At 38.4% G+C, this 144,179-nt stretch overlaps 6 protein-coding genes and 1 long non-coding RNA gene across 7 annotated transcripts in view; 5 read left to right on the forward strand and 2 right to left on the reverse strand.

Moving 5' to 3' along the window:
- LOC109179212 (putative late blight resistance protein homolog R1B-16) overlaps positions 1-39 on the reverse strand; it is a 14,299-nt gene extending 14,260 nt beyond the window's left edge. The window contains exon 1 of the mRNA XM_019328769.1: positions 1-39. This exon is cut by the window's left edge and continues 14 nt beyond it. The gene's annotated coding sequence lies outside the window, so the exon portion shown is untranslated.
- Positions 40-41,363: 41,324 nt separating this feature from the next.
- LOC109179162 lies at positions 41,364-44,737 on the forward strand. Its single transcript, XM_019328726.1, has 3 exons — positions 41,364-41,807; positions 41,894-42,595; positions 42,716-44,737. The coding sequence occupies exons 1-3, from the start codon at positions 41,364-41,366 to the stop codon at positions 44,735-44,737; spliced, it is 3,168 nt and encodes a 1,055-aa protein (XP_019184271.1).
- Positions 44,738-46,594: 1,857 nt separating this feature from the next.
- Positions 46,595-47,762, forward strand: LOC109179163 (putative late blight resistance protein homolog R1B-16). Its single transcript, XM_019328727.1, has 2 exons — positions 46,595-47,680; positions 47,739-47,762. Exons 1-2 carry the CDS (start codon positions 46,595-46,597, stop codon positions 47,760-47,762), a joined length of 1,110 nt encoding a protein of 369 aa, XP_019184272.1.
- Positions 47,763-47,833: 71 nt separating this feature from the next.
- LOC109179215 lies at positions 47,834-57,502 on the forward strand. Its single transcript, XR_002053865.1, has 4 exons — positions 47,834-48,678; positions 48,912-48,983; positions 49,539-49,683; positions 57,305-57,502. It is a non-coding gene; the product is annotated as an uncharacterized LOC109179215 (long non-coding RNA).
- Positions 57,503-66,926: 9,424 nt separating this feature from the next.
- Positions 66,927-68,723, reverse strand: LOC109179164. The gene has a single exon (XM_019328728.1). It carries the CDS (start codon positions 68,721-68,723, stop codon positions 66,927-66,929), a length of 1,797 nt encoding a protein of 598 aa, XP_019184273.1.
- Positions 68,724-77,146: 8,423 nt separating this feature from the next.
- Positions 77,147-105,294, forward strand: LOC109179214 (putative late blight resistance protein homolog R1B-14). The gene is made up of 4 exons (XM_019328773.1): positions 77,147-77,318; positions 100,351-102,244; positions 103,266-103,325; positions 105,050-105,294. Exons 2-4 carry the CDS (start codon positions 100,378-100,380, stop codon positions 105,223-105,225), a joined length of 2,103 nt encoding a protein of 700 aa, XP_019184318.1. The 5' UTR covers positions 77,147-77,318; positions 100,351-100,377; the 3' UTR covers positions 105,226-105,294.
- A 6,026-nt stretch (positions 105,295-111,320) lies between these two features.
- LOC109179165 lies at positions 111,321-111,833 on the forward strand. Its single transcript, XM_019328729.1, has one exon. It carries the CDS (start codon positions 111,321-111,323, stop codon positions 111,831-111,833), a length of 513 nt encoding a protein of 170 aa, XP_019184274.1.
- Positions 111,834-144,179: the final 32,346 nt, after the last annotated feature.

Here is a 144,179-nt window from a genome sequence, read left to right on the forward strand (position 1 = left end):
ATTTCTAGTTGCTTAGATAGATGTTGGATTAGCATCTCCAAACAATCTCGAACTCATGCTGTTTTCCTACCATTTTTTCATTGGAGCGTGATGGTGGGAATAATTAGGCATGGTGATACCTTGATTAGTAGGTATTTGTAAAACAGTAGGTATTGCCACTCGAGGTTTGAGTAAGTATTGATCATTACAAAAAATGTTCAATCACTCATTTGTACTCACAATTGGTTATAGGATTTAAATATGATGGTATTTGTAACACCCCTAATCTTTTTAAAACATTTAAAGCCTATAAAATAAAGGTAAATCTATCATTAATCATCCAAACAAAGCGAAACTAACAACGTAAGTATCGGAGTGTTATGCCACATCTAGGTTTGAGAACCTAGATGCACAGGCTAGACTAACTAAACAACGCATAAATTATAATTAATATCCACAATACAATTCAAGGCTCACAGACCGTCTAACTAATATTAAGCTAAATCCACGAGTTCATCTAACGCGCTCCGAAGCTACTGATCTACACCTGAAAAACATTCGGTGTAACAACCGTCAGCGAATAATGCTGGTAATCCACTCTAACGCGTTAAGTACAATATAGGTAGATATAAGAAAATCATTTTGAAACTGGAATACATATATAATCCTAAACAAACTCTAGCTTTAAAACCAAGATCAAGACTCAAGATACAATAAACAGGTTTAGCATTACGAACCAGCATAAAGATACTAGCATGCATCCTAAGTTTGCAAGGCATAATAAACAGGCAAGCAGATAAGTAACAATTAAAGGCAAACAATGGGATCCAATAACAATCAATTTGCAAGTAATCATCAGAACACACAATCCATCTTCCAACCTTATACCAAGTTCCAACCTTTACTCCTCTCCATCCTTATATCAGTTCCAACCTGTACCTCCAGGCCACCCTTATATCGCCTCCCTTATATCGCCTCCCTTATTCCTCCAGAGCAACTACATGCCCCACTCCGTAACCACCAACAAGTCCACCAACTTGGTAGCACCGAAGTGTCATTCGCATGGTCCGTGCCTCTAGCACCACTACCAAGGGGTCAGCGCATATAGCTCTAACATGACACCGCGGCGCTTATACCCTGACCTAAGCCTTTAGCCAGCAAGTCTAAGGGGTGGTCCGTGCCTTTAGCACGATAACCGAGCACTAGTTGTGTTTTCCGCCAACAATTCATTTCCACCAATCACGATCTCATCATCATCAGTCACATCAATCATTGCGCAATGATCACCACACTCATCATCATTCAATCAATCAACATTCAATTAACAATAATAGTCAAGACATGATAACAACGATATACACTACACATAAATTCCTAAAACAGTACACAAAACATCATACGAGACGCATAGACATCAAACGGGGTACAACGGGGCACAACGGGACACGGGGAAACGTCAAACGGAGGAAAACACCCCGCCGCACACCCACTTTCTAGCGGGTGGGCGGTGGGTGGTGGACCACCCGCCGGTAGGCAGCCCACTTTCCAGCGGGTGGCCGGCGGGCAGACCACTGCCCGCTGGGATTCGGGTAGCCAGGCAGCAGGTAAGTGGTGGGGATTCATCCCCTCACCTAGCCCCCACTGGTATGAAGGTAAAAATCCCGGTTCGGGATTCGTTCATGGAACTCAAAACCTTGTCTAAACACATTCTAACACGTAACAACAACATCACAGATTCAATTAACAAAGATTAAACCAAGAATCATTCCAATTACATTCTAACACGATTCCTGAACATGCCAAGACTCGACATCAATCACAAAACGGTCCAGGAGAATCCAGAACCTCAAGAACATCAAGAAATCTATATGCAAAGCCCTACAGATAAGTCCTAGGCTAGACTTAACACCCGAGCATGCATAAACCCACCCAAGATACCAAGAACATCACAACAACGAGATTCACGATATAAACCCTAGGGACAAGCTCTAGACTCAATTAAATACAAGATCACACATATAATCAATCACAACATTAAGATCATCAAGATTATCAAATAAACACAACATAAACCCTATGCAAGGCTCTATCAAGACTCAATCACAGAAACGCATATACAATTATCAAATGAGCCAATAAATAAGATATAGAAAGGAAAATAGGTTTTGTAAAACATGGGTTAAGACTCTAGTTTAGGCAAGAGTCCACGATTCATGGTGGACCACATTAATTAATTAAAGGGAATCCTAACCAAATTAAATCTTTTTTAATTATTATTAACGAAATTAATTAAATAATTAATCCAGGATTAAAGGACATAACACGGGGTGTTACAGTATTAATATATTATTTATTTCCAATTTAATATACAAATAATGTTATTAACTTATTATTTATAAAGTTATTATCATTTTTAAAAAAATTATATGTAGAGGATGAAGATATTAAAAAGGGAAAAGTGTTAAATAGACCTTTTAACATTTGATGAAAAAGTAATTAAGCCCTTAAACATTAAAAAGGTTCAATTACACACTTAAACTCTTTAAAATGGTACAATTAGACCTAATTTATAGGTAAAAACCAAGTTACTGATTAAAAAAATTTAAAATGTATTTTTTAAATTTAATTTAATTTTATTTTTATTTTTATTTTTTATTTTTGACCTGCGGCGACCTTCGCAGCCTCCTTCCAATCTAGAAGGAGGCTGAACTTTGCTGCCGAAAGGAGGTGGATACTGCCTCTTTCCAGTCTGGAAGGAGGCAATGGCGGGCAGCCATCACATCCTTCACGTCTGGAAGGAGGCAACGAACGCTTCCTTCCAGACTGGAAGGAGGCAGCCGCTGCCTCCTTCCAGTCAGGAAGGAGGTGGCAACCGTCACCTCCTTCCAGTCTGGAAGGAGGCAATGACGGCTGCGCGCCTCCTTCCAGTTCGGAAGGAGGTGGCAACTGTCACCTCCTTCCAATCTGGAAGGAGGCAACGACCGCCTCCTTCCAGACTGGAAAGAGGCAACGGCGGCTGCCTCTTTCCAGTTCGGAAGGAGGTGGCAGCCGTCACCTCCTTCTGGACTGGGAGGAGGCAACGGCTGCCTCCTTCCGGACTGGAAGGAGGAAGCACACTACAAGAAAAATCGTGAATCGCGATGAAAAATCGCGACAGACAATATTCCGTCGCAATATAGCGACTGAAAATGCGACGGAATACATTCCGTTGCGAAATGGCAACGAAATTAAATTCCGTCGCGAAGTTTGGCGCAAAGAAAAAATCTAGCTCGCGAAATATTGGATGCAAAACGTTCACGATTGATTTGCTACGGAATTAATTTACGTCGTCCATTGCGCGACGGAAATGGCGACCGATTTTTGTTCCGTCGCGAAATGGCGACGGAAATTACGACCGCTTAGATTCCATCGTTAAATGAATTAAAATTTTGTGTATTGACTATATATTGCGAAGGATGTAACAATGGAATTAATTCCGTTGCAATAGTTTTATTAATTTTTTTTTTCTACTTTAAACTATCAAATTATAGATTAAAACTTATAACCTACGGTATAACACTAAGAAAGCAGTAAGTGAGAAATCTCCTCAACACGCAGAGTTCAGAACACCGCCATCGGAACCCAACAGAGCACCGTCGTCGCCATCTCCGTTCAGCCGTCGGCATCTCCGTCTCTGTGCAGCCGCCGCCGCCACCGTCGCTGTGCAGAACTCCATCACCGTCGCCTCCTCCTCCATTTGTTTGATATCCTTCTTATAATGGTATTTCATTGATTTCTACTATTACTTCTTGACATGCTATAAAGGTTGCATCTTACCTGACCCCAACTTTTATGTTTTATGTTGATTGTGATTGTGTTTTATTGATTGATGTGGGAGATTATAATTGAATTGTATTATATATTGAATAGGGACATAGTCTTATATACAAAGGAAACTCTGCCGAATTTTTTCTTACTTTAATAATTGCTTTTGTTTGTTGAATATAGTTTGTAGGAAGGGTAATTGGGTCATTGTCTATCGTATTATGAACTCTTCAAGCATACACATACCAAACAACACGATGGACAAACATTCAATTCATAGCTGAAAAAGCCAAACAAATTAATGTAAGTTTAATATATTTTAAGTTTTTAAAATATATATGCCTTTACATATATTTTGTACTAAATCTCTTACATATTTTAGGAACAAGTTGAATCCCAACGGGAGATGTTTGCAGAAAATGGGGAGCAGGTGGATGATAATCAATTATACTATGACGCAGTTGGTGGACACGACAAGAAAAGAAGATTTTATGGACTTTCTTCATATGGTTGTTCTGTTGTTCATGGTCCAACTAATGATAACACTTCAGGCAATATGACACCAACATCGCGACCACCCGACAATGCTACTTCTACTTCTGCAAATGTACAACATGAAATTAAGAGTTTGAAGGACACTATTCTCCTTATGCAACAACGACTTGATGCTATTGATGGCGGGGGAGCGGGTACTTCATCATCACTTCCATCTCAAATCAATTGACTTTAATGGTTGTTTGTTAATGTTGTTTAGACTTGAATTGACTATTATTATGTATTAAGTGTGGATTGATAATGTATTATTATGATGTTTAGAGTTGAATTGACTATTATATTATGTATGAAATGTGGATTAGTAATGTATTATTATTTGAACTTAATTTAGAATTATGTTATCTTTTATTTTATTTTAAGATTAATAGTACTTTTATATTAATATTTTAAAAATCATAATTTTTAAAATAATTCAAAACCGCGACGGAATTGCAACGGAATATAATATTTGCGATGGAATATTTGTTCCAAACGATGCGACGGAATTACGACGGAAAATATTTCCGTTGCGAAATGGGCGACGGAAAAGATAATATGGCGACGGAATATTCAGTTCAAAAATAACGATGGATTTGCGACAGGAAAAGTTCCATTGCGAAATGGGCGACAGAATCGCGACGAAATACTTCTGTTGTCAATTGGCGACGGAAGTATTCCGTCGCGGATTCCATCGTCAAAAGTTGCGACGGAATTATTCCGTCTTCTATCAAAATACGACAACGTGATAGACGACAGAATAAATTCCGTCGCGAAATGCGATTCGCGACGGAATATTGCCCATTCGCGACGGAATTTTTCCGATTCGCAATTTTTCTTGTAGTGGCATACGCCTCCTTCCACACTTGGAGAAGGCGACCTGATCTGGTCTCTTTCTCCTCTGGAGAAGACGATCGTTCGATCGTCTTCCCCGGTAGGTCATCTTTTTTTTTTTTTTAATTTTGTTGTTACCGATTTTAAATGGAATCTTTTTGACCTGTTATTCCAGCTGAATAACCTGTTATTGGGATTAAACGCACCAAAATAACAAGTTGAGTAGTCTAATTGCATTTTTTTTTAAGTTGAATAGCATAATTGCTCTTTTGTCTAAAGTTTAAGGGTCTATTTGACTCTTTTCCCTATTAAAAATGATCACTCCATTGATAGACGCGCTTCTAATATTGTTGATGATGATTGATTGATTGATAATTGTACATTCAAGTTTCAAAGGAACCAATGGTGTACTTATATAATTAATAACTTATTAAACTTGATTATTTAAGATTTGTATTTTGATTTATTATTTTAATAATTTATTTTTCTTAAAAATGTTACTGATGAATGATGAATGAGAACGAAGAATGATTTTGATCATTTTATCGATTGATAGTGTTAATAATCATGAATGATTTTGATATTTTGTATGACATTTTTTGTTCTTAGTTTCTTGACTATTTTTTTTTATTTGGTTGATTCAAAACATTGAATTTGTATTGTAGTATTAGACACTTTGACTTGGACTGTTGGATTGTTTGAAATTCGTTCGGAATAGAATGACAAAATGAATGGAATTATGGAAGTATCAATTAAATATATAACAAGAATTGTTTTTACTTCTCTAGTGGATTCTGAATGGAAGAGCTTGGGAATAATTTGAGATTTCTTGGCTCCATTTTATATCTATCGCTAAATTATTTTACGGTTTTTTTATCATATTTCAAATTTGTATTTTGTGAAAATTTGGATGATAGAGCATTTGTTGAGACACAATGAAAGTAGTGATGATTTGCTAAATCAAGATATATTAATAGGAATGAATGGAAAATTTGACAAGTATTTAGTGACTATAGTGTATCTGTGTATCTTATTATTGTCATTGCTTCTGTTTTTGTTTTTTTTTTTAATCCAATGATGAAAACTGATATGATTAAGTTTTGATACTCAAAGTTTGATTCTATGGTTTGGAAAAACAAGTTGGATATAATAAAGAAGATGTATGGACATTTTTCTATCTATGAGACAACTTCAAGTTCAATTCCAACTCCAACTATGTCAATGCATACATCTTATTCAATTGTTCAAGTAAGTGGTTCACAAGCACCACAAATTAATAACTTTGGTGCAAGTATTTTTAATTAATAAATCTCTATCTCTATCTCTCTATCACTATCACTATCACTATCACTATCACTATCACTATCATTATCACTATATATATTAAAATAAAATGAAGTAGGGACCAAATTTTCCCGCCATTTGGTGCATTTGGGAGCTAGTTATATATGAAATATCAAGAGTTTAGAAACTTCATAATCATCATAAACAATTAGTGAATAATAAGCAAAAAGAGTTTAGTGGAGAGGAGAGTAATTCACAAAATTAATATAAAAACATAATAAGTCTCAATCAAAGTTATATCCCTCATTTATTTCCATGTTTTTAATGCTAACCATTTTGTAAATTGTGCTATTAGAGTTGTACTATATAATTTTTTGAACAAAAATACCCTTGCCGTTATAACTTTCGTTATCTTTTCCATTACTTTTACCATGCACATGCATCCACCATATCTTTTCTTATATTCTTTAATTATAACAATATTTGTAAAACAATCTCAAAAAAAAAAAAAAAACAATATTTGTAAAACATTATATATTCTTTAATAAATAAATTTTATTTCACTTAGATTTTAATTAGTAAAAATTTGTTAATTATTTTTAAAGATATAAATATTGTGCATATATTTTTGCGCATCGCGCATAGAAAAGACCGGTTTGAGTAATAATTGTTGATCCATAATTGATAATATAATTAACATTGCTATAATTATGTTATGTTTCTAACATATAAGCATTTACTATCTCCACACCAACTGTAAATGATATTAGCAAAGTATGAATGTATTAATGGTGTTCACATTTACTGCAATAAACAAAACATTATTGCAAATTCCAATAACCACATGTTTTGAATTACAAATGACTTTTACAATATCCAAGACTAACATTAATTAATTGGAGATAAATTTAAAATCCATAATCAATATTTACATGAACATCTACACCTACTTCAACACTATAAATAAGTCATTATCCACAACTAACCAATACTACAATTATATTTTGGTTATGGCTAGAATTGGGAGGATGGTCGTGGCTAGAATAGGGAGAAGAATATTTTTGGAAGCTTAGATATCTTATAGAGCTTTATACCGTGCAATCTGGGGAAGATGAATATTTTTGGGAGCTGAAAAACTCAAGTAAGTTTTTCTGTTTCCACAGTCATTACTTTCTTTGCTAATTTAGAGGATGTCAAAAAAATTAATTGATAAATTTGTTAAATTAATAATAGTCCGTGCATTGCACGAGACAATTACTAGCAGTGGTGTGTTTAATTTGCGGATGTTGGTAGCAGTTGCCATCACAACACCGATATAAGTCAGAGTAGCGGATCGTAGTACGATAATGTTGGTAACAATGGTGTGTTTGCCAAGTTCGTAAGCAGTGGTGGTCAATTCACGTTCAATCAATACGCTACCCCGTCTATCGACATTTATCATCATTCTCAATCACCATTGGTGTATGGAGTCCGGTTATCCCACGATCGGAATTTAACAATGAACCAGCATACTATCCCATTATAGATTTTCAAACAGGACAAGCCTCCGACCAATATGGGATGGGATTGAAACTCCGACTTACACCGCCACTGAGAGAGAAGATGACGAGGACGATATCCTGTTAAGGCAATCAATGCGAACGTGTGTGGCACCGAGTTGTGGAACTCTCTCTCAAAAAATGTATTAATTATCATTTTATGTTATTATGGGATGTCAAGATATTTAGACAATTAATTATATAACTAAAATTTATATTACTATTTTTTTTTAATATATTGCAATCTATATAACTAAAATTTTAATCAAAATAATTATTTATTAGAAAAAAAATTTTAAAAAATAAAATATTTAAAAAAAAAAATCAATTCAACCAGCGCAATTTGCGCTGCACAAAGCAGCGCAAATGGCGCTGATTGAGAACTGTGCAGCGAAGGGTCTCTTCGCTGCACAGGGCACTACGCAGCCTTTTTTATTTTTTTAATGCCATCATTATTATTATTATTATTATTATTATTATTATTATTATTATTAGTACCAAATTATTATTATTATTGCTATTAAAATACTATTATTAGCCATTATTAATATGAATTTATTATTATTGTTATTAAATTATTATTACTATTATCAATTACTAGTAATTCACCCGCGCGATACACGAAAAAAATTATGTTATTATAAATATAAATAAAAAATAGAAAAATTAAAATATTTTAAATTATTTAATATAATAATATTTTTAAGCTTCCATTGGTCAAGTATTTATTATTTTTATAGAATACAAAATTACAATTAAAATTAAAATTAAAATTTTGTATGGTTAATATAATCTCTAATTATGTGCATATTCAAATAAACTTATAGAGAAAATTTACATAATTACATTGATTTATTCTTAATTGTATTTCATCTATATTATAATTTTCACAATACGAATAATAACTAGGATAATTACATTTGGAAAGCAAATTTCAAATTTTGTATGAGTAAATTTAAACTCTAATTGAACATATTTTTTTATATGATTATATAATATATAGCTATTTTATTTTTCAAAAGTACATATTTTATATGATTATATAATATATAGCTATTTTATTTTTCAAATGTTGTGCTTTTTTATTTTATTTTATTTTATAATAAAGGATGTTGTGGCATTAATTATAACATTAATTACTTCCCAAACCATATAGCTCTAATATAGTTAAGATTAGTATGAAATGATTAGTATATTATTATTATTAAATTATTATTATTGTTATTAATTAAACTAGTAATTGTCTCGTGTAATATACGGACTATTATTAATTTAACAAATTTACCAATTAGATTTTTGACGTTCTTTTAATTAGCAAAGAAAGCAATGACTGTTGAAACAGAAAAACTTACCTTGAGTTTTTCAGCTCCCAGAAATATTCATCTTCCCCAGATCGCACGCTATAAAACTTTATAAGAGATCTAAGCTCCCATAAATATTCTTCTCCCTATTCTAGCCACGACCATCTTCCCAATTCCAACCACGACAAAAACATAATTGTATTATTGGTTGTGGATAAGGACTTATTTATAGTGTTGAAGTAGGTATAGATGTTCATGTAAATATTATTGATTCTAAATTTTAAATTTTTCTCCAATCAATTAATGTTAGTCTTAGAGATTGTAAAAGTCATTTATAATTCAAAACATGTGGTTATTGGAATTTGCAATAATGTTTTATTTATTGAAGTAAATGTGAACACAATTAATGCATTCATACTTAGCTAATGTCATTTGCAGTTGGTGTGGCGATAGTAAATGCTTATATGTTAGAAACATAACATAATTATTGCAATGTTAATTCTTAATTATGGATCAATAATTATTACTCAAATTAATTTTGTGAATTACTCTCTTCTCCACTAAACTCTTTTTGCTTATTATTCATTTTGATTTTTTTCATCTTTATTTAATTAAATATGATGATTATGAAGTTCTTAAACTATTGATATTCCATAACTCCTAAATGCACCAAATGGCGGGAAAATTTTTTCCCCTTCATTTTACTTTAATATATATAGAGATATAGAGATAGAGATAGATAGATTATTACTATTATTAATTATTAGTATGAACTCATTAGTATATTATTATTATTATTATTATTATTATTATTATTATTATTGTTGTTGTTGTTGTTGTTGTTGTTGTTGTTGTTGTTATTGTTGTTGTTATTATTAAATTATTATTATTGCTATTAAAATACTATTATTAGCCATTATTAATATGAAATTAATATTATTGTTATTAAATTATTATTATTATTATTAATTATTAGTATGAAATTATTATTATTATTATTATTATTATTATTATTATTGTTGTTGTTGTTGTTGTTGTTGTTGTTAAATTTATGAGTCTTTTTATTATTACTAATTATTAGTTGATTATGAATATAATTATTAAATTATAATTAATATGCTATTATTTATTTGCATGTTGTGCATTTACTGCATTACTAATAAATAATTTAAAATAAAAAGTATTTCGAAAATAAATAGGGAAAGAAGTCATTGCCTTCTTTCGAATTAACAGGAAATGCAAAGGAAATTCAAAGAAAGGCAATGGGATTGCCGTTTTATGGAAATCCAAATCTCAAAAAGGGCAAAATCCCAGAAGTACTTTTGATGCGTTGGTTTTATTAGTAGTGGAAGATGTGTGGTGAAAGAGTGTAAATGAAGGTTGTGAAACTCTCGAGTGTCGAATTCAAGGATGACCGTTCAGAGTAAGTGAAGTGCAACAATCTAGTGTCACAATGTATCAACAAGAGTGGAAACTAGGTGCAAGATAAGAATGTAAGGGAACAAGTATGCTAGCATAAGAAATCAAAGTAATAATGAAAACTAAGGAAAAAAAAGCAAGAATGTAAAGTAGATAGGGTTGAATTGCTTAGTGTGGATTATGATGCTTATAGAATCATTAGACATAGGGAAAGAGGATGCAAATGCTAAGTCTAGGGAATGACTTATGTCCTTTTATAACATAGACTACTAGGACTTGTCTAGGACTTGCCTAGACCATTCTCGAACACCTTGCCTACATTACCTTTCCAACCAAGCCTCGTAGGATTCCTTGAGCTAGGAAATGTCAAGGATGGGAGCTTCAATTGACCTAGCAAAGGTCATTCACTCAACACAATCCTAGGAGTTAGCCTAGCTCCTTGGATGCATACAAAACAATCCATAACAACAAGACATAGAAGCATAGCAATCAATCAATCCCTAATTCAAGAACTAAGTCACATTGGCATCATAATCTCACACATTTACAATTCAAACCCTAGCTAATCTAGCCTACATTAACCATAAGAAACATAAAAGCATTCATGAATCCAAATCTAATTAAAGAAAATAGAAATAAAGAGTACAGATTATACCAAACAAGTAGATTAGAAAATAAGAAGTCTTGCAAGATCTCTTGAATTGGGGGTTGTCAATCTCTTCCTTCAATGAATCTCCCTAGAAAATGTAAGGAAAAGATAAACCCTAATCTAACCTAGCCTAAGAGAGCTGAAGTGAAAGGTAAAGAAATGGAAAAAGGAAGTCTCCCCAAAACAATCCCCTTACACGCTTTTTAATAGCCTTAAAATCTGAAATTTAATTCATTTAAGTGATCTGCCCACGCACGTTGTAAGGCTCGTTGTGAGCTGCGTGGAACTTTATAGAAATTTTTGCATTCTTCAAAGTCGTAACCCTTGAAAAGCCCGAACCATAACCACTTGAATCACCTCATTTGGACACTCCTAGCTCAAGATATGATCATTTTACCGAATTGTCGATGGAATGCCCTGAAAATGACAATGTTTTGCTATTTTTCTACAAATGCAACATAATTAGTCCTTAATCCTAACTTCTATCAAATTAAGCTATTTAAGCATGAATTATGCATAAAGGACTCCAATTATATCACAATTTACCTATTAAATACCCTATAAAACATAGCATCTTTCGCAATTATCAACTTTACATAAAAATGTCTAGGGTTTTAAAACTGCACAAATTTGTCTTCTCTCCTCAAAATCCACACATTTTAGGTAATGACTCCCCATTTCTGCCCTTCATCTTCGACGTCTTCCTCAGCAAACCGACGAATCAGTGAAAGAGAAAACTCAACATCCATGGCTATACACAGGTTGTCTACATCATCTGGTAAGTTTCAATCTCTTTACTTAATTAATTAAATAATAACCCTAAATTTAATTAAATAAAAACCCTAACTCTTTATCTATAGATCTATGTACATCTGAGAGTGTGAAGGAAGGAAAATAAGAGTTGAAAGCCACTCCAAAGATTTAACGGTGTACATGCAGAGCAATCATGTCTGAAAATTTGTATAAAAATATATTCTTAGCTAAAAATAACTTATTTATATATTTGGCAGTGTAATTGTTTTTTTTTTTTTTTTTTAAATAGAGTTGGTAACTATTTAAAATACAAATTTTAGAATTTCTATTTGAATAAAATCTAAATAAAATTATAGATAATTACACCACAACTAACTGGATAGAGAAGATTATAAGTAAAACTAAGCAATCTTTATCTCCCATCACCAAATGATAAAAAAAAAAAAAAAAAAAAAAAGAAGAATTCAAGCATATTATTTTCCTCTAGAGTCACTATTACTCAAAAGTTGGGTTGAATATGATAAATTGTACTTATATTCTCCTTGTTGGATCTCAAGGGTTAACATAGTCAGATCTAATCTGTTCCTTAGCATTCTAAACAGATGAAAGCTATCGATGAAGAAAAACTTAAAATCTGTTCCCTAGCATTCTAAACAGATGAAAGCTATCTATGAAGAAAAACTCAAAACATTAATCAAGTTAGCCCTGCTAAATTATAAAGTCAAGACACAAATAAAAAAAATACAAACACACCATATTTATTGGAAGCTATATATTAAAAAACATATCTCCATAATAATAATGAGATATTCTAGCAATAATCTCTATTATACCTTTAGTTAGATCTCCATGTTTTCTCTTGCATCCAATGCTAGAGAAAACTGCACTGAAATCTCATTTGCTGGAATGAAATTCCAGTTTCTAAAATTTCATTCCGCTATTACAGTTTTACTGGAAAATGGAATGAAGAAAATTCCAGTAAAACTGTAATGAACTGGAATGAAGACTTTGTGAATTGAGATACAATTATACCTTTTTTTAAAACTATCAAACTCAGGTGAATTGAGATTAAACCAAACCATTGTAGAAATTGGTCAGTAGGTTCAATTCTGATCTTTTTTTTTTTTTGTTTTTTAAACAAGAACAAAAATTTATTAACGACTAATAGCACGGTGGGAGGCGAAACCCCCAAGGTCGTACAGGAGAGCCAATTTAGCCTTAGAAGGCAAAACATCAGAAGTGCTAAAATACATTGAAGAGGGGAAAGCAAAACCGGACTCTGCAAGAGCATCCGCAACTCGGTTTGCCTCCCGGTAGATATGCTTAATCTGGGCATCCCACGAACTTAGACAAGATAGAATGAAAATCACCGCGTCCCTTATCCTCCATGGCAGCCTATCCGTCCTCGACGCCGTCAAGTCAGCAAGCACTCGGGAGTCTACTTCAACCTCATAAGGACGTTTGGCGAAAGCTTCACACCATTGAGCAGCAAGCTGGAGAGAAAGAGCCTCGGCTTCGAGAGCTGAAGAGGCTTCAAGACGGAAACAAAGCCCCACCACGAGCTGGCCACATGAGTCACGCAAGCAGGCTCCTCCTGCTGCCCCATCTGCCGTGTAAGCCGCATCTGTGTTTAGTTTTAATCTCCTCGGCGGAGGCGTAATCCATTTGATCCAAAGAGTTGTCCTTCGCGAAGGATTGCCAAAGCGTGCCACAAGACCAGCCTCGAGGAGGAAGTCATCTCCCGGTCCTTTGCGGCGACAGCTTCGCGAGAGAGAGATAAAAAAACAGCTCCCTTTTAATCTTACTGATTGTCTCAAATGCTGAGAATGGCCCGTCTCCGTAGATCCCTTGATTGTACGAACACCACAGCATCCATAGCGTAAGGGAGGGAATCAGCTTCGCACACCAGCCTGCTGCCGAGCCTGAGTGCTAAAAAAGCCACCATGTGGCAAGCCGCTCTTATTGAACTTGCAGCAGCTTGGGGCAGTCCAAACAAACCTGTGAAAAAATTCCAAACCTGACGAGCCATCACACACTGATAAAGGCAGTGTTCTAAATCAGCAGAATTGGCGCGGCAAAGAGGACAAATTGACGACGAGCACACCACCCCAATCTTCTGAACAATGTCTGGAAAGGGCAGGATTCGACGAAGCAAACGCCACATGAAAATGGAGATACAGGAAGGAATTCCATCGCCCCAAATAGAAGTGAAGGACAAGCTCCGACCTTTTTTCATACGCATACGCTGATGAAAATGTGAAGTCACCAAAGGAAGAAGGTGACCAGTACAAATCTCCCTCGGTCTTAACCACTATGTTCTCATCCACAAAGTCTTTGAGATGCTGCATCCTTCTCCACGTAATAGAGCATGCTGTGCGGGAGGAGTCTAGGTACCTGGACTGAAGGAAGAAGGTGACCAGTACAAATCTCCCTCGGTCTTAACCACTATGTTCTCATCCACAAAGTCTTTGAGATGCTGCATCCTTCTCCACGTAATAGAGCATGCTGTGCGGGAGGAGTCTAGGTACCTGGACTGCATATAACTACTCCACAGCGAGTCACCTTGTCGCCAGTTGAAATAGAGTTTGGCAGAATAGGTTTGCTGAATACAATCAAGAGACCGAAGCCCGAGCCCCCCTTCTTCTACTGGAAAGCACAGATTTCTCTACGAGACCCAGTGTCTTTTCAGTTTTCCATTCTCCAAACCCCATAAGAAGTCGACAAACCTTGATTCTAGAGCTTTTTCAATTTGCTTTGGCAGGAGGAGAGATGAGGCCGTGTAGAGGGGTACCATTGAGAGCACATGACGGACCAAAGTTAAACGGCCTCCCGGAGAAAGCAGTTTTCGCTGCCAATTGTGTAAGTAACCATCAATCTTCTCTAGCAAATGATGATAATAAATTGGCCGGTTTCTCCCCTTAAAGAGGTTAACTCCCAAATAACGAAAAGGTAGAGTTGACCTTTGCATACCCAGTATCCTTGACATGGTGTTTGTCCTACCATGCATGCATTTACTGGAGGTGACAAAGAAACTCTTGTTGTAGTTAATTTTTTGTCCCGACCCATCTTGGTATTGATTTAAAACTTCTGCAAGGGTTGTTAGAGAGGCCGAGGAGCCATTTACAAAAATTACGATATCATCCGCGAAGGCCAAATGGGTGACCGGGGGCAGTTTGGTGCGGTAGAGTACGGAGATAACAGACCCACCCCAACTTTCAAGATCAAGGAACGCGAGAGGGCTTCAGATGCCAAAATGAATAGGAGGGGCGAAAGCGGGTCCCCCTGTTTGACTCCCCTAGATGGCTGGAAAAATCCACAACTGATACCATTAACCAGAATTGAAAGCCGAGTTGCTTCCAAGTTGTTCATTATAATGCTTATGAACGAAGCCGGAAAACCAAGCTGTTCCATCGCTGCCCTTAGGAAAGGCCATGATACTCTGTCAAAGGCCTTCATCATGTCTAGTTTGACTATCACATTGGCACCCCGACATTTTTTGTCAAGGTATTGGAGGAGTTCAAAAGCAAGCAGGACGTTATCTTGAATGCTGCGACCTTTCACAAAACCCGCCTGTTCTCGAGAAATTAAATTTGGGAGGATCGGATTTAATCTAGAAGCAATCACTCGAGTGAAAACCTTACTGATGAAGGTGCAGAGACTGATCGGCCTATATATAGTCAGCAAAAGAATCTGGGTGGGCTTTCTTTGGGACTAAAACTATCTGTGCACTTACCATCGCCCGAGGAATCGGGACCCCTATCAAGAAGTCCTGCACTGCCCAGAAAACATCCTCCTTGATTAGGTCCCAGCAATGCCTGAAGAAGCTACCCGAGTATCCATCTGGCCCCGCCGCGCTGTCCGGATCCAACTTCCATACCGCGGATTTAACTTCCCCGCGCGTCAGGGAGGCAATGAGCGCGGGGGAGTGCTGCGCAATCAAATCTGCTGGGAGGCATTGTAAAAGAGCATTCAAGCCCGGTCAATCTTTAGCCGAGAACAGACTAGAATAATAATTAACAGCCTCATTTTGTATATCTGCCTGATCGGTAAGCAAGAAACCCCCCTAGTTTTTAACAGAAGAGATTCGCTGCCTGCGGTGCCTGTCTTTAACCACTGAATGAAAGTATCGAGTGTTTGCATCACCCTCCTTCAACCATTTTACACGGGCCTTCTGTTTCCAGAAACATTCCTCCTGTTTAAGGGCAAGTAAGACATCAGCCTGCTTAGCCTGAAGCGTAGAACGGGTATCCCCGGAGGGATCTTCAGTATGTCTGCGCTCCGCCTCAGTGACTTCCAACTCCAAAGCTTTAACCCAATCAAAGATGTTACCAAAAGTGTGCTTGTTCCACTCTTTCAGAACTCCCTTTAACCGTTTCAATTTGAAGGAAAGAGCTCTCATACTGCCACCATCTGCCGACAAATCCCAGTTGCAGCGAACGACATCCATAAAACCTGGATGCATAAGCCACATACGCTGGAACCGAAACTGTTTTGGGGAGGTCGAGGACTCATTGGCACCATGGAGGAGCAGGGATGCATGATCCGAAGTGGTTCTGGCCAGAACATTAATTCTAACATCTGAGAAGAAATCTCTCCAAGGCGGGTTCATCAAGAAATGATCCAATCTCTTCCAAATTGGGCTCACAGTTCAAACTCCATGCCAAGTATAAAGGTTTCCCATTACATCCAAGTCTAAAAGATTATTTTCACGAATAAAAGCTGAAAAATCTGCAATGCTATTAGTATCTGGCCAAGCACTGCCTCTGTATTCAGTTACACTCGAGATGACATTAAAGTCTCCTCCGAGCAGAATAGGCGAGGATGTATCTAAGAGACCTACAAGCTGTGCCCAGAGCCTTGCCCTCTCCCCTCTTGTGTGCTTCGCATAAATTATAACAAATCGAAAAGCAAACTGCCACGGTGAGTAAACAACTTTACAGCAGACGAATTGGTCACTATCCATCTCGATCTCAACTTCAAAGCTGTCCGACCAAAGCAGCCAGATTTTGGACTCCGATGAGGCATAACCATCAATAAAACCAAACTCCTGCGCCATCTGAATCAAGCGATCCTGAGCGAGCATAGGCTCGATTATTGAAGCAAAGTGAACGCGCTCACGTCTGATAAGTCTTTTGAGCCTACGCCTTAAGGAGAGTAGGCCTCTGACATTCCAGCTGAGAATTTTCATTTCAAACAGTGGGAAAATGAGACTCTAGCGATTTTCCCCGCCGCAAGACGAGTTGTGACTGCCGAAACCTGGGAGGAGTAGTCTTTTCTTGGCCTGTTTTTTTTCTTGGTCACAGTTATAAAATTATCTTGTTTCGAACCCCCCAACTTTGAAGCAAAGACTTTACTTGCCTCCTTCCAGGAATCTAATAAGGATTGAGTGAAGTTCAGTGCATTTTGTATCTCGTCTCCATCCGACAAATGGCCCGGTTGCGTTTCAGATGACTGTGAACGCCGAAGGCCATGATCATCGATAATATTCACCCCCAGCGAGGTGTTGGCGTCTGGGATTGTCAAAGGTGTTGTTGAGCTTCCGACTTCTTGATCATTCAAGCATTAATTTAGGGCATTCAATTCTGATCTTACTTTAAAAAAATAAAATAAATGAAATAAAGAGAACTGTTTTATATTAAAATAATTCAAAGTGTAAAACTGACAAAATTATTTTTTTATTTTTTTTATTTGAGTACAATATATTGTTGATAACGCACCCGGATTGCCTTGGATGTCTGCTGAGGATGTAGATGAGCACCAACAATTAACTGGCCAGACATGTAGTTGATGGTTTCTTGCAAGATCTTGTAATTTTTTATTTTTGCTTTGTGTTTGGATAGAGGATGAAGGCTCTCTGTACGTACGTATATATAGATGTGCATGTGTGATGTGTTTTTCTCCCCTGCTTTCAGTTACAACATACTTCCGCTCACAGCGCAATCTATTTGCCTTCGTGGTCTGCTGAGGACGAAGCTGAGCGAGACATCTTGTTCGTTGATTGTAGAGAGCCGTAAGAGGCTGATGTCGTTGAATATATATCTATATATAAACATGGAACTGAGATGAGGTAGTGGAACTATAATAATTATAGCTATTCAAGCTTGTGTAAAAAATAAACAAACTATCTGTGAAAATTTATAGGCCACTCCCCTATAGATCTGGCTTTCACGAAATTTGATTGGCTGAAATCTTGTGGCTATATATATATATATATATATAGATTAAAAAAATCGAAAAGGGAAAAAGACCTCCAAAACTTTGAGCGCGAATTTACACCAAATCAGTTTGACTTTTTTATATATAGGATAGGATATGCCAAGGCAAATCTAAAGCTTCCTACATCATAATCTCATTGCACGATGAATCCCTCTATGCTACCACCAGTAACCCAATTGCACATGACACACTACCAATTAAAAAAAAAAAAGACATGTACTGAAGATGGATGCAATGACAATGCTACCCAAAAGAGAACTAAGAAGAATTAGAGAAATTTAAACCAAAAGTAGTATTTATTTAGACTATCATTTTTAGACTAAGCATTTAGACTAGCGTTATTACAAAGTTGCAAACATTTATTTTAGTGACAATTATAATCAATCTCTCATATATTATCTTGTATTTATATACTTTAAATTACCGATTTAAATAAACAAATTCAACATTAATTTACCTACGCATGAACATCTCCTATATAATATTGCATTGATATACTTTGAAATACTTATATTTAAAAATAATCATTGGGCATTATCTCATTCACGCAAAACACGTAAAAAAAACTAGTATTATGTATAAAGTTCAAATAAAATTTTTTATATAAATTGTTTGTAGATGATCAAGATATTGAAAATGATGAGTCAGGCCAGATCAAACCAAACATTAAAAATCTTAACTTGGCCTAGCTGACATGCCGTAAAAATGTATCAATTTATTATATTTAACATCTAAAAAGATAATAAGTGTGAAGGAAGATTATACTATTTATTTATGTCCATTTATCCGTTATATTTTTTTATATATTATACTATAAAAGTTGTATTATACAATATTTTGGACAAACATACCCCTACCGTTATAACTTTTTTTATCTGTTCAACTATTGTTACCATGCACATGCATCCACAATATATTTTCTCATCTTCAGTAATAATAATAATAATAATAATAATAATAATAATAATAATAATAATAATAATAATAATAATAATAATAATAGTAAGGATTAACAATAATAATAATAATTTTCCAAAAAAAAATGATGATAATAATAATAATATACACATTATATTTTGGAGTTATAAGTTAGTTTTTTTGAGTACGGAGTTATATGTTAGTTATTTCATAAAATATAAATATTAAATTTATTAAAATATTTTACATTATTATTATTATTATTATTATTATTATTATTATTATTATTATTATTATTATTATTATTATTATTTACAATAATTTAAATATCTAAAATCTAAATAAATCTAAAATCTAAAATTTTAATATAAAGTACTAATATTGGGCACCTAATTTTGCGAACCACGCTTAGAAAATACTAGTTATTGTAATAATAAGTAATAAGTTAAAAATTACTTTTTAAAGAGTTAATTCAATCGGAGGTCCATTGTCTTTGGTGGCAATTCCAAATTTAGTCCCAGACTTATCATTTTTGCCATTTTCTATTTTTAGTAAGGGAATTTTTGTCTCTTCATATTTTTTTTTTTGTTATTTTTCCGGTTTCAACCAGTTTAATTGTTTTAGAACTTTAGGTAACCTCTGATTTTTAGTAACCATATTTTTCAACCAAATTTTAGTAAAGTCCTAAACCAATTAAACTAGTTGAAACCGAAAAAATAACAAAAGAAAAATATGAAAAGACAAAAATGTCCTTATTAAAAATAGAAAAAAATCATGAAAAAGACTAAAAGTGTCCAAAAAACGATATTCTGAGATGTAAAATGGCAAAAACAATAGTCTGAGACAAAATTTGGAATTGCCACCAAAGACAAGGGACCTCCAGTGGAATTAACTCCTTTTTATATTCATTATTCTTATAGTATTTATCTATATAGCATTTATAAACACTTGTTACTTATTATATGAAAAATAAAAACATAAATTGATAAAATAATAATTTATTTTTATATAAATAATTATTATTAAAATAATTTATATTTTATAAGAAATAATTTTGTAATAGATTTATGTTCATGTTTTCAAAAATGAACCAAATTAAAAGAAATAAAAGTTTTTTAAATTTAGCAAAAAAAAAAAAAATACAAAAAATTACTGAAAGAATTGAGAGAGAAAAGTTCAAAAAGTCTTATCAAGCATTCTAAACTAAAAAAAACGAATCATCAAGATTTTCAAAGTCCAAACACTCAGCAAAAATCATCTTTCTATGTTGATGAAAGTTAGCACATAAACCTAGTAAAACAATTTCGTGATTGACCCTAGGTTAGAGCTTCATAAAGTCGTGAAGTACAAGTCGATGAGGTGTTCGTGGATGACCTATTTCAAGGACGGTGGGTAGAAGAAGCAATAAATTTACTTTAAAATTTATTAAATACGTTTTTTAGTTTTAATTTTGATTTGTGCAATTGTGTAGGAGTATGTTACTTTTTTCAGTGGAAATGATGATGATGACTTATATATATATATATATATATATATATATATATATATATATATATATATATATATATATATATATATATATATATATAGAATCGCACTCAGGTGCGAATGCTTAGCCCAGGCGCGAAATAGGAATGAATTCTGTTCGTCCACGTGTCCAGATCTGATGGATGAGAAACACTGATTTTTTAAAAAAATGCGGTGGCATTTTCGTAAATAATTGAACATCGAAGTGCAAGTAAAATGTATTACAAGTGCATGTAAAATGTATTATAGGTGCAAGTAAAAATTTACACTGAGCATCAATACTTAGTTGCACCTATAGTTCTAAGTAGTTGCACCTATAGTTCTAAGTAGTTGCACACATAGTTATAAGTAGTTGCACCTAGGTGTATGAATGTTTGCGAGTGGTTTTCAGGGGTATTACTACCATCTGAACTCAGATCAATGAATGTTAACAAGGCAAAATTACATGCACTTATAGGCGAAAGTAGGTGCACCTATAGTTATAAGTAGTTGCACCTATAGTTATAAATAGTTGCACATATAGTTATAAGCACACCCAGGTGCATGAATGTTTGCGGAAAGTGAATGCTAACAAGGCAAGATTACATGCACTTATAGGTGAAAGTAGGTGCACCTATAGTTATAAGTAGTTGCACCTATAGTTATAAATAGTTGCACATATAGTTATAAGCACACCCAGGTGCATGAATGTTTGCGGAAAGTGAATGCTAACAAGGCAAAATTACATGCACTTATAGGTGAAAATAGGTGCACTTATAAGAGATTTTACTTGCACTTCGATGTTCAATTATTTACGAAAATGCCACCTCGTTTTTTTTAAGTTATTAGATCTGGACACGTGTCGCGCGCTGATTCGTTCGCATTTCCCTCCTGAGCACTTATTCGCACCTGAGTGCATCCCTATATATATATATATATATATATATATATATATATATATATATATATATATATATATATATATATATATATATATATATATATATATATATATATATATATATATATAGGGATGCACTCAGGTGCGAATAAGTGCTCAGGAGGGAAATGCGAACGAATCAGCGCGCGACACGTGTCCAGATCTAATAACTTAAAAAAAAACGAGGTGGCATTTTCGTAAATAATTGAATATATATATATATATATATATATATATATATATATATATATATATATATATATATATATATATATATATATATAGGGATGCACTCAGGTGCGAATAAGTGCTCAGGAGGGAAATGCGAACGAATCAGCGCGCGACACGTGTCCAGATCTAATAACTTAAAAAAAAACGAGGTGGCATTTTCGTAAATAATTGAACATCGAAGTGCAAGTAAAATCTCTTATAAGTGCACCTATTTTCACCTATAAGTGCATGTAATTTTGCCTTGTTAGCATTCACTTTCCGCAAACATTCATGCACCTGGGTGTGCTTATAACTATATGTGCAACTATTTATAACTATAGGTGCAACTACTTATAACTATAGGTGCACCTACTTTCACCTATAAGTGCATGTAATCTTGCCTTGTTAACATTCATTGATCTGAGTTCAGCGGGTAGTAATACTCCTGAAAACCACTCGCAAACATTCATACACCTAGATGCAACTACTTATACCTATGTGTGCAACTACTTAGAACTATAGGTGCAACTACTTAGAACTATAAGTGCAACTAAGTATTGATGCTCAGTGTAAATTTTTACTTGCACCTATAATACATTTTACATGCACTTGTAATACATTTTACTTGCACTTCGATGTTCAATTATTTACGAAAATGCCACCGCGTTTTTTTTTAAATCAGTGTTTCTCATCCATTAGATCTGGACACGTGGACGAACAGAATCCGTTCCTATTTCGCGCCTGGGCAAGCCATTCGCACCCGAGTGCAAGTATATATATATATATATATATATATATATATATATATATATATATATATATATATATATATATAATTGCACTCAGGTGCGAATGAAGCGCGCCCATGAAGGAATATGCGAACGAATCAGCGCGTGACACGTGTCCAGATCTAATAGATTAAAAAAATGCGGTGGCATTTTCGTAAATAATTGAACATCGGAGTGCATGTAAAATGTATTACAAGGCAAAATTACATGCACTTATAGGTGAAAGTAGGTGCACTTGTAAGTGATTTTACTTGCACTTCGATGTTCAATTATTTACGAAAATACCACCGCATTTTTTTAATCCATTAGATCTGGACACGTGTCGCGCGCGGATTCGTTCACATATTCCCTCCTAGACACTTATTCGCACCTGAGTGCATCCCTATGTATATATATATATATATATATATATATATATATATATATATATATATATATATATATATATATATATATATATATATATATATATAGTAAATAGCAGCTAAGGTCCCTCGAGTTTGGTGGTTTCACCAGCTACAGTCCCTAACTTCAGTAATTACCATCCGTAGTCCTCCGAGTTGCGAAATGTGACCCGCTACAATCCTTCTGTCTCTGCCGTAAAAAAACGGGGGTATATATGTCCTTTGACATAAAACAAAACATTAGAAATTAAAAAAAAAAACAAAACAAAATAAAACAAAAAACAAAACAAAACAAAACGAACCAGTGATCGACATTCTTCGACGTCGGGTTTTGCAGAGTCTCGATGAGGTGCTTGGCAGCGATGGGTTGCTCCGATTCCAGCGACCAGAACTTCTTCACCTCCATTCTCACCCTCTCCAGAACTCACAGGTGAGACTCCAAGAGCGTCACCACCCACAAGAGAGAAGAAGTGGAAGCGTCCTGCGCCGCGAAGAGGAAATCGAATAAATGCCCGTCGATTTCTTTAGGGTTATAAACAAAATCCCAAGCAGGTTTGGAGAGCTACAGAGACTAGAGATTTTACATCTCTTTTCAAATCACTTGTATGGTGAAATTTCGGGCTAGAAGCCTTTGAGGTTTTCGGCAATAGGTTCACCGGAAACCTGCCGGATAATTTATGTGCCGACAAGGCTCTGATTGGGATAAACAACATATGAAAACAATGCCCACAGTTTAGGATGTAGGCCTTGTGCGCCGCCAAGGTATTCCAGCTCACTAGAGAATTGGGTTTTTAATTTGTTTTTAGTCATCAACCCACCACACGAACACAAAATCAGAGTCAAACTTGCAGACAGCTTGATTTTTGTTTTCATCTATTCACCAGAGATTGGGCTCCCCATCCACGGTGGAGCCTTCCACTGCTACTTCTCATCCACTGCGATTTGTTTGACGATTCGAATCCCTGCAATTGGAGAGAGCTGTTCTGTTTTTAGCAAGTACTTTCATTCCCCCATCCACTACCACTAGCAAGAGTTTACACATCCCTTTTCCCAACTTTAGGTACACTTTCATTTCCCATCTTTCCTTTTGTTTTTTTCCACAGTGCATAAAGAATATGAGCCAAAAAGAACATAATGAAATCTGGTGATAGCTTCAGCTTGCAGATGCATGTAAGGCTCTGTCAAACTTACATCTTTGAAGATAACCACTCTTGAGTTGCCAATCCAATGTTTCATTTTCAGATTTTTTAACTTTCAATCTCTGTTATTGCTCTCATCGATCTATTGGAGCTTGGGCATTTTCATCATTTTTTCTTTTGACATCTCCATCTCCATTACTCGGGCGTTCTAGTGGCTCACGAACTAACTGGAAGAGTTTATATCTCGTAACCCATCTCAAACCCAAACTCTCACACCTTATGGCAAGGATTGAACTTTAGTGGCACTCAAGTTTTAATGCTCATCTATCTGCAAGAGACTAAAGATAACGTTGAGGGGGAGAGAGATAGAGAGAGAAATTAAAGAAGAATGAAGGAGAAGAAGGCCCATACAAAAGAAACTAAAAATGAATTATTTATGTCAAAAAACATATCTACCCGTGCATTTAACGGCTGAGACGGAAAGAAATCACGGAAGGATCGTAGCAGGTCACATTTCGCAACTCGGGGGACTACGAATAGTAATTACTGAAGTTAGGGACTATAGCTGGTGAAACCACCAAACTCGAGGGGCCTTGACTGGTATTTACTCTCTCTCTCTCTCTCTATATATATATATATATATATATATATATATATATATATATATATATATATATATATATATATGTATATATATAGTAAGGGAAGTTCACTGCTGGAAATTATGAAATTTTCGACCACGTGAAAGTGATCTTAAATCAAGTTGAAAGTCTTGTTTCTACCATTTTTGGTATCCGGAAAAATCTTTGTTACTATTTCCAACCATTTTTTTCTTTCGACTTGATTTAAGATCACTTTCTGCTGGTCGGAAATTCCATAATTTTCAGCCGTGGTTAGGCCCTAAGTATTATGTGAACACGGATTTTTACAATATTGCAAAGAGCAACAAGTAAGCTTTCATGTTTTTCTTGAATGACTCGTGATATATTGAGTACTACGATCACTATAGTTGCTAGTAAAAGCTCATTTAGTATTGGCTCTTGAGTTTTGACTAAGTATAGCTAGTGTTATTAACTTATTATTTATAAAGTTATTGTGATTTTAAAAAAAAATTGTATGTAGATGATCAAGATATTGAAAATGATGACTCCATTGATAGACAAGCTTCTAATTAATGATGATTGATTGATAATTGTACTTTCATGTTTCAAAGGAACCAAAAGTACTTAGATAATTAATAACTTATTAAATTTGATTATTTAAGATTTGTATTTTGATTTATTATTTTAATAATTTATATTTCTAATAAATGTTACCGATGAATGATGAATGAGAACGATGAATGATTTTGATCATTTTATCAATTGATAGTGTTAATGATCAAGAATGAGCAATTTCAAGGACTGTCGCTAGAAGAAGCAACAAATATACTTTAAAATTTATTAAATATGTTTTTTAGTTTTAATTTTGATTTGTGCAATTGTGCAGGAGTATATGTTGATTTTTCCAGTGAAAATGACGATGATGATGTTCAAAATTCTAAGTTAGATATATATCTAAAACAAGGGAAGTTAGAGCCTAAGTATTATGTGAAGATGCATGCCTTACAATATTGGAAAGAGCAACAAGCAAGATTTCAATGTTTTTCTAGAATGACATGTGGTATATTGAGTAGTACGATCACTATAGTTGCTATTGAAAACTCATTTAGTCAAATTTAAACACAATGTCAATAAGACTATAAATAAGACATACTTAAATAAGACTATTCATCAAGTTCAAATTTAATATATCGGCCACCTTTAGACATACATTATATATTAACTAAACAAGAATCACAATCTCCCAAATTGTCCTTGGAAGGGAATACCCCGACCGACATGCCTTTGTCTTTTATTCTTGTTTATGCAGGTTACAGGTCGGACTTTCTTAGAAGAACCCGGTCGGTTGCCGACCGGGCATCACCCGACCGATGTCCTCGAGTCCCGATCGATAGCCCTTAGGCGAGAGAGCCGAGAAGAGACACGTGGCAGCACTACGCACTAACAGGCAGGGCTCCCGGGAGCAGGACACGTGGTTGCTACGTGGGTGACATGCCGAACGGCCGGACTTGTGTCTTCGGCCCAACGACTATATATATCCGCAGTTGCAACAGTGTGGGGGGCTTTTGGACGATCAATAGGCTATTCTCAGAGCATCCCGACCGTAGTTAGTCGGCCCTCGAAATAGCCATTGTAGATTGTATTTAGGTCCTTCACCTCGATCAATAAACGAGTTTTACTTGCTTTGATTGGGTTTGTGTTATTTTATCTACCGCTTACGTGGGAATTAACACTATCATTTTGGCGCCGTCTGTGGGGATCGATGCAAGTAAGCTAACGTTTGACGAGCACCGGTTCTATCTTACACCATGTATCCATTTGCGTACAACCTTCTAGGCGATGATCAGGTGGATGCAGCGAGCTCATCCGACCACCAGCCTACACAGTATCAAGGTCAGACCGTTGACCTCAATCTCAACCTCTCACCACCACATCCAGCAGCTCAATACCCGGCCACCCAACATCCGGTCAGTTATATCCAACCGGGATATCCACCACTCGGTCAGCAATTCCAATACCCCGGGCAATATCCTTACCCGGTCCCGCCTCCCCAATACGGATATTGGCCCGGTCAACCGATGTTTTATACACCACCGGCTGGTTATCCACCCTATACGCCTGCGTACACGACTCCAGCCGCCGCCCCTCCGATTTACCCGACTGCCCAGGTCAAGCTGGAGCATCAGCCCACTTCGCGGGCTCGACGCTCGGCTCGTTCGCGGTTGGGGTCGCAGGGTGCCGAGGCCATGGAGGCACCACGGCAGGCCCAACATGCACAACCAGAGGTCCAAGCCCAGGTGGAGGACCCAGAGGTCGAAGCCAACCGGGCAGTAGCATTTGAGCGGCTCCGTCCAGCAATGCGGCAACGATTGGGACCACAGGACCCGAGCCAGCGCTCAGTAGATTTGCCGATGCAGGAGGCTAGCCAGGAGGGGTCGTCCGCGCATAGTGGGTCGAAATCACATCGTCGTCGACACGGCCAGGAGCCGACCCAGGCCCAGACGGCTTAGCTTAATGAGACCCGAGGACTGCTCAACGACCTCTAGGCGGAATTCGCTCGGTTTCGAAACAAGCACGCAGTGAGGCCCCCGATCGACCAATCAGCCTCCTTATTGAGGACACCCTTCACGGCGGAGATAATGGCCCAACCATACCCGCTCGATCTACAGGTCTCGGGGAACAAGGGTTATGATGGCCATACGGACCCCGAGGTCCATGTCAACGCTTATTATGGCAACATGATGATGATGGGCGTGTCAGATGCCGTGATGTGTAGGGCTTTCTACTCCACACTTTCCGGTCGGGCGGCGGAGTGGTTTCGAACGTTGTAGCCGGGTTCCATCTCTGATTTTTCCTACCCTGGCGATGAAGTTTATGCGGGAGTTTGTCACTTCCAAGATAGTGAGGAAGCCCTATATGTATTTGGAAAAGGCTAAGCAGTTGGAAGGGGAGAGCTTGTCCGATTTTCTGGTCAAGTGGAAAGCCGCGGTCGGGGAGGTTGAACCGATGGATGATCTTACTGCCATCCACATGCTCCATATTTTCCTCCGGGCCGGGTATCTCTATCAGGATTTTATCCTTCATCCCCCTACCACTTATGAAGAGGCCCTTCGAAGGGTGACGGATTATGCTAATGCCGGAGAAACGAATGTCGTCAAAAGATCGCAGGAGGTCGGGACTTCATCCCGCAAACCAACCGGCCGGGCGGAACATCGACCGGGTGATGATTATCCCCGACCCTGCACCCGGCCTGGCGAGTTTACGGCCTTGAACCGATCAGCGGCGGAAGCCATGCAGTACGCCCAGTCCTGCAATCTCATCCGACTCCCTCATCCCGGACAAGACAGACCGGACAAATCTAAGCATTGCGCTTACCACCAGTGTGCCGGGCATGACACGGAAGAGTGCACGCACTTACGCCAGCTATTGGAGGATTTGCTTAATATTGGAAAGCTGGACAAGTGTGTGGGGAAGAGAGAAGAAACAAAGAAGGTTACCGATCGGAGAGATAACAGACGCTCTCATCACCGCTCTGATCGCTCCGATTGTGCTGAACGTTCAGATCGGTCGGGTCAGGACCGCAGAGATGATCGCCGAGACCCCGACCCTCTATCCAGCAGCCGACCGGCAGGCAAACCGACCATCCACGTGATATTTGGTGGATTGGATGATGCTTCCCGACCGAGGGAAAACTGCCCGGTCGCGATCGTAGACTCCCGTGATACCGGGAAAAGACAGAAGATGGAGCCCATAACCTTCTCTTTAGAGGACCAGCCCAACAGCGGTGACCACGGCATGGAAGCCCTCGTGGTCACTATCGACGTGAACGGGACAGATGTCCAGAGGGTTATGGTGGACACCGGGAGCAGTGTCAACGTCCTTTATTTGGACGTGTTCGAGAAGCTTAAACTTGACAAGCGTGAGCTGATTCCATCGGTGTACCCTTGTCGGGATTTACCGGGGCCCTCGTTTGCCCCGAAGGAAAGATCGTGCTCCCGGTCGAGATCGGCACCCCGCCGAAATCAATCAAGACCGAGATGGAGTTTGTTGTAGTGAACTTGCATTGCGTCCACAACATCATCTTGGGCCGACCAGCAATAATGAATATCGGTGAGATAATTTCCATGGCCCACCTATGCATGAAATTTCCCACCCCCAATGGGGTCGGTGTAGTTCGCGGAGATGTTCAATCCGCGCGGAAGTGTTACACCCGGGCCGTTAACAGACATGATACTGGCACGTCATCCCGGGTGAACACGATCGTTAAAGAAGCTACCAGTGACCGGAAGGAGCAACCCGAGCCTTCCGAGGAAATCAAAGAAGTTCCCCTGTCCGAGGACCGACCAGACAGGAAGATCAAGATTGGCCGGGCCCTTACCCCCGAGCTACGATCAGAAGTCTTGGCAATCCTCCGAGAGTTTGCCGATATCTTTGCGTGGGGGCCCGAGGACATGCCCGGGATCGATCGTACGGTCATTTGTCACAAGCTCGCCGTAGATCCCGCGGCCAAGCCGGTCGTTCAGAAGACGCGGCATTTATCTTCCGATCGCCGTGAGTTCGTCAGAGAAGAGGTCAAGAAGATGGCGGCGATCGAGCACATCTGACCGGTGATTTATCCCGAGTGGGTGGCAAATATTGTTCTTGTTCCTAAGCCCCCAGCTTGGAGGATGTGCATAGACTTTACCGACCTCAACAAGGCCTGTCCGCTCGACCCATATCCGCCCTCGAGCATCCATCAAATGGTCGACGAGACAGCCGGGGCCGAGTTAATGAGCTTCATGGATGCTTTCAAGGGGTATCATCAAATAATGATGCACCATGAAGACGAGAGCAAGATAGTCTTCGTGACCCCGGACGGGCTGTATTGCTACCGAGTGATGCCGTTCGGCCTTCGCAACGCGGGAGCGACCTATCAGAGAATGGTCAATATGCTCTTCGCTGATCTATTAGGCCGAACGATGGAGGCATACATAGATGATATGCTGGTCAAGAGTCGGGACCGGTCCGACCACACTCGGGACCTCCGGGAATGCTTTCAGATTATGCGGAAGTATCAGCTGAGATTGAACCCGACCAAGTGTACATTTGCGGTTCAAACGGGGAAGTTCCTCGGCTATATGATGACCAAGAGGGGGATCGAGCCCAACCCGGCCAAGGTCAAAGCAATTCTGGATATGCAACCACCTACTACCGTTCAAGAGGTCCAGCAATTGACCGGTCGTTTGGTCGCTTTAAGCCGTTTCCTCTCCAAGTTAGCCGAGCGCGCTCTACCATTCTTCAAGGTATTGCGCATGATAAACGGATTCGTCTGGGACGATGAGTGCCGAGCGGCTTTCGACGAGCTAAAGGAATACCTTATGTCACCGATCGTGCTGTCGAAACCAGAGCTCGGGGAAGAGCTAGACGTGTACCTCGCCGTATCCGATCGAGCAGTAAGCGCATTTTTGTGCCGAACTGATCCGGAAGTGGTCCAGCGACCGGCGTACTATGTAAGCCACGCGCTACATGGTCCTGAGCTCCGGTACTCCCGGCTAGAGAAGGTCATCTATGCCTTATACATTGGCGCGAAGAAGTTAGCTCCCTATTTCCAGGGTAGAGCCATTCGTGTCTTGACCGATCAGCCGATCGGGCCAGTCCTCCGCACTGCTTCATCATCCGATCGCCTAGTAAAGTGGGCGTTAATGCTGACCCAGTACGTGATTGAGTACCGACCAAGACCGGCGATCAAAGGTCAAGCCCTTGCAGATTTCTTGGTTGAATGCACCACTCGAGACACCCGACCCCCGGAGGTCGAGGACCCCGAGGCGGAGTGGTGGTCGCTGGCAACAGATGGGTCCGGCAGTAAAAAAGGGGCAGGAGGAGGAGTGGTGGTTACGAGCCCGGAGGGATTCAAGGTCTACTTTGCTTTAATGTATCAGTTCCATCTGACCAACAATGAAGCCGAGTACGAAGCCTTTGTCAATGACTTGCAATGTGTTCGGGATTTGGGGGCTGATTACATCCGGGCTCAAACAGATTCTGCACTCGTGGTCAGACAGGTCCTGGGTGATTATGAAGTGAATGGCGAGCGATTACAAGCTTACCGGGACCTCGCAATGGAGAAGCTCGCCTTGTTCCGGGGATACACAGTTCGACATATACCCCGATTGGATAATGCCGATCCGGACATCTTGTCCAAGTTGGATTAAGACGCCCCGGAACACATGTCGAAAATCACTCGGATTTTGGTGATCCCGAAGCACAGCATCCACCGATTGCCGGTCGCACCTATCCAACCGGCGGAAGACAACTGGATCACCGATCTGATGGAATTCCTCGAGCACGGTCGGCTCCCAGACGACCCCCAGCGTGCTCGGAAGGCCAAGCTCAGAGCTCCCAGGTTTCAAGTCCAAGACGGTCGTCTTTATAGGCGGTCGTATGGAGGCCAGCTCATGCGTTGCCTGACCGCATTTGAGGCCGATTTAGTGATGAAGGGATTGCATTCGGGCATCTGCTCATCGCATCAAGGAGGCCGATCGTTAGCTCGTCGAATCATGCTGATCGGGTATTATTGGCCGTCTCTCCAATTAGATTGTGAGAAGCTTGCACGGGATTGTGAGACGTGTCAGTTGTTCGCTCGGATGCCCGGACGACCGGCTACCTTCTACCAGCCGGTCACGACTGCAATTCCTTTTGCAAGGTGGGGGGTGGATATTTTAGGGCCATTCCCGCAACTCGCCGGACGGAGAAAGTTTGTCATCGTCGCCATCGATTATTTCTCCAAGTGGATCGAGGCCGAGCCGTTAGCCACGATCACCTCCCAACAATGCGCTAGGTTCCTTTGGCACAATGTCGTTTCCCGGTTTAGTGTGCACGTTCATCTCATTAGTGACAACGGCCGCCAATTTGTGAGCCAATACTTCCAGAATTTTCTTGCCACGATCGGGACAACCCACATCCGGTCATCGGTGGCTTACCCTCAGGGAAATGGACAGGTCGAGAATGCCAATCAGACAATCCTGGAAGGTCTGAAGAAGAAACTGCACTCGGCTGGTCGTAGTTGGGCCGATGAGTTACCCTATGTTCTCTGGACTTATCAGACGACCCCGAGGGAAGCAACTCTGGAGACACCGTTCGCCCTTGTCTACGGGGCCGAAGCCTGACTCCCGATCGAGGCATGGATCCCGACTGCCACAGAACGAACCTACAATGTAGAGGAAAACGAACACTCAATGGTCGTGGATCTTGACGGGGTCGAAAAAAAGAGAGAGCTAGCCGCTCGGCGTGTGGCCGAGTACCAGAAGCGAGTAAAGAGTTCGAAGGATGTCCGGGTCAAACCTCGGTACTTTCAGGTTGGGGACTACGTTCTACGCCAACGGGAAGCCAGTCAGCCTTTGGAATGAGGAAAGCTAGCTCAGAACTGGGAAGGGCTGTACGTCATCACCTCTGTTATACGGCCGGGAACCTACCGATTGGAGACGACGACCGGTAGGCAGATCGAGGGCACTTGGAATTCCGAGCACCTCGTTTTGTTTAGGCATTAGCCCATTTTTTGTAATTATCGACGGAGTGGGGTCTCGACCTGCGAGTGGACACCGTTCGTCATTCAGTACTTGTAAATTATTTGTTGTAAATATTTATAACCGTCTGCGAATGGGAAAATTTAATGTACATACGATCGGTGATTGCTCGACCGTTTGCATACGGCGGCCCGATCGGTTTTTTCCACCGCCTTAATGTGAAGTAGGTTAGTCTAAATCTACTTCATCAGCTATTCTCGCTCGTGATCCGCCCGATCGAGATTTTCAACATCAGCAACGAAGAAGGGCTCTACGCCCCATATCTCCTCTCCCTCAGTTCCAACCGATAGAGGTATACAATTTGGCTCTAATAGCCGCTTACACTCTGGCTCTAATAGCCATTTACAATTCAGTCGGGCGAATTTATCGACCGGCCAATGCGCTCATCTTCGGCGGACACTCGGGTCACACCACCGATTGGGAAAGCCAGAGCTACAGCAAAATTCCCTGATCCGTCCAACTTCTTTCCACTGTCACCCTCACTCGTACCTCGTGAGCACAACAGTGTGGGGGCTAGGATGAAGGAAGTACAAGGCTAAGAGATCGGGAACACCCCGAGCGAAAAGGCCAAAATATTTATCGAATTCTCAACGAGACCAAACGGTCGGGAAAATCCCGAACAGGCAGACCAAAAAGGTTGATATTTCGAAGGGCCAAAAGGCCGAGACCAAACGGTCGGGAAAATCCTGAACAAGCGGACCAAAAAGGTTGATATTTCGAAGGGCCAAAAAGCCATTCGGCCGGGACGCGCACGACCAGGCTCTTAGGCCAAAGGGTCGGGCAATGGACGATCGGCATTCTAGCAAATAAAAATAAAACAAATCAAGATAGCTCGAACGATGCAAGTTGAACAAAATGAGCTTCATTAAAGTTTAAAAACTGCCCGGTACTAAAGCGGGACCGGTTCCCAATCAAGTTCACAACAAAAGGAAGGAAGCAGATTACATCGGTCGAAATTTACACGACCTAACTACTTCTTCGCAACAGCGCTCGGCTCAGAAACTTCATCATCTCCGCCAAAAGGGGCCACGCCGGGGTCGGGGATCTCTTGAGGAAGCATTGTCAAGACCAGTTGGAGATCATCTCCCTCGAGCGCTTGCTCCATATTCTTCTGGGTCTTCTCCCACATCTTCCTCTGGCCGGTTTTAAACGCCCAACGACCGAACGTCCAGACCAGTTCCTCCCCGACCATTGTCTTCCGGATCTCCCGGAGGAACTGGGTGCCCGACTCCATATCCCGGAAAAGACACTGCTTTAAGCCAGTTCACCCGTGTTGTCCAGTCGGGCCTTTAGCTCGGTTGCCTCACCGACCGCCTGTTGGGCGACCTTCTCAGAAAGGTCCCGCTCCTCCTTGGCTTTCTTCACCTCTGCTTGGAGGTGTTTGATTCCCTGTAATCGTCGGTCGGCGGCCTTCTTCAGAGCACTGGCCTCGTTGGCCAATAGCGCCTGACAGTGGAGAGCCTGCGTCACTTGGGACAGCTGCAAAACCGGTCGAATTAGCCCGAGTGATAGCAGTTAATGATTAAAAAGACGAAGATGAGTGGTCCTTACCTCGACCAGGTCATGGCTGATCTTCTCGACCATTTGGGTCGGGGTCAGTTTGGACATCCCCTCTTGAATCGGCTTGAGGTTGCCGATCCGCGTTAGGAGGGATGCATCGCCCGTGATAGCCCCGACCTCAGGGGTCGGGGTGCTCAGTTTCTTCTGGCGTTTTTGTGGGGCGCTCTCCTCGACCCCTTTCTCGGTCACCCGTTCTTTGCCTTTTCGGGAAGCCACCCGGGTGACAAGCGTGTCCGTCGACTCGACCACGTACCCGTCGGCCGTGGTAACAGTGGCGGTCGTAGACGTGCCCAGTGGTCGGGCAACTGGGATCTGCTCTCCTCCAGACGACCTAGCAGTCGTCTTCTTTTTCCCGAGCTAGATCTTAGCCCGGGGGGGGGGGGGGGGTGACAATGCTTCCTCTTCATCAAATCCTCCAGGAGCCATTTCTGCAAACAAATAAGAAGATAGTTAGATCGGGATTATGGGGTGATCGGGAAGTTAAGGTCGGGGATGATTGGTTAGTGTTAGACCTTCATCTGTCGGCTCGACCCAAGCAGCCGCCCTTGCGATTGTCACCCCCGTCGGCTTGGGCAAATACTTCTCTGTCAGGTCGTATTGCGGCGGTGGCAATCGGGCTTCCTCATAGCTCTCAGCCGTGCAGAAGATTTTGTATTCGTGGATCTCGCTCGAGATCCTGGCGACGGCGTCCCGGAGAGCTTTAGTCTCGACCGACGTCACTTGCTTTCTGTAATGGGTGCTCCGCACCCTCTCGACCGGGAGGATCCACGGGTCATACTTGACCGAGAAGATCCTGTTCTTCCACCCCCGGTTGTTCCCGAGCAGACTTTCGATTGAGCACATCTCCGTCCGGGGCTGAATCATCAAAAACCCGCCCCCATACTTGGCCGGGAGAACCTTCACTTGATAGATGAAATTGAAAAGTTCCATCATGCAAGCCACTTGGTGCCGGGCGCAGATCTGAGGAAAACAGGTAAGGATCCTGTGTGCGTTTGGGTAGATCTGGGCCGGGACGACCTGGTAGTAGCCTAAGAACGTCGTCAGGAGGGCTGGGAAGGGGAAAGCGATCGGGGCCATCAGGGAATCAAAATGCATCCCGATCCACTTTTCGATGGCGCTCGATGATATTCCCGAGCTGATGGCTCGTGTCGAACTCCACCCGACCGTTGAGCCTTGCGGCGATCTTGACCGCTTCCCCTTTTGTTAACTTGCTCATTTGCCGCTCTACGCTCTCGCTGTTCAAGAATGCGTATCCGTCGACAGCTGGTGCGGCTGGCTCGGCCGGGTCTTCTTCGACCGGGTTTGGTGTACCCTCCCGACCATCCGCCGGAGCTGCGGCTTGGGGGTAATCCCCAATAATCCGGGTCGACGTTTCCCGAACGCCGCCCGTCAGGGAGCCTTGCCCGCTCGTTGTCGTCTGGCCGCTCCAGCTACTCGAGCTCGACGTTCCTTCGAGCTGGACGACCTTCGTCGCTCGGGGGTCTTCGGTGGTCGTTGAACGACCTCTGGTGAGTAGGACATGATGTCCACCTCTTCGCTTGTCTGTTCGACCGCGTCGTCATAATCCGCGACTGATACGTTCTGACTATATGTATCCGACATTATGTCTACCTAAAGGCCGGTCCGGATTGTGTTAGGGCTCGGGATATTTGGGTCGTGGTCAGCTAAGACCTATAGTTGGCTATGACGAAAAAATGTAAAACAGGAAATTAAAAGAGCTAAAAAGCAGAGAATTTACCGAGTGGTAGCACTTTGTTGTGAGAAGCCTGAAGATTGTTTGCTCGGCCGACTTGCTGAAGTATTCGCTCGGGACGCTCTGGATGCACCGATCGACTCAAGATGGTTGGTAAAAGTTCAAATGAACTCTATGAAGGCCTATTTATAGGAGAGCATTTGGCGGAAGATGGCCCACTTGCGTGACGCGACCGCTCCAAACTCCGAGGTGACCGTTGCGGTCGCAGAGGCTAGCAGAGGTCAACACGTGGCGCGAGGGAATGACAGCTGGCCGGTCGGTTTGGCGGCGGACGGTTGGACTTCTTCATCCCGTCCCGTTTTTCCCCGGGCGGTCAAAAAGGCCCAGGCTGGGGGGGCTCTTGGTAGGGAATACCCCGACCGACATGCCTTCGTCTTTTATTCTTGTTTATTTATGCAGGTTACAGGTCGGACTTTCTTAGAAGAACCCGGTCGGTTGCCGACCGGGCATCACCCGACCGATGTCCTCGAGTCCCGATCGATAGCCCTTAGGCGAGAGAGCCGAGAAGAGACACGTGGCAGCACTACGCGCTGACAGGCAGGGCTCCCGGGAGCAAGACACGTGGTTGCTACGTGGGTGACATGCCGAACGGCCGGACTTGTGTCTCCGGCCCAACAGCTATATATATATCCGCAGTTGCAACAGAGTAGGACGATCGATAGGCTATTCTCAGAGCATCCCGACCGCAGTCAGTCGGCCCTCGAAATAGCCATTGTAGATTGTATTTAGGTCCTTCACCCCGATCAATAAAAGAGTTTTACTTGCTTTGATTGGGTTTGTGTTATTTTATCTACCGCTTACGTGGGAATTAACACTATCAGTCATTAATCGCATGTCTGATCAACCTTAGAGTGATCGCTAAAACCATGTGTTAATGATCACAAATGTTTATCGATCCTTTAGTGTCATTCAATGATGTGAAATACATGTGTATGATAAACATTTGTAAACATAAATAATTATTTAGCTATTTCCATGAGTGAAACGTTTTTACGATTAACACATTCGCCTTATGCTAATAATTCATTTATGTGATTAAACCTTGAGTTATATGTAGTTCTCTTATAACATATATTCATGAATTGTTAGGGACAAACCGTATAATATATAAGTCATAAGTACGTACATGAACCCTACGGCAATAACTATCATATATGTAGTTGTGTACGGAGTATTATGTATATAAACAGTACGTACAATCGTACATACATAATTGATTTCAATAAGACATGACAATACACATTATATATATATATATATATATATATATATATATATATATATATATATATATATATAGAGAGAGAGAGAGAGAGAGATGCGAACTATTGTTATCTTGCGAATGTGTGCACTGCTTTAAGCCTTTCATGTTGGCTGATCGAGGGCCGTGATTGCATTTCTAATTTGGGTGCACGCAGGACTAGTGCATCGTGTACATGCTATCTGTTGGGCTGTAGAGGTGATAGGGGCATTTTAGTATTTTGCACTCCCCCACTTTACGCCTTGCGTGTGGGTTGTTTTTGTTTTTTCCCCTGCCGCTTATCTCTCTCGTGCGTACACCGTATTCTCAGTGGTGTCTCTCTTGAGGGTTGCGCGATTAGGGATGGCTAGGTCCAATGGCAATCGACGATCGAAGAGGGGTGCGTCCGGCTATCTATTCGCGCCGCCGACACTCTGCGGCTAGTCCCTTCAAGCGCTGGGCTGATGGCCGACCGGGGGGCCGATGCACCGGTTCTAGTATCGGCTCTGCGCATCTGGTCACTCAACGTGCACTAAGCGACGACCCAGAGACCCCGTGCACTGCCGCGCCATGGTGGCAAACAGTGAGGCAGATGCACTGCGGTGCATCACGCGTCCAACACCGGAAAAAAAATGAAAAGGGAACACACTCGAACAACGCTCGACTAACCCCAACCGTGAACACCTGAAACCAAGCACGGGATGGACGCCTCCTATCTATAATTCAAATCCAAGAAATATGTTATTCCCGTAATGCCCCAGGAGCAATTTGTTTGGCAGACTATAGTAAAGGAGTTGCTGATTAGGTAGGGGCCGTTGGATGACCGAGATCAATGCACCACATCAATTCACAAGTTCACAGGATAATGTTAGTGTGCACCAGAAAATCACCCTAGCCTCTCTCTCTATATATATATATATATATATATATATATATATATATATATGAACAGCGTACATATATAACATATATGTTTTTTTTTTTTTTTAGGAAAAAATATATGTTTGTTGATTGCATATGAAATCAAATGTTAATTAAAACATAAATTACGACAGTGACAAATTGATTCCAATTAACAAACCACAATAAATTAAATCTTTTAATGAAAAATCCTCAAATATCAAGAACCCCAATTTTAATAATTAATCAATTTACAAGTCATGCATTGTTTACAGTCGAAATGTAGATGATCAGATGAGAACTGCTGTGGCTATGGTTTTTGGAGTTAATCAGACTGAGAATATAGGGAAATATCTTGGGCTTCCTTTTAAGCATGGGCAGAAATAGGAAAGAAGTCTTCTCATTTATTGAAGCAACGGCTGGGAGGGTGGTGTAAGAAAATCCTTTCTAGAGCTGGAAAAGAGGTCTTATTGAAGAGTGTCGCACAATCACTGCCCACATACACCATGAGCATTTATTATTTGCCAGTTACTTTTTGTGAACATATTGAGCGGTAAATTAAATGAACAAGGAGGCGTGAGATGGCTGTCGTGGAATCGCATGACAATGCCAAAGTCTGAGGGTGGCCTGGGTTTTAAAAATTTGCACAATTTGAATGTCGCTCTTTTAGCCAAACAAGGTTGGCGGATGATGATTAATCCCATGTCGGTTGTTGCTCGTCTCTATCAAGCCCGATACTTTAATGGCAAATCTTTTCTTGAAGCTACTATTGGCACAAATCCAAGCTACTGTTGGATATCCTTATTAGCTGGGCAACCGATTTTGAAAGCAGGAAGCTATAGAAGGATTGGTGATGGCAGAACGACTGCAATCTGGTGTCAGCCGTGGCTTCCAGATAAAAACAATCATTTTATTCAAACGCCAAGTACAAGTGATGATGAAGGTGTTAAGGTTGAGACTCTGGTTGATCATAGCCGCTCTGAGTGGAAGGTTGATGCAGTTAGAAATCGTTTTATTTGCAGAGATGCAGAGCTAATCCTTTCGATCCCTGTATCAAGTGGTATACCGGATATGTGGTGCTGGCGAGGGGATATAAGGGGCTTATATTCAGTACGTAGTGGTTATCGTTGTGTGAAAGCGGTCAGCAAGTAAGTACCAATTTCTCGGCATGTAAGCAGTTATGGAATCTGAAAATTACACCAAAATTTTTGAACTTTGCTTGGCGCTGTGCTAGAATAATCCTTCCTGTACCGGTTCCAAAACTGTGAAATTACAAAAATAAAAAAATAAAAAAAAATATGCTTTTCAAACTGCCACCAGCTGTAATTTTAGTGGGATTTTAGGCTAATTTTTCAACTAAAATAATCAAAACAGGTATGTTAATAATTTTTTTTTTCTCTGGAAAGGTATGTTCATAATTTCTTAAAACTTTAAAACGAGATAAAAACTTCTACTGCATGCTTTACAAAACACTAATTTCTCAAAAAATTGATTAATTGAAATTTTGACATAAACAAACTGTTAAGAGATTAACTCATAAAATCTCTTACAACAATTAACTATTTAAAAAAAATTAAAAAACTTATTCAATCCCTCTATTTGTCTACTGGCCACTTCGCCAATCGCCAGTTGGCTTGGCGCAAGGCGTGCAGCAGGCAAGTTTTAAAAAATGGTGGTTTTAACTAAAATTTTAACTAAAATTTTTAAACAAGCTGATTGATCCAACGAACCTCTCTACCCTGGTATCTAGGGTTTCTCTATCTTGCTACCCTGGAATCTAGGGTTTTGCTATCTTTTGTGACTGACGAACATTGACGACCGGATTTGGAGTCTTGTTCGACGCCGGCATGGATATTCAGGACATTGTCGACAACACTGCCGATATTTCGCTGGAAGAAGAAGACCTTGGTGTGCGTTTTGAGGAAGAGCCGACGCGAGGAATTTATCGGACAGTAGCAAATCAGACCTGGTCGATAGTAGGGCATTTTTTAACTGACAGGCCGATCAAAAGTGAGATGATGAAGAGGGTGTTGGCGTCGGTGTGGCGTCCGTTGATGGGCATAGAGGTGGCGGATGTGCAGCCGAATCTCTACCTATTCACCTTCTTCGACGAAGCGGACAGACGGCGTGTTTTGGAGGAAGGGCCCTGGGCCTTCGAAAACGCATCACTGCTCTGTCAACCTTTGCATGGCGATGACAATCCAACACACGTGGTTTTAAACTCGATAGACTTATGGGTTCAAGTTTTTGATCTTCCGATTGGTTACCGTACTGAGAAGGTGTTGGAAAAGGTTGGGGACTTCGTTCGGATATACTTGCGGGTGGATGACCGAAATTTTACAAGACCGTGGTCTACGTTCTACAGAGTGAGGGTCAGGCATGATGTGGCTATGCCATTGAAGCGCCGCATGAAGATGATTCTTCGGGATGGTTCGTGGGTATGGGTAAACTTTAAATATGAGCGTTTACATATGTTTTGCTATTTTTGTGCGAAATTGGGACACACGAACAAGTTCTGTCTGGATGCGAGACGATCACCACTCATGCCCGAGCAGTATTTGTATGGACCGGCATTGAAAGCGGGGGGCACGAGTCCGGCCAAGGTGTTAGGGGATAGGTGGTTTACCTGGGGCAGGAGCGCCATCGTGAGATTGGGTATGGCGGGGCGCCGGGTGGAGAATTACGAGCAGTGGTGTCTGCCGGGGTCGCCGGTGAGGCGTCGCGTCGGGAAGCTGGGGGCAATCCGGGTGGCAGTGGCCTTCCAGTGGGGGTCTCGGGTGGTGGGGTAGGGGCAGAGTAGGGGGTTCGGGTAGACCCCAAACGACGTAGGGGGGCGGACGGTCGTGTGGTGGAGGTGGACGGAGGCATGCAGGTGGAATCATCTTCTTTTTTTGTTGTGGGACCTGGGGACCAGGCCCGCCGTTCCCAATGAGTACCTTATTTTGGAACTGCCGTGGCTTGGGCAATCCACGGACGGTTCGAGAAGTTGTGGACCTTGTGTCCAAAAGGAAGCCGGATTTTTTTTTTTTTTGATGGAGACGATGGTAGATGGTAGTCATGCTGAGAGGTTACGGGTTAAACTGGGTTTTGAGGGGTGTTTCAAGGTGGACAGTGATGGTCATAGGGGGGGATTATGTTTTTTATGGGCTAAAAACAACTATGCTAGCTTGATCAGTTTTACCGCTAATCACATTGACTTGGTGGTGTCGCTCCCGAGGAGGCCGCAATGGCGGCTCACTCGTTATTATGGCTATGCTCAAAGGAACAGGAGAAGGGCGTCATGGGACTACTTGAGGTCTCTTAGGGGGGCTTCTGAGTTACCTTGGGTGGTTCTGGGGGACTTTAATGATTTATTGGCCCAATCGAAGAAGAGGGGAAGATTGCCGCATCCGAATGGTTTGATTGAAGGTTTCAGTGAGGCCCTAGAGGATTGTGGTTTGTTGTGTCTTCCTATGATTGGTTATCCATTTACTTGGGAAAGGGGCAAGGGCACTGTGGACTAGGTGGAAGAGCGGCTTGACAGGGTGGTAGCTTGTATGGATTGGCTGGGATGTTATGATAGGGCGAGGTTGTACAATATTTGTACGGACTTGTCGGATCATTCGGCTCTTTTTCTGGATATTTATGGATCGGTGCATGCTACTAGGCCACGTAGTTTTCGCTTTGAGAATGCGTGGTTGTTGGATGAGGGGTGTAGGGGAGTGGTGGAGCAGGAGTGGGCCAGTTCACAGGGTTTGGATATGCAGGCTAGGCTTGTTCAGTGTGGTAAGGGCTTGAAAGCTTGGGGTGGGGATTGGCACCACAAGTTTGGTAAGCGGATTGGTGTGTTACGGAAGGAGATGGACAAGATGCGAGGTAGTCGCGATCCTGCATCGTTGGCTCGGTTTGCACAGCTAGACAGTTGCCTAAATTTAGCCCTATCTCAGGAGGAGGCTTTTTGGAAGCAGCGTGCTAAGCAGCACTGGCTGCGTGGGCAGATCGTACCAAGTTTTTTCATAAGTATGCGTCACACCGGAAGAAGAAGAATATTATTGAGAAGTTAAAAGATGACAATGGGGTATGACAGGAGGGTCAGGCTTTGGATTCTCTGGTTACTTCGTATTATAAGCAGATCTTTGCTTCAGGAGGTTCCCCAGGGACTTTCAGGGTGGATTCTATTCAGACACGTGTGACTGAAGCTCAGAATGCTCATCTATTGCGCCCCTTTGAGCCGGAGGAGGTGCGGGCTGCTTTATTTTCTATGGGCAAAGATAAATCCCCTGGTCCGGATGGCATGAATCCTGGTTTCTACCAAGCCTTCTGGGATGTTATCGGTAAGGATATCACTTCTTTTGTGCTTAATTGCCTATCCCAGTCATCTTTCCCTGATTGCTTGAATGATGCAAACATTGTCTTGATCCCTAAAAAATGTGTTCCTGAGCATGTTTCTGATTTACGCCCGATCGCTTTGTGCAATGTTATATATAAGATTATGGCTAAGATGTTAGCGAATCGTATGAAACCCCTGCTAGAGAGTATAATATCAGATTCACAAAGTGCGTTCCTTCCGGGTAGGTTGATCTCGGACAATATTCTGATTGTTTCTGAGGTTGGCCATTACTTGAGGAGGAAGCAGTTAGGCCAGGTAGGGTGGGCCGCGCTAAAACTTGATATGGCAAAGGCATATGATAGGATGGAGTGGTCTTTTGTGAATGATATTGTGGGTCTGGGTTTTGATGCTAAATGGATACAGTTGATTATGTTGAGTATTCAAACCATACGGTATAGGGTATTGGTGAATGGCAGGCCTACGGAGGAGATTGTGCCTACAAGGGGATTATGGTAGGGGGATCCCTTGTCACCCTATTTGTTCATAATCTGTGCAGAAGGACTATCTTTGCTTTTGCAGGACTCCCAAACAAAAGGTCTTATTCATGGATGTAGGGTGGCCCGGGGGGCACCACCGATCTCACATTTGTTTTTTGCAGATGACAGCTTGCTCTTCTTTAAAGTTAATCTGCAGGAAGCATTGGAAGTTAAAAGATGTTTGAGTGTTTATGAGTCTTTTTCTGGCCAAGCGGTGAATTTCCACAAATCAAGCATTTCATTCAGCCGAAATACACATGAGGAGATGCGGGAACTTGTTTCAGGGGTTTTGACGGTTTCTCAGGCGGAGGATTTTGGGAAGTACCTAGGGTTGCCTTCCGTTGTTGGCAGAAATAGGAGGGCGGTTTTTGCTTACATTGAGCAAAAGCTGAGACAGAGGTTTGGCTCGTGGAATAAGAGGCTACTAACTAAGGCAAGTAAGGAAGTTCTTTTGAAGAGTGTTGCACATGCTATGCCAACTTATACTATGAGTATTTATCTGCTTCCAATCACTTTATGTGTTTCTTTAGAGAGATTGATGAACAGGTACTGGTGGGGGAAGGGTGGTAATGACAGTAGCATACATTGGTTGGCCTGGGACAGGATGTGTAAATCGAAGAAGTATGGTGGAATGGGCTTTAAACGTTTACATGAGTTTAATCTAGCCCTATTGGCTAAGCAAGGGTGGCGGCTCCTTACAAATCCCACATCTTTAATGGCGCGTGTTTTTAAGGCAAGGTACTTCCCGACTACTTCTTTTTATGAGGCTGTTATGGGTGGTAACCCAAGCTATGTTTGGAGAAGCATTATGGCCAGCCAAGATTTGTTAAAGTCTGGATGCAGGCGCAGAATTGGAAATGGTACGTCTACGCAGGTTTGGACGACTCCTTGGCTTCCGGATCGCCAGAATCCTTATGTTGAAAATGATCAAGTACATAACGGCCACCCAATGTTAGTTTCGGATTTGATTGATGCCCACACGGGTAGCTGGAATCATGATTTTTTGCACCAGAATTTTAATTCATGGGATACAGGGCTGATTTTGAAATTGCCTGTGAGTATGGATTATGAGGATATATGGTATTGGGAAGGGGATATAAGGGGATGTTATTCGGTTAAAGATGGTTATAGAAGGTTGGGATTCTTGAATTCGAACCCTTCACCTGTATGGAATAATGTTTGGAAGCTGCAGGTTCCCCCCAAATGGAAGGTGTTCCTATGGAGAGCCCTTTTGAATATATTGCCCTCTCTTGATAATTTGATAAATAGGAGGGTCGATATAATTAATATTTGTCCGTCTTGTGGCTTAGTTGAGGAGTGTGTTATGCATATATTTTGCTCGTGCCCATATGCTATTAATGTTTGGCAACTTTCTCAGATTCAAATTCCCCTTTTTGCCAACATGAATTTTTTACAGTGGACGGAGGAATGGCTTGGCGGTGCAACAGGATATACACGTGAGCTACAAGGTAGAATTTGTGGCATTCTCCATAGCATTTGGGCTGCTAGGAACTCGGCAGTATGGGAGTATGTCTTGCCATTGCCGATTTCGCTTATGAGGCGACACTTGGCACAATGGTCTTCGTGGATGGATAGTCAGCAGAGCCATGTTGGCGATTACAGCAACCGAACCGTTTCAACACATGCACAAATTGTTACCACGGCGCCCTTGTTCCATTGTTATATTGACGCCGGTTTTCACAGCCCCCAACATACCGCGGCTTTTGATTTTGTAGTCTTGGATGGCGATTCCTCCTTTGTGGCAGCGGCTAATGGACCCTTGCCGTGTCCGTATGATCCCCTCTTAGCGGAAGCTATGGCAATGTGTGAAGCCCTCTCCTGGTTGAAGGATAACGGGTACTCAGGTGGCAGAATCTACACTGACTCAGCAGTTTTGGTTTCAAGTCTTAGTCATGCTAGTTTGTTTCGTAACTATTTTAGTTTCATTCTTTTATCTTGTAATCGGCTATTTAATGCTTTACCCGGATCTCAAGTTTTATTTGTTAATAGGGAGGCCAATCATGTGGCGCACTCCTTATCTAAGCATGTATCTGCTATAGCATGACGAACATTCTGGAGGGTTATACCTCCTTCGTTTATTGAGCCCTTTGTGGCTAATGCAATCTAATTCATTTGGCTTTCAAAAAAAAAAACTAAAATTTTAAAAAATAACATAAAATGTAAATAATAAAAAAAAGGATTTTAAATTTCAATTTTCACTCACATTAATAATTTTATTATAACACTAAAGTATCATTTAATATATACTACAATTTCATTTGTTAATATACGTTATTGCATGTGTTCCATTTTTTGGTTTGATTTTGAACACACACTAGTTAATTATAATAGAGATGAAGTATACTTTTAATTACACTTTATGTTCATCTGACAATTATGTTATTGTATGCGTTGTGTTTTTTAGTTTAATTTTCCGCACACAAGTTTCATTATAACAATATTAAAGTATCATTTTAATTCTACTTTGACAATATACGTTATTGGATTAGCTTTGTTTTTTAGTTTCATTTTTCACACAAACTAGTTTCATTTTAGTAATACTAAAGTACCATAACTCTACTACAGTTTCATTTAACAATCGTGTTGGACTAAAGTCCACATAATGATCTATGGATCGTGGTCCACTGTATAATAATTGATTGAACTGCATCTCCGGACTACTTCGCAACCCGCGGCAAATTATTCTGTGGACCAGGATCCATTTTGCAAGGTATATCCGAATTCAAAAATTCACAATTTGTGATAACTCTATATTGTATTCACAAATTTTCAAAATTTATATACACAATTTATATTCTAAAAATTAACAATTCAAATATTAAAAATTCCCAATTTAGGACATTGTATAACAACTGGCAAACAGGTACATGATGCGTCCATACAATTGACCTCTATCCTCTAAAGTCTTCCCTTCAATCATTTAACACCAAAAATCAATATCTCATAAAATATAATCCTTAATTTCTCGCCCTCATTTTTTATCTGATATCCATTTCTTTCCTCTTATTTTTCTACTTCAAGAAATCTGCAGTGTTCTTAAAGATATATATTGGATCTGAAATTCATTTCTCTGCCCATTCACTCTTAGATCAGAGGTGAGTCGTTCTTGAAATATTGTATTATTGTTAGTAAAGCTATTTCTTTCCTCACTTGTTTGCTTAGTTTTTTCTTTTAATTTGTACTCCGTATATATAACAATATATGTATGTAGTTGGTTCTGTAATGTCCATTAAATTAGTTTATGAATGGTTGGTTAGTGCGGATCTGACGATTCTACCCTTTCATTTTTTTTTATTTTTTTTTTTGAAGAGAGCTTTTCATCTTTATCTAATTTCGGGAAAATACAGGCAAATTATAATCTTAGCTTCCACGAGTTAGTTCTATCCATCAATTCAAAGTGTTCATCTCCAGATCAAAGCTTGTGCACACTTACAAAGGTTCGTAAGCTCTTGTTAGTCTGAACTTTAGTGAAGTTAATTATCACAAGATAAAGTATGCACACTATACTATAATGGGTAATTCTCGATTACTTCCCATAAAACACAATTTGCAATTATCTGTTACTGTATAAAGTTTCTCAATCTAAAGTAGCTTATTTTCTAAAGATACATTTATATTTCTTAAAAAGTCAAAACTTTAAAATTAATTTATATACTATCTGTGCCGATAGTCTTTATCTTTTCATCATGTCTTTTATCAAGTGCTTTGCCTCTCAAAATTTTATCACTTCCTTACTTTGTTCTTTTGAATATATTTCTAACCAACACAATACAACGTATTTGAGATTAGAAAGATGCCAAGCATCTCTGATAAAGCTGTGGATTTCTAGAAGGAAGCAGAAACAATCATAAATCAGCTTATTTATGGGTCAAACGAAAGAGAAGTTGTTTTAATTACAGGCATGGGTGGATTGGGAAAGACAACTCTGGCTAGGAGAGTGTATGAAGAGAAAAATGTAGCCAACTACTTTGACAACCGTGCATGGTGTACAGTTTCTCAAGAATATGATTACATGGACTTGTTGAACAAAATATACAGTCAAGTATGTGGTAAGGAAATAGAGATTGGCAATGTCGCTCAAGAGCTTCGCAAAAGTTTGATGGGAAGGAGATACCTCATAGTGTTGGATGATATTTGGAGTGTTGAAGCATGTATAGAGTTAAATAGAGTTTTTCCCTCATGTGACAATGGAAGTAGAATTGTTTTAACAAGCAGAAAAGAAAGTGTGGTTTCTGATTCCAAACATATTTGTCGTCTTCCTTTCTTCACTATTGATGAGAGTTGGGAATTATTGCAAGTGAAGTTATTTAAAGGGAACGAATGTCCTAAAGAGCTTGAAAGTATTGGCATAGAAATATCTAAAAAGTGTGGGGGGCTACCGTTGGTAGTTGGGTTGGTAGCCGGGCTTCTGGGAGGAGTTGAAGAGAGTGAAAAAATGTGGCAAGAATTTTTTCTTACTTTAAACTCATGTGCTGAGTTTAGAGAGGGAATACAGAGCAATGATGTGATAAAACTTAGTTACCACCATTTATCATATAATTTGAAACATTGCTTACTTTACTTTGCAGCATTCCCAGAGGATGAAATAATTAAAGTTTCCTATCTAATAAAACTATGGATATCTGAAGGGTTCATAGGCATTAAGAAGGAGGAGAGAGTAGAAGACACGGCAGAGTATTGTTTGAACTATCTGGTTGGCAGTAACTTAGTAATGGTTTCTGAAAGGAAGTACGATGGTGGCATCTTATCATGCGTTGTTCATGATTTGGTACGTGATTTTTGCTTATCAGAAGTTAAAGAGGAAAATTTCTTGGACATAATTAAGATGGAAGATAAGTTGAATCTAACTCTAAAATTTACTCCACACCAAATATCTTTCCATAAATATGGTGATAATGAGATTTCTAATGAATTGGTACCATGGAATTCTTCTATCCACACACTTTTGGGTTACCCAAAGCTGAACAGAAGAGACAAGGGTGCAAAGGTTTATAATGGCTCATGGGTTGCCAAAAAATTTGAACATCTCACAATCTTGGATTTAGAGTTCATTCGTGCGGATAAAGTAATTTTATCTGAAATTAACTCACTAATTCATCTAAGATGCCTAGCTCTCTATCTAACGGGATGTGGTTCTGTCTCACCATTGGCACTGGAGAATCTTGAGGGTCTCACAACATTAAAGTTGACTTCGTACATTAATTTGCATTTGCCAAAATATTTTTGGAATATGAAAAGTTTGAGACATATGATTATCCACCACTATTATTGTGATTCATGCCCAATAGTAGCAACTCCATTTATTGAAACAATTTCTGGTTTAGAAGTCTTACAAACCTTAGATTTGAAAAGTTCTTTGAGTATAAGGGATGAGCATTTATTGAGGAAGCTTCCCCATCTCAAATATTTGAGCTGTCTGGTCTCGCCATCATCTTCATTTCCTGAAATTGACATTCTCCGTCATCTTGAATCCCTTTGGTTATACAATACTTGCAATGATGATCCACATAATCATGGGAATCCACATCTTCTTAATGATCTTAAACTCAACAAGTTTCCATCAAGTATTAAGGAAATATAAGTTTGGAGGGTATTACTCTTTCGGTGTCAGCAATTTCAATAATGGCACAACTCCCCATTCTTGAGGCTCTAATACTAGCGTGATGCAAGTTTGAGGAGGGTTTAGAATGGAATCTGGATGAGGAAACCCAATTCCACAAACTAAAATACCTCCAACTACACCATCTTGATATTAGAATTTAATTTGGAATATTTGCAGTGAAGAGTCTTTTCCTTGTCTTGAGCAAGTAATTTTGGATTATTGTGTGGAGTTATGGGAGGTGCCTTATAGATTGGCAGATATTTTAACATTGAAACTACTCAGTGTGCGTAGCTGCCATAATAGCACTCAAAGTTCAGCGAAGAAAATTGAGGAAGATGTACGAGACATAGGAAATGAGCAACTTAATGTGGAGATTATATCAAGTGAAATGTGCAGACTTAGAGTGTTTCTTAATTTCGCTCGGATTTAATACTAGCTAGATTACTAGTTGTTACTTTACCTATATATATATATATATATATATATATATATATATATATATATATATATATATTCGATGAAATTAATGGAAGAATCAATCAAATGCATTTCTACTTTTGATGTTGTGCGCGGGTCCTACTAAGTTTCTTTATTTGATTTTCATAATTATTGACAGGTAATCCAAGTACAGGGTGTGTAACGAAAAGAGTTTATCAACTTGGGGGATTGTCGGGATTGCAGGGCAGAGGTAACAATTAAGTAAAGAAGTTTGATATGTGAAGTGTGAACTACGTAATTACAACTTGTTATCACTTCTATATCATATTACTAGCCCATAAGAGTGAACTAATATCATCCATTCATCTAGGATGATAAAAAGTTAAAAATTAAATAAAAAAAATGTTGTAAAATTATCATAATTATGATGGTCCATTTAGAAAAATTTGGTAGTTCATCAATGGATAATTGATAGTACACTTAAGATCTATAATATTATATTACGGAGTATTAATTAAGATGCACTGTCAAACGTTTTCAAATGCACCATCGTCATTACAAAAAGGGGGCAACATTTTTTTTTTCTCATTTTTTAAATTAATTTTCAGCCCCTAATTATCTTAGATTTATGGATGGGATTAGTCTGCAAGTTTTCAGGAAACTAATCTGTTTATTATCACTTCTATATTTTGAACTGTTTGTATGTTGTTTAATTTTGTTTGCTACATATATTACGTATACAATCAAATCAGTTCTTGCTTTTTCATTTATTTTTTTTTTAAATAATTTTTTTTTTGAAGAACAGAACTCAATTTATTAAATCTGAAGCAAGAACATCAACAAGATAATGTGGTGGTACATCTAACCACTCACCAGGACCTGTCTCTGAAACGGCTTCCCTTGCAAGAGCATGGGATGCACGGTTCGTAGATCTCCTAGCATAACACAAGGTAATCCCCCCTATAGAAGAAGCTACCTGTATTACATCTTGTATCAGCAGACCAAACGCAGAACTAAAAGGTGCCGATTCCATAGCATGATAACATAGCTGCGAGTCGGTTTCAATATCCACCTCCCCCATGCCTGTATTCCGTATCCACAACACAGCCTCACGAAGACACAAAGCCTCCGCCTCCTCCACCATGTACTGCCCATCTACCCGCCTACTACATGCCGCCAAAAATAACCCAGCATCATCGCGGAGAACCCACCCTAACCCCATAACACCATGGTTACTATCCAATGCGGCATCTGTGTTCAATTTCATTCTTCCCGCAGCCGGCCTCACCCATACTGCCGTAACCATCTCTCCTGGCCTCCCTCCACTGCTGTTCACCACCTTCCAATTGTGCCAAAAGGTCAAAGTTTCATGCACTACAGTCTCCCTAACAAACGGCTTCCCCTTCCATACCGCATCGTTTCTACTACTCCACAAACCCCAGCACAGCATCACAAACTTAGCTTGCATTTCATCCCTCAACCCCGATAGGCAACCAAAAAACCAGTCCACAAACTCCCCATCGATATTCCTTGCTGGCGCAAACTGCATTGTTGTCCAGAGGGTAGCCGAGTGCATACATTCCCGAAACAAGTGTGTAACGGACTCGTCTACGGCGCCACACATATGACAAGTAACCATACAAGACACCCGCTTAGACAATAAATCATCTCGTGTTGGTAAAACGTTCGCAGCTAGCTGCCAGGCAAACAGGCGTACCTTTGGTGGCACATCCAAACTCCATAACTTATTCCAAGGCCTCCCCACATGCATCTCCCCAACTAGCAAACGATAGCATGACTTCACCGTGTAACACCCCTTCAAATCACGACTCCATACCCATGCATCACTTGGGCGTCGAATACTGACTGGAATATTGAGGATACACCTTGCGTCCCTCTCATCAAACACATCTATAACACAGTCCGTATCCCATCCCATGCCGTCATCTCTCAACAACGAACTAACCATTGAATGCTCTATCGTGGGGTGCAAAAGGGTACGCACATATGGATCCTCCGCAGTCACAAACCACGGGTGCGTCCCAATTACCGTACTCCTGCCATCTCCAACACTACGCCTTGCCCAACATCTCGCCTCCACTATCACACGCCATACATACGACGGATTGCTGCCAGTTTCTGCATCAAGAAAAGTCGTATTCGGAAAATAGCGGCTCTTAAACACTCGTGCCACAAAGGAGTCCGGGCGTGTTAAGAACCGCCAAGCTTGCTTACCCAGTAATGCAAGGTTCATATGTTTCAACCTCCTGAATCCCAACCCCCCTGCTGCTTTCGGCTCGCACAAAGCTGGCCATGATTTCCACCGCAGTCCCCTTCGATCACCAACCACTCCACTCCACTAATACTGATTAAAAATCCTCTCTATTTCAGCACATAGTGTATCAGGCAACAAGAACACTGACATAGCATAACATGGTAAGGCTTGCAAAACATTCTTGAGCAAGACTTCTCGCCCTGCTCGCGACAAAAACCTGGAGTTCCAGCCACGCACCTGACTCAAAATCTTATCCTTTACAAACCCCAAAATCGCCTTCTTATTCCAGCTCACCAAAGATGGCAAGCCAAGATACTTCCCTGTTGTATCACCCGCCTGTACTCCTAGGACACCTGTTACCATGCTCCTATAATTTTCATCAACATTAGAACTGAAACAGACTTGCGACTTATCATAATTCACAAGTTGGCCCGAAGCCTCTGCATACTGGTCTAGAATTTGTCTCATCACACCACACTCTTCCACACTTGCACGCATAAAAAGTAAGCAGTCGTCCGCAAACAAAAGATGCGAGATATGCGGCGCCCCCCACGCTATTGTTACCCCATGCAGCAACTCCCTTCTCACCCGATTATCGATCAAGGCACATTGTCGCAGGCCCCGCGTGGGTACAATCGATCCCAGTTGCTTCTGGTCATGTAAAATATGGTAATTGACACCACTCATCGTTTCCAGCAGTATGTTAACCCATTTATCACTGAACCCCATCTTTAGCATCACCGATCGCAGGAACCGCCATTCTACTCTGTCGTAGGCCTTGCTCATATCCACCTTCAGAGCTGCCACACCCAAACCGCCATGTGTCTTCCTCTTCAGATAATGGTGGGTTTCAAAAGCTAACAGTATGTTGTCCGTTATCAGCCTGCCCGGCACAAAAGCACTTTACGATTTACAAATAATCTTATCCAGCAACCGTTTGAGTCTGTTTGCACACACCTTGGCTGCAATTTTATATAGTACGTTACACAGGGCTATGGGACGCAAATCTTTCATTGTCTGGGGCATAGTTTTCTTTGGAATTAAAACAATCAAGGTGTCATTAGCTTTTTCTGGTAATCTCTAGGTCTCAATAAACCGACGGTAAAACAGCGTAACCTCACCTCCGACTGTTGGCCAAAAGTGTTGATAAAAGCCCGGACCGAACCCATCCGACCCTGGGGATTTATCTGGATGCATTGCAAAAACGGCCTTATGTACCTCCTCCATGCTTACCGGTCTCTCCAACAGCACATTATCCCCCCTTGTCACATGCGTGCCCACACAATCCACCACATCCTCATCACGGCCAGGTTGAGCCGTAAACAAATCCTTTTAATAGCTCAACATAACCTCGCCTATTTCGTCATCCCCATCAGTCCACGACCCATTCTCCTTCCTCAACTTCCTGACCCTGTTCCGCCGCCTCCTAGTCTTAACTGAATTGTGGAAGAACTTTGTATTCAAATCCCCATCCCTCCACCAATGCTCCTTGGCACGCTGTGATACCCCATATTTTCTGGGCACTATTCTTGTTACCCTAATTTTATTTTATTCTTTGAACTCCAAATCTAACCTAATATTTTTCTAAACTCCTATTATTTCTTAAGTCTTGTGGGTTCCTAATGTGGGTTCCTAATCCTATATATATATATGCCATAGCTAATATTTATTATACATATATACGTCCCTACAATACAAGCTAATCCTATATCTACTATACTAATAAGAGCCCAAGAGATTTAGGCCTATAATGGGTAGAAAAAATGACGGTCAAATTTTTTAATCAAATGAATTGCTCAGATTTTATTTTTTCCTTGAGATTTTCTAATTTATCCTTAATGAATATGATTATCTGTTAACTTTTCCGTTAAATATTACCTTTTCCGTTAATTTCTATTAGTTCACCGTTAACTACTCATTGATTTCAATAAGAAAGGTCTTAGGTTAGAACCACATCCCAATCAAAGTTGACATAATTAGTACTCTATTTTACTCTTATTAAATTATTAAAATAATAATTTAGTAGCGACAACAAAAAATAATACATATGCATTTCTTTAATTTAGAATTATGTGTCTACACTGCCTTTATTCAAAAAAAAAAAATCATTATCAATAAATTAAACAAGAGAAATAATTTCATTAGTTATATTGTCTTTATTTTCTCCAATATAAAAAATCTTTACGTTCAAAATTTAAATTCATCGATTATATTCGCTACATTGTCCCTACAATGTCTTTATTAAAAAAAATTTATTCATTATCAATAAATTAATTAAAAGAAATAATTTCATTAGTTATATTGTCTTTATTTTTCTCCAATGTAAAAATTCTTTATATTCAAATTCATCAATTGATTATATTCACTATATTGTCTATTATCTTTTTTGTTCACTATTTTTTAATTAAATATCAAATTTATAATACAAAATAATGCTATATATTTATTTACTAAGTATTTTATTAATACCATGAAAAAATTTAAAAATTTTAAATTAATAAAGCCAATTATATTAACTACTTGAGGGATTTGTTGACAAAGAGAGTATTCAAATCACACAACAAATTGAAGTGAGAAACTACATCGCGATGTCCTTGTTTGACAATCAGCAGTTAGCGGTTAGCGTTAGCGGATTTGACCAGCGAATTATATCAACAGTTGGTAAAAAGATATTTGAAAAAATTAACTGTTTAAATTAACATTTAAAATGACCTAAGGGTGTGCATATAATAATAATAATAATAATAATAATAATAATAATAATAATAATAATAATAATAATAATAATAATAATAATAATAATAATAATAATAATTTTTTTTTTAATAATAATTTTTTTAAAATATAAATGTGTTTTGGGGAAATAATTCTAAAAAAGTTAAGTGAAAATATTGTAAATTGCAATGTTTGAATTTTTAGTGGTTTGGAACAAATTGTTGCTTCAAACTGTTGAATAATCAAAACACTTTCTTTAGCATTTTTTCTAAAACAATATTAGTATATATTTAATATTTTATGCTTTAATTTTTATTTGCTCTCCCTTATGTCCCGTATTTGATTTCAACCATACCCAACAATTATTTTATTGACATTTATAATCAATATTGACTATATTATCTTGCATTTGTAAACTTAGAATTACCAATTTAAATACGCAAATTCAACATTCAATTATCTTTTTTTTTGAAAGGAGCATGTTGGGCGTTTATTCAAAATATGCTGAAATAGAGTCTGGTGGACCAGAGTCCGAATACATAATAACTGAATGCGTAAAAGCGGAAGATGCTAAAGTGTGTGCTAAATAATTATCTACTCTAGGAACATAACAAAGCGAAAAATAATCAAAAGTTAACATACTGGTCCTGCAACTATCAATAGCATAACCCAGGTATGATCGCGGCGATCGTGTCATAGATGATAGATATTGCTGCAAGGTCAAACAATCCGTGAAGAGCTCGATAGATCTTACCCCACGGCCCCTTAACCAAGATAGAACCTCCTTGCACGCAAAAGCTTCCGCCATGAGTGGTGAAAAACAGTCTATTATTGGTGCCGACATAGCTGAGATATAACCTCCTTGTCCGTTGAGAATAACTGCCCCAACTGCTGCTTTGTTTGTTTGATGGGAGTATGCCGCGTCGAAGTAACATTGTTGTCGCATGGGCAATTGAGTGGCGTGGAGGGCAGTAATTGGTGCCGTTGGCAGTGTGTAATGTGACACGTCAGTGGGAGGCATTTGGTGTTCTTCTACAATCACAGCAGCATGTTCGTGAACTCCCTCTTGCGGCACGGCAATGCGATTTCCAACAGCCGCGGTGGTGGGCGTCGTATTCGTGCATCCAGGGTGGGCAAGCTTCCATGCATGTACCGCCGAGGTTGTCATTGCTATTACTTTCCGAGGCCTGGGTAAGTATGCATCCCATACAACCCCATTTCTTGTTCGCCAAATATAATATAGAAGTGCCACTGCATAAATAATCTCATCATCATCTAAAATATTCAACAAATCATTAAACCAATCACTGAAAATATTTGTGACACTATTGGGGATTGGAATGTGGGATTGTGCCCAAATGTTCGCCGTATAGTCACATGTGATTAGAGAATGCACTATATCCTCATGAATGAGTCCACACATAGCACAAGTTGGATCAATATCAACTCTCTTCATAAGTAGATTATTCGTAGTGGGTAATATATCATTCAAAGTTCTCCATAAAAATGTTTTCCACTTTTGGGGGACTTTGAGCTTCCACAATTTTAACCATTTATCAAATCCACCAATGTGATTAGTGTAGTCACCAACTATTTTTCTGTATCCATCCTTGACTGAATATTCCCCTCTCGGGTCCCCATACCAATACCACAAGTCCTCATAATCTGGTGACACAGGTACCTTCAATATTCGCATCACATCTTCAGGTATAAAAATATCCTTGAGGATATCCTGATCCCAAGTTCCTGTTTGTTGGTCCATGAGCCCCATGACCACTGCTTGTGCCAGTTGGGGTGGTTTTTCTGTTTGTATTGTCGGTTGATTATCATCATGTAGCCATGGGTGATCCCATATTAGAGTTGATTCACCATCAACATTCAATTATCTAAGCATGAACAATTTTAATATAATCTTGTCTTAATATACTTTAAAATACTTATTTAAGAAAAACATTGGGCATTATCCCAATCGCGCAATGCGCGTAAAAAACTAGTAAATATATATAAGTTAATCCTATGTTAATTCTATATATATGTGTATGTTTACACGGCAATACTAGTGTATATATATATATATATATATATATATATATATATATATATATATATATATATATATTCCTAATCCTTTTATATTATTCCTAACTATATATATTCCTCAAAGTTACCTTAATTAACCCTAAACCTAATTTCACCTCTCTGTTCACTCTATTCCTCAGCCGTCCTTTCTTGTTCTTGCTTTCTCCCCATCTACAGCCTCAATCCTCTTTTGGAGAAAAACAAAATTTAGTATGGGAGTTTGAATATAATGATAAGGATAAGATGGAGATGATGATATACTGAAGGAAATAGGATGAAGAAGATGATAATGCTTCGACGGTAGAAGTAAGGTGACGATCGGTGCCGTATGATGATGGTGACGAACGACGATTCTCCGTCGGTGATGTTGGTTTGATGAAGAATACGACTGCTTTCATGGTATATTATTATTATATTACTATTGAGAATAGTAATTATAAGTTGGATGATGATTAGGAAATCATTATTGTGATTGATAATGATTAATGGAGTTGTTCAGGATATCAGAATGATTCGGCCAAGTTGTATAAGATTAATATTGATAATAAAAACAGTAATAATTATAATAATATTGTTAGGGTGATTGCAGGTTCCCTATCATGGTGATTAGAATTCTGTTATGTGTTGATAGGAAATTTGGCTTTGAGGTAAGACTTTATGTTCACTAAAATTATTATTTTTCCCCCAGTATTATATGTATTGATATTATATGTTATATTATATGATATATGCTATTAATGTGGACATGAGTGCATTTATCGATAATGGTACTATTGTGTGGTGATTCTCGAAATATCGAGAATGGGTTTTGACGTGTCGAACCTTCGTGTTGTGTAAATCTGGGGCTTGGAATTTTTAGTGTTATATGTGGTGGAATTTGTATTACATCCTTATTTTGGATTAAAAATTATGTTTTTGAGAAATTATTATATGTGGAGGAAATTGCAATTTGAGAAATTGTATTTTTGAGAAAATGTATTTGGAGAAAATTATATATTTTGGAGAAAATGAATTTTTGGAGAAGAGTATTTATCTGTGGAGAAATAATGAAATTTTGAGCAAATAATGTACTGTGTGGTGTTCAATGAATGTGAGTACTGTTCACTTGGACTAACTACTATTCATTGGGTTTGGAATCCCATGAGGGTGTATCACTTAGGTTATGATCCAGTTTCCAAATTATTTGAGTGGTAGTAGGTAGGAAAACCTGACTACTTGGATCATATACTACCCAGTGGCTTGGAATCCCTTGTGGGTGTGCACATAGGTTTTAGTCCAGATTCTAAAGGGAATTCGATGAGGTTTCTTAATTCTCCACTTATAAATATTAATTCTCTATGCAAGGAAAAATATAACTCCACATGTATTTTGAAAAAGTATAAAATTATATGAGTTTTTGAAAATATAAAATCCAAGCCATTATTTTACGGGGTGAAGTGAAACTTACTTAGCTTATGCTAATTTTTGTCTACACCCTATTTTTTTGCAAATTATTTTTACAGGTGAACATGGATAAAGGGATTCAAGATGAATTCAAGTTGAGAAGAAATTAAGAATAGACCTATTGGAGATTTATTATGTGAGAAGCTTTATGGTTGTATAGTATTATCCTTTCTTGTAATATAGAAGTTGGATTTGGGTTGAGTTTATTTGATGTTGTAAATCTTAGCCTTAGCGTTTGGGTATAGGGAAATACCTGAGCGTGGCGGTAACACCCTTTCTTTTGGTTAGTTAATGCTTCCGCTATGATTTTGTAAATTTGCAATTAAAAAAGAAATAAAAATTAAGGAAAATTTAGTATTGAAAATGGGGGTGTTACACACGCTGTCGCCAGTACATATGTTGCTGGTCAAGCAACACCAATAGCTCCCTCTCCACCTCATCGTACTCCTGAATGCCAGCCACATCTCTGCGCGGGCGTAGCACCTCCAGCAACTTTTTGCACCTATCAATCCGAAACTGAAAGCCTCTGTTATAGGACCGTCCCCATCTCCCAATATCCCGACCACACAACTCGATTCTCTGAAAGATATCTAGACCCACGGTCCTTCCCCAACTATGTTCCACAACCTCCCTGAACTCCTCTTCTTTTATCCACATATTATCATAGCAAAACCTCCTCCGCCGGGCTGGATGGGCTGCCACAATCGGGCTTAACATGATCGGTAAATGGTCACTATACGGACACGGAAGAGAAGCAGCTGTCGCCCCTTCATACAGCTCAAGCCACGACTCCGTCACAAGAAACCTATCAAGCTTCTCCTCCACCATGTTAGGCGTTCCCCGGGACCGTTGCCAAGTATACTGATACCCCGAGAACCCAAAATCTGTCAATCCGCAATCTTGAATAGCCTCGCGGAAGCCCGTCAATAACCAATCTAGATGTGGCACCCGGCCCCGTTTCTCCGTTTGATGTAGTATATCGTTAAAATCACCCATTAGTACCCATGGTAGGTTGCTAAGGGCTGCCAGTGCACGGAGGAAATTCCAAGACTCCCACCGCCGTTGCGTACTAGAGAAACCGTAATAACCAGTTAGCCTAAACTCTGGGCTATCCACGTCGAACACCACCCTTGCGTCAATATGATTCGACGAGTACCCCGTTATCTCCAAATCCACCGCACTGTCCCAAAGAATTGCCACACCCCCGCTGTGCACTTGTGCGTCAATAGCCAGCATACTATCAAACCCCAACCTTATTCGTATTGGTTCCATCTTCTGCTTCACTAAAAAAGTTTCCATTAAAAACACAATCTCCGGCCTCTTCGCCAGAACCTGAACTGCCGTTTGGTTAATAATTTTTTTTTAAAATTTGATATTTTATGTTTAATAATATAGTTTTAAAATATATAAATTTTATTCATTAATACTAAATTAAATATTGTAAAAAATGAAACAAGCAATTGCAATCATCCATTTTAGAACAATGATAGAAACATTCTTATTTCAATCTGTAATTTTGCATTTCCCCAGTTTAAGATGATTATTAGAGATAAGCAACTGGTGTATTGGACTGACGGATACGGAGACGTGAATTGTCAGTCAGATAGATTGATTGCAGATTAGTTTGTCGAGGAAAAACTGTAAACGCGAAAAACTTGAATTGTATATATTCAAAATTCAAAGTATCGGTTACAAGTAGTATGTATCAATAAAGAAGGGGTACAATCTCTGTATATGAGAAGTCTTCTGATTCTCTACTAGCGGTATGCCTATTAGAAGTGTGCCAAATTTGGAATATGCCAAATTGGAAGTGTGCCGAGTTCAGAGTATGCTGAACTTGAAGTAGTTCCTTGTCGGAAGTATGCCGAGTTGGAAGTATGCCTAGTTCGGGAGTATGCCGAACTGGAAGTATGCCGAGTTCGGGAATATGCCGAACTGGAAGTAGTTCCTTGCTGAAGGGCCTCCGGAGTTAGTAGCTTGTTCCTCAATGAAGGGCTAATATGCAGCTTGATCTTCAAAGAAGGGCTTCCGGTGTTCAAGTGGCGTGTTCCTCAGCGCGGTATACGCAGTACAACTGCGGGCGTGTTCCAGATGATATCCTGGCGAGATTTCGGCAGAGCTTCGGTATGCAGATTTCCAGAGCCCATTCTTTGGAAATCAAACCACTATTTATAGTGGTGATTGTGAGGGAAAATCTCCAACCAACTCTTAATTCCTAATTTAATTTAATTATTTTAATTAAATTAAGGAACGTATCGAGACACCATTGCGTCCAGGTTCATGATTTAATTAAATTTCCAAATAATATAAAATATTCAAATCCCTTAAAATTATATAATCCACATATAATTTTAGTGGGCCAAGACCAAGTCAAACCCGCTAATTATGCAATCCAATTGATTCAATAGCCTGGTCCAACTTATTAAATATTTCATCATCTCGGGCCGAACAATCCAACATCCAATTACATTTAATTAAGTAATTAAGCCAATTAAATATTTAATGGGCCATTTAATTGACCTGATTAAATTAATATCAGTCCAATTAACTCAATAAAGTAATTAATTTAGTAAGCAATTATCCACCACGATCCAACAATATTATTTAAATTTTCAATGCTTACAAATTGCCCCTTCGAGACTTGCTTGACGTGCCTTAAATGCAGAGGGAAGGTAATCTCGAAATTAACCGTAGTAGTCCAAGAGTCCATATTTGGGATGGCAGACTTGCAGACTATAATTTGACCATAAAATTCCTCAACTTATTCCCAGGCAACTGTCCAACCAAGAATGTACTTCAAAATTTGAAAGCATGCTTATAACTTTCGTCGAATTTTTTCTTTAATTTCGGCCAACATTAATAATCCATTTTCCAACTGTACTTTAATTACGTTCCATGTACATAGATTTTCAAAATGGAGTCAGCATCCCCTGTTAATCCAAAGTACTTCACAATTAAAAAAAAATAAAAATTGGTCCACAAAACTTGTGTTAATGGATTATACTCCTGTAAACCATATTAATCCTTTCTCCTATTCCACCACATAATTAACCGCAACATCATAAGCTGATAAGGATTAAGTAACAGAATTAGAGTCCCAACCCACTCAAAATCCTCATCCCATGACTATAAATAATGTAACTGTTAACCATTTTTCCCAAACCAAGAACAGAGCTGTAATTAATTTCACCGAGCTTCAATCTTCACTGTGACAAGGTAATCTTTCTTCTTGCAACTATCTATATTCTTGACTTTCTTTTGACAGGGGAAGAAGGAAGACGAGACATGTGAGGCATTGGGTAGAAAACACTGAAAATTGATTTTCTGAGGTGTATTTCACCATTGATTGAACTCACCGTCGACTGGAAATTGATTCTTTCCGGAATGGTTTGGTTTCGCGCCGTTAGCCCTTTGGGGATGAAAGCTGCCGTGTAATCATCGGCCACGCGCTCCGGCACGTTGCCGTTGCCGCCGTATGGTCGACGGAGGGTGTTTCTCCGGCGCCCCTCCATTCTTATTGCACTCGGCAATGAAGGAAACGGAATCACGCTGGTGATCTCGTATCGCATTGGACGTCTGCTGTCACAAGGTTGGATGTCACCGAGCGCGTGCTCCGGCACGTTGCTATCATCGACGAGCTCGTCGAAGGAGGATGCGCATGGTTGTCGACAATGACGCCATTTGGAGAGGAAAGCTATTGGATAGTCACCGTGCTCCGGCGAGTTGCCGTCGGTTCATCGACAGGGAAGATGGAACCACTCCCGGCGTTTCTATTGTCACAAACATTGGACCGGAGCTTCATAGGAATTGATTTCCTGGGTTCACGCCATCGGCCGCCGGCCACCATCACGGGGGACAGAGAGTTGCTGGAACGTCGCCGGACACATGCTCCGGTAGACCACCTCTCGGTACCTTTGAACATGCAGCGGCGAGGCTCTTCACAGAAGAGTGTTGCGTGAATTCTTTGGCTAAAGTCACTCCTCACAGTTTATAACCATGGAACGCTTTCAAATTTTCAACCTGACAAAACCATGTGCTTTCGTCCTCTTTTCCACATGTCGATTGGGAGGTTTTTTTTTCCTTCGTGTGTCAGTGTATAACGTGTGATTGCCACATCTGTTTGTGCGTGTATATATATGTTTAATGCTTCTGCTTTATCACTTTGCATGCAATTTGTGAATATGCTCCGTGCTTGCCAGCATATATGCATATAATATATATAATCCTTGTTTCTTGTGCATGTATACATATTATATACGTGGCCTGCTAGCTTTGCATGTAGTGTGAATGTATATATATATTACTCCACTTTGTTTGCTTTGTGATGTATGCACCCCACTATTTGTGTTATTGTGTATATATAATACACTTAACCCATGTGGGCCACTGGTGTATGATCCATATGCTTGAGTGCATGACCCATAATCCATATTTCGGCTCCCACTTACATATTATATATACGTATATAATATATTATATATATAATATATGGCGGAGATGGGACTCAATCATACCACACGATGCATACGAAAATTTTCCTTGCAAACAAATCTTTCTCCTTTGAGTGGAGAACTAAATTTTTGATACCGAAACTTAGCTCTCAAAGATATGGGATTTGCAATTCGGCCTACGCAATGTGAAATATTTAGACATGTTCTCGACTTGGGAGATGGATACTTAAAGGTGGAGTTTCGTGTAATTAGTACCCTCGCTTTTAAGAATGAATTCAATTTCATCCAGGGATACTCGGAACAGACTGAGGCCGTATTCTGTATGTATCATGACCTTTTGGAGGCCACCATGAGGCAGTTTTCACTTGTGTCAGAGGGTCTTGAAAGATATGAGGCAATTTCGACTCATGCCAAGGAGTATCGAAAAGATATGAGACAGTTTCGACTCGTGCCAAGGAGTATCGAAAAGATATGAGGCAGTTTCGACTCGTGCCAAGGAGTATCGAAAAGATATGAGGCAGTTTCGACTCGTGCCAAGGATTATCCTTTAGCTTCTTTCCTTTAAAATTGTAGCTTCTTTCCTTTAAGATTTCATGAAGGGTTTGCCCCTATGGCTGTGATTATGACACTTCTATCGCTTCTGAGGCGAATTCAGTCTCAAATGCCAAGGTAAAAGTCTCTCTCATTTAAGGGTTGACTCTGTTGACTCCAAAAGATGGGGAGAGCTTGAATGAGGCCAAGAGAAACTTGGAGGCATGTAAACATGACATGCTTACCTTTAAGCTTTTCATCGACTGATGTTATTTTTCCTTTAGTCGTTTTTCTTTTTGGTTGCAAGACTGTTGTTGTTTCTTTCCTCAACTCTTGATAATTGAGTGCTTCTCATTGTCTTTTAGCAATAACTTGTACATCTTTGCTTTGACCCATTGAATGATTGTCTTGATAAACCACTCTTGCGACATGAATTGGACTTGTTTCTGTTATGACTGAACTTAGATAATTTGATTTCTAAGCTGCCTACGTACTCCTATGAAGGAGATCAAGTCAAACGTAGTTCAAATGATTTTTTTTTTATAAAGTAGAGCCGTTCACAATTTAGACTCATGTGGGCCAGGAGCGTCTATGATTTGGGCCCACCCATAAACAAAGCGAGATGCATTAGCAGTTTATCCACGTGCTGCATTTTTTGTGGATGAGTCATTCATCCTATCTTCATGACTTGTGTTGACACCCCAAGTTTAAGGGTGGTAAAGCTTTAGGAACCTTCCATTAATTGGACCGATCTTCAAACCATCTTCACTAATCAGCTTGTAAGCCCCACCGGTGTAAACTTCCAAGACCACGTAGGGACCATCCCACCTTGAAGTGAACTTGTGACCGGTTTTTCTCGTGACGATGATGGGCCTGCGAACAGCTAGGACTTTGTCCCCAATTTGAAAGGAACGGGTCCTTACCCTTTTGTTAAAAGCTCTAGACATGCGAGCTTAATAGCACTCCAAGCTTTGTTGCGCTTGTAAACGGTTTTCATCCAAGGCTTCTAACTCAGCCAAGCGTAACTTAGCATTCTCTTCATCAGTAAGACCCTCCTATATAGCCAACCTTAAGGAAGGTATTTGACGCTCTAGAGGCAAGACCGCTTCTACACCATACACCAAAGAGTATGGAGTGCTTTGAGTAGGTGTGCGGTATGTGGTTCTATACGCCCACAAAGCTTCTTCCATTCTGTCATGCCAGTCTCTTTTTGATTTTGAGACCACATTCTTCAACAAATTGCATAGGGTCTTATTAAATGCTTCGGCAAGCCCATTTGCAGTTGCACAGTAAGCTGATGAGTTTCGCTGCTTAAAGTCAAAAAGCTTGCAGATCTTGTCCATCAACTTGTTGTCAAAGGGCTTCCCGTTATCTGTTAAGATATATCGCGGGAGAAAGTCTGCAACATTTTCTTTCTTCACCTCCTTCAATGCCACGGCTTCAGCCCACTTTGAAAAGTAGTCGGTGGCAGCTAGTATGTATGCGTGCCCTACAGATGACTTAGGCGTAATTGGGCCAACCACATCAAGTCCCCAAGCATCGAATGGCCAAGATGCAACTGTTGGGTGTAGATGTTCTGGTGGCTGATGGATAAAGTTTGCATGATATTGACAAGCTTGACATCTTCGAGCATAGTCTATGCAATCCTTTACCATTGTAGGCCAATAATAGCCCATTCGCTTAATGTGGAAGTGTAACTTGGGACCGGATTGATGTGCACCGCAAACCCCAGAATGAGCTTATTGCATAGCTTGTAAAGCTTCCTCTTCCCCTAGGCATCGGAGAAAGACTCCCCTGAATGAACGACGATACAACGTCTCTTTATAGTAGATGAAGCGAGAAGCTCGACGCTTTATATCCACCCTCTTACGTGGATCTTCGGGTAACTTTCCATCAGCGAGGTTGTCAATTAGAGATTGGCTCCAGTCGTCTTTGCCAATATCATACACTGAGGTAGTAGGGAGTTCAACAGTTTCATCAACTGAGCCGTCTTCATTGAAGATTGGTGGAACAACCCACTTTTGACATACCCGCACTCGGGCTGCAAGATAAGTAATAGTTGAAGCCAATGCGGCTAAGGCTTCAGCCTGCTTGTTTTCTTTCCTCGGTACATGTTCAATTGTGACGTCCCCTAACCATTGCATGAGTACCTTTGCATAGTTGTTATATGGGACTAACTCCGCCTTTTTCACTGCATATAGACCCAACACTTGGTTTATGATCAACTTTGAATCTCCATAAATGTTAATCCTCAGTTGTTTCATGTCAGTCGCTATCTCGAGCCCAAGTATCGATGCTTGGTACTCAGCAACATTGTTTGAACAAGTTTCCATCAAGGTGAATGAATACGGCAACACCTCGCCTTCTGGAGTGACGAAGATAAATGCAGCTCCTGCCCTTTCTCTATGCGAAGCTCCATCAAAGTACATCTTCCATGGGGGTAGGATTTCAATGATAAGAACATCTTCATCAGGCAAATCATCAGACAACTCCCATTCAGCAGGTATTGGGTGATCTGCGAGGAAATCAGCTAAGGCTTGCCCCTTGACAGACTTCTGCGACACATAGATGATTTCAAACTGTTGAAACAATAAGTACCACCTTGCAAGATGGTCAGAGAGCACGACCTTCGCCATAACATACTTCACCGGGTTCGCTTTGGAAACAAGCCGGATGGTATGAGCCTCAAAGTAGTGCTTAAGTTTTTTTATGGCGAACACAAGTGCCAAACATAGCTTTTCAATTGAGGAGTACTTTAACTCGTTCGGGGCCATCGTTCTACTAAGATAGTAGAGAGCATTCTCCTTTCCCTTGTCGTTTTCCTGAGCAAGCAAGGCGCCCACAGAACAATCCTGGGCGGAGATATAAAGGATCAGCGGGCGACCGTGAACAGGAGCAGTTAACACGGGTGGCTTCATCAAGTATGACTTGATACTCTCAAATGCGTTCTTGCATGCCTCATCCCAGCCTCAATAAGCTTATTAACTTCTGTTTCAATCAAGGGAATGAGCTCAGGGCGGAAACGTCGTTGAGCTTGCTTAACCGGGCGACACCCCTTCTTCACTGCTAAGCGGTGCACAGCTACCTTTGGATCTAACCCTGGCGTCTCCTTGTTTGTCCATGCAAAGACATCAATATATTCTTTCAGCAATGTGACATAGATTTCTTCATCTTCATCAGATAGGAGTGCGCTAATGAAGATAGGACGAGGATTTTCAGGAGTTCCCAGATCAACTTCTTTTAATTCATCCACCGCGGCTCGTACACCTTCTTCTAACTCATGGGGTGCATCTTCTGCATCTTCCCCCTCAATCGGGGTTTCATCACATAAAGTGATATGGAATGACGATGCCACCTCTTCCTGAGTAGTTGGCGGTATGTCATCACTTGAGCCTACGCTTTCCTCATTCTCTTCTTTATGTACACGAGTGTGTACAATGGTCTTCAGTTGGACTTTCAACACTTCACCACATGAAACATGAACATATGTTTCTCGTCTCATCCGAGAAGGAATCATGCTTCTAAGCCTTTCCGGAGGCTCCACTTCAGCAGGAACATTGGCACTGCCTTTAACAACTTGGATAGCCCCAAGTCGATCATGCATTGACTTTCTCTTTAAGGCTTTAGGACTTGACCCTAGTCTATCAAAGACTGAGCGTCGAGAGTCTGCCTTACCAATTCGGTCGAAGACTGACTTCTTTTTGTCTTGCCCATTATCATTGGTAGGAGTGAGTTTTGGGTCATACTCGCTTCCCACCGCGGAGATAAAATTACTTGCAGCCCTGTTTATAAGAATTCGCACTGGTTTAGGGGGGACATAGCCCAACCCTTTGCGCGTTTGAGGTTTTTCGTAACTTGCCTTGCCTTTACCGCCGGCTTCTGGGATAAGCTTTCCCAACTTCTGTGGCTCGTTGGGGTTATAGCCAGCCTTGGCTAGAAGCTTATAAGCGTTAGGGTCGAAACCCTCGGTACGCTTGGCGGGGAATATTTGGCCCACTTTATCACCACCCTTCTCTTCAGATGATTTTGCTGCATTTGCTTTGAGTATATCAATCCTTGCAAGCGGGAAGATGAGTTTCGTGTTGTGCTGATCTCCCTCTACAACTTGTTTTCCGTTTGACTTTGATTAGGAAGGTGGATCGTCATTGCTTTCCTCAATATCTTCAACAATAACTTGCCTTTTAATGTAGAACTTTGCGTCTGCAAAGTAAGACTCAGCCTCTGTGAAAGGGCTTTCATCGGCGACAACCTTTTCAACTACGCCGTTCCTTTCAAACATGAAGCATTGATGCCAAGGAGAGGGTACCACCCCATTTTCATGTATCCACGGCCTTCCAAGTAACAAGTTATAAGATGTCCTTGCATCTATGACATGGCAGAGGACACCTGAACTCAGGCTTCCAATTCTTAAGTCAAGTCTGATGATGCCGATTGCTCTTTGCCCTCCTTGGTTGAAGCCTTGTATCATTAGACGACTTTGGGCAAGCTCATCTGTAGATATACCAAGGTCCTTCACAGTTCGGAGGGATAGGATGTTGACAGCTGAGCCTTGATCAACCATAATTCTCTTGAGCTTTTGCCCACGGGTATAGCCTTCAACAAATAGTGGGCGATTGTGTGGCGTGCCTCCAAGTAACAAGTCTTCATCCTTGAAGGTAATTTCCGTGGAGTAGGAAGTAGCCTTATGCATTAACACTTCCTAATCCTCGGTGTGTTTAGGAGATGAACATTCACCTCCATCTTCTGGCTTGTCATTTGTATTTAGGCAGGAGCTAGCAGTGTCTACCCCTTGAAGATTAAATCCTTTTGGCATATATTGAGCCAAAGGAACTGGTGCTCGTGGTTGCTTGACATGCCCCTTCGTCTTTGGTCTGCGGGCATGGCCACTTGTTGAGGTTTTCTCAATCCAACTTTTCACTATGTGCTTTTGATGCTTCACAGGCTCAACTTTCTTCTTTCTATGAGTGACAATCACCCATTTTCCTTCGGATGTGTTATCATTCTGTCGTGGTTCTGAACTTTGACCGACAGCGTGCTTAACAATGAAGGGGAGTGGACGCTTCCGTTGTTTCCCATCTTCCTTTTCAGTACACAGCGGAGCGAACCGTCCGAGTGTAATCGAGATTTGATTTGAGCTCGCTTTGGCATTGGCAAGCTCAATTTTCCCATCCCTGGCCAGTGCCATTACTTTATCTTTGAAGATAAAACACTTCTCAATCGGATGACCAAGAAGACGATGATACTTGCAATAGTGTGGATCATCCACCCTTGAAGCTTCCTCAGGACGTTTCATTTCTGGCAACTCAATGAGTCTAAGTTTGAGTAGCTCATCAAACATAGGACATACATCGGAATCCATGAAAGGATAAGTCTTCTCCTGCCTTTCTTCAATTGTCGGCCTTCTACCACCCCTTGACGGGCGAGAAAATGATCTTGGCCTAGGCCTTTCAGTTGCCTTAGTAAAAACTGTCATAGGAGTAACCTTCACATTCAACACCTCTTTCTTTTCTTGCTTTGGAAATGGTTTGTTCCACTTTTTAACGTCTTGTTTTCCAGGTGCATTGGAGGAGCTAGGCAAGTTCAATATGTTGAGCCCTCCGCTGGTTTCGATGCTCAACTCCATGTCGTGAGCATGACTGGACAACTCTTCAAAGGTCTTTGGCTTAATCCCTTGCAAGATATAGGAGAGTTCAAAGTGCATGCCTTGGATGCACATCTCAATTGCAGAACTCTGGGATATTCTTTCTTTGCAATTCAAGTATAGTTCCCTCCACCTTTCGATGTAGGCACCGGCGCGTCCACCCTTCCATTGGCGAGTAGTGGTGAGTTCCAAGAAGCTGACTGTTCTCCTCGTGCTATAGAAACGGGTTAGGAACTCACGTTCCATATCATGCCAGCTATCAATGCAGCCGGGTTCGAGGTCGGTGTACCAATCAAACGCACTTCCCTTTAATGAACGGACAAACTGCTTTACCAACAGATCTCCATAAGTCCCGGCATCATTGCATGTCTCCACAAAGTGGGCAATGTGCTGTCGAGGATTTCCTTTACCATCGAACTGCTGAAACTTAGGAGGTTGATAATCGTATGGCATTTTCAACTCCTCAATTCTTTGTGTGTAGGGCTTATCATAGGAATATGAAGGTTGGCCTTCATCCAACTTGCCTTTGATGGCCCCCATTATGTAGTCCTTCAACTGATCCACCGGTATCATGTCTTCAGTGACTGGTATAGATTTCTCAGTTGCAGGTAAGTGGGAAGCAGCTTCTCCTGCCGCATGGCTAACAGGAGGTGGTGGTGATTGCTGACCAACCTCTTCTTTCCCTTCGGGTTTCTTTCCTAGAGCACGACTTCCTTGCTCCTCCATGATGCTTCCTACCCTATTATCGAGGGTGTTAAGCCGTTTCTCTTGATTTTGGAGGGCGACAGCCATTCCTTCCAGAGACTTAGCAATTCTAGCTAATTGCTCCTCCACAGACTTTGTGTTTGTCGCCATGGCCGGCATGACGTTGTAGACATGCGACCACTCAGGTGCAGCCTTTCATAATGGGTGTGGCGGAGTTACGGGGGAAGTACTCCCGCTACTGGCGTTCCCTTGCATAGAAGTTGGACTACCACTATCGGTAGCTCCCTTGGGAGAGTGTGGACTTCCAGCAAAAGCAATTGCCTTTGAGGCAGCAGGGGCCTTGTCAAGCCTTCGAACCACCCATCGTGCCATGGACTGAGGTTCAGGCACTTGGACCCCCAAATCTTTTGCGCGGTTCCTTGTCAGCGGACCTTGCGTTTTCTAGGTAGTGCCAGAGCTAGCTACAGGCGTAGACCTGGACTTGGTAGCTTAGGCATAGGTCCTCCTGAACATGGGATTGTTCGATGCCATTTGATGCGCAAGTAGAGGTACAGTAGTAGTAGAGAGATGAGAGGCAGCGTTGTCCCACTGGGCGTGCCAAAATATGTAAACGCGAAAAACTTGAATTGTATATATTCAAAATTCAAAGTATCGGTTACAAGTAGTATGTATCAATCAAGTAGGGGTACAATCTCTGTATATGAGAGGTCCTCTGATTCTCTACTAGCGGTATATTAGAAGTGTGCCAAATTTGGAATATGCCAAATTGGAAGTGTGTCGAGTTCAGAGTATGCTGAACTTGAAGTAGTTCATTGTCGGAAGTATGCCGAGCTGGAAGTATGCCGAGTTGGAAGTATGCCGAGTTCGGGAGTATGCCGAACTGGAAGTAGTTGCTTGCTGAAGGGCCTCCGGAGTTAGTAGCTTGTTCCTCAATGAAGGGCTAATATGCAGCTTAATCTTCAAAGAAGGGCTTCCGGTGTTCAAGTGGCGTGTTCCTCAGCGAGGTATACGCAGTACAACTGCGGGCGTGTTCCAGATGATATCCTGGCGAGATTTCGGCAGAGCTTCGGTATGCAGATTTCCAGAGCCCATTCTTTGGAAATGAAACCACTATTTATAGTGATGAGTGTGAGGGAAAATCTCCAACCAACTCTTAATTCCTAATTTAATTTAATTATTTTAATTAAATTAAGGAACGTATCGAGACACCATTGCGTCCAGGTTCATGATTTCATTAAATTTCCAAAAATATAAAATATTCAAATCCCTCAAAATTATATAATCCACATATAATTTTAGTGGGCCAAGACCAAGTCAAACCCGCTAATTATGCAATCCAATTGATTCAATAGCCTGGTCCAACTTGATTAAATATTTCATCATCTCGGACCGAACAATGCAACATCCAATTATATTTAATTAAGTAATTAAGCCAATTAAATATTTAATGGGCCATTTAATTAACCCGATTAACTAAATATCAGTCCAATTAACTCAATTAAAGTAATTAATTTAGTAAGCAATTATCCACCACGGTCCAACAATATTATTTAAATTTTCAATGCTTACAAAAACTAAAGCATATAATAAAACAACACATACGATGTTTACCCAGTTTGATACGATGTGTATCTACATCTGGGGGACGATCACCGAGGCGTTCAATCCACTAACTCATAATCCAATGTACAAAGGTAGAAAAACAAGAATCTCACCCAAGTGCCCCACACAAGGTACGTACCCAGTCTACAAAGGTTTAGTGGATTGTTGAAGACGGAGAGCCACGCATGCAGAAGTCCAACGAAATCCCTTCGATTGGAGAGCTAACTCTGATGCAGTCCGCTTCAATGACGCAGTCCCACGTTGTTCCCACAACTGAGTGATCTTCGCGTCCTGTCGTTTAAGCAACGATAGTTCTTCCCAAGTTCTTCATCATAATCACCAAGAACATATAATCTTGAGAAGAGGCATGATAATCAAAGATATGATCCTCTGTATAGCAGGGAGTGTTTTTTGTCTTCTTAAAATCGTAACCCTAATTCATGACCGAATGAGGGTACTTATATTTTCACACTCTCCAAAAATATCTTTGATTGTAGATGGTAGGACAATTTGCGAAGAATGTAATCTTAAAGATTCGGTCCATACCTTCCAAAACAGATCCGCTGATTCTCCTTTCCAAAACTGTCTTCTCAAACCGCGTTCAGCATTTTTGGAAACATCTTCCTTTATCAGTTCTTCAGTCTCAGTGCATCTGTTGATGAACCTGATCAATCAGTCCTCTGTAGCAATAAACAGACACCAAACCCTATCTTAATTTGCCATAATAATATTGCCAATTATATATTGGGGGTTTTTTGGAGAAAATAAAAACACTAACACAATCATTTTAGCATAATTTTCTAGCTTTATATTTATACGGTAAAAAATTAAATTAAAGCACATTGATCACTATTATATTCTTTAACTTCTTTTATAAACTTTAGGCATTTTTAATCAATTTAATAAAATATTGAGTAGTCACCTTTGATTGGGACTAATTAATAGGTATGATCACGATTCGAACCGAATTATGCACGGTTGAAACTGAACCAGAATCGTAATTCCAGTTCTGATTTCAGTTTCAAATAATTTGGAACCAGTTCCGATTCCAAAACCGAAATATATATGCATATATACATACATAAATTATGGTGGTAGTTGAAAAGCCAAAGCCGCAAAAGCCTGCGGCTTTGGCTTTTCAAAAGAATTCTTGACCAGCAGGCCACTGGCGTAGGTAGGCCAGTGGCCTACGGGCCAATAGCAAATAGCATGGCCATATTGGCCAAAAACTAAAAACATAGGTTTTTTTTTTTTTTTTTTTTTTTTTTTTTTTTTTTCTTGTAAAAGCATATTAGAATCGCTGGTTCGAACCGGAACAGCCAGTTCAAGAACATGAATTGAAATCTTTATAAAAGGTTCCGGTTTCGATTCGTCCGTTTCTGAAATCGAAACTGGAACTGGAACCGTGGTCATACACTCATACCTACTAATTAAACAAGGGTAGCTAGTATGGGTCAAATTATCATACAGTACATGAACTTCTTTTAAGTACGTACTTTGACCAATACTATTACTAGCCAGGCTTGTTTGCAAATTGCTTTAAATATTGCATCTAGATCTACATTTTGTGCATGGAGTCCTATTAAAACCTCTTGTTTGGTTAACAGAAATGGATAACTGGAGAGCAAAGCGTCAAAGAAATAAATAATTCTGCACTCCACTATTAAAATATGACAAAAATTTGTGTGAAACCGTCTCACAAATCTTTGTCCGTGAAACGGATCATATCAAGATGAAATGTCGTACTATTAAAACCTCTTGTTTGGGCAACAGAAATGGCAGAGTGGAGGGCAACCGAAATGGCTAAGGGGTGTCAAAGAAATAAACAACTCCACACTCCACTATTAAAATATTGGGGTTGGTCAGTTGTTCTAACTTTTTTTCTTCTTTTGTTTTTTATTCCAGTTGTGTGTAGAATTATTGAATGACCGAAATATTTCAATATCAAGTATCTAAATAGTTAGTAATTTAAATATCTCTATACCATCTTGTATTGAACATCTTTCTTCAATTCTTTGATATAAATTTCAATTGTTTACCTTCAAAAAATTCTCTTTCAAATAAAAATACAATAAAAAATCAAATTTATATTTATATATGTTTTAGTGAACTTAGAGGCCAAGAGTTTCCTTATGATTCGATACCATGGATCATGGATTGCAAAAAAATTTAGAACATCTCATAATCATAATTTTAAAGTGAAATAATGTTCAAATTGGCCACTGAACGTAACCTGAAAATGCAATTAGGTCACTGAACTAAAAAAAAGTGTAATTAGACCACTGAACAATTCAAAAAGTGCAATTAGGCCACTGAATTCTCCAAATGTATGCAATTTCACCGGATAGCAGGTTACCATCAATTTTAGCAGGTTACTTGCTTACGTGGCAGCTGAGTTGGCATTTTTAATAATTTTTAAATAAACTTTAATAAATTTTAATAATTAATTTTAGAGGAAATTACACTTTTGGTCCTGTGACTATTATGGTCTTGTTAATTTGAGTACTTGACTTTAAAAACTATCAATTTAGTCCCGTAACTATACAATTTTTAACACATTTGGTCCTCCCGACCAAATCGCTGGCCAAATGTTGCCGGAAAAATATAAACTATTTTTAATTATTTAATCATGAGGGCAAATTAGTCCTTTCATGCTCTTCTTCTTCCTCCCCTTCCCTTCCCTTCTTCTCCGTTCTTCTTCTTCCTTCTTGCAGCGACGGCCGGAAAAAGCAAAAAAAGAGGAAATTGCACCGCCTTCACCGCCGCCACTTCGGTATTTAAACTTTATGATCATTGTTATCTCTGATCTGTCCATCCCTTTTCCGCACACTTTTTCTTTCGGCCTGCTATTTCCTCATGAGATTCATGTCTCTGAAGAAAGTTTGGCTGGCAAACAACAAGTTTTAAGGCAGGATTCCGGGGTCGTTTGGAAAGCTGCCAAATTTGATTGAACTTCACCTTGAAGGGAATGAAATCTCCGGCGAAATCCCCACCCTGGCTCAGAAACCCCTGGTTAACCTCGACATGTCTAATAATAAACTCCAGGGAGAACAAAAAACTGTTCAGTGGTTTAAAGAGAGAATGACAAATGAATAAATTGTATTAAGCAAAGTAAATCATCCATTTTCTTTCCCTGTTTTATGGTAATAAAGTAAGCCCATTAAATCTTTAAGATACAAGAAAGAAGGAAAACCAAGAAATCTACGATTGCCGACCCAGATGACTGTTAAAATGCCTCAGCGAGAATGTGTACCTTCACAGTTTGAGTTGAAATTGAAGAAACAAAATTCATGAAATAATCATGGCCAGAATAACTCCATAAATTACGAAATGGATAATCATAGTAGTAGTCATAGCCCTCCTGCTAATCACCATCATGTTCAAGACGCAGAGCAACGATGATTTGATGAAGGCTGCAGCTGAGGTTCTTGGCAGGTGGTGGATTGGGATCAGCTTGGGAGGTGGCGGTGCAATTTTCTCTCTCTCTTTTTTTTTTTTTTTTTTTTTTTTTTTTCAGCCTTCGCTAAAATGACCATTTTGCCCCTATAAATAAACAAGTTTACAGAAATTACATTTTTCCGGCAACATTTGGCCGGGAGGACCAAATGTGTTAAAAATTTCATAGTTACAGGACTAAATTGATAGTATTTAAAGTCAAGTACTCAAATTAACAAGACCACAATAGTCACAGGACCAAAAGTGTAATTTCCTCTTAATTTTAATAATAATTTTTTAAAAATTGAAAAAATTTAAGTAAAAAATAAACGACGGGGTGGCCGTCTTTTTTTATTTATTTATTTTATTAAAAATTATTATTAAAATTTATTACAAATTATTTAAAATTATTAAAAATGCCAACTCAGCTACCACGTAAGCAGGTAACCTGTTAAAATTGATGGTAACCTGCTATCAAGTGAAATTGCACATTTTTGAAGTGTTCAGTGGTCTAATTGCACTTTTTTTTTTTTTTGTTCAGTGACCTAATTGCATTTTTAAGTTACTTTGAGTGACCAATTTGAACCTTATTCCTTTTAAAGTTCATTGATGCGAACAAATCGTTTTGGTCTAAAGTTAACTCACTAGTTCATTTATCTAGCTCTATCTTTATGCGGATGTGATTCTATGACTTTATCTCACCAATGTTACTTGAGTGACAATCTGAACACATGACACGTTGACGAAGGTGCAAAGTTCGATAACCTCGAAGCTTTATTTATATCCGAAGTAAAAAAAAACACTTTCTTTCTTTCTTCTTCTTCTTCTACCAACTAACTACTCCATTTCATTCTTTCTTTACTTAGAAACCAATTTGATCGATTACACACATTCCACAATCAGATATATTGAGATCGATGAGATAGATCAAAGTTTGTTCGCAGTTACAAAAGGTAAGCCCTTAATTAGCTTTTCTAAACTAATACGGCGTAATAGTTTCGTTTTTGAACTTCTTTCTTTCCTTATTTGCTTAGTTTGTTCTCTTGAACACTAGCATGCTCTACATGAAAAACAACAAAACAAAACTATTTTGACCTACAATTTTACCTTGGACTCCACCCTCGTGGTAATTCAAATTCAAATTGTCCAAGCAAGATACCAAACATATACAACACCCTAGTACAGTAGTACATACTCTCGCAGTGGCCAGGTGTCTAAAATCGCGAACCAAAACTGCCCGTTAATGTTTAATTTGAATTGGTGAAAAAATAAAATACATTAATGGTTGAATTTAAAATATTTTAAAAATACAGTGAATCGACGGTTCAAAATCAAAACCAAATCACGGTTATATATTCTTATATCTGAGAATCAAAATAACCGTGAAAAATAACATACGCTATTTGCAATATTATAATTATAATTTTAAGTTAATGCTAGTAGTTGTTCCGATTTGCACCTCCAGTTCACGGTTTAGGATCCATTTTTTTTTCAGTTCACGATTTTAATAAGCGGAAATCCAAATATTGGGTTCTGATTCTGAATCATAACCAAAAAATTTCGATTTGATTGCTATAGTGCCCGGTTCAGTTAGAACCGAACCGTGGTCATCCCTACGTATAAGCAATAATTTGTTGAAGAAGAGAAATAAATAAAATATTTATTTTAAGGGTAGAAATGTCCATTTAATATATTAAGGGGGAAAACCGCCACTTTTATAATAATTGAGAGGACAAATATGGATGCATGAATAATTCAGAGGGAAAAAGTGCTATAAACATATAACTCAAAGGAAAAAGTGTCATTTTTCCTATTCTTAATTTTCAAATGTATCCATTGAGTTAGAAAAGATAGAGGTTTGCATTGGAAGGAAAAAGATTGAAATGTGAACCTAAGCCTTCCTATTTCCCAAAATGTGACGCAATTGGGCAATGGATTAATCTATGAAAAGGACGTTTGGGACAAGCGTTTTAGGCATGTCCCAAACTTCCTCGATTATTATTATTTTTATACTGTGTGGCTGGCCAATACTGTTCTGACAATAGCCGCATTATGATTCCGAGTTGTTTGTCGTCATTAGACTGTGTCAAAAAATTTCATGTCCCAAACGTCCTTTTCATAGATTAGTCCATCGCCCAGCTGCATCACATTTTGGGAAATAAGAAGGCTTAGATTCACATTTCAGTTTTTTTCCCAGATTTGGAAGGCTTTTAAGTAGTTGTTGTCTCAGATTGGAAGACCATGTCAGCATGTGGTTTTACACTAGTATAAATATAATTTAACTTTTTAAAAAAGTTTGAATTATATCGCACAAAAACTATATTTTGTTTGCAAGGTGCAAATCAATGGCATTAAGATAGTGTACCTGTAGTTAAAATATTACCTGTAAATACATTAAATGTCATTTTGGACCAGTGTCTATAATGAAAGGTGAATCTGATCCATGGTATAACAGTTGTATTCATATATATTTCTTAGTAAAAGTAGTAATAAAAAGATTCAATTGACCAAAAAAAGATAAAGACACAATTAACTGAGTGGTAATAATAACATAAGGGTCAAAGGGTTATTTTGCCAATTTTATTTTGTGATTTGATAAATATTCTTTATAAACAAATGGAACTTATTTCCTGTATTGTCATTTTTCTCCGTTCACCACACCAAACCAAAAAAAGTTATAGTTATGTTAATTAAAGTATATAATTATCACAAAATTAAATATGAGCCATACAAAGGTAAATTAAATCAAACAATTATAAAGACAAACAACAAAGTCGTCTCACATCCTATAAAACATCATTCCAATAGAATAAAATACCACATGTAACCACAAATTGATCATACGATTGACTTGATAACTATAAAGTTATAGTCTTGTTTGGCGGATGGCGTTTAGCGGTTAGCAGTTAGTAATTAACGGATTATGTTAACGGTTTGCGGTTTGCGATTTGTGAATTGTGTTGCGGGTTTGACCAGCGGATTGTATCAATAATTTGTAAAATGATATTTAGTAAAATTAATTGCTTAAGTTTAGCAATTAACATGTAAAATAACTTCATTCAAAAAAAATGTAAAATTAACTTATAAGGACATTACAATAAAAAATAAAATAATAATAATAATAATAATACAATAATAATATAATAATAATAATAATTAAAAATAATAAAGAAAAAAGGAGACAAAGGGGGAGCCTGCAAGGCGCATGCAGGCTCCGTGTTAATTTTGTCGCACAACACCAAAAAACAAAAGAAGGGCATTGAGGCTCAATGCCCCTATTTTATTTTCAGTACCCATCCAATATAATGTCTCACATCGGATGGGTATTGACGGGAAGCCTCAAGGCCTCTATATTTGAGAAGCTGAGGCTTCCAGAATAGTAACAATTTTTTATTTTTTATTTTTTTATAAATGTTTATCAAGGCATCTTGGGGAAGGCCAACCTTTTCCGTAAACCCAAGACCCCAAACGTTCTTTTAATTATAAATTAACTTATTTATGGGTCAAAGGAGAGAGAAGTTGTTTTAATTACATGTATTGGCGGGTTGGAAAAAAACAACTTTGGTCAAGAGAGTGTATGATGAGAAAATTGTAGCCAACCACTTTCACAATCGTGTATGGTGTACTATTTCTCAAGAAGATGATAGTACGTACTTGTTGAACAAAATATACAATCAAGTTTGTGGCAAGGAGACAGAGATTGATAGTGTAGCTGAAAAGTTTCGCAAAAGCCGATGGGATTAGAGCAGTCAAAATGGGCTTAGCCCACTGGGCTTTCCCGTCCCGCCCACCAAAAAGGCGGGGCGGGCTCGTGTTTTAAAAGCTCATTTTAAAAATGGTCTTTTTTGCCCGCCCTGCCTAGCCCGTGGGCTAGGCAGGTGGCCCGCCAACCCGTTTTTTTTTTTTTTTTTTTTTTTTTTTTTTTTTTTTTTTTTTTTTTAAGTCTAAATCCTAAATTCTTAATCCTAAAATAAAATAAAACTGAAACTAAATAATGCTATTGGTAAGTTATTATGTTTGTTTATTTAGTTGATATTTTGGTGTATTGTAATTTAATTTTTAACTCTCTTTTATGTTGAATTTTTATGTAGATACTGAAGAAAGTTCGAGTGCAACATCAAATTTGTCCTATAAAGATTCAAATGTTGTAAATGTTGTTGATGACAATGATGAAAATGAAGATGAAAAAGATGTGAATGTTGGAATGTTTGACTGGTGTAATGGACTTATGAATTTATGAACTTATGTACTTAATTAGTTATGTTTTGTACTTTTTTGGAGTTTGAACTTTGAATGTTTGGTTTATGAACTTATGCAGTATGGTGTATTGACTATTTGGACTGAATGGACTATATGGTATCATTGTTGTCCTGATGTGATAACTAATTTGTGTTATTTACTTATTTTTAATATAATGATTTGTGAACTTTTTACAAGTATATATAATGTATGTTTTTTTTTTTTTTTTTTTTTTTGATAATCATATAAAATGTATGATATAAACTTGTAATATATTTCAATATTTGAGTAGTTGTTTTTAGATTTATTAGATAAGTGATGGATAAGTGTTTTATGTTGATAACAATTAAGTTATTAAGATAGACACATTAGAGTTTAGACTTTAGGGACACATGATAAATAAATATTAAAAAAAAAAGTTGGCGGGCTTTGGCCGGGGCCCGCGGGCCCAAGGCGTGGCGGGCCGGGCTGCCTCTACCTAGGTCCGTTTTAAAAACTGGCTTTTTAGCCCGCCCTGACAAAAAGGCAGGATAAGGCGGGCTTTGGCGAGTCCCGCCCCGCCAACCCGCATTGACAGCTCTAGATGGGATTATATTCTACACATTGAGCTACCTTTATCATTTGGAGCACACTTAAACATTTTTTAGTTAAATATTTTGATCGCTTCTGCAACTTGCAGCACTAATAATTCAAAGACTAGTATTATCAATAATATATTTTTAGTAGTTGTATTATTAGTCGTTGTTAGTATTTTAAATAAATAACTAAAAGTAGATATACACATGTTTTTATAATGTAAGTGGAAAATTGAGTCTTTGTTAATGATTATGAATGCATCAACTTGAAATTAATATACACATGTTTTTATAATGTAAGTTGAAAATAAACGGTAGAAAATGACAAAACGATTATGGTTGAGAGGATAAAAAATGTTGTAGTTGTTGGTAAGTGTTTATCAAGGAATATATCAAATAACGCACCTTAAACTTTGAAAATACACACTTTAAAATTTACAATTACGCACATTAAGCTTTCAATAATACGCAAAATTATCATAATGTCAACACATTTTTTTTAAAAAAAATTATGTTCATTCTGAGTTGTTAATTTTGGCAAGATCAATGGCTATGATTAATCTACATGTTTCACCTGGAAGAGCTTTCACACCTGATCCCTTCTCCCAAAAGGTTGAATCCCCAACCCTAAGGGCCCCCCACACTCCGATCCGACAGAGCATGTGGGAGGATGTAAATCACGGTGACTCAATGGTTCAGCAGACAGGGCCAAATGCCAGTGCGCACAAGGAATCTGCCCACTTTAGACATAATTCCCACACTGCCACCGCCAAGGTTCCAACCTTGGTCTCTTCTCCCAAATGCTGCCCACTAAACCATTGAGCTAAGCCCATGCGGGCTTCGCACATGATCCCTTGTTTATATATATATGAGATGGTTCATGTGCGAAGGGTCTCCCAGGTGAAAAATTGGGTGACGCACCTTAAGCTTTGAAAATACGCATCTTAAGCGTTATAATTACGCACCTTAAGCTTTCAACAATACGCAAAATTACCATAATGTCATCGCATTGTTTTAAAAATTTTATGTTCATTCTAGGTTGTTGATTTTGACAAGATCAATGGCTACGATTAATCCGCATGTTTCACCTGAGATAGCTTTCGCACTTGATCCCTTGTTATATATATATATAGGGGATGGTTCACGTGCGAAGGGTGTCCAGGTGAAAAATGGGGTGAGATTTGACTCATTGATCTAGATTAGATCAACGGTACGGTGAAGGAAAATTAAAACAAACAAACAAACAAACAAAGGTGCTTCCTGGCAACATGATGCGAATGATTTAAGTGTCTCGAACTGACGCAACTTAAGTGTCGAGCTTATGCACCTTAAGCTCTGAACTAATGAACCTTAAGTCTTGAACTTATGCACCTGAAGTCTCGAACTGATGCACCTTAAGTCTTCGAACTAATGTACCTGAAGTCTCGAACTGATGCACCTTAATTGTTGAAATGATGCACCACAAGCTTCAAACTTATGCACCTTAAGCTAGAAAATAATACACCTTAACCTTTAGATTTATGCAGCTAAAGTATAGAAGTCCATATTCCTAATAAATTAAAGTTGTGCACCTTAAGTGTTAAATTCATGCAGCTTAAGCTTGAAATTTATGCACATAGAGTTTATAAGTTGTGCACCTTAAACTAGAAAGTGATGCACCTTAAGAGTTATAAAAAATATTAAAATTTTAAATTATAAAAGTATGAACTAATAAGGGTTAGTATGACATTAATAGAAAATATAATAGATGGAATGTTTTCTCTTAGAAAAATTAAATGCATGTATAGTTAATAACACATGTGTGTTTGTATTTTTTTTTTTTTTTTGGGTGAATACTCATGGGTGTTGTATAAAGACTCACAATCATGATCCTGTGTGACGGGCTCTACTAAAATCATGGTTGCAGTAGATACTATCCTCCTCATCAATATCCCCCGCAACATAATCAAGCAATCTCCTCCTTTGTTAGGACCTCTAGGTTGTGGCATTGGTGCTCGGGGCACTTGAGGTCGTGGTGGTGGTCCCGGTGGATAATAGTATCCATAGTGATAAGGAGGGGGAGGTGGATATGGATAATGGTATGGCGGTGGAGCATGAGGATGATTCCCTTGTGGTGCATCTCCAAGAGGTGGAATTTCATGAGGTTGAAAGCCTTGTTGAGGCATCCCTTGATGTCGAGGACTAGGCACTTGAGGAGGGATATGAGCCTGTTCTTCAATAGGGACTTGTTGATAGTCATTTTGAACCGGAACCCTCCTAGGATCATTTTGAGGATTTGGAACATAGTGTTCCCCTTCTTGTTCCGAAGTATCACGGGTAACTCCTTGGCTTGTGCTCTCCATGGTTACTCTTTGTTGTTGAAGAATGGAACGATGCTCTCTTCGCATTTGCTTGACACCTCTCTCAATTTCCAAGTCAAGTGGTTGCAAACCTCCAACTCCTTTGGATCTTGTGTGCATATAAGTTCAAAGATGTCCCTTCAAGCAAAGAAAACTAGAGCAAAAGGTAAGAAAAGTAAAATAAAAACAAAGAGAAAAAAATATGGTCTAGTATCCTAGAATAGTCATTAACTAATGTTAACTACCACAAAACAATCAAAACAAAGCCATCCCCGGCAACATCGCCAAATTTGATGAGAAACGTTTTTCACGCATCCATCAAGTATCAAATTACAGTACAGTGTTAAGATATCGTTCCACTGGAGATGACTCTTGTAATGTTAGGAATTGATGCAAAGCGGAGTTAAGCAGAAGCTAGAACTATTCTTTTAGAAGCTAGACCTATCGATAATGAGTTGGCTTGATATGATTAGGCTAATAAAAAATAGACAAGTAAAACAAAGGACCGGGACTTGGTTGATTCAAGCTAAGATGCCAAATATTGTACTAAAGATTAGGGAACTAAATCAAGACATAAGGTAAGTGAGATGTACAAAAGTGTCCAAATACCACTCTCGTAGCTATTTGGACTTGCAACCTCACCTTAAACTCCACTCTCGTGGCAATTCAACCCAAGGTTGCCCAAGCAAGAACACAAGGCATAAACTCTCCTTAATACCCGAAATACTCTCGTATTGGGCAATAAGTGTGTGAATGTGTGGCTAGTGTACAAGCTCTACTCTCGTAGCAACAAACACACTCCAAATCAAGCATATAATTGGTATCCAACAATTATACACAAATTCACAACAAACCCAAATCACACAACTAACCCTAGAGCACCCAAATAATCCCCTTTATGCAATACAACTCAAATAGGCATCAATAGCAAGAAATCAAACCAAATCCTAGTCCCAAAACACTTAGCTACTCATAATATAACAATAGATACACAATATTTAAAGAGTAATTGAAAGCATAAATGAAAAGTAAAGAGAAGAGATGAATAAGAAAACTTCTCTATTGAAGCTTTGAAATCCAAGATTTGCAATGTTCTTGAGCTTGAAAATGGAAATGAACAACAAATCTACACTAATCTAAGCTATTCTAAACTAACCCTAACTAGAGAAATGAAAGGGAAATGAAAGATGTAATGAGAGATTTGTTTTGGGGTGGAAAAATCCGCTTAAAAGGGTAAAAAACGCGCAGTCAAATAGTACAGAGGCCCGTGGCCACACCCGTGGCCAAAAATGAAGATCACACTGCCCAGTGGCCACGGGTGTGGCCACGGCCGTGGCCATACCCGTGGCCACCAGGCAGTGATCTGCCTGTGCACTGCGACTGTCTTCTAGGTACTTTTTCGCGCTCGAAATGTTTGAATTAGCCTTTGGTTCTTGAATCAAAGTTGTATCCCTTCAAGATAGCTTTACAATGATATAAAATTCACTTGTTTTGGACATTCCTATGCAGAGATATGATCGAAAAACCGAGTAGTGGACGATTTATGCAGAAATTTCAACTTCTTGCTCTTTTGCTCCACTTTTGCCTTTGTTTGTCCAAATGACCAAGACCACTAAACACACCACAATTTGGCTCTCTAAAAGGTGTTTCCCCCATCTTCATAGCTTCTCATTGACTCCAATTGGCTCTTCAAGCATCCGAAATGCCTCAAAAATCACTCAATTCATCTAAATCATCAAGAATTACTCATAAGAACACAAATGAATCAAATGAGGACACTTTGGGCAAAATTATAACAAATAACAAGGAAAATAAGCTTAAATGCAAGGTAAAATTATAAACTTTTAGACTCTTATCAACTCCCCCACACTTAAACCTTTGCTTGTCCTCAATAAAAAACAAGGACTAAACCACCAATATAGCACTGAAGTTGATCGTACTCCCACTTTGCACAACTTAACAAACAACAATCCAACTCGACACAACACAACTTGTTTCAAGAATCATCTTAGCATTCCACACAAGTTCCATTCTCAAGCCAATAACCAAGCACCAAAATTATTATAGAATGTGAGGATCAACACAAATACTAAGTTGAGATTATGCAAAACTTGGCTTTGAATGAGATTCCATAGGCTTACCCTTCATACTCCCACTAGTTCAACTCTAAGATTACATGCTAAGATCAAGTATGACTTTTATTAGGTTTGTAATGAGGCTAAGGGTGAATGGTTGACAAAGAAGGGGTAAGGAAATCAAATAAAAGCGAGAACTTCGCACTTATTCACAATTGAGATTGGAGAGATATGACATCAAAGAACTAAGGAGCAACTAACAACTAAACACAAAATAACAATCTAAAGTAGTGGAGGTTGAGAACAATTTTCAAAGCAAACTATCAAACTTTTATTGAACTTCTTCTTTTTCATTTCTACTTTTTCCCTTTTCACCTTTTTCATGACCTTCTTTTTTTTTTTCAATGAATCAAGACCTCCACACTTAGACAAAATTATAGAGAGAGTTGCTAACAAAACAAGCTCCTAAAAGAAAAAGAATCACTTCCATGAAAAAGAACAAGTGCTCTATTCTCTCAAGGGTAGAGGGTAACATTTTGGCTAAGGTTTAAGGGTTAACAAAAGAAAAACAAACACAAAGGGGATTAAGTGCTTAGCACTTATTGAACAAACACAAAAGGCTCAACGGGGACAACTAGGGGTAAACAAATATGTACAAGGGTAGGTTTAAAGGCTTGGGCTAAACAAAAATGGCCTAAATCATTTCAAAACATGCAAATCTTAGATTTCACTTGGAGAGTAATGAGGCAAGTTCTAGCAAAACAACCATTACCAGAATCTCACATAAGCCTTCACTAGCAATGCACAACACACAAGATCAAGAATTTATTCAATTATTAAGGGGTTAACAAGGTCATTGGCAAGAGAATAGATCAATCATGCATTACACATTGACTCATCAATCACAAGTTGCATTGTAACAAGTTCCACCAAGACAAACCACAAACCAACAAAGGGGAGTAATCACAGCTACAAGAGGCTGTAAGGTGAAATCCTAAATGATTATAGCAAAAAACGAAAAAAAAAAAACAACAACTACTAATAGAGGAAGCTAAATGCAAGGAGAAACAAACTAAAGTAAACTAAATGCTAAAATGAACAATTATCTTCCAAGACTCAAGAGCAAGTATATGCAAAAATAAAGCCCAAAGCGAACCCCCACACTTAGACAAAAACATCGTCCCCGGTGTTAGAAAAGTTAAAAACAATAATCAAAATGATAAGGAACGCAACACCATGAAACAAAAGTATTGACAAAAAGACAAAAAAAATCCATCCTTCTAGCATGAAATGTTCACAAAAATAATTAAAATGTAAGGATGAAGAGGATGGAAAGTGCTAGTTCCTTGAATGATTCTAGGGGAGGAGGAGGGGGTTCAGGCAACCTACAGGGGCTCAAAAAGTCTTAAGTAAATCCAACTAAAGTAAGCATAGAATAAAATAAAAGTGCAGTAAAGCAAATTTAAAATAAAAGAGAAGGGAGTTAGTGCTCCGGAGGCCCTTGAGTGGGGTATTGATGTGCTCTGAAGTCCTGCCACTGGGTCCACATTTCTGTGACTTGAGTCTCAAGATTTCCCACGGAAGCGCGTAAGGACTGGAGTTCCTGGAGCACTGTGGATTGGAAGCCATCAAATCTAGAATTCATGTCCGCTCTAAGGCCATCAAACAACTGTTGCTGAAATGCTTGCATTTGCTCACAGGAGTCCGCCACATGAATGGGTCGGCTTTCGGGGGGGAGCTGGGACTTCTTGCTCATGCACACGGTCAGGTACTGGGCGTGAGATTTTTAAATTCAAGAAGCAGCGCTCGGATTGAGGGATCATATGTGCAATGGGCTGCAATTCCTCCTATTTTTTCTCAAAACCCAAGCTCTTTAGTAGCTTCGTAACAAAAGGTCCAATGTACGGTGTTGCTAGATCCTTGTTTGTGTGCTTGTGGAACATGCTAGCCATAACAACACCCAAATGGATTGGAACCTTGTTGACAATTCTATAGAGACATAAAAGATCAATTTTGCTCACTACCCCTGGAGAAGACTTTCGGCCTGTGAATGAGTGGGCAAAAATATTGTGGATGATCCTCAACTCTGGTGGAAGTTCACTTTCCTTGCTAATACCCGGATCATACTCATAGCCTTGAAGAGAAATTTGGTCCCAAGATGCTTGCCGGCCTGGAGGATCGGGGACATCGGTCAACGATTTCATGGAGTTATGCTCGTCGAACTCCTCTCTCGTGTAAAAACCCATGTGGATAGCCAAGTAATCTGCACTAAGTTGGAATTCCTTCCCAAATACCATGAATTTGATGTCCTTCTTGCTTGGTTTATGAGCATCTCTTGGGCAAGAAAGGGTTGCAAGGATTTCCAAAGTGGGTACGGCATAAGTGGGCTCACAGAAATGGAGGAAAAAAATACTCCCACTCTGGTAGGCCTTCAACGAGCTCAAATACCTTGTCCTTAATGCGAAACTGAATTAACAAGCACGGGCGGATGCAAATATCTTACTTCTCCAAAACCTTTCTTCTTCCAGTTTTCATACTTTTCTTCCAACTCCTTATTGTCAAAATGTGGGGATTCCTCCTCTCGGGCTTGAATGTATGTGATCCCCTCTTTTACTTTACTAGACTCCCCCGTGTCAATTCTTGGCCTTTTCTTTTTGTTAGGGGGAGCAGACTTCTTCTTTGGTGGCATTATTTTTCTACAAAAACATCATATAAAGAAAAGCAATACCATCAAATTGCAAATGCAATCAATTTCAAAAGAAGTTAAGCATTTATGCATAAACAAAAATTGAAACTTTGAACAAGAGAGAATTCATTATGCACAAGTATTCAATATTCAAAGAAAAATAAAATCACCAAAATCCATTCATCAAAATATATGTGAATCAAAAACCACTCATCATCATGTTAGCCAAAAATGCAAGTAAAGCCGAAGTGTGTATCAAGTGACAAAGTCTAAGCTTCAACAATTTAAGAATTAAGCACTAAAGTGCTATACACACTATTTCCAAAAGCTAAAGAGCATGAAAAATCACAAAAATATCAAAAAAAAAAAAAATCGGATTTTGCAAGAGGGTCCCAAAAATTCAACAATTTAAGCACAATGGAGCATAAATATATACAAATAATCATCAAGACCTAAGCTATTTAAGGATTAAAGCTTAAAAATGCAAGAAATTCGTACCTAAGCTTGGTGGAGAATAGAAATTCAAAATTTGTTGACAAATGAAGCAAATAGCAACAAGCAACCACACCCAAGACTTAATCTTGCCCAAAGATGGAGGAAAAATGGAGAAATTTGAACACCCACATAATTTTCAAGCAAAGGAAGAAGAAGAAAGAGTAGAAGTTGGGAGATGAGGGGAAGAAATTAGGTTTTGGGAGAAGAGGGAAATAAGAGGGTTGAGAGTTTGGGGAAGAAAAGAGAATAAATAAATTATTTTTTTTTTAAAAGATAAGCGTCTAAAATAACGCTAAGCATAAAAACTAATCAAGCAATTAAAATGTATAAACAAAAATAAAACACAATGAAAACTAAACGTGATATGCAATAAAATAAGAGAAAATATGATATGCAAGCTTGGGGTGCCTCCCAAGTAGCGCTATTTTTAACGTCGTATGCCCGACGATACCTCAAGTGGTCAAGTCAACGATGGCTCATCGAGGCTCAAATTTGCACTAGCCTCTATCACATCACCTTCAAAGTACCTCTTTAACCTTTGTCCATTAACCGTAAATTGTTTTCCATCATTTGATGTAAGAATCACCGCTCCCGATGGATAAGCTTCCACAACCTTGAATGGTCCAGACAATCTTGACTTTAATTTGCCCGGGAAGAGTTTGAGGCGTGAATTGAAAAGAAGGACATCATCTCCCGGAGCAAACTCCCTTCTTAAAATTCTCCGATCATGCCATTTTTTTGTTCTTTCTTTGTAAATCTTGGCATTCTCATATGCATCTAACCGGAACTCTTCAAGTTCATTCAATTGAAGGAGGCGCTTCTCACCCACAAGCTTTTGGTCAAAATTGAGACTTTGAATGGCCCAATAAGCTTTATGTTCAATCTCTATGGGCAAATGACATGATTTCCCGTAAACAAGCTTGAACGGAGATGTACCAATTGGAGTCTTGTATGCCGTTCGGTAGGCCCACAATGCATCATCTAACTTCACTGCCCAATCTTTCCTTGACGAGTTCACCATTTTCTCCAAGATTGACTTTATTTCCCTATTTGAGAGTTCCACTTGACCACAAGTTTGAGCATGGTATGGTGTGGACACCTTATGGTAAATCCCATATTTGAGCAATACCTTTTCAAGTGGTTTGTTACAAAAGTGAGTACTATTGTCGGTGATAAATGCCCTCGAAACTCCAAACCTTGAGAAAATAAATTTCTTGACAAACTTGATCACCACTTTAGCATCATTGGTGAGGCTAGTTATTGCTTCAATCCATTTTGACACATAGTCCCCCGCCAAGAGAATATAGGTATTGCTATATGAGCTTGGGAAAGGCCCCATGAAGTCCAAACCCCAAACGTCAAATAGTTCAACCTCAAGAATACCGGATTGTGGCATTTCATGTCTTTGCCCCATAGAACCCGTGCGTTGGCACCTATCACACTTCTACACAAACATTTGAGCATCCTTGAAGAGAGTGGGCCAATAAAATCCTACTTGAAGCACCTTCCCCGCGGTCCTATTAGCTCCAAAATGGCCTCCATACGGTGAGGAATGACAATGATAAAGAACACTTTCAAAATCATCTTCTGGTATACATCTTCTCACAACACCATCAGCACATCTTTTAAACAGCAAAGGCTCATCCCAAAAATAAGAATTTGCATTGTGAATGAACCTTTTCTTTTGATCATATGAGAACTCTGGGGGAACATAGCCACTAACCAAGTAGTTCACCTTGTCGGCATACCATGGAGAAAATTTCTGAGCGGCATATAAATAATCCCCGATGAATGAATCATTGATAGGCAATTCCTTAGCATGATGTTTCTTGTCTTGTCCCGACTCAAGTCTTGACAAGTGATCCGCAATGACATTTTGGGAACCTTTCTTATCCCGGATCTCAATATCAATCTCTTGTAAAAGCAAAATCCACCGGATCAACCTAGGTTTGGCCTCCTTCTTAGCAAATAAGAACTTCAATGCGGCATGGTCCGTATGAACAATGACCTTGCTTCCAACCAAGTAGGACCGAAATTTCTCAATGGCAAAGACAACCGCAAGGAGCTCCTTCTCAGTGGTTGCATAATTTAGTTGAGCATCATCTAAGGTGTGGCTTGCATAATAAATGGCATGCAACACCTTGCCTTGCTTTTGCCCGAGCATTGCCCCCACCGCATAGTCACTTGCATCACATATGAGTTCAAAGGGTAAGCTCCAATCAGGTGGTTGAATAACCGGTGCTTCACATAGAGCCTTTTTTATCCTACAAAAAGAATCAAGACAAGCATCATCGAAATAAAATTCAACATCTTTAGCAAGAAGGTGAGTGAGGGGCTTAGCAATTTTTGCAAAGTCTTGTATAAACCGACGGTAGAAACCGGCATGGCCCAAAAAGCTTTTAATACCCTTTATAGTGGTGGGTGGTGGCAACTTCTCAATAACCTCAATTTTTGCAGGATCAACCTCTATACCCTTGTCGGAGATTTTGTGCCCCAAGACAATTCCCTCAGTCACCATGAAGTGGCATTTCTCCCAATTAAGAATAAGATTGGCCTATTGGCATCTCTCCAATACTTTATCCAAATTAGCCAAACAACCATCAAATGTAGTGCCATAAACCGAGAAATCATCCATGAAGACTTCCATGATTTCTTCAACAAGATCCGAAAATATAGCCATCATGCACCGTTGAAAAGTGCCCGGTGCATTGCATAACCCAAAAGACATCATTCTAAAAGAAAATGTATCATAAGGGGGCATGAGAATGTAGTCTTTTCTTGATCTTCCGGGTGAATCATGATTTGAAAGTATCCCGAGAAACCATCCAAGAAGCAAAACTAGTTATGCTTAGCCATTCTCTCCAACAATTGATCAATGAAAGGCAAGGGGAAATGATTTTTTCTCGTGGCTTTGTTGAGTTTCCTATAATCCACACACATGCGCCACCCCGTGACCAAACGTGTAGGAATGAGCTCATTGTTCTCATTTGGCACAACGGTGAAGCCCCCTTTTTTAGGCACCACATGAACCGGACTCACCCATTTACTGTCGGAGATGGGATAGATGATTCCCGAATCAAGCAACTTAATGATCTCCTTTTTCACCACATCCTTCATATTAGGATTCAACCTTCTTTGATGCTCAACCGAAGGTTTGTGCCCCTCTTCAAGATAAATCCGATGCATACAATAAGAGGCATTAATCCCAATAATATCATCAATAGTATACCCGATCACTCTTTTATGCTTTCTCAAAACAAGCAACAATTTGTCAAGTTTCTCATCATCCAAACTTGCATTAACAATTACGGGGTAAGTAGAATTTTCACCAAGGAAGGTATACTTTAAATTTGATGGTAATGCCTTGAGCTCAACCTTTGGAGCATCCTTCTCCTTAAGCAAATTTTTCCCTACTTTAATAGAAAGTTCTTCAATGATCGGGCCTTCATGTGGTGTCAAAGTAGTATCGTCATCCAAGAATTTCACACTTTCATTGATCTCCTCCATCTCATGACTTTCTTCTATGGCATCACCAATGAATTTTTCAAGAGGATCATTGACATGGTTGTTTGCAAACTCTTGTACACAATCTTCAATAATATCCATTCTAAAACATTCATCGTCACAAGAAGGATTTTTAGCCATCTTGAAGATATTGAATTCCACTTTGTCATCCCCAACCTCAATAACCAAAGTGCCCCTCTTCACATCAATCACTGCACCCGCTGTAGCTAAGAAAGGTCTCCCTAGAATGATTGGAATCCTATCATCCTCCTCCATCTCCAAGACCACAAAGTATCCCGGAATGAAATACTTGTCACCGGTACATCTTCTAGGATTCCAATGGGGTGCTTGACTGAACGATCCGCCAATTGTATAGTCATGGAAGTGCTCTTGGGATCGCCCAACTTTAACCTCTTGCATAGTGAATAAGGAATGAGGCTAACACTAGCCCCCCAAGTCACACAATGCCCTACTCACCACCGCACCTCCAATCACACAAGGGATTGAGAAAGTTCCCGGATCTTTTAACTTTGGAGGTAGCTTGCTTTGAATTATGGCACTTGATTCCTCACTCATGGCTATGGTGGCTTGCCCTTTAAACTTCCTTCTATTGGATAGAATCTCCTTCAAGAATTTAGCATATGAAGGAATTTAAGTCACGACATCAAGAAGGGGGATGGAGATGTCAAGTTGCTTTATCAAATTAAAGAATTTGATTTTCCTTTCATCAAGATTTGCTCTTCTCAGGCGTTGAGGAAATGGTAGAGGGGGAGTGTACTTCTCAACCTCCTTTTTCTTGTTTCCATTTCCCCTTTGAAGTGTTTCACCTTCTAAATCTTGAGCATCCTCTAGCACTTTCTCCCCGGGCTCTCTTTCCTCCACCACTTCTTCTAGTTTCTTCTCAAGTACTAAGGGTGGATCTTGAAGTTGTTTTCCACTCCTAGTTGTAATGGCATTCACTTGATCCTTGGATTTTCATAATATGCTAGTAACTTTCCAATAGCCTTGTTGCTTGATGGTGAAGCTTGTTTTGCAATTTGGTTTTCAAGCATTTTGTTATGAGCAGCCACTTGATCAACATTGGCATTCAAATTTTGAATAGCTTGAAACAAATCCTCCAAACTTCGCCCCTTAGGTGCCTCAGTTGTTGGTCTTGGTGGATGAGATTGATTTCCATGATACCCAAATTGGCCAGGCCCTCCTTGATGGCTTTGATAACTTGCTTGACCATGATATCCTTGATTCGGTCTCCACTGTTGCTGAGTCCCTTGATAATTCCCTTTGTAACCTTGTTGACCTTGAAACCCGGGAGGTAACCCTCTACCAACACCCGTAGGATTAGTAGCCCCTGATGGGTTGCTCCAAGAAAAACCAGGATGAGTATTGCCTTGATGTTGGAAATTCCTTTGATAGGGCCCTGAAGATCTCCCATAGCCAACATGATCAACATGCTCCATACCATGTGAACCCTGTGAGCTCTGTGAACCGGTCTCAAGAATATAGCAATCAACTGAAGCATGACCACCCCCACATATCTCACAACATATAGTAGAAGCATAAGTGGGATAAGGTGATACCGGTGATGGTGTGGAGGTAGAAACGGGCACATGAGTAGGAACCAGAGGGGTAGTGACTACCGGTGGTTGAGTTTGATTCTAAGCAATCTTCTGAACCATGTGCACCGCAGAATCTAACTTGGCAGCCAAAGCAGAACTTTGATCAATCTCATAAATCCCGGCTCCAAGCTTTTGATTAGACCTCTCACTATACCAATAAGCACTATTGGAGCAAATCTTGCCAAGCAAATTTTTGGCATCATCGGGCTCTAGCTCCATGAAAGCACCATTTGAAGAAGAATCAACAATGACCTTGGAGTTATCAGAAAGACCCTCATAGAAAGAAACAATCAAATCCCCAGTAGACATATTATGATGAGGGCATTGTCTTTGTAGATCTTTGTATCTCTTCCATGCTTCATACAAAGACTCAGAAGGCATTTGTCTAAACTGTTGGATTTGTTTCTTCAACCTTGAAGCTTTTGATGGTGGATAAAACTCTCTCATAAACTCTTGATGAAGTTGATCCCAAGTTTGGAAATGATCGGCAGCATGAGAATCAAGACACACTTGTGCATCATCTCTAAGTGAGAATGGGAACAACCTCAATCGAATGGCATCAACTGAAACTCCATTAATCTTCAAGGTCTTGCAAACCCTTAGAAATGGCCTCATGTGACTCGTAGGATCTTCACTCTTTGAGCCTCCAAATTGATTATTAGAAATCATGGAAATCATTGCCGGCTCTATTTCAAAATTGTTTGCTGCCACTCCAGGGTAGTAGATACTATCTTCCTCATCAATATCCCCCGCAACATAATCAAGCAATCTCCTCCTTTGTTGGGACCTCTAGGTTGTGGCATTGGTGCTCGGGGCACTTGAGGTCGTGGTGGTGGTCCCGGTGGATAATAATATCCATAGTGATAAGGAGGGGGAGGTGGATATGGATAATGGTATGGCGGTGGAGCATGAGGATGATTCCATTGTGGTGCATCTCCAAGAGGTGGAATTTCATGAGGTTGAAAGCCTTGTTGTGGCATCCCTTGATGTCGAGGACTAGGCACTTGAGGAGGGATATGAGCCTGTTCTTCAATAGGGACTTGTTGATAGTCATTTTGAACCGGAACCCTCCTAGGATCATTTTGAGGATTTGGAACATAGTGTTCCCCTTCTTGTTCCGAAGTATCACGGGTAACTCCTTGGCTTGTGCTCTCCATGGTTACTCTTTGTTGTTGAAGAATGGAACGATGCTCTCTTCGCATTTGCTTGACACCTCTCTCAATTTCCAAGTCAAGTGGTTGCAAACCTCCAACTCCTTTGGATCTTGTGTGCATATAAGTTCAAAGATGTCCCTTCAAGCAAAGAAAACTAGAGCAAAAGGTAAGAAAAGTAAAATAAAAACAAAGAGAAAAAAATATGGTCTAGTATCCTAGAATAGTCATTAACTAATGTTAACTACCACAAAACAATCAAAACAAAGCCATCCCCGGCAACATCGCCAAATTTGATGAGAAACGTTTTTCACGCATCCATCAAGTATCAAATTACAGTACAGTGTTAAGATATCGTTCCACTGGAGATGACTCTTGTAATGTTAGGAATTGATGCAAAGCGGAGTTAAGCAGAAGCTAGAACTATTCTTTTAGAAGCTAGACCTATCGATAATGAGTTGGCTTGATATGATTAGGCTAATAAAAAATAGACAAGTAAAACAAAGGACCGGGACTTGGTTGATTCAAGCTAAGATGCCAAATATTGTACTAAAGATTAGGGAACTAAATCAAGACATAAGGTAAGTGAGATGTACAAAAGTGTCCAAATACCACTCTCGTAGCTATTTGGACTTGCAACCTCACCTTAAACTCCACTCTCGTGGCAATTCAACCCAAGGTTGCCCAAGCAAGAACACAAGGCATAAACTCTCCTTAATACCCGAAATACTCTCGTATTGGGCAATAAGTGTGTGAATGTGTGGCTAGTGTACAAGCTCTACTCTCGTAGCAACAAACACACTCCTAATCAAGCAGGGATCCAACAATTATGCACAAATTCACAACAAACCCAAATCACACAACTAACCCTAGAGCACCCAAATAATCCCCTTTATGCAATACAACTCAAATAGGCATCAATAGCAAGAAATCAAACCAAATCCTAGTCCCAAAACACTTAGCTACTCATAATATAACAATAGATACACAATATTTAAAGAGTAATTGAAAGCATAAATGAAAAGTAAAGAGAAGAGATGAATAAGAAGACTTCTCTATTGAAGCTTTGAAATCCAAGATTTGCAATGTTCTTGAGCTTGAAAATAGAAAGGATCAACAAATCTACACTAATCTAAGCTATTCTAAACTAACCCTAACTAGAGAAATGAAAGGGAAATGAAAGATGTAATGAGAGATATGTTTTGGGGTGGAAAGTGCAGAGGGCTGGCCACGGGTGTGGCCACGGGCGTGGCTTCACCCGTGGCCAGAAATGAAGATCACACTGCCCAGTGGCCACGGGTGTGGCCACGGCCGTGGCCATACCCGTGGCCACCAGGCAGTGATCTGCCTATGCACTGCGACTGTCTTCTAGGTACTTTTTTGTCCTCGAAACATTTGAATTAGCCTTTGGTTGTTGAATCAAAGTTGTAGCCCTTCAAGTTACCTTTCCAATGATATAAAATTCACTTGTTTTGGACATTTCTACGCAGAGATATGATAAAAGAAACCCGAGTAGTGGACGATTTGTGCGGGAATTTCAACTTCTTGCTCTTTTGCTCCACTTTTGCCTTTGTTTGTCCAAATGACCAAGACCACTAAACACACCATAATTTGGCTCTCTAAAAGGTGTTTCCCCCATCTTCATAGCTTCTCATTGACTCCAATTCGCTCTACAAGCATCCGAAATGCCTAAAAAATCACTCAATTCATCTAAATCAGTTTAAAGTACCTACCAGATCCCTGTACTATAGTGTTTTGTTCAATTTAGTCCTTATACTTTTATTTTGTTCAATTTAGTCCCTGTACTTTCAAAAGTGGTGCAATTAAGGACAATAGTTAACGATGTTAATATTATCGTTAACTTAGGTTACGTGGCGTTGATGATATTTATATTCCTACTCATATATTTCTTTATAAATATTTAAAATTTATTATTTTTACCACCGATATATTAAATTAGTATGTCCAAAATAAATAATTACGACCATGTTCGTAATGAGATTTGGACAATTGTCCTTAATTTTATCACTTTTTAAAGTAGACGGACTAAATTGAACAGAATAAAGTTACAAGGACTAAATTGAACAAAACACAATAGTACAGGGACTCCATAGGTACTTTGACCTCTAAATCATCAAGAATTACTCATAAGAACACAAATGAATCAAATGAGGACACTTTGGGCAAAATTATAACAAATAACAAGAAAAATTAGCTTAAATGCAAGGTAAAATTATAAACTTTTTGACTCTTATCAGTGTATATTTGTCATAATAAATTATATAAATAAGAAAATTAATATATATATATATATATATATATATATATATATATATATATATATATATATATATAATAATAATAATAATAATAATAAAAATTAGCAACACCGAGTCGGCCGAGTTAACTCGACTAACTGGGCCGAAATTGATTGAGTCTGCCGAGTTAGGCGCTAGGCGAGTGCCTAGGGGAGAAATTACGTACCACGGCCTAGGGGCGCCTAGCGCCTAGACGGCTCCTAGGTGGGTGCCTAGATCGATTTTTACAACAGTGGTAATAATCAAATCAGTAATTTTTTGGACATTGAGCCATTATATGAGAATGTGCAGTGTGTGAAGATGCAGTGGCGGAGCCACAATGGGGGCAGTGGGGGCACCCCATATAAATTGTATATATACTATATATACCAAGATTTAAATAGGGTTTGGGTTGGCTTGGATGGTAAGGCCCTTGTTTTACCTCCTAATATGAATGAAAGGTTAGCAGTTCAAAACTTGTTAATAGCTTCTTTTTTTTCCATCTACTAAGAGCATCCTTATCAGTTGAGATTATTTCTCAATTATTTGTGGGTCCCAACATCCACCTCATCCTCCACCATCTCATTCAATCACAAAAAACCCTTCTCCACATCAATTTTGAGTTATTTCTCAATTTTTTATGGACCCACTATATTTTAATTATTTCTCTTACCTACTTGGCCCACAAATATACCATACTTTGCAGAAGAAATATTTTTGAAATGGCTCCTTCCCACATCAGCTATTAACTTTGGGTGGAGAGAATTCATGTAGAAATAACTCCTAAATAACTACTAGTGTGGATGCTCTAATATTCTAATATTGCATTTTGTAACTGTGTTTAGTTACCATTTGTTTTTCACTGCTTATGCATTCCACTTAGTTGCCATTTTTTTTTTCATCTACTAATATTAATAATATTCTAATATTGCCCCTTGTAACTGTGTTTAGTTGCCATTTGTTTTTCACTGTTTATGCATTCCATTTAGTTGCCATTTGTTTTTTCACTATTTATGCATTCCATTTGTACTGATATAGTTGTTCAATGGTTATGTTAATTATTAAGGACGAATACATTTGTTGGAAATTCGTTAATGTTAGTTGGCATAGTTGTTTATTTGGAATAATTAGTTAATGTTAGTTAGCATATAGTTGTTTAACAATTTTATTCGTATTTGATATTTTGTATTTTGAACATTTTTTAATTCATTTTACCTTTGTTTTTTTGCCCCCACTCAACGTAAATCCTGGCTGGGGGTGCGCAGATGTAAACGACATTGGAATATAATCAAAAGACTATGCAATGAGCTCAATCAAGAGATTGTTGGCATGAACCAAAGTAGATAATTACAAAGCGATTGCTGTTGGGAGGATTAAAAATGTTGTAGTTGTTGTCAAGTCTTTGTTAATGCATCAATTTGAAATTAATATATACATGTTTTCATAATTCAAGTTGAAAATAAACGGTAGAAAATGACAAAACGTTTATGGTTGAGAGGATAAAAAATGTGGTAGTTGTTGGTAAGTGTTTATCAATGAATATATCAAATACTAAGTGGCTTGTAGTCCACTTGTATTGGGTTGCTCCCCCAAGTGGGAGGTGTAAGGTTCAAGTCTTAGTCGAGCTAGTAGTGAATACCACATAATATAAATAAATAATGAATATATCAAATTGAAATTAATTATTTTATTTGTAGGAATACCATAAATACATTGTCACAGTTCTCTACCCTTCAACATTTTCTTATATAAATTAAAGCCGTTTCTTCCGATTAATTTCTGCGACTATATATATATCAACTGCTCTCTATTCTCTGATTTCTCTCCATTTCTTCCTTTTATTTCTACTTTGATGAAACATCTGTCTTTTTAAACACATTCATCACTTGCAGAGGTAATTAAGTCCTTTCTCAAATATTATATTTTTTCACTAAAATTGTTCCTTTCCTCAGTTTTCTGCTTTCGTATATATATAAACTATACTTGCTTCTGTATTGTAATGTTCATTAGTTTAACGATGGTTAGTGCAGATTTGCTAGGCTATTAATTCATTTGATTCTTTTTATATCTAATTTCAGCTATATGCTATATCTTTGACAAGTTTTCTCAATCAACGTAACTCGAGGTCTTCGATCATATTAAGATCATATCAAAGTTTGTGTACTTATAAGGTAAGTTACATTCTTTAATTTCTGAAATAGTTTTGTTAGTATGAATTGTATGTGACGTTTGGTTTGTAAAATACATTGTGAATGGAATATCATTCTGTATAATAGATCTATTTCAATGTTTGATTCAATTTTTATAGCAAGGAATAGAATTCTATGAAATGAGCTAATTAATGTCTTTGCAATGAGTATAGTCATTCCCAAGCCCCCTTTGTATTATCTATTCTTAATTACCCAATTAAGAATAGCTAATATCTCCCTTTCCAAAAAAAAAAAAAAAAAAGAAAAAGAATAGCTCTCTCTCTCTCTCTCTCTTTCTCTCTCTCTCTAGGGTACACGAATTCTAAACTTAGTATATTTTATTTGTATGTGTTTTATTTTGAATATGGTATTTTCATTATTTAAATGATATTAGTTGGTTCACAAAACACAAAAATATGATTTCTCATATAGTTGCATGTTTATTTATCTTTTGAATCAAACAATAGAATTGTATTCAAATTCTATTCCTTTCTTATTTCATTTCTGTTAGTTTGAATTTCATCAATTCAAATTGAAATCAACCCAAATTTCTTTTTAGTATAGGTTTTACCGTGCTGCATATAAAAACAAACAAATGAAAACAAAAATAAAAATTTTAAAATTTGCCTTCATCCAAGGCAAAAACCATAAATGTCTTAATTTTATGGTTTCTGCCTTCTTTGTATAACAAGTAATAAAAAGATTCAATTCTGATTCATGGTATATTATATTGGTATAACAGTTGTATTCAGATATATATATTTCTTAGTAAAACAAGTAATAAAAAGATTTTTTTTTTGAAGAAAGTAATAAAAAGATTCAATTGACCAAAAAGATAAATTAACGACACAATTAACTAAGTAGTAATAATTACATAAGGGTCAAAGGGATATTTTGCCAATTTTAATTTATTTTATGATTTGATAAATATTCATTATAAACAAATGGAAATAAAGGTATAGTTATACTTAATTAAAGTATATAATTATTATCACAAAATTAAATATGCCCATGCAAAGGTAAACCAATTAAACAATTAAAAATACACAACAAAGTCTCACATCCTATAAAACATTATTCCAATTGAATAAAATACAACATGTAATCACAAGTTGGTCAAATTGTTGACTTAATAATCACAAGATTATAAATTCAATTCTACGTGCTATTAACCTATTGACCTTCTTGGTTTAAACAGATTAGCACAACTATGAAAACCCTAATAAGTTGATTAGCAACCTATTGGACCTTTTTTTTTTTTTGAAAGCAACCCTATGTTTGTTTTAGTTAATCATGAAAATTAAAAGTGGGGTTTGAAAATTTTAAACTTTATTTGTTCTATTTTAAAAGTTAATAATTTTTTTACTTAAAGCAATGAACTATCACATGGAACGTTTAATACTTTTAAACTAAAATGTAATATTTTTTTATGAGTGTATAAAAAAGTATTCAATTTTAACTAAAAAGTATTACACGTCTCACGTGAGAGCGCCTCACGCATGAACACCATAGACATTGGACCAATCCATATAAAATTGTTTTTACCTGCATAAAATCATTGAATTGAATTGAATTTATGAAATATGATGAAATCTACAACAAAATTGAAGGAAAATAAGCTGGGAATGATCGCACAACAGTAAAATTAAAGAAGAATGGTTGAGAATGATTACCGAAGTTTATGTAAAATTTTTATTTCAGATATCTAGATGAACGGCTTAAATCTCACTCCATTTTTTACCAAGTCTTTTGCACTTATCCTAAACCTTGTAGCATATTAACAAAAAGATACATTTATGTTTCATAAAAAGTAAAAACCTCAATATTAATTAATTTATATACCCTCTATGCTAGCGATATACTCTTTTCGTTTCATCATGTACTTAATCTTATAACTTGAGTCACACTTGTGAGAGACTCCGACTTTTAATTTTCCACAATTAGTCATTGACTTTTAATTTGGACAATTTAAACCTTTGACTATTAAAAAGTTTTCAATGTTGGTCCTTTCGTTCCAATGTAGTTAAGTGGACGTTAAAATGAGGTCTAAAACCGTCGTTTAACCCCCATAGCGTATTTTCCAACAAAAAAAAAAGGAAAAGGAAGCGGTTATGACCGTGGCGGAAAAGGAGAGGGAAGAAAGGACGCGTGGGTGATGGGCGGACGCGACTACGAATACGGCGGAGGTGGCGTTGTGAAAGAGCCACCGAGCCTGGTGCCGCCGTCACCACCTCCGGCGAGGAGATAACCCAAGGCGGTGGACGAAGATCTAACATCCATAGCGCATTATACATCATAGTTCTCTTCCATATACGCAATTGATGGAGGTCGCTGCTCACCGGAGATGGAGGTCTTCGGACCTGCTGCCTTCGCCGAGAAGAGGGCCAATCGTCGTTGCTGTTGACGAGAGAGGGAGAGAGGGAGGGAGGAGCGAGAACGAAGGTTCAGCAGCCGTCGCCCACCTGCTACGCCGGAGTTTGCCTTCTGTTGGCCGAGCTCGCCGGAGGAGAAGAAGGCGTTGCAGGATCTGCTATCATCTATGTTTCGCCGGATCCAGTGCCATCTCTGTTTCGCCGGATCTAGTGGCGATGGCTTTGGTGGCCGTTGATGGGGTTGCATCTTGCTGCGAGAGAGAGAGAGATGGTGATGGTGGGTGAAGCCGAGGGAGAGAGAGCAGATAATACAAAGGGGGTATTTTGATTTTAATACGTATATGGAGGAGAACCATGATGAATTATACGCTATGGATGTTAAAAGACTGTTTTAACCCTCATTCTAACGTTCATTTAACAACATTGGAACGAAAGGACCAATATTGAAATTTTTTTGATAATTAAGGGTTTAAATTGTCCAAATTGAAAGTCAAGGACTAATTGTGGAAAATCATGATAGTCAGAGGACTAATGCTAGAATTAACTCAATGTAATACTAACAAGGAAAAAAGTGATTTTTACATAAGATAAAAATGTAAAGTATTACATTTTTCTTTAAAAGTATTATACTTTCCCATACAAGTAATAAATACTTTATTTCTTATTAGTATTATATTTTCCAATACAGTATTACATTTTTTTCTTGACCCAACCTGATCCATAAGAATCTGTGAGATGGTTTCACATAAGTTTTTTCCATCACTTTGTTACTTTGTTTTTTTTTTTTTTAATTATTATGATTGTCCAAAAATTTGAATATATATATATATATATATATATATATATATATATATATATCTAACCAAACCATATAATTGTAGGCAGAATACAACGTATTTGAGATTAGAAAGATGCCAAACATCTCTAACCCATACAATGATAAAGTTGTGGGTTTCAAGAAGGAAGCAGAAACAATCATAAATCACCTTATTTATGGGTCAAAGGAGAGAGAAGTTGTTTTAATTACAGGTATGGGTGGATTGGGAAAGACAACTTTAGGTAGGAGAGTGTATGAGGAGAAAAATGTAGCCAACCACTTTGACAAGAGTGCATGGTGTACAGTTTCTCAAGAATATGATTACAAGGACTTGTTGAACAAAATATACATTCAAGTATGTGATATGGGGATAGAGATTGGCAATGTAGCTGAAGAGCTTCGCAAAACTTTGATGGGAAGGAGATACCTCATAGTGTTGGATGATATTTGGAGTGAGAAAGCATGGGAAGACTTGAATAGAGTTTTTCCCTCATGTGACAATGGAAGTAGAATTGTCGTAACAAGTAGACAAGAAAGTGTGGTTTCTGATGCGAAACATATTTGTCTTCCTTTCTTCACAATTGATGAGAGCTGGGAATTATTGCAAGTGAAGTTATTTAAAGGGAAGGGATGTCCCAAAGAGCTTGAAAGTATTGGCAAAGAAATATCTAAAAAGTGTGGGGGGCTACCGTTGGTAGTTGGTTTGGTAGCCGGGCTTCTAGGAGGAGTTGAAGAGAGTGAGCAAATGTGGCAAGAATTTTTTCTTACTTTAAACTCATGTGCTGGGTTTAGGGAGGGAATACAGAGCAATGATGCGATAAAACTTAGTTACCACCATTTATCATATAATTTGAAACATTGCTTACTTTACTTTGCATCATTTCCAGAGGATGAAACAATTGAAGTTTTCTATCTAACAAAACTATGGATATCTGAAGGGTTCATAGACATTAAGAAGGAGGAGAGAGTAGAAGACACGGCAGAGTATTGCTTGAACCATCTGGTTGGCAGTAACTTAGTAATGGTTTCTGAAAGGAAGTACGATGGTGGCATCTTATCATGCGTTGTTCATGATTTGGTACATGATTTTTGCTTAGCCAAAGTTAAAGAGGAAAATTTCTTGCACATAATTAAGATGGAAGATAAGTTGAATCCAACTCTGGAATTTACTCCGCACCGAATATCTTTCCATAGATATGGTTATAATGATGAGATTCCTAATGAATTGGTACCATGGAATTCTTCTATCCACACACTTTTGGGTTACCCAAAGGTGAAATTCATATACAGTGGTGCAATGGTTTATAATGGCTCATGGGTTGCCAAAAAATTTGAACATCTCACAATTTTGGATTTAGAGTTTATTGTTGTGGATAAAGTAATTTTATCTGAAATTAACTCACTAATTCATCTAAGATACCTAGCTCTCTGTCTATGTGGATGTGGTTCTGTCTCACCATTGTCATTGAAGAATCTTGAGGGTCTCATAACATTAAAGTTGACTTCAGGCAACGATTTGCATTTGCCAAAATATTTTTGGAATATGAAAAGTTTGAGGCATATGATTATCCACCACTATTTTTGTGATTCATGCCCAAAAGTACCAACTCCAGTTATTGAAACAAATTCTGGTTTAGAAGTCTTAGATTTGAAAACTTCTTTGAGTACAAGGGATGGGCATTTATTGAGGAAGTTTCCCCATCTCAAATATTTGAGCTGTCTGGTCCCGCAGTCACGTCCATTTGTTAAAATTCACATTCTCCATCATCTTGAATCTCTTTGGTTATACAATTGTTGTGATGATGATCCACATCATCATGGGAATCCACATTTTCTTAATGATCTTAAACTCAGCAAGTTTTCATCAAGTATTAAGGAAATAAGGTTGGAGGGTATTACTCTTTCGTTGTCAGCAATTTCAATAATTGCACAACTCTCTAATCTTGAGGCTCTAATACTAGCGTGTTGCAAGTTTGAGGAGGGTTCAGAATGGAATGTGGATGAGGAAACTCAATTCCACAAACTAAAATACCTGGAATTAATCCATCTTGATATTAGCATTTGGAATATTTGCAGTGAAGAATCTTTTCCTTGCCTTGAGCAAGTAATTTTGGATTATTGTGAGGAGTTACAGGAAATGCCTTATGCATTGGCAGATATTTTAACATTGAAACTACTCAGTGTGCGTAGCTGCCATAACACTGAAAGTTCAGCGAAGAAAATTGAGGAAGATGCACGAGACATAGGAAATGAGCAACTTAATGTCGAGATTATATCAAGTAAGTGAAATGTGTAGATTTCTGATCTTCAATTCACTCTAATATATATTATAACTATTAGAAAGATGATAATTTGATTTTTAATGATAATAAAAATTATTGTATCTCATAAATTTTTAAAACTTATTTGTTCTAAAGCAATAAGCCAATAATATATATATATATATATATATATATATATATATATATATATATATAGGGAAAGGATCAGGTGCATTTGTTGTTTCCCGTGCGGATGTGCGGTGGATTAATGTGCGTGAGGTTTATACTTAATGTGCGTGAGATTATTACTCAATGTGCTTGAGATTTGTACTTAATGTGCGTCATGTTAATATGCGTGAGTTTTGTACTTAATGTGCCTGAGTATTGTGTTTAATGTGAGTGAGATTTGTGCTTAATATGCGTGAGTATTTCAGAATTACGAGCTCAGAAGGAAGCAGAACAGAAACTCACGCACATTAACGCCCAAGCTTCTTGTTACTTCTTCCTTCAATTTGGCCATGGATTCTGGATTATCAGCTATCTTTAGTGCAGTTGAATGTTTATATAAATGACGCACGCTCAGTAAAATTTGCACAGTAGCTAAGTGTGAATTTTTGTTGTATTATTCCCATAATTCTTAACCACCATAGCCCGCCTCTGCATCATCATCATCAGGGAGGGGGCAAATGGCTACTGGGGATGGGGAAGAAGCTGACATCAATATTTTTTGCTGCATTTTACACATTCACGCACATTAAGTACAAATCTCAGGCACATTAAGCACAACACTCACGCACATTGTGTACAAATTTCACGCACATTAATCCACCGCACATTCGCACGGGAAGCAACAAATGCACCTGATCCTTTCACTATATATATATATATATATATATATATATATATATATATATATATATATATATATATATATATATATATATAAAGAAGAATCAATTGAATGCATTTCTACTTTTGGTGTTGTGCGTGGGGTCCGGCCTACTAAGTTTCTTCATTTGTTTTTCAAAATTATTGACAGGTAATTCAGATACATGGTGTCTAACGAGAAAAGTTTATCAAAATCAGGAACAACGTAGAGGTAACAATTAAGTAAAGAAGTGTGACTGTCAGACTGTGTGAGCAGTAGTAAAGTAGTTTGATGTGTGAACTACGTAATTACAACTTGTTATCACTTTTATACCAGATTAGCAGCCCGTAACAACCTGTGAACTAATATCATCCGATCCATTCATCTAGTCTAGGATGATAAAAAGTTGAAAATTAAATAAAAAAATATCGTAAAATTTTTGTAATTATCATGATTTATTTTGGAAATATTTGATAGTGCATAAATGGATAACTGAGAGTACACTACTATATTAATTATCTCTATGCACTGTCAAGCGTTTTCAAATACACTATCAGTCATTACTAAAATGTCACCCCTTTTTTTTTTTTTTTGAATATATTTCCAGCACTTAGTTATCTTAGATTTATGGATGGGATTAGTCCACAAGTTTTCATGAAACTAATCCGTTTATTTTGTTTGCTACATATATTATGTATACAATCAAACCAGCTCTTTCTTTTTCATTTATTTTTAAAAAATAATTTTTTTCATTTATTTTTAAAAAATAATTTTAATTTCATAAAATTTTGATTTTTTTATGTTTAATAATAATATTTTGGAATAAGGGTCAAATTGACCATCGAACTACACTAGAAAATACAATTAGGCCATTGAACTCGAAAAACATGCAATTAGGTCCCTGGACAACGCAAAATAATGCAATTGAACCCAAAATGACTTGATTACCTGAAGTAGAGATTATTTAATTAAAATAATAATTTCTTATTTATTAACTAATTTAAAAAAAAAAAAAAAAAAACCTAGCGTCTTCGTCGTCTCCAGGCTGCCGGACGAAGAATGAGTCTTCGTCTCCGGCCTGGAGGCGAAGGGACCCCTTCGTCTCCGGCCTGGAGGCGAAGGGACCCCTTCGTCTCCGGCCTGGAGACGAAGGAACCCCTTCGTCTCCGGCCTGGAGACGAAGGAACTCCTTCGTCTCCGGCCTGGAGACGATGGAATCCCTTCGTCTCCTTGCCGGAGAAGAAGGGACGAAGTCTTCGTCCCTTCTTCTCCGGCAAGGAGTCGAAGGTTTTTTTTTTTTTTTTAATAATTTTGTTATTTATAATTATTAATAAAATTAAAAAAAAATATTATTTTAATAAAATAACCTTCACTTTAGGTAAGCAAGTCACTTTTAGATCCAATTGCAATATTTTGCGTTGTTCAGGGACCCAAATGCATGTTTTTTGAGTTCAGTGGCCTAATTGCATTTTTGTGTGTAGTTCGATGGCTTATTTGACCCTTATTCCTAATATTTTTAATAATATAATTTTAAAATATATACATTTTATTGTACAAAATTAAACATGCAATTGCAACCATGCATGCATTTTAGAGCAAAGGTAGAAACATTCTTATTTCATTTTAGCATAATTTTTCTAGCTTTATATTTATACGGTAGAAAATTAAAGCACATTGATCACTATATATATATATATATATATATATATATTCTTTAACTTCTTTTATAAACTTTAGGCATTTTAATCAATTTATTAAAATATTTGAGTGGTCGCCTTTGATTGGGACTGATCATACAGTACATGAACTTAATTCTTAAGTACGTAGTTTGACCAATACTATTACTAGCCAGGCTTAGCTTGTTTGCAAATTGCTTTAAATAATGCATTTCTATCTTCAAACATTTGGTGCGTGGAGTCCTATTAAAACCTCTTGTTTGGTAATATGATTGGCAGAGAGGTGGGCAAGAGAAATGGCTGAGGAGATGGCAACAGAAATGGCTGAGGAGAGGGCAACAGAATTGGCAGAGTGTCAAAGAAATAAACAACTCCACACTCCACTATTAAAATATTGGGGTTCGTTAGTTGTTCTAACTTTAATTTTGTTGTTCTTTTGTTTGTTGTTCCAGTAGTCAGTTGTGTGTGGAATTATTGAACGACGGAAATATTTCAATATCAAGTAGCTAAATAGTTATTTTAAATATCTTTATCCCATCTTGTATTGAACATCTTTCTTCTTTGATATAAATTTCAATTGTTTACCTTCAAAAATTCTCTTTCGAATAAAAATACAATAAAAAGAATTCAAATTTATATATGTTGTAAAAAAATAGCTAAAATGAGGGGTAAATTAAGTTTTCAACTTACACTAAGACTGATAGAATTAATTCGCTCCGCATTTCGCGTCTCCTTTTGCTATCAGATGACGGCACCGCCGGGGGCCGTCGCCCCCCACCACCGCGTTCCTTCGCAGATACACTCTCCAAGGCTTCAGAGGAGTCACCCCTTCGACCGCCAGGCAAATACAAGGGCATGCCAGCGGTCTCTTTCTCGGATCAAGATATTCACCAGTTCTCACTGAAATTCAGATATGCTCTCGTGGGAAAATTTAATTTGCCAGAGGACGATTGGCAATGGCGGAATTACGGAAGGCATTTGATCAGATTGGGTTCGGGGGAGCTTTTTCGCTTGGCCTAATTGATCAGCAACACGTTCTCATCAACTTCGATCAGGAAACCAATTTTCAGCACTGTTGACTACGCAAGCTAGTCATGGTCTATTCGAGGTTCTATGATGCGAGTTTGAATCTGCCCGCTGCACCCCAGAATGAAAAATCGAATGATGCTCCGAACGACCCAATTGTTATGGACTCAGGAAGCTCAGCTTCAATTTTTCAGATCATATCGGAATGGTACTGATTGATGATCACGGCGTCCGGTCCTCATCGCACTCAGATTCCCAACCTGGGCACTTATCGGATGGTGATGATGTGAATCATGCTCAGGAATTATCGGATGGTTTCATTACAGTGACTAAGAAAAAAAGCCGCCCCAGGAAAGATTACTCTGCAAACGTTCCCTCTGCCAGTCTGCCACCACCCGCCTCGCTGCAGGTAAAATCGCGGGAATTTCTTTCTTCCATCGTTTGAAATGAATTTGCTAAGTTGGAATGTCCGGGGTCTGCTATCCTCATGGCGCAGACTCAAACGAATCCTGAGACCGACGTGAGCACGTTAATTTGGTATCAATAATTGAGCCTTTTATCAGTTCTGACCGTCAGGACAGTTTTGTTCGAGAATTCAAATTTTCTAATGGGTTTGCCTCTTTGGAATCGAAGATTTGGATGTTATGGTTAGACTCTATAGAAGTTGAGGTCACCTTAGATTGTGAGCAATTTATTTTTTGTAAAGTTCGATATGTTCCGTGGAAATTCAATTTTTTGATTTTTAGCGGTTTATGCAAAGCACTCCAGAGTGGAGAGATCACAGTTATGGGCACAGCTAGCGACATTGCTCGATGACAGTATGCCCATTCTTCTTGGAGGAGACTTTAATGTAATTTCGAGTATCACTGGATACAGGGGTAATGTTGTTCCAGAACCAGCAAGCATCTCGGATTTCTTAGACTTCATAAATGGCAATTATTTAATAGATTTGGATAGGTGACGGATATATTGGGAATCGACCAGAGGGCGGGAAGCAAGAACGGGTCCCGGGGCGGCGCCACGTACCCGCCCCGGCCGAGGCCTCGCCACGTGGCCCCCGCACGGGCCACGTTGGAGGCCGGACCGACCTCCACATGGGCCCGGGCTGGCCCCCGCAGCGCAGCCCGGTCGCGAGACCGGGCGCGGTCAACTCCAGATCCAATTAACCCCCCCGTTTTAGGGGGAGGCGGTTGGAGGCTTGGCTTCTATAAAAGCCCCCCTCCTTGTCCTAACAAGGGACATGCTATCTACGATCTACTGTTCTTACATACTTTGTCCTAAAATACTATTGTAATAGCCAATTCTACGGCCTTTAATACAATCTACGGTCTCACGGCCTTTGCTATATCGTTCGTATTACTTATCTATTATTCGTATTCTTATTCGGGTTAATTAAGTCGGACCCCCGGTTTAATTAATTTCATCAATAGGATTGGAGGTCAATATACCTGGCATGGGGTTCGAAATTCGGGGCTGGTTTGGAAGAGGCTGGACCGCTTTCTCATGAACCCTTCTATGAGAGACTATTTTTCTAAGATTCGTATTATGATTCTAGCGCGAACTTCATCTGATCACTCACCGATACTTTTAAGTGGATCGAACACGGCCATGTCTTCTCCCAAGCAGTTTCGTTTTAAAACATGTGGATCACTCATTTTGGTTTTAATTAAAGACGTTGTTAAATCAAGTTGGGCACAGCCAGCTGAGGGAGGTGGGATGCGCGTGTAACACCCCGTGTTACGCCCTCTAACCCAAACTAATTATTTAATTACTTACCCTTAAAAGGGAGTTGAATTCCCTTAATTAATTAGGAAGGGTCCACCATAGACCATGGACCCTTATCCCTAAACCAAACCCTTAGTCCTATAAGGATTAGAATAAGTAGATCCCTACCATTCAGACCCTAATTAGGACTCTTAAATATATATATATAAGGACATAGGAGGCACCTAGAATTCACACCACAATAGATTTCACCACACAAGAATTCCCCTATCACCAAACGTAAGAGAAATCAAGAAAAGGAGATCTTAAAGAAAGAACCTTAGTAGCCAAGAGGCTAAGAGGTAACCCTTGTCTCAACAAAACCTATTTTCCTTGCTATAATCTTCGTCTTTGGCTCATTTGATATGCAATTCCATGATTGTGTCTTGATAAGGCTTTTTATGATGATTATGCGATAATCTTGATGTTGATGAGATGATCTTGATGTTTATGTGATCTTGATAATCTTGATATTTATGAGAGGATCTTGATACTTATGTGTTGATCTTGATAATCTTGATGTTCATGATTTTAAAGATGAAAACATGATCTTGTGCTTTAAATATGATTAGAGCCATAGGGTAAATGGTGGATTTTGGGTTATGATACTCTTGGTATGTTTGGGAGGGATTATGCAAGTTCGGGTATTTGGTTTTGATTATGTTTAGAAGTCATGTTAGGATGTATTTAATGTGATTTTTGATTTTAATCCATTACTTGATTACGTGGTGTCGTCGTTTGTGTTTAAATGTGTCTGGACATGGTTTCGGGTTCCACTAAAGATCCCGGGACCAATTTATTACAAAAGAGTCATGGGGGTAGGTGGGGGCAGGGGTTCCCGCCACCTACCCGCTGCCCCAAAGAGGCCGCTGGCAGCGAGCAGCCGGCGGGTGGTCCTCCTCCCGCCGGCCACCCGCTGGTTTTCCCAAGGTGGAATTGGTGGTTTTCCCCGTTTGATGTTTCCCCGTGCCCCGTGGTGTCCCACTGGACCCCGTTTGTTGTGCCTGAGTCTAGTTTGATGTTTCGGGTACCGTTCGTAGGATAAAAGAGTCTTATGTATTGCATGCTAGTCGAATTGGTATCCCGTTGGCCTAGGTGCAAGATGTATGAACCCCTTAGGCATATCTCTAGTAATGTGGTTGACCACGCATAAGTTTTATATACATGTTTTCCCCCTCCTATGTGCTAATGTGGGTTGCATGTGCTTGGCTATGTGTTATGTGTGCATGATACCCCAATTGGTTGCGATTAATTAGCTATACGGGCAGTTGGATGGGTTGAGAACCATCGGCCATTAACCAGGCCGGTTGCGATCGGTTAGGTATATAAATATATATAGGGCTGCGGTCCACCGTTTGGTTGCGATCAAACGGTATAAACGAGCTGCGGTTCATAATCTGGTTGCGATCAGAAATACACACTATTCGGGCTGCGGTCCACCGTTTGGTTGCGATCAAACGTTACTATATGAGCTGCGGTTCATCGATTGCTTACGATCAATCCCCTCGTGCTGCGGTACGAGGCAAGGTGCTTCGGGGTCGTGTCAGAGCTATATGCGCTGACCCTCATGTATGGGCATGCGATTGGTCCTACGGCACCACCAAAATGTGCTTATGTGTTGAGATAATGATTGGATACTGTTATGTTTGATGTGGAATGATCTTGTGAACTTAGGGTGTATGCGAGTATCTTTATATGCGTAATTATGATTGATGAATGTGCCTATTCTTACTTGTTGAGTCTATTCTCGGTTTTAAATTAGAATCTCCTAAGAATATATATCTTCCGGCTTCAAAATGGTTTCTTTATATATATATATATATATATATATATATATATATATATATATATATATATATATATATATATATATATATATACATACCTATATTGTATTTTAACGCGTTGGAGTGGATTACCAACATTATTCGCTGAACAGATATATTTGGCTTTCAAGCACAGACGAGTAGCTCCGGAGCGCGCTAGAGGACCTGAAGCTTAGTTAGTTAGTTTTCTTTTCGGCCTACGTGCCATGATGATGTATTGACAATGTTTTGAGGATATTTAGATAGTATAGCCTGTGCATCTGAATTCTCCAGCTCAGATGTGGCATAGCACCCCAGACACTTATGTTTTGTTATGCCCTGTTTCGAGGTTTAATGACAGTATTGCCTTTATTTCATAAGCATTCAAAGTTTTAAATTTTAGGGGTGTTACAGCGCGCGCTATCATTCAAGTTAAATCGCTAAGCGCCTCAAACAAATCCTCCGAGCATGGAACAAATACACTTTTGGAAATATTTTCGATCGTGTTTAGATTCTGGAATCAAGAGTGACTGAGGCAGAGCGGAATTTTGAGGATTGCCCCACTTCGGAGAATCGGGCTCTGATCTGCTGCACAGGCACCATGCGGGCCTTCTACTAGCGTTGAAACAATAAGAATTGTTTTGGAAACAGAAGGCTCGGGTAAAATGGCTTAAGAACGGAGACACTAACACTCGTTTTTTCCATGGTGTGGTGAAAGACAGGCACCGAAGACAGAAAATTTTTGCAATCGGAGACAATTCCGGCGAACTCCTAACTTCCTGCGAGGCTATTCAAAACGAAGCAGTCACCTTCTTTTCTAAACTATTCTCGGCGGAGAAGTGCTCTGGATTGGAGGCACTACTAAGTTGCCTACCGGATGGTTTCGTCTCTTCCGATGTAACTGCGTTGTCAGCGCCCGTCACCCACAAAGAGGTCAAAGACGCGGTTTGGAAATTGAACCCGGATAGCGCGGCTGGTCCGAACGATTTCTCAGGCTCCTTCTCCAGACATTGTTGGGAAATCGTTCAGGACAATGTCGTTTTGGTGGCTCTGGACTTTTCTGTTGGTTTCTGATTCCTCGGGCTCTGGCTAGCGCCCAGATTGTTCTCATTCCTAAAAAGGCCAATCCTGACAGGTTTGCGGATTTCAGACTAATCTCCCTTTGCACTTTCATTAGCAAGGTTTTCACTAGAGTTCTTTCATCCCGTCTAAATGCAATTATGCCCAAATTGATTTCCAGGGAACAGGCGGGGTTTGTGGGAGGTTAGAGCATTCAAGATAATGTTTTACTGGCTTTTGAATTGTTGCAGCATATTGATAGACGTTGTCGCGACTCCAATGTGGTTATTAAGCTGGATATGATGAAGGCCTTTGATAGGGTTTCATGGCCCTTTCTTAGAGCCGTCCTCGAAAAATTAGGCTTCCCAAACACCTTCATTAATCTTGTCATGCACAATCTGGAGGCAACAAGACTGTCAGTTTTGGTTAACGGAGTTAGCTATGGATTCTTCCAACCTTCGAGGGGTGTGAAACAGGGTGATCCACTTCCACCCCTACTCTTCATCTTGAGCATTGCATATTGCTTTGTAGCTAGGAGATTTGGTTTTATTTTGGAAATATGAAATATTTGGTCTATCCCTGCAGAATTCCAACAATGTGTGAACAACGTGTCACTCCTGGTGGTTGCTCTCCTCACGCATCTCGGCAGCCAATCATTTTGCGACGATAATGTCGTGCCTTTTGCTTTGGTTCCTTTTGCGAGAATACAATGAAAGCATCTATGAAGGATCTCCTTTCTCGACGACGGGCCTAATCAAACGAATAAAACATGAGTCGTTGTTAATCTCTCACACTCGTTCATTTCGCATCCATGGTGCATCGGCTAGCTTTTTGCTTTCTGCAGGTCTGGTTGCTAAGTTTGATGCACCATCGAGGTGATTGTCAGTTTGGGTTAAATGGCTAGCGCCGCCATAAGAAGGTTGAAGCTCAACACGGATGCCCTCTTTTTGCCCGAAGGTGCGGCAGGTGGGGCATGCGTGAGGGACCATCGTGATTACATGGTAGCCGGTCTTTCTTTTAATCTTTCGGCTTCTTCAGCCCTTGAAGCTGAGGCTTTGGCTTTGCACTTTGCTCTTCAATGGTGCGACACTATGGTGATGATTCTTGCTCTTGTGGAGGTGGATTCTTTTGCACTAGTCCATCTGGCATCCTCTTCATCGACGACAACTCCATGGAAGTTTAGGGATGCCATCCTCTGCGCACGTGCTTGCCTCTCATCGTGGGGCTCCTCAATTCGACATGTTTTTAGGGAGGCAAACCAAGTTGCTGATGCCCTTGCGACAGTCGGTCTTAACACTCGCTCAGCCTCTATTTACTGCTCCATTAGCTCTTTGCTTGTAAGTGTAAAGCTGGCTCTCTTGTATGACCTTCGGGGTTTTGCGACCCACCGAGCTATAAGCCTTAAATAAAAGCTCGTTTTCTTATTAAAAAAATAGCTAAAATGACATTTATTAAGTTGACATTTTGAGTACTTGGGATTACTTTTTATTTTAGTCGGATCAAAGCAGATTCAAATTCTCCTAGTTTAGAAGATAAATTTGATATATTATATGATCAAAATGTATAATGATGAATGAATAAGAAATTGATTATATCAAAATGTACCAATTGAGTTTGAAAAAATGGAGTTTGGAAAGGGTTTTAAATAGGTTTTTCCTTATATTGGAAATAGATAGTGTATAAGTTTGCACTAGTATAAATAAACTTTAATTTTTAAAAGAGTTTAAATTGTGTAATATAGAGACTTTTCGGCAATTTATATCATGGACCAGTGTTAGGAACATATGTATTAGGATTTTGATGATACCAATGTAACTTAGAAGTAGACCCCTAACTTTTTGTCATTTATTTTGTTACCTTCGTCTTAGACGAAAGGTACCATAACTCACTGTGTAATTCGTGTTAAGTTAGCGAAATACACGAAACCGAGTTATGATCTTTTGGTTAGGGTTCTTTGAACGAAAGAAGAGCTGATTAAGCAGAACCACATCTCGGATGGACCACGAATGAACAGATCATCCCTTACAATCGAAAGAAGAAACCGAAAGAAATCTTTCAACCAGAGACATCACATCTAAAGTTCTGACTGCCAAAACAATCCATCTTCTCTCAACTCAAGAAGAATGTTGTCAAATGTGTCTGTAACACCCCTAAAATTTAAAACTTTCAAAGCTTATGAAATAAAGGTAGTACTATCATTAAATTCTGAAACAGAGTATACTAAACACAAGAGTTTGGGGTGTTATGTCACATATGAGCTGGAGAACTCAGATTCACAGGCCATTCTATCTAAATATCCTCAAAACAAAGTCAATACATCAATGTGGCACGCAGGCCGAAAGGGAAACTAGCTAACTAAGCCTCGGTCCTCTAGCGCGCTCTGGAGCTACTCATCTGTGCCTGAAAGCCAAATATATCTGTTCAGTGAATAATGCTGGTAACCCACTCCAACGCGTTAAAATACAATATAGGTATATATATATATATACATATATACATATATATATATACATATATATATATATATATATATATATATATATATATATATATATATATATATGTATATATGTATATATATATATATAGGAAAACCATTTTGAAGCCAGAAGAAATATACTTAGGAGACTCTAGCTTTAAAACTGAGAATAGACTCAACAAGTAGGGACAAGTACATTCAACAGTTATAATCATGCATATAAAGATACTATCATGTATCCTAAGGTCACAAGATTTATTTCACATCATTCATATCATTATTCAATCACTATCTCAACACATAAGCACACTTTGGTGGCGCCACAGGATCAATCATGCTTCTGGGCAGCGGGTGCCCGGCGGGCAGTCGCCTGCCCGCTGCCGGCGACACCATTAGGGGCAGTGGGTAGGTAGCGGGTTCCCCTACCCCCACCTACCCCCTACTGACTCTTATTGCAATACTTGGGTCCCGGGATCTTTCGTGGAACCCGAAACCATGTCTAGACACTTTTAAACACAAACGACGACATCACGTAGTCAAGTTATAACACCCCCCAAACAAGCTAGATAAAAAGCCTTAACACATGTAGATCAAACAACAAAACTAGCACAGCGGAAGATAAAACGAGAACTGGATAAAAGAAATCCAAACGTGGTGTTACGCCACGTCTACCAAACACGGTAAACGCTACGGCGATCAATCTGCAAGTGTATACATCTATCCCAAAGACATCAGTCTAAAACTACATTTGGCGCACAGGCCACAAAACAAGGATCAAGGTACTAAGCTACCAGGCACTAGACATCGCGCGCGTCTAAACATCACCTGAAAGATACAAAGATAAACATTGGGACGACGCCCGGTCAGCGATAATTGCTGGTAACCCACCAATACATGTGAAATATCATACATAGAGAGATATAAGTTGTACAACCATTTTCGAAATGGAATACATAAGTATATAAGTCAAAAGCCAAGATCAACAGTCAACACAAGACTCCTAACTCACAAGGATAACACGGGAACACATCCCAAACCACAAAGGTTAACCACAACACAAAGGATAAAGACAAGACCGATGGCAACACATGCCAAAGCAACACATGCCTCCGTGACTACACACGTCACGAGAGAAGAATACACAACACCGGCTACACAAGCCCTCGCAACATCACCCATCACGAGTTGATATGCCTTCCTTATGCCCTGTTCCAACCTTATGGCTACCCCCAACCTTATATCTTCTTCCAACCATTACCTCTAGGACCCCTGCACAACCAAGTCCAACCTTATTCCTCCGGGACCGTCGTCCCCCACCAACGACCACCAACGAGACCACCAATTCATAGTACACAAGGTACCGTACACGGCAACACATGCCCGGATAACACATGTTATCCCCAAAAAACGTGAACCTTACACAAAGGCCACAACTCCATAATCACGTCACGGCCACCACGAGGACCGCTGCAATACCTTGGTGACTAGTGTCCCATACCACTAATCGTGCAATCCAGGTAAAGCCACACACGCACCACAACTCAACCAGAGTCAAACAACGGATCACAACGAAGGTATGAAACATACTCAATCAAGGAACGGGTCACAGCCCAACAACATCAACGATGAATAACACAAGTTATCATCAACCAAATGGAAGGTACAAACCACACACACGCTAGCATTAAGACAATAAACTAGCATGCTTAACAACGGAGAAACTCCAGATAGTTCTGAGGAACACACAAGACACCTCTTGGTCCAATGAAACACAATGTTGAACACTTAGCACGATTCAAGACACCAAAGTCCTACATGGATACCTACCATATAGTTCTAGACACACGAAACATCAAGAAGACACTCAAATAGTTCCATAAAAGAACATCGGGAAGTCAAAAGACCAAATACCGAGTCAAACGGATCACGGGGAATAAATCCCGAACAAACACCACCATGTACCCGCGGGTAGACCCACGGGTAGTGCCCCACCCGTGGTTCCGCCCGCGGGAACATATTCCCACAGGGCTTTGTACCCGCGGGTAGGCCGGCGGGTGGTGCCCCGCCCGCCGTTCCGCCCGCGGGAACACTCCAGTTCCACAACAAATCCCTTCGGGGATTTTCTTCTCCAAACACAAATTCAAGTCCAAAACATGTCAAATCTCACCAAACACAACAAAATGACTTGAATCATGGAAAATGCCAAGCAATGGCGCAAAGGAACCCTAAACACAAGCTCTAGATATGCAATATCACAAGACAAATGCATAAACCCTCACATTTCATAGCAAAACATAAGTAGAATCCAAGAAATCACATATAGGTAAGCAAAATAGGTTTTATAGAGCATGGGTTACCTCTTGTAGACCAAAAGACTTCACTTTACACCACAACAAGCTCCCCACAAGGCTTACTTTCCAAACCCACTTCAAGATTAAACCAAAAGATCATAAAGATCCTACCTTTAAGAAAAAGACAACTAAGATGGAACCAAAAACACAAGATGGACTTAGATCTTACCCTCCTAGATGCTCAAATAGGTGAAAGGTTGAATCTTGGTAGCAAATCTTGGAATCTTGACAAGGGTCTCAACTTGGCTTGGAGAATAAGCTACACTTCTTTTCTAGAGAGAAGGTAGTGCTAATTTCTAGGAATTGTAAGGAATGAAATGAAGAAGTCTTCTAGGTTAGGTTACAATACTAACTCTTGGTGAAAAGTCAAGAATACCCTTACTAACCCTTAGAAAGTGTAAGGAACAAGGGAACTCCCCTCAAAGCTCAAGGTACAACACAACTTTAAGGTTGACTAGTCAAATACTAGTCCTTGAGTATTAAAAATCAGGATTTTAGGAATTAATTCTTCAAATAAAATAGGATTAATTATTCAATTAATCCATGGATTGAATGTGAATTTTTGGGGTGTCACACAAGTATTGGATTAAAACCAAGAATCACATTAAATATATCATATCATGACCTCTAAACATAATTAACACCCGAACATGCAAAATCCCACCCAAATATACCAAGAATATCACAATACGAAATCCATGATTTAACCTAGGGCTCTAATCGCATTTAAATCACAAGATCATAACTTTATCTTTAAAATCAAGAACATCAAGATTTATGAAGAACAACACACAATTATCAGAACAGATTTAGTGCTCTGTAAAATTTTATTTCAGGTAAAAATTGGTCCGAGTATCTAAATTTTTGCCGCCACATCAGCAAACAAATTGGATGGAGAATATATAACCTAAACTAACTATCAGTTAGGTTAAAGGTTGGAATCTCATGAAATGTCAAAAATAACCCTTACCTCTTAAAGTCAAAATTAAACTTTTGAAGATATCTTTGTAAAAGACACCCCTTCCACCCAACCGGTCGAAAAGCTGCCTCTTCAAATAAAAACCCTCCAAAACTTTTCATCTTCCATAGCCGAATCACCCTCAAGCTTCATCTTTCTTAATCTTCATCAAAATGCCAAACACATTATGGCAACCATTGGAGATTCAAGCTCTCAACCGAATGAAGAACAATCCATTCAAGTCAATCTCAACAAGCTAGCTATTGGAATCAAAGCAAGAGGAAGCTTTGACCCCCAAGGATTTCTCAAAACTGCTAATGACTCGGAATTGGCTCAGTAAATTATCCAGGCACTCCAAAGCAGCGAACTAATGAGGTTATGTTCCTATCCATACTCTGGCTTCTATGATGAAGATGTAGCAGATTTTTATGTCCATGCCAAAGTTGTTGGTTGGACCATTGAACCGTAAATGGAACTCTCATCACCATTGATGAACAAGAGTTACACTCAACTTTTGGACTTCCTATGTCTAGTTCAGAACAACCACTGTTGGACTTAGACGTACATACATATGATCAAACCGAAGTCTGGGCAGAAATTAGAAACGAGAATGCATCTCTTGAGCCCAATCTTTCTGGTCACAAATCTGACTTGAAGGTAGAATATGAAATGCTAGTCAAAATTATCTACAAATGTATTTTGTGCAAATTAAATAGCATGGAGGATATATCACCTACAAGAATGGGATATTTGCATGCCTTGATGACTGGTGTTAGGGGAGACTGGAACAAGTTGATATTGAGCAGGATTGCTCATTTTGTAAAAGGTGCAAAAATCAGAAATGGCAAGTTCAATCATGTTCTAGGTTTCGGGTTACTCATTGGAGAAATAATCAAGAGAAAAGGATTAACAATGAGAGCTAGAAAGACATTTGGGAATAACCAGATACTCTACAAAGATCATGAGATCTCAACTGAGTCCAACCCCAAAAGAAAAATAAAACCGAGAGGTATTCCTGCTAAAAAAAGACCAGTGGCAGAAATTCTTGGTCTAGACCCTCAACTCACAACCCAACCTACTGCAAATCCAACCACAAGCCATAACCCTACTACAAGTCATAACCCTACTACAAGTCAAAATCCTACCACAACCACAAGCCAAAATCCCACCATAAGCCACAACCCTACCTCAAACTATGATCCCAACACTAGCCAAAATATCATGAACCCTTTCTCTCGGATAGCCCTGTTGGAAATAGTGAGAAATGAAGAAATTTACCAATTTGATGGACTTGACTTAGTCTTGGTAAATGAGTATCAAAGAGTACTCAAATGGAGAAAATGGTGACTTGGCTCTTATCAAGAATTGATGACAAGAGGACCAAGTATGGAAGAAGAAGAAGTATTCTCTTTGCATTGGGTTGGTAGTCTAGACATTGGTCATGCAACTATGATATCAACCATCAATGGAGTTTTCTTATCCAAGCTAAAAGCCAAGATGGCCAAGACTTCTCAAGAAAATATCATGCAAGAGAATGTGCCAACTGAAAATGAGTTTCTGGTGGATATTGCTGATTTTGATCAACCTATTGAGCTCTCTAGACACGTCACAAATTCAGAAGAAGGAAATGATACACATGCTCAAATTTTTGATCAAGATGATGTGAATTCACTTCTTATGGACATCGATCTTTACGATGTTAGTGTGTTAAATCAGACTGAAATTAGCCATGAAGATCAAGCCATGCAAGCTAGTCACCATACGGAGGAAAATCAGTCAAAACATCCAGAAAGTGCTCAAGGTGACACACACGTGTTGGAAGAGCACACACCGGAAGAAGCAAGAAATGTGCTAGAAAATCAAGCACAATCTCACATGCTTGAAGACAATTCTACTCAAGAAGGAGCAAGACATGTTCTTGTATCCCAAGAAGAGCACAATCTTGATGGCACTACTTCAAATGATCAATTGAAAAATCTGGAAAGTGTTGTACTAAGCCTAGTTGACCGAATGGAGAGTATGATTCAAGGAATCTATACTCATGTGGATCATGTTGTTAACACACAAGGAGGAAAATTCGAAAATTCATTTGATGAAAATAGAAGAAGTCAACAACACTTGATTGATACACACCATGCACTTGAGAGACAAGTTGGCAGAGTAAATGCTAATGTCAAAGGATTGCTCAATGAGTTCTTTATCCAACTGTCTCAATCCCTCAAAAATGATAGAAAAGCTAGTGAAGCAATTTCCGTGAATCAAAGCAAGGGAATTCTCAATGTGGTACATCAACAAGAGAAACAAATCAATGATGTCCACACAGATCTCATCTCCATCAACACCAAAGTAGGCTGCCTTCGAGGTTCATATGAAAATATATCAGAATCTGTGTCCTCTCTTCGTGCATCGGTACATACACTGATTGATTACGCCAAAAAGGGGGAAGAAAGATTTAGTCATTTGGAAGGAATGTTGGAAACTATCATGACTGCCATGGCATCCAAAAATATTGGTGCAAGCAGCAGTAGAGGAGGAGGCAGGTCTGCTGGCAGAAGCAACATTGCAAGAAGATGAGGGATGGAATATTGGTTCGGTGGTGATGCAAGCAATCCAGGAGGATCAAGCAGTACCAATACCACTAACAGATCATTTCGTAATATTATCTGTGCAGGTGGAAATCAAGAGCAAATAAACTGGTACAACAAATCAGCTCTTTATTTGGAATCCACACCAAGAGATGGCAGAGTTGAAATGCCAAGATTGGCAAATCTAAATGATTTACCAAAAGGAATGAAGAAGAGTGGTCCAAGTGACCAAAATATGTGAATTTCGAATGAGAATTTCAGGAGAATCAAGAGCTATGCAAGATCTTTGATGCCAAGCCTCAAGGAGATAAGAGTCTAGAAGAATGCATCATATGGTATGAAGAAGGTATACTGCCCGGAAACAATATCATTAAAGCATTCAACTATTATGTGATTGGGCAGGTATGCAAAGATTATGCCATTAGTGACAATTTCATTGAAATTAAGAATCATATAAATCATGTGCTAGAAGAAAGGAGAAGTAGAATAATCAAATGATTTGTATGATTGATGTCACAATATTTTTGTATGGTCTACGAACTTGGAGTATGACCATAAGACAATTTGCAATGATGTTCTTGATTATCTGATTATGATGCTTTTAAGTATTTTATCTACTGTTATTTTATTTGTCTTGAAAGGTAATATTTTTTAGCTTAGGTTGTAAAAATCGCATAATTGGGAAAGTTACAAAATTCATTAAACATTAAAAATCCAAAAATGCGAATAGGAAACTTGTTGCTAAAAATACCTTTCCTAGAGTCAAAATCAAATGTTAAACTTGTCATGGCTATGTCAAAGTTAATAAAAGGGAAAATTGTAAAAAATGCCCCTCTATAATATGTCAATTATCAATGTCACCCCTGAATTATGAGTGGTGTAAATGTTGCCCCTCAATTATCAAAACAGTGCACATATAGCCCCTCCCGTAACGGACATGTGGTTCCCCGTTAATGTACGACACCGTTAAGTCGGAGTAAATATGTAATTTATTCGTTTTTTCCCTCCCTCGGTTCGAAGTACTAGCGATGGAGAGCAGTGGGGAACCACATGTCCGTTACGGGAGGGGCTATATGTGCACCATTTTGATAATTGAGGGGCAACATTTACATCCCTCATAATTCAGGGGTGACATTGATAATTGGCATATTATAGAGGGACATTTTTTACAATTTTTCCTTAATAAAATCTTTTGAAAAATAATTTTTTAAAAAGACAAGCCAAATGACTGAGTATAGGTTTTGGCGTCATCAAAAAGGGGGAAAATTGATAGGAATATTTTTGTAATAAAGTTTTGATGAGCCAAATGTAATTTAGATCCCCATAGAATTTAGGTCTTTAGTATAAGCATCATAATCCAGAATATCGAGTCATAGGAAAACCTACTACATGAAGAACAAAATTAATTTGAACAATTAATTTTGGTCCTACAAGTAATCAACCAGGAAAGAAGCATAAAAGAATGGCGTTGCAACAAATAACCAGATGAGCCTAATGGCAAAATGGTAGAAGTCCTTACTCACAATGATCATACCTGAGATCGATTTCCCCTTAGGATTTTTTATAAAGGAGCACAATGTGTACAAGCAAGATGTGCACAAGAAGCAGAATGTCCTAAAGGAGCACGATGTTCATAATGTAGCCTTATCAGAAAGTCAAACAAGCAAAAAGTGCCGCAAAATGTGGCAAAGAAGCAAGATGATCATTGGATAAATTCGAAGGAATTGCAAAAAGTGCCGCAAAATGTGGCAAAGAAGCAAGATGATCAGTGGATAAATTCGAAGGAATTTATTTTGATTCACCCCACATGCCACAAGAATCCAAATTGCCTGAAGATATGATCAGAACGGTAGAAAAATTTATGAAGACATGAATATAAAATCTTATCCTAGAAATAAATTCTATCAGAATGATTTATTTCAAAGATACGTTGGAAATTCAAAATTGACAAAAGATAATAATATTTTAGAAACAACTTGAAAATCAAGTTGAAATAAAATATTATCTTGTCAGGCAAGTTGACAATCAAATCAAAATTGAAGACCTACCATTGTCAACAATATCAGGCTACAAGATTGAAAATTCAAATATCAAATTACCCCACTCCAACAGATATATTTGATTTCCTATAAAAGGCCATGAAGACTTGAAGAAGAGAGACACAAGAGAACACACGGATGAACAAGTGCAAAATCTAGAAATACAAGTGCTCAAATATTCATTGAAATATCTAGAAAAGAGACTTAGTCTGAATTGTCCCAAAACTAGTTGGAGAGAGATACAATTACCTTTGTATTTGTAATTGTAAAAAGAGTATAGCTGTGTGCAAAATACTCTAGTGGGTGTAGCTGTGTGCAAAACACTCGTGGTTGCTAAGTGTAGCTGTGTGCAAAACACTTAGTTGGCGTTGAGTATAGCTGTGTGCGAAATACTCGTAGTTGAGTGTAGCTGTGTGCGACACACTCGGAGTTGGGTGTAGCTGTGTGCAAGACATCTGGAAGAAGTGCTTGTGTAGCGCTTATTCACCATTGTAACTGTGTGTGGAAAATAGTGAATTACTCCTAGAAGTGAATGGAGTAAAGTGGACTAGGAAGATTACGCCACTTCCGAACCACTATAAATTGTCTCTCTCATTTACATACCGCACTTACATAGCTCGCTTTATTTATTTATCATCCGACTAACATGTTTACTATTCACTGTCTATCTTAATCTTTCGGGTTTAGTGTGTTTTCACGTATGCATGTAACTCAAACTTTCCATGCTTAACATTTGAATTATTCTAAGCAAGTTTGACGTGTTGCATGAGACGTTTATCATACGGTTGACGTGACACGAAATCTTATTTATAGTCTTGAATATTATTGTTAAATATTGAGTGCATCATCTCCTTTAAATATTCAAGATATTCAAGTCATCCTTACACATCATCTGAGCTTATCCTACACGTGCATGTGATTCAAATTACTGATTGGGCATAACTCTTTACACTTATTTATTCCGATGTGCATTTCAATTTAATTACTTCTCCATTTACTTGTTATTTAGAGTTTAAATTACCAAAGAGTTATTTACTTAGAAAAAGTTTTAAAAGTCTATTCACGCCCCCCCCCCCCCCCCCCCCGCTAGACTTTTACCACCCTATCGGGACCAACAATAAACTACTAAACTACATTGCAATACATAATTGCCTGTGGGCTAAATTACGATCATAGTTCAGTATTTCATCATAATTAATCAAACAAATATAACGAAATTGCCTGTGGGCTAAATTCCATCATATTACATACAATTAATCACAAATGATATGTCCAAAACTTTATGTGATCAAAATAAACCGCTTAATATATAATTTTAACAGATTAAGGATGTTGTGGCTACTCCCCAACCAAATAAAAATTATAAGATCACTAGACAATTATCATTGCCATCTTTATGTAATTTAAACCTTAGACAATTTTAGTAAATTAAAGATGCCGTAGCAACTCTTTAATTAATCGAAAATTGTAATCACTTGGCAAAAGGGGAATTTAAAGCCTAATAAACAAATTAAACCAACACATGATAGACAATTATTAGGTATACTCTCAGGAAAGTTGGTCTAGACGAAGCTTGGTTAAATACCAACTCCTTAGATAGAGTAGCGTCGCAAGGGGACTAGTAGCAAGAAGGCTTTTAAGTCAGGGCCATAGAACTAGTATTCATCCACAAGAAACTTCCCTAAGTCATGCGTTCTCATGTTTGAAGTAAAATCGTTTGGAAGATCTAAAGATTGTAGATTCACATATGGATAATGAAAAAGTGCCGTGAATCTTGAATTCAATTACACTTTTAATGTTCCACTTGTTTTTAGAAGAGATATTGCATTATCAATTAATTAGGTTATTTAATGAACATAAATAACGAAATATAAATGCATAAAAATAAAACAAGTACTCAGAGATTGATCACGCAGTTCGGAGCGCTTCTCCTACGTCTGCGGGGCAACCCACGTCTGCCCAATCCACTATAGATGTTCACCAAGGAGTATTACAAGAGGTAAGTACAAATGGCCCTCAGCCTTTACCACTACAACACCTTCATAACATCTACTCAGGATTGTACGTGCATGCCGTGACGATCTTCAAGCGAAGCTTCAGCTGTACCAGGTACTGACTGTGTAGCTCAGTAGAAAACCCACTTAGAATAAATATGATAATTTGATTCAGAATATTGCAATATATATAATTTCGCTTCTCTCAATATAGCATATCAGAATTAGTAGAATAGAGTGGTTGAGTAATGCTTCTCAATTTAGCTTTAAATTTTCAATCCGTGAGCATTTGTGATAGGAAAAATCCATCCATTTATATTGATTTGCTCTCAACTGACTTTCCCCAAATATTCCTATCCAAACGCCTTGAACACTTCATAATCCATTTGAACAAGTTACAGCCACACATTAATTTTCCCATGCAGAGATGAAGTCCATAATTAGCATACCACCCAAAAAGACCATGGCCACACGGTAATTCTTCATAGCTGATTAACACCAATGTCCATAATCAATATTCTTCTTCATAATTTCGAAAGCCTCCAATTTGAAACTATAGTGTAGAAAAATATAATCATACCTTCTGATAGGAGACGGTCCATGGTCCATATGTTAATTTCAAATAAATGCTCTAATTATTTTGTCAATTAAATTAGCCAATTTAAACGGATTTAATGTGTATCATTTGTACACTTACAATCTCCTTTGGCAATTTAATTGGCAAAATCTAAGACATCTATACTTTGGGCAAATAGAAAGAAATAAACAACATTTTTATTTATAAAGAGCCCATAGTATATCAGTTTGACAAAACACTAAGCATTAGAGTTATTTGAATTACCATGGCCAACGAATCGTAGCTCCATCCAAATAAGTCACATTCAATTCACTGTAAGAGGAGTCAAAACTGTAGACTGTTTCATTCAAAGATAATCCAGTATAGTCCATCATAATACTATTAGAAATCCAGAATATAAACCAAGATGCATTATAGTAGATAATCTAATCCATAATGCAACCGAAACCCTTATACCAATGCATTATAAACCCTTATACCAATGTATTATAGTAGAAATCTAGAATAACCACAACTCCCCCTTATTCCAACCATACTCCCCCTTAGTATATACTCCCCCTTTTTGCCAATAAATTGACAAAGGTGAACATCTATATTAGTGGATTGAGTCTGACGGAGTGCCCTATTGGATTGAACCTGCATAAGAAGATTAGAAACAAAACGAGAAAAGCAGAACGTGATAACAATTGTAAACAAATAACATATAAGCACAAGTCAAGTTGGAGCACATTAAGTAGATAAAACATACCAAGTAAAAAACGCATTCAAGCACAAATTCGTAGCAAATAACACAAAAAGCACACAATTGGGTCACTCAAGAAGACAGATTGGTAAATAAGATAGTAAGCACATTCAGATAAATCACATTTATGCACAGATTCATATAAAGCCAAGTCAAGCACAGATTCATACTAGATAGCACGGTAAAACACACAAACAGAACAAGCACGGTCATGTAAAGCATATTCAGCCAGAGATTTAAATAGAGCAAAATCAAGCACAGATTCATATAAAGCAACTTCAGGCAAGAATTTATAACAGTTAGCACAATAAGTATACAAACAAACACAGATACGGTCATGACCGGACCAACAAAAAAAACATTCACATAGTAACAAAGGAGAGTACAAATATTAAACAAATTGCATCAAAAGTTCATCAAGTAACCATAGAGAATTCAAAGATGCAACATAGAAACACCAATAAAATAACTTAAGCAAAAAATATGTTTATCAATTAAAAGCACTCAAAACAACGCAAGTATAACATGTAGTAAACGCATAGAAAACCGTCAAGAACAAAACACAAAGAATCAAATCGCAATTTAGAGTAGTAGGTAACGAAAGGATTAAATGCAAGAGAAAAAATTGGAATAGAGGACCAATCAATCATAGAGAGACACATGCACAAAAAGACATAGATGCAATGCGAGAGCATGTAGGAACTGAACCATTAATTCAAAAGGTAAATTCTCTTATCCTGAGACAGATTCTATCACAGATGCAGAATATTACATTGGCAAAGATGAAGAAATGTCAAGATTTGATAAATGCAAGGATATTGAAGTAGAGGGCACCAAATTAGGTAAATGAACACATAAAAACTTAGCTTTAGATATAGGAAATTTGCAGGTAATTCACAAGACACATTAGACAAAGACACCCTAAACACATTCAAGGAATTAACAAAAGGAATTAGAGAGTGATGAACCTGTAAACTTTATCACCAACGATGATGGCAAAATTAATTTTGAAGATGGGTGATCTATTGTGGATGCGTGCTGGAATGTCAATGTCATCTCGATCGTTGTCTGATTCTGACTCTGGTTCAGGTTCTGGTTGATTAGATATGGGCGATGAGGTAAATGACTCAGGATCTGGTTTCGGAGTACCAGCGTCAGGGGATTTAGGGCGGTTAGCTTTAGGATCTGTCACTGAGTCAGGTTGAGTAACTTCGATAATCTCATGTGGTTGATCATCGATTACGACATTTGTGGACACCATGATGGTTTTGATCACCTTATTGTATACTCTGTAGGCTCTGCTATTTGTTGAATAGCCGAGAAAGATTCCTTCGTCGTTTTTTGGTTCAAATTTTGAGACTGGATTCCTATCTTTCAATATAAAACATCGTGAGCCGAAAAAGTGAAAATATGTAATGTTCGGCTTCTTACCTCTCCATAATTCGTATGGTGTTTGTGTTGTGCCTGGACGAAGGTAGACTCGATTGATGATGTGACATGCTGTGTTTACAGCCTCTGCCCATAACTTCTGTGGTAATCCTTTGGTGTTTAATAAAACCCTTCCCATTTGCTGAGGAGTCTTTGGAGCTGAATACTCATGAGTGATTCCTGATTGGTTATAGAAGTCATCAAACAGCTTGTTTTCGAAATCTCTGTCGTGATCACTTCGGATTCGAACAATGGATTCATTTCTTTCTTTTGGGAGTTTTAATCCCAGTGTTTTGAATGTTTCAGGTGCTTCGGATTTTTCCCTGAGAAAGATTACCCACGAAAAAACGTGAAAAGTCTTAGACACATACCAGTATGTACTCCTTACCTCCGAAGCTTTCTGTTTGAGTTGGACCAACGAGAGATCCATGTGGATCAATTCTAGGCACCGACTTGTGTTTATGGTATGTTGAGCTGGATGAGATTATTTGGTTTGCTTCCCAGCTTGACAGGCACCGCAGATAGTTGACTCGACTTTCATCTTGGGTAAACCACGAACACCTTCTACGTTTACAAGTTTATCAAGGAGTCTATAACTTAGATGACCCTTCTTTTTTTTTTTTTTTTTTTTTTTTTTTTTTGATGCCACAGCTCGGCTTCATTCATGCTGGTCCTGCAACAGAAGATATGTTAGTTAGAATATAGCAATTGTCAGTTGACCTTTTACCTTCCATAACACATTGGTTTGTTTTGTCCATCACACTGCAGCTATCTTTAGTGAAGCACACGTTCCAGTTTTGGTCGCATGCTGATAAGGTTAGCGTGAAGACCACGGACAAGCAATACTGTGTCCAGCTTTGGCAAGCCAGCTACATTTAGTGTGCCTATGCCAATAACCTGACCTTTAATACCATCGCCAAAGCTAACTTCACCTTTACTGGCATTTACGTTACTTAGGGATTTGACATTTCCTGTCATGTGATGGGAACACCCGCTGTCAAAGTACCATTTCTCTTCTCTTCCTGCACTTTTAGAATGAAAAGAAACAAATGAAATATAGTCAGTCTTTTTAACCCAAATTTGTTTTGTGAATGGTTGTATGTTCTTGTGCCTGAACTTCTCGATTCTTTGATCCTTGTAGAAGTAGTAGCATTCAGGTCTGGTATGACCTCGTAACCTGCAATAGTGGCAAACAGGGTTATATAGTTTATAATGGAGCTTATTTGCGCTTACTTTACCATAGGAGCGTTTCATTGTGCTGGATTCAGGGACGTCCTCTGGATCAGGTCCAGATGCTTTGACAAATACCGTTTTATCTTTTGAGTTGCTTCCGGTGAAGCCCAAACCAAATTTTGCAGAAGTTTTTCTTCAGGAATCAAGGATTTTATCAAGTGTTGAAGTGGTGTCCATCATTTGGATTTGTCGTTTGTAGGTGCTTAGCTCCTGCTTCAAAGTCTGTACTTGTTGTAGTTTCTATTCTCGGTCGGCCGTCTCCTTAAGCAGTACATTCCCAGACTGTACTTCGTTTTGTAATTTTTCTTCTCGGTCAGCTGCTTCTTTAAGCAGTACATTCTTATCAGCTATTTGAGTTTGATATACTTTACTAGCATTTGTTACAATCTCTATCTCACTAGCTAGTTTACGATTTACTTTTTGTAGGGCTTCCCATTTGGGATACAACTTATTAAACTCAACTTCAAAAGATAAAGCATTTAGTTATAAGTCTTCCGCGGAGACATATTCACCACTCTCTGAGTCAGCTCCTTCAACAGATTCCGAACAGCCAGTGACACGTGCAGTAAATGCTACAAAGTTACCCGAGATTTCTTCGACATCAGATCCAGTTGTTTCAACTTCAGGCTTGTCGTCACTCCAGGTGATGGCTGACATAGACTTTTTGCGTCTAAGGTAGGTGGCACACTCTGCTTGTACATGTCCAAAGCCTTCACATTCATAACACTTGATTCCTTTATTGTTAGATTTTTCTTTGGACTGTCCTGGACGTGAGACAGACTGTTTGAAGTTTGACGAACCTGTCCTGGGGCCAGCTTTGGACGATGTTGCTCCTCTTTGTGAATTTCTGTTGCGTGTATTTTTGGATACCTGTTTCAGAATTTTGGAAAACTGTTTAGTCAAAAACACAACTGTATCATCACTAGTTTCGTCTGAATCGGATACAACATTATTTTCTTCAGCGGCAAAAGCTACATTTTTTTGTTTTTTCGTTTTCGTGTGATCAGTTAAAATTTCCATTTCATAGGTTTTGAGATTTCCCATTAACTGAGTAACCATTTTATTCTCCTAGCCATCATGTTCTTGGATAGCTGTGACTTTCATTCTAAACCTGGGAGGTAAAGATCTCAGAATTTTCTTAACAAGCTTTGCTTGCGAGAATGGTTCACCAAGGACCATTTCACGATTCGCCAGATCTTGTACGCGTGTGTGAAAGTCAATGATTGTCTCATCCTCATTCATTCGAAGCTCTTCGAATTCTAACTGGACCAGTTGCAACTTTGATTGTTTTACCGATGTAGTTCCTTCGTAAGTTGACTCAAGAGCTTCCCAAGCACCTTTAGCTGAAGGAATACCTGCAACAATTGAAAACTAACTTTCATGCATAAGAGAATAAATTGTGTCTAAAGCCTTATCATTGTTTCCAGCGTTGGTTATCTCTGTTTGAGTCCACTCAGTCTTAGGCTTAACTACTTCTGTTCCGTCAGTGCTGGAACTGGGTTTAGTGGGATGTGTCCAACCTGACACCACGGACCGCCACACGGCTTCACCTTGAGCTTTTAGATGCGTACGAGTGCGAGCCTTCCAATAGGCGTAGTTGTCGCCGGTCAACTGGGGAAGGACTTTAGTTCGATCCATTCTGTAACACTTAACACCCCGTGAGATCAAACAAATAAGCAATAAACAGATAAATAATAAAAGCCGCTGAAGATATGAATTCAAGAGGCACGGAATCGCCAGATCGATAGACTAATAAATTAAGTCTACAGACTCTGATACCAATTGAAAAAGTGCCGTGAATCTTGAATTCAATTACACTTTTAATGTTCCACTTGTTTTTAGAAGAGATATTGCATTATCAATTAATTAGGTTTTTTAATGAACATAAATAACGAAATATAAATGCATAAAAATAAAACAAGTACTCAGAGATTGATCATACAGTTCGGAGCGCTTTTCCTACGTCTGCGGGGCAACCCACGTCTGCCCAATCCACTATAGATGTTCACCAAGGAGTATTACAAGAGGTAAGTACAAATGGCCCTCAGCCTTTACCACTACAACACCTTCCTAACATCTACTCAGGATTGTACGTGCATGTCGTGACGATCTTCAAGCGAAGCTTCAGCTGTACCAGGTACTGACTATGTAGCTCAGTAGAAAACCCACATAGAATAAATATGATAATTTGATTCAGAATATTGCAATATATATAATTTCGCTTCTCTCAATATAGCATATCAGAATTAGTAGAATAGAGTGGTTGAGTAATGCTTCTCAATTTAGCTTTAAATTTTCAATCCGTGAGCATTTGTGATAGGAAAAATACATCCATTTATATTGATTTGCTCTCAACTGATTTTCCCCAAATATTCCTATCTAAACGCCTTGAACACTTCATAATCCCTTTGAACAAGTTACAGCCACACATTAATTTTCCCATGCAGAGATGAAGTCCATAATTAGCATACCACCCCAAAAGACCATGGCCACACGTTAATTCTTCATAGCTGATTAACACCAATGTCCATAATCAATATTCTTCTTCATAATTTCGAAAGCCTCCAATTTGAAACTATAGTGTAGAAAAATCATACCTTCTGATAGGAGACGGTCCATGGTCCATATGTTAATTTCAAATAAATGCTCTAATTATTTTGTCAATTAAATTAGCCTATTTAAACGGGTTTAATGTGTATCATTTGTACACTTACAGATAAGGCTTTAAATTGATGAACTAAATTAACGAACAAAACTTTCTTAAATTCAGGCACTACCGCAACTAAAGTTTATGCATATGTCCAACTTAAGTAGGAACTAATAGAATTCCATCCTAAATTTATGCATTGCAAAGGCATAATAAAAATTGCATAATTTAAAACAGAATATTATGCTTAGGACAAAAATGCATAAAATTAAACATTAAACTCATATATTCCAGACAAATTGCATAACTTAAAGCAATTTACAATATGAGATTTCAATAATCTTTGAAATTTTAAACTGTAAGCCCATGACAAAATGTTTTAATGCATAAAGATCAAATTTATGAGAAATAACTAAATTCACAAATTATAACAATGTCAAGCCAAATGATATGTTGTCATTTGTAAATCAAAATCTCACAAACCCTAATTGCATAATTAAACTTAATATTATGGATTTAATATGATCAAATGCATAAAACAACAGTCCAAAGAATATGAATCATACATAACCAAATATGGGCAATAACATTAATCATAATTTAAAGACTAAATGAATTAGAGAATAAATGTACAGTAATGGCAATAGTCAGTTAGATAAAAAAAAAATTTCTTATCTGAAGCATTGCCACATAAAAATAATTGTAAACAATTCAGGATTCATAAATAAACCATAATAATAATGTTACCATTAAAGTATTAATGGTAATAAGTAACCTTGTAATCACCATTAGCATTTAACAATAACAACCTAAGTAGGGTAATACACCTTCTTAATGTTTCCATTTTTCTTAAATAAAGAAATAAAATGTGTGAAATTTCAAAATATAGCAGTCAAACTATAACTGTAGCAGTAATTATCAAAAAATTAATGATAAAAACTTAATGACTAACTTTAATGATGCAAACCGCATCTCCCATAGTGCTAAAATTCTCCCATTTTCGTCGTCAGTAACCTCAATGCAACATCCAATGGTACGTAACAATAACCACCAAATAGGTAATCTTTCCAAACGAGTTAAATCCACTTTTGGTTCTACATTTATTGCGCATTGGACATATTTTGCCCGTTTTTATTAATTTTGCCACATTTTGCTCAGACTTAATAAAAGTTTGACACTTTTAGTCCAACGTTACAATTAGTGTTAGGCTGCGGTGAAGTAGAAGGACAATTTTTTCATTTCAAGTGCAATTCTTCATTAACCTTATTGTTTCTTGATCTAATCAACCATTAAACCTGGTTTTCTGCTGCAACTACTAAGACCCGATCCAAGCACGGTTAACGTGACCTACCCACAGCTCGGTAACGTATCTCTGGAGCTGACGGTGGCGACCACAGTTTCCGCGCAGGACTTGTCGAGGTCTCTGCTGGAACAGGAGAAAGATCCGAAGGTGAAGCCGAGGTTCGCAGGATGTCTGGAGGCGTACCAAATTGCTGAGGCGTCGTTAGGGGAGTGCGCTAAGGAGATTTTTAAGGGCGAACTGTATTGTTTGCTGACGCTAGTCGCTAAAGTTCGGACTTTCTGGGAAATGTTTCGGGCGCCACCGGCGGAACCCACCGCGCTTAAGAATGTGGGTGTCAAGGTGGAGTTGTTAGGGAATATGGTGAATCTTGGGATTACTCTCAAAGATTATTAGTGTGTGGTTTGAAAAGTGAAATAAATGTTGTTTTTCTTCTTTTGGTCCAGGAAAGCAGGGGTTTTGAAGCTTCTGGAAGTCTCCCACATTTCCATCATTAGCATCCTCCGTCAAGACCTCAGTCCTCGTTCCTCCCTCTATAAACAGGTACTCATAGTTTTGTTCTAAATATTTTTTGGATTTTGATGCCAATATTTATGTTAATTTTGTCAAATTTAAGTCGTATTTCTAGAACATAACTTATATTGGTATAGAGTTTGAGCTCCTTATTGAGAATCAAGAAATAAACTATTTTATTTACACTGCAAAATTTGAAATAATTTGCTTCGAACTGAGTAAATTAGTGAGTAATTAAAAATTAAAAATTAAAAGGTTGTTTTAATAATCTGGTAACTGGTGCATTTTCAAGGAGTATGTTTAATTGAAAATTTTCAAAAGACTTAATGCAGATATACAGGGTGTTGGGTTTAATTTGTCATCTATAAATTGAGAAAGATGGCAGATGCAATGAGCCGGAGAACAATTGTTCCTGAAGAGATTATATTGGGATTGTTGTCAAAGAGGTTCAAAGATGGATATCACAGAAGAGAAACTAGGTATCACTGACGGTGTCTTTGACTTTGACGGGAGAGACCAAGAAACAATAAGACTGATGAAGAATTGTACATGAAAGGACAGAATTGTCTTTCTACTTCACGGCAGCTTAACGTCAATTGTAACGTTGGACTAAAAGTGTCCAACTTTTATCAAGTCTGGGCAAAATGTGGAAATTAATAAAAGCGGGCAAAATGTGTCCAATGCGCAATAAATGTAGGACCAAAAGTGGATTTAACTCTTTCTTTGCTGGACTCATGAAGCTGGCATTCGCGTTTAACATTTATCACCTATGGTGACATTTTTACCTTCAATTCTAAACTTTTTTTAATACTACTGACTATGTTACAATATAATATATGTTCATAACTAATTTCTCAACCTGCTAAATCACAAAGAGTCAATACTACTCGGCTCAAACTCATGACCTCACATTTGAGAGGGCCATTTTATGCCACTAAACTACAATGTCATTGGCAAATTCTAAGCTCCTTTAATTTGACTACAATATTATATAAATGCTACCATAATTGGAGAGAAAATTTAGAATTAACTCAAATAAAAAATTGAGCATATCATCCATCCAAGTATTTTAAACTTTGCAACAATATGGCATTTCTAAAAAAGGTTTGCTGAGGTACTAGAAATAAGGAAAATATTTAATAAGGCAATTTAAATGGTGCCAAAAGAATGTCAGGATGTGAAATGTTTAAAATATTCAAAAAAAAATTAACAAGCGTATTTCCTCTATATAAGTCATCATTCGGAATTTTTTTCTTTCCAACAAAACTGGAAAGTTTATGGAATCATTTTGATAGATGTATAAGGTTCCGTGTTTGCGGTCAAATGCTCTCACACACGCAAACCCTGTTTGACATGTTAAACACAATATACAAATTCTATTTTTTGAGTTATATAAATATTTGATGTTAATAAAAGAGTTATATAAACATTTGTCATCCCCAGTGAACCTGGGGGCTCTTCCTCTACAGGAAGGACTAAAGTTTCATGTGGTTGTTGGCTATTACGTCCCTTAGGATTTGATGTCGATTCTTGACTGCATGGAGAATCCACTGGAAAATCACAAGATCGTGATGGTAATGGGAATTTGGCAGCAAGAGACATAAAAGCATTGTTGCAGAAAAAATCTCCATTAATATTTCAAATCACGTGTCACTAGATGAAACTCAAAGATTATTTGTATGCAAAAATATAAAGTTTACCTGGAGAGATAGTCAGATACGTTTTAAGTTAAGAAAACTCCAACAACTGAATCCACTACTGATCTTTTCCACGCTAAAAACGTTTATTCACTTGAGAAGTTTATATCAATGTAAGACAACAGTGATGCATCAAATCTAGACATCTAGTAGTAGAGCTCTAATTGTAGAAATAACCATTTCGAATCACGTGTCACTAGATGAAACTCAAAGATTATTTGTATGCAAAAATATAAAGTTTACCTGGAGAGATAGTCAGATACGTTTTAAGTTAAGAAAACTCCAACAACTGAATCCACTACTGATCTTTTCCACGCTAAAAACGTTTATTCACTTGAGAAGTTTATATCAATGTAAGACAACAGTGATGCATCAAATCTAGACATCTAGTAGTAGAGCTCTAATTGTAGAAATAACCATTTCGTTCCCTTCAAATGCACTTTTAGGCATACCTTGGAGAACATGCATGCAAGTAACGAAGTCTCGTAGACGTTTACAGAATATTTCCTTCTGCTCCTCCCATTCTTTTTCTTTTTTCTCATCCTTATCTTCAGGCAATTCACTAGCATCCGTCTCCATTCGGAGTATCAAATTTATTGTTGTAAGGAATTACTACACCATGAATATTTGTACCTCGCACCACCAGCTGGCCACCATGTTCATTACTTATTTTGTAGCCTGCAGTTTCTGGGTAGTTTCCATCAAAAGCTTTGTGAGTTGACCCTGTGAACCTACATAAAATTTAAGATCACATTCACATACATTACTTGTCATTCTGATTAGGGAACTACCGAACGAATCAAAATACATGAGTCCTATTACAAATACCGGGTGCAGTTCCAAAAATGATCTTGCCGTCGACAGAACTCAGTATCAGAAAGAATATTGTTTGTTTTTGACATTGTAGTTCAATGCCGGAGGTGACGTTTTCCAACTTTAAATTTAGACTGTAAACCTGCAGTGAAGTTCTAATTTTACATTAAAAGGGCACTGTAGACAATCAGGATACAAACAAATTAAAAAATAGAATCTATACCAGAAGTAGTCTCTGCAGTTGGCAAAAGATATTTCCGGAGAGAGAATCAGGACGCGGGGATGTATCCTAATCTCCACTTTTGTATTTGAACCTGCAATACACATTAAAAGCCTATAGTATTGTGTATACAATTAAGATAAAATACAAATGAATAAGAGTTCTGTTGGAAGTACTCCAAAGAAATTCGCTAAGAGAAATTGTAGGACGTTGCCAAAGATATTCTTTTAAGTGATATTCCCGGACGTGGGGTGGCAGAGGTGCTGCACCAATCGGGTTCCACAAAGTTATGTCAAACATACTCTGAGAAGTTCTATGATGTTTGTGAGAAGTACTCTGAGAACTCCTAGGATGTTGGGAGAAGTACTCTGAGAAGTTATAGGATGTTGGGGAAAGTACTCTGAGAAGGTCTAGGATGTGGGAGACGTAACTAAGTAAAACTTTAGCATGAGAATCTGCGGCAAACATTTGATTCGCATTAAAATTACTCCCCGTGCGTATGATGGTAGTAATATCAAGTAGCCTTTGATCTTTTTCCATGAAACTATCATATCCATGAGGTTGTACTCTGGCCAATTGTGGGTTTCTGCAGGAGCTTTGAGCTTAAGATTATTCGGGCTGTTGTGAGTAATAGTACTTGAGGATGGTAAGCCCTGCCTGACCTTTTCGGTTTAGGAATAACCAAATCATGGCAGAGGGATTTCACATTGCTGCTTTTCTTAGAATATTTCCTTTTGGATCTTTTCCTTGTAGATTTTACTAATGCAAACAAACTAAAAGATATATTTCCTAGCTTGACTCTTATTTTTTTTATTTTGTGTTTATATCTTTTTAATATGTGTTTGTGCTATCTTGTTTAATTATCGTTGTTTTAACTCATTGTTTTCTTAACTTCTTGTCTTTGTAGAATAGTTTATTGTGTGCTGGTAATTTCGTTCATATTCGGTGTTGTGCGCATATATTTAATTTGATTGTTCAAGAAGGGTTGAGAACTACAAGTTTTGGCCGGCAAAGAATTAGGGAAAGTATTAAATATTGAAAAAGGCTCGTGGATCTTAAATGCAAGATATAACCTAAAGGTTTGTACTAAATTTTAATTCAATTATTAAGTTGGACTAGCTCCAGAATCTATTCCAGACAGAATAAAGAAATTAGATATAAAAGCAATAAAGTGAACCGTGCACAAGGAAATGTTCACGCAGTTCAGAGCCTCACTTCTACGTCTGCGGGGCCACTCACATTAGCCCAATCCACTAGATGATCAACAAGGAGCACAAGGGGGAGTACATTACACACTAAAGCATAAACTACACTACTCCAGCGCAACGCACTACTTCGATCCAGCTCCTACTCCAGCATCACCATGGACTTGACGTGCAGGCTATCTTCATCACAACTTGAACCAGTTGAGAAACCTTCAACACACGAATATATTGATAGAAAAATCAGTGGAGGATTTGAGGAATGATATGTAGAATTTTTAATCCTTGAATCTTCAACTTTAATGCTTAACAAAGTAGCATTTTATAGTGATGATATGAAACCTCTTTGGTCTGAAAAAATGTGGCCTTCAATTCCTCAAATTAAGCTGCATCTCCTGATTTAAAAAGCCATGGAAGTAGGGTCTTGACCAAAATAAATGTTTGAATAAGCTTCACCTTTCCTGGACTACATCCTGGCGCTGATCCTGGATTGCATCCTGGCGCTGACACTGGACTACTCCAAAACCTAACAGCTAACCATTTTGACAACTAATTTAAGCCACCTTAAGTGGGTTTTAAATGTGTAACATTTTACACTTACAAATATGTTAAATGCTCCGAAGCACGAAAAATAATGTTTGCCAAATGTGTGGAGTAAGAAGAAGGCATTGATAGTAATGTGGGTTTGAGGAAAGATGTTCCCACAAGGTGGAATTCAACATAGGCAATGTTAGAAAGTGCTTTGAAATACCGATGTGCCTTTGGTATTCTAGCATTACATAACAAGAATTGTTTTTACTTCTCTAGTAGATTCTAAATTGAAGACCTTAGGATTAATTTGGGATTTCATAGCTCCATTTTATATCATCAGTAAATTATTTTACGAATTTTCTTATCCTATTTCAAATTTGTATTTTTTGAAAATTTTGATGATAGAGTATCTGTTGAGACACAATGAAAATAGTGATGACTTGCAAAATTGAGATATGTCAATAGGAATAAAAGGTAAATTTAATAAAGTTTTGGATTGAGTACAGTGTATGTTATTATTGCCGTTGCTTCTGTTTTTTTTATCCAATGATGAAATTTGATATGATTGAGTTTTGCTACTCAAAGTTTTGATTCTATGGTTTGAAAAAACAAGTTGCATATATATAATAAAGAAGAAGATGTATGAACTTTTTTCTAACTATGAGACAATTTCAAGTTCAATTCCAACTCCAAGTATGTCAATGCGTACATCTTATTCAACTGTTCAAGTAAGTGGTTCACAAGCACCACAAAATAATTAATTTGGTGTAAGCATTTTGAATTAATAAATTAATTTAAATGTTATTAAATATGTTTTAATGGTGATTTGTGCAATTGTGCATGAGTATTTTGATTTTTCTAGTGAAAATGTCGATGATGGTGTTCGAAAGTCTGAGTTAGATATATCTAGAACAAGGAAGTTAGGGCCTAAGTATTATGTGAGCATGGATGGTTAAAATATTTGATAGAGTACGAACTACTAGAAATTCTGAAATTTCCGACCACCTGAAAGTGATCTTAAATCAAGTTGAAAGCCTTGTTCCGACCACTTTTGGTATCCGGAAAAACCCTTATTGCTATTTCCGACCACTTTTTATTTTCAACTTGATTTAAGATCACTTTCAGGTGGTCGGAAATTCAATAATTTCCAGTAGTGAGTAACAAGCAAGATTTATCTGTTTGTCTAGAATGGCTTGTGATATATTGAGTATATATTTCGATCACTACAGCTGCTAGTGAAAGCTCATTTGTATTAGCTCTCGAGTGTTGGCTAAGTATAGATCCTGCATCCTCTCAGAAAATGTTCAAGCACTCATTTGTACTCGCAATTGGTTGCAAGAATTTACATATGAAGCTATTAATATATTATTTATTTCTTATTTAGTAGCTAATTTATTAACTTATTATTTATAAAGTTCGAATGATTTTTTTTATTTTATAAATTGTTTGTAGATGATCAAGATATTGATAATGATGAGTCAGGTCAGGTCAAACCAAACATTAAAAATCTTAACTTGGCCTAGCTGACATACCGTAAAAAGTAAAAAATTTTCTTCAATTTCTTTAGTTCTCAATTCTTATATTTATCAATTTATATATTCATTATTATTATAGTGTTTATCTATATAGCTTTTATAAATTTTAACTTGTTACCTATTATATGAAAAATAAAAACATAAATTATTAAAATAATAATTTTGTTTTCATATATATAATATTTTTATATATATAATAATTACATTTATCAATCTTCTGTTTTTCTTCTTCTTCTTCGCTGCTCTCCAATTCCTGCTGCTCTTGTAGAGGATTGCCAATGCTGAAGAGGCCCAAGAGATAAACAAACGAAGCGGCAAAAGCGAGGAGGGCAGCGATCTCAGAGCTTGAGACAACAGCGATCTCATAACTCAATAAGCAATCTTATGCCATCATATAATTCTCCAATCAGTCTAAGAAAATAGATAAATTTATAGAAATTTGACCTTCTGTTAAACCCAATCTACTGGAATTGTTGTACGGTAAGTGCAACAATTGTACGCAAAAGTAAGAAGACATACATAATAGAGAAGTAGAGAAAAAGGAAATCAAAAGATGTAAGAACTCATAAACCATTCTCTCTTCCTAGATCATTGCGATATATATATATATATATATATATATATATATATATATATATATATATGGAAGGGTTCAGGTGCGGGTATAGCTTTCCGTGCGGTTGTGCAGTTAGATCTGAGCTGTTGATCAAATTTAGATGAACGGCTCAAATCAATAAAAATTTTAAAAAAAAAAAACGCCTGTCGGAAAGAAGATAGCGTCTACACAAATGTTAGCGTCTACACATAGCGTCTACACAAATGATAGCGTCTGCACAACCTCACGCACATTAAGTACAAACCCCACACACATTAAGCACAGCCTCACGCAAATTAAGCACAAACCTCACGCACTTTAAATATTAACTCACAGATTTTAAGTTTCAACAACTATTGACCCTCACGCACATTAAGTACAAACCCCACACACATTAAGCACAACCTCACGCACATTAAGCACAAACCCCACGCACATTAAGCACAAACCCCACGCACTTTAATATATTAACTCACAGATTTTAAGTTTCAACATTAAGCACAACCTCACGCACATTAAGTACAAACCCCACACAAATTAAGCACAACCTCACGCACATTAAGCACAAACCCCACGGACTTTAATATATTAACTCACAGATTTTAAGTTTCAACATTAAGCACAACCTCACGCACATTAAGTACAAACCCCACACACATTAAGCACAACCTCACGCACATTAAGCACAAACCCCACGCACATTAATCACAGATCCGCTCACCTTAATTTTGACATACATGCAAAAATTACAAAATTGCCACCGCTTGTTTTTTAAAAAAATTTTGACAATTCTGAATGTTGATTTAAGCGAGATGAATGGTCCAGATTAAACCGCACAACCGCACCTGGGCACTCTAACCGCACCAGAACCTAATTCTATATATATATATATATATATATATATATATATATATATATATATATATATATATATATATATATATATATATAGGGATGCACTCAGGTGCGAATAAGTGCTCAGGAGGGAAATGCGAACGAATCAACGCGCGACACGTGTCCAGATCTAATAACTTAAAAGAAAAACACGGTGGCATTTTCGTAAATAATTGAACATTGAAGTGCAAGTAAAATCACTTACAAGTGCACCTACTTTCACCTATAAGTGCATGTAATTTTGCCTTGTTAGCATTCACTTTCCGCAAACATTCATGCACCTAGGTGTGCTTATAACTATATGTGCAACTATTTATAACTATAGGTGCAACTACTTATAACTATAGGTGCACCTACTTTCACCTATAAGTGCATGTAATTTTGCCTTGTTAGCATTCACTTTCCGCAAACATTCATGCACCTGGGTGTGCTTATAACTATATGTGCAACTATTTATAACTATAGGTGCAACTACTTATAACTATAGGTGCACCTACTTTCACCTATAAGTGCATGTAATTTTGCGTTGTTAACATTCATTGATCAGAGTTCAGCGGGTAGTAATACCCCTGAAAACCACTCGCAAACATTTATACACCTAGGTGCAACTACTTATAACTATGTGTGCAACTACTTAGAACTATGGGTGCAACTACTTAGAACTATAGGTGCAACTAAGTATTGATGCTCAGTGTAAATTTTTACTTGCACCTATAATACATTTTACATGCACCTGTAATACATTTTACTTCCACTTCGATGTTCAATTATTTACGAAAATGCCACCATTTTTTTTTTAAAAAATCAGTGTTTCTCATCCATTAGATATGGACACGTGGACGAACAGAATTCTTTCCTATTTCACGCCTAGGCGAAGCATTCGCACCTGAGTGCGATTCTATATATATATATATATATATATATATATATATATATATATATATATATATATATATATATATATATATATATATATATATATTCATAATGAGATGCAAACTAACCTTAACGTGCGATCCTGTGAACTTCTGAAAGATTGCACCGCACTTACTACATTATTGCACCGCATCTAGATACGATTGCACCACAAGGTCCTCCAAGCATGTCTTGGAGCCGTAGCAGTGCAATTATGTAGTAGTTGTAGTGCAAGCTTTCATAAGTTCGCAGGTTCACTAGTTAAGATTGGTTTGCACCTGATTATGATTCTATGCACACACACAATATGCATATCCGTCTCACTAAGAAACATTAATAGAGAATATGAGCGGATAATGAAATAATATCCATAAATTATGTATATTCATAACACTACCCCTTGGCCATTATTTAATTTAATCACACTCATGACACGTTATAAACTCACTAGAAAACCCATTAGGAAAAACCTATATATGAGGATAAGAATACATGAAGTATCTCAAACTATGTGTTGCACTGGTTGCCACATTAAAAAACTTAGCATAAGAAAACCTAGTGGAAAAACCTAGCTAAAGGAAAAAAGATGGCAACCAAATGCCTTCAGAGCGTACGTAATCTTCAAGATTTCAAGGTCTTCATGACTATCCATTCAAGTGCTCCTGCATCGGTTGCCTCATTAATAGCCTTAGCCTAAGAAAACTCAATGGTAAAAAAACTTAGCTAATGAAAAAAGAGTAAAAGTATATGCTTTCGTAGCATAGTTTTCAGGATTTCAATAGTTTTCTTGACTGTCCATTCCAGTGCAGCTCATACACCCACCGCATGCTCCGTTGAATCATTTTAACCTTAAATTTAAAACATTACTTATTGTACGTATAGTACGTATTCAATTTTACCTTCAATCTTAACCGTTCATCATATACAGTGAATTAAAATTTGAAACAATTCAATGCTTCATAACTAAATTTGATAACTTTAAAATTGAATGACTAAAACTAAGAGGAGCAAACCAAAACTAAGAGGAGCAAAAGATCAAGGTATTGCAATTTTCGCTCATTTCAACCCCTGTTCGGTATTTCGACCATATCTCATCATAGAATGTCCAAATGAAGTGATTCTTGCTCCCTTGGAAAGAAAAGTCGCAGGGCTACAACCGTAGTGAAGACCATAAATCCAAAATTTGAATTTTTGAAGGTCAAACGATAGGGCTAGTTGCATGGTCGTGTCATCGAGGCAGTAAGTATCAGTGTTTGGGTTGATTTTGGCACGACCGTGCCTGTGGTTGTGCCACCCACACTCTGTTTGTATTTAAGCCCGTTTTCACTCATTTTTACATGGTTTCGGCCCCAAGACAAATCCTAGTTCGTTTATTTCACTTCCTTTTTCATTTTTAGGTTAGATTTGGCTTGGATTTAGGTTCTATAATATTTTGAAAGCTTGTAATCATGGATTTCAAGATTGTTCTCTCATTTTCAATACATAAGTTCTCTTTCCTTTTATCTCTTTCTTTTGCAGGATTTATGTTTATTACTTGTGCTTTCGAATTCTTTATGATATTTAATCATGAGTAGTTAGTTTTTAGACTTGAGTTAGGGTTCTATTATCTATCTTGATGCTTAATTTGTGATTATTGCAAAATGGGGAAGAACTCTAACCTAGGGTTCATGTGTTTTTGTAGATTTTGTGTTTTTATCTTGTTAATGTTTGATGTACAGATTCATTAGCATGTATTTCTTGGCTACAATGAAAATTGAGTAATGGATTTGAGCCACTCCTTGCATAAAACCGATTTCCTCCTATGAAAATTGGAGAATTGGGGGTTTTAGATGCTTGTGTGCTTGATGGACTTGGATCGGAATTGATACACCATGAGAGTGGGACAATTCCTTGTTCTAACTCTTGTTTATTTGCTCATGGAAGTGGCTTTAGCCTAGGATACCTACGTGCTTTCTCGCTTGATTCCTTAGTTATTTGTTCTCCATAATCCCATTGGTTGTTTAAACATCTAGAAGATAATGTCCCAAACTTCAGTCCTATTTCTTTATTTTGTGTTTATATCTTTTTAATATATGTGTTTGTGCTATCTTGTTTAATTATCGTTGCCTTAACTCATTGTTTTCTTAACTTCTTGTTGATATCATAGTGCTGGTGCCTAGTTGTTTGTGATTGCATATTACGTGTCATAACTCCTAATTCCCGACATTTCACACCTGCGTACACTAATTATCACTCATTTTTGCTACAACGGGCGTGCCTCTACCCGTTCGGTTATCTATTATTTATAGCAACTGTCCATGGTTTCGGTGTACAAGCTATGTACGTGATATATATTTCTTTAATTTGGGTGTATAGTACTTTCCTGGAAATGATAATTAAGCAGAGAGATGGGTCGGAAATTAATTATTGGTTCAAGTTCAACATAGTTAGGCGGCTCAATTACTTCACAGCACGTGTGAAATTCAGATTAGATAGATATAACATATATATTTATTTAGGAACACTTACTTGACTACATACTGCACCCATTTAATTTTTTAGGCTTTAGTTACGTTGTGGCAGCACGAGTGAAATTCAGCAGGTTGTACAAGCTAAGTGCCACACTAGTACTCCATTAAATATTCAATTCAATGCTACCTCAGCTCATACACCCACAGCTTACTCCGTTGAATCATTTTAACCTTAAATTTAAAATATTACTTAGTGTACGTATAGTACGTATTCAATTTTACCTTCAATGTTAACCGTTCATCATATATATACAGTGAATTAAAATTTGAAACAATTCAATGCTTCAGAACTAAATTTGATAACTTTAAAATTGAATGACTAAAATTCTATTGGAAATGAGTGATATATATTCAAAAGATTAAATCTATACTTAACTCATATTTTAACCATGTTTGACAATTATTTTGTACTCCTTTCATCCCATTTTATGTGTCTGCTGAGATAATAAGGGAACAAAACTTTACTTTGAGTATATTAGGGATTTATTAATCTTAGCCAATTTGGAGTTCAAACTCAATTTCATTGCATCGTAATTTACTACCTTTTCACTTTTTCAGTGTGAAATCATTTTTAATTTTCAGCTTTAAATATTAAGATGACTCCACCTACTTTTTTTTAATAAAAAATTGTTTTAGTTTCCTTCCAATCCACTGTAATCACACCTACCACCCTTTTCTTCAGAAAATAAAAGAAAATAGTTGACACACAAAATAAATAAATAAAAATTAATTAATGCCTACATTATATTTTCTTTGCTGGACTCATGAAGCTGGCATTCAATTCGCGTTTAACATTTATCGCCTATGGTGACATTTTTACCGCCAATTCTAAACTTTTTTTTAGTACTACTGACTATGTTACAATATAGTATATGTTTATAACTAATTTCTCAACCTACTAAATCACAAAGAGTCAATACTACTCGGCTCAAACTCATGACCTCACATTTGATAGGGTCACTTTATGCCACTAAACCACAATGTCATTGGCCAATTCTAAGCACTTTTAATTTGACTACAATATTATATAAATGCTACCGTAATTGGAGAGAAAATTTAGAATTAACTCAAATAAAAAATTGAGCATATCATCCATCCAAGTATATTAAACTTTGCAACAATATGGCATTTCTAAAAAAGGTTTGCTGAGGTACTAGAAATAAGGAAAATATTTAATAAGGCAATTTAAATGGTGCCAAAAGAATGTCAGGATGTGAAATGTTTAAAATATTTTAAAAAAAATTAACAAGCGTATTTCCTCTATATAAGTACTCTTTCAATAGTTTACAATGTTCATCCTTTATCATCATCCCGAATTTTTTTCAATCCAATAAGACTGAGAAGTTAATGGAATCGTTTTGATAGATGTATAGGGTTCGTGTTTGCAGGTCAAATGTTCTAACACACACAAACCCTGTTTGACATGTTAAACACAATATAAAAATTCGATTTTTTGAGTTATATAAATATTTGATGTTAATAAAAGTTCGGGTTCTTCTTTGTACAGATAACCTGTATGTGTTATACTCATTTTCTGATGTTAGTGTTCGAAAGAAGAAGAATAAAACTAATCAAAATCACAATTCGCTTGCAAGAAGCCTAGGGATTGGGTTGGGTTGAGTTGAAACTTGAAACTAACTTTTCCAAAGGTGATTAATTGGTAATGCAATAAATAACTGTAAAACACAGTTAAGCAACTGAACATTAACTTTTGTTCTAGAGTAGTGTATTCAGTCAGAGATAAAATTTTATCAAATTGGAGAAAAATAATTATTACAATAAATTTTTATCCAATGTGCAAAGGCATGGCCAAAAATACTTCTGAATGGAGTCCATCATTGGTACCTAATATGAGACAATATCAGCATCTGCTGAAGTAAGAAGATGAATGGTAGCAATCTTCATTGGAATTCTTTTTATTATAAAACTTACTGTTCTAGTAGATGTATCTGAAGATCCCAGACAGTGGTCCAAAGGAACCCACCCAGTCGCACTAC

Source organism: Ipomoea nil, unplaced genomic scaffold (genome assembly GCF_001879475.1).
Source record: "Ipomoea nil cultivar Tokyo-kokei standard unplaced genomic scaffold, Asagao_1.1 scaffold0878, whole genome shotgun sequence".
NCBI lineage: Eukaryota > Viridiplantae > Streptophyta > Magnoliopsida > Solanales > Convolvulaceae > Ipomoea > Ipomoea nil.

Bases quoted from the DNA above. Each gene is read 5' to 3' on its own strand.
- LOC109179162 (XM_019328726.1), top strand. From the start codon at position 41,364: ATGGATTGGCTGGGATGTTATGATAGGGCGAGGTTGTACAATATTTGT. The intron at 41,808-41,893 runs GTACCAAGTTTT...GGGGTATGACAG, and splicing joins ACTGGCTGCGTGGGCAGATC to GAGGGTCAGGCTTTGGATTC. The intron at 42,596-42,715 runs GTATTGGTGAAT...TTGCTTTTGCAG, and splicing joins TTCAAACCATACGGTATAGG to GACTCCCAAACAAAAGGTCT.
- LOC109179163 (XM_019328727.1), top strand. From the start codon at position 46,595: ATGGGTGGATTGGGAAAGACAACTCTGGCTAGGAGAGTGTATGAAGAG. The intron at 47,681-47,738 runs GTTTATAATGGC...TCTTGGATTTAG, and splicing joins GAAGAGACAAGGGTGCAAAG to AGTTCATTCGTGCGGATAAA.
- LOC109179164 (XM_019328728.1), bottom strand. From the start codon at position 68,723: ATGGCGACAAACACAAAGTCTGTGGAGGAGCAATTAGCTAGAATTGCT.
- LOC109179214 (XM_019328773.1), top strand. From the start codon at position 100,378: ATGGGAAGGAGATACCTCATAGTGTTGGATGATATTTGGAGTGAGAAA. The intron at 102,245-103,265 runs GTAAGTGAAATG...AATTATTGACAG, and splicing joins TAATGTCGAGATTATATCAA to GTAATTCAGATACATGGTGT. The intron at 103,326-105,049 runs GTAACAATTAAG...TATGATTGGCAG, and splicing joins AAATCAGGAACAACGTAGAG to AGAGGTGGGCAAGAGAAATG.
- LOC109179165 (XM_019328729.1), top strand. From the start codon at position 111,321: ATGGCTAGCGCCGCCATAAGAAGGTTGAAGCTCAACACGGATGCCCTC.